The sequence below is a fragment of the Podarcis muralis genome, chromosome 6 (assembly GCF_964188315.1).
Source record: "Podarcis muralis chromosome 6, rPodMur119.hap1.1, whole genome shotgun sequence".
In the NCBI taxonomy this organism is placed as follows: Eukaryota; Metazoa; Chordata; class Lepidosauria; order Squamata; family Lacertidae; genus Podarcis; species Podarcis muralis.
Window position 1 is genome coordinate 6,195,390 of NC_135660.1, and position 101,232 is coordinate 6,296,621.

The 101,232-nt window shown below is 42.7% G+C and overlaps 2 protein-coding genes and 1 long non-coding RNA gene across 4 annotated transcripts; 2 read left to right on the forward strand and 1 right to left on the reverse strand.

The window, feature by feature from the left end:
- The first annotated feature begins 5,783 nt into the window (after window positions 1-5,783).
- On the forward strand, window positions 5,784-25,529 carry LOC114598082 (cytochrome P450 2J2-like). Its single transcript, XM_077929665.1, has 9 exons — window positions 5,784-5,990; window positions 8,657-8,819; window positions 10,658-10,807; window positions 11,512-11,672; window positions 12,398-12,574; window positions 14,777-14,918; window positions 18,220-18,407; window positions 19,429-19,570; window positions 20,764-25,529. The coding sequence occupies exons 1-9, from the start codon at window positions 5,823-5,825 to the stop codon at window positions 20,955-20,957; spliced, it is 1,485 nt and encodes a 494-aa protein (XP_077785791.1). The 5' UTR covers window positions 5,784-5,822; the 3' UTR covers window positions 20,958-25,529.
- On the reverse strand, window positions 14,898-20,842 carry LOC114598086 (uncharacterized). 2 transcript variants are annotated; one of them, XR_013393100.1, is made up of 4 exons: window positions 20,735-20,842; window positions 17,688-17,794; window positions 16,332-16,476; window positions 14,898-15,005 (listed from the first exon to the last, which is right to left on the reverse strand). It is a non-coding gene; the product is annotated as an uncharacterized LOC114598086 (long non-coding RNA). The 2 variants fall into 2 exon arrangements; XR_003706962.2 differs by lacking the exon at window positions 20,735-20,842 and having other exon boundaries at window positions 17,688-18,184.
- Window positions 25,530-57,321: 31,792 nt separating the features above from the next.
- On the forward strand, window positions 57,322-81,872 carry LOC144327928 (cytochrome P450 2J2-like). Its single transcript, XM_077929661.1, has 9 exons — window positions 57,322-57,397; window positions 57,483-57,645; window positions 58,166-58,315; window positions 58,518-58,678; window positions 70,075-70,251; window positions 76,671-76,812; window positions 79,536-79,723; window positions 80,156-80,297; window positions 81,650-81,872. Exons 2-9 carry the CDS (start codon window positions 57,483-57,485, stop codon window positions 81,841-81,843), a joined length of 1,317 nt encoding a protein of 438 aa, XP_077785787.1. The 5' UTR covers window positions 57,322-57,397; the 3' UTR covers window positions 81,844-81,872.
- The last annotated feature ends 19,360 nt before the right edge of the window (window positions 81,873-101,232 follow it).

Below are 101,232 nucleotides of genomic sequence, written 5' to 3' on the forward strand. Positions count from 1 at the left end.
ACCGATGGTCAGAAATAAACATTACACAATACAGAATTATAAACTAAAACATCATAGGGGTACATAAAAAGGTAGGGCCACAGTACTAGACCTCTCACAGATAACCCACATCAAAGCATTCAGTTATACGTTTCCGGCACTTGAGTGCCAGGAAAAGGAATTTAGCCACTGACAAAGTTGTTTTCCCAGAAGACTTATTTAGCAGATATGCTGTCTGCTTTCCTCTTTGTCGGGAACTGAGCTGGGGTAAGTATGGAGTTATAAGATACTGTCTTAAATCGTTGTAGAAGGGACAGCTCAGTAAAATGTGCTCTGTGGATTCTACCTCACCCAATGCACAGTGGCATAATCTCTGGTCATATGGGACTCCTCCATATCTTCCCTTCAGAACCGCCGAGTCAAGAACATTCAACCTAGCCGCAGTAAATAGTCTGCGGTATTCCACGTAGTGGATATCCGCAAGGTAGCGAGCTGGAGCAGCCCAATACAGCTGCTCCCCCAGAAACAACCCAGGTTTCACACGGGCTATGTCCTCCTGTCTGAAGTGCTGCTAGTAAGCTTTTCTCATTTGTATTACTGGCATAACAATAACAATAACAATAACAATAACAATAACAATAACAATAACAATAACAATTTATTACTTATACCCTGCCCATCTGGCTGGGCCTCCCCAGCCACTCTGGGCGGCTTCCAACAATATATTAAAAACGCAATAAAAGGTCAAACATTAAAAACTTCCCTAGACAGGGCAGGGCTGCTTTCAGATGTCTTCTAAAAGTCAGATAGCTGTTTATTTCCTTGACATCCGGTGGGAGGGTGTTTCATAGGGCAGGTGCCACTGCCAAGAAGGCCCTCTGCCTGGTTCCCTGTAACCTCACTTCTCACAGTGAGGGAACCGCCAGAAGGTCCTCAGAGTTGGACCTCAGTGTCAGGGCAGAATGATGGGGGTGGAGACGCTCCTTCAGGTATACTGGGCCGAGGCCGTTGAGGGCACCAACACTTTGAATTGTGCTCGGAAAAGTACTGGGAGCCAATGTAGGTCTTTCAGGACCGGTGTTATGTTGTTTCGGCAGCCACTCCCATTCACCAGTCTAGCTGCTGCATTCTGGATTAATTCTAGTTTCCGGATCACTTTCAAAGGATTTTATGGATTTTGTTTGACAATTTGTTCACTTTCTTCATTTTAAGCATGTTGATGCTATGTTACCTTGTGATGGCTTATAATCCTTTCCACAAACTGGAACCCTATGTTCTCACACATGTTTTCAAGCCGCTTTCAGACCTTCCTGTCCAACATGTGGATGAGATGATAAGGATCGCCTATTGCGACCTAGCCTGGATCTTGCTGGGGAATGCAGACAGGGAGGTAAACAAGAGATCAAGCCGGGTGCCTGGGAGAGTTGCCAGTTTCTCCTGATAAAGGCTTGATTTCTGACAAGAACTGGGTGTTGTTGGCATACCAAAGGGATTACTTCCCAAAGATGACAATGTCCCATGGTTTTGGATAGATATGAATTAGCATAGCAGGCAGCTCTGATAATTCTTGAACAATCCTATATGGCAGGATCAATGGTCTTCCAATACCAAGTTATGGAGCCCACCTATAAGACAGAAGGGGATTCAGTTCATTCACTCACACATGGTATCATGGCTGATAATATTGAAGACCACTTGGAGGCCTACAGGTGGCAAAAGGGCATGATTGCCCTTGTTGTCCTGCTGCTAGTAATCTAACATGGGGTCAGAGGCACTTTCAGTCCACAACCCATCCCAAGAACCAGATTTACAAGGTTTAAGAGGACCTGTGCCATTCCAGAAGGTCTGTAGCTGACAAAATATACCAAATTAGAATCTTATCTACAATAGGGAAGACCAAACAGATGAGGTGTAATAATAATAAGCAAAGACTTTTTCAAACGCAGAAGGAAAGCTCCACCCCAGAATGAATCAGTAATCATAGTCACAATCAGAATTATGAACTTAGTGAACTTAATGATCTTGCTCCAACTCCTCGCTTGAACTTGATGAGCAAGAAACAGCACATATGTAATGGGTACAAATTCCTGTGCCAAGGATCATTGAGGGTTTTGATGGCATAGCTAGGTGTGTCAGCCAGGCACTCATGAGTACAGTGGTACCTTGGTTCTCAAACTTAATCCGTTCCGGAAGTCTGTTCCAAAACCAAAGTGATCCAAAACCAAGGCGTGCTTTCCCATAGAAAGTAATCTGTTCCAGAAGTCCGTTTGACTTCTGATATGTTTGAAAACCAAGGCACAGCTTCTGATCGGTGCAGGTGCCCTGGAAACAATAGCCAACAGCCGCATCAGAGATTCGGCTTCCGAAAAATGTTCAAAAACCGGAACACTTACTTCTGGGTTTTCGGCATTTGAGAACCAAGGCATTTGAGAACCAAGGTACCACTGTACAGGCCTTGGAAAGGCTACTTACACCCACATAAACCAACTTGGGCCTCAAGGTGGCCGTATAACCTCCAAGGCTTAGATGTTCTGCTCTCTGGTGTACACCACTAAGGTCATCTAGGCTGATGAGTACCAGTGACAAATGACATTTAACATCTGACAACTGAACATTAGACAACTGCTTGAACCATTTTCTTGCCACCCTTAAGCAACCCCTAAAACTGTTTTATCTCAGTGAGCTTTTGTCAGTTTCATTCGCTTTATATGATGTTATTTGATGCTGCTCTTATGATGATTGTTCACTTGTCTTATTTTCAACATGGTCATGGTCAGTTAACTTGTAATGGCTTAGCAGCTGTCCCACAATCAAGGTTCCTGGGTGCAAGTGTTAAGTTAGGTCCTTTTTTTGGGTTTTTTGGGTGTGTGTGTGTGATGAAATGGAGAAGATCCACTTATTGTATGACTCAGTGTTTGATTAATGGAAGCCATGGTGACAAATAATTCCTAGGCTGAAGAATTGAGTTTAAGAAAAACATGCTGCCTAAGCATATTGGAATACATGGATCATTCCACACATACCCCCAAACAAACACTGAAATAAGCACAATGGGACCTATATCTTCTTTTGAAGATGGGTATCTGAATGGCAGAGAGTTCTCTGATGGCAGCACAAAAGAGAGCCAAGATGAGAAGATTCTTGGTACTGTATATTCTAATTAAAAAAAAGAAAAAGGGGGGGGGGAGGGAATGGTTGTGCTGAGTGTGAGGTCTTCCACTATCTTCCACTAACTGCCCAGTTGTGCACTTTGAGAATATAGGCAGAGTGTGATGCCCATTTAGTCCAACGTCATCCAACATGCAGCTTCCTTTGCTGTCCATAAGTTCTACTGCTATGAGAGAAGGAGAAAAACTTTCTTATCTATTCATGGCCTCCACATCATGCATAAGCTTATAAACTTCTATCATGTCACCACTTAGTTTCTCTAAACTAAAAAGTCCCAAGTGCTGCAATTGTTCCACAAAAGGGGAGTCACTCCATCTCCTTGATCCTCTTGGTTATTTTATCTTTAACAATGCTTCCCACCAACTTTGCATTCATATTATAGGTTTGCTACATAAGAAGATTGCTTTTATATTAACCAGCACTGTCTTCCCTGATAGAAGCCTTCATTTCGGATAGTTAGTTTGAGAAAGAGGGGTACAATCTCATGGAGCCAGAAACCAAATGGTGTGCAGATGCTCTTTCTTGGCTTTGGCAGAATTTATGAATTCGTTTTGACATCAGAAGTGGAAGGATTCTGGGACCATTAAAGGAAGAAGAATAAAGAAGATTGAGAATCTTGGTGTAAGTCATGAACAAAAAGAGAAGTAATTTTTATAAGGAATAAAATTATTCAGGGGTGTTTCCAGAGAAAACCAATAAGTATGACTGCAGACTCCGAATTAGCAGGATTTTTCTATTAGTGAAACAGAGAAGTGGGAATGTTTGGCATTACCTTTTCTCTTTGCTCTGTAGAGATTAATCTAGAAAATAATTTGGTACATTTATCACCGAATTCAAATTTCTTTTACCCCAAATTGGTTAAAATTTATTAGATTTATGGTTATTTATCAACTCTAATGGTTTCCCTAATCCTTACAGCTTCTCATAGACCTTCACTGATCCATTTTTCTTTCTGTTCACACTAACAATTTCCCCAGTTAGCAGCTGTTTTTTTCTTTTGATTAGCAATATCTTTTTCAAAAATATCCCACTTACACATCAGATATCACACTATAATATTCCCTGGTTTCTTGTCTATCTTTTGCTACCAACTCATTACTCTTCAACTATACACTGTTCAGTTCCCATTGTATGGAAGGAAATGCTTCTTTATTTATCCAGGGGAAAGAAATTGGGTCATGAGCTGCATAAAATACAGGTTCAATTCTAGACACCATCTGTACTATTCATTTGAAGATGTATCATACCATGTTCAACAGTCATGGCTTCCCCCAAAGCATCCTGGGAAGTGTAGTTTGTTAAAGATGTTAAGAGTTGTTAGGGGTCCCCTATTCCCCTCACAGGAACGTGGGTGGCGCTGTGGTCTAAACCACTGAGCCTAGGGCTTGCCGATCAGAAGGTTGGTGGTTTGAATACCTGCGACGGGGTGAGCTCCCGTTGCTCGGTCCCAGTTCGAAAGCACATCAAAGTGCAAGTAGATCAATAGGTACCGCTCCGGCGGGAAGGTAAACGGCGTTTCCATATGCCGCTCTGGTTCACCAGAAGCGGCTTAGTCATGCTGGCCACATGACCCGGAACCTGTATGCCGGCTCCCTCGGCCAGTAAAGCGAGATGAGCGCCGCAACCCCAGAGTCGGTCATGACTGGACCTAATGGTCAGGGGTCCCTTTACCCTTTACCTTAAGAAAAGAGAACAAATTATAGTCTGATCTATAATATTCAAGGCCAGGTGGATCAGGTGTGATAACACAATCAAAGGCTGTTTCAAAAGGGTAAGAAAACCCAACCGAAGGAAGGAGTAAACACAGTCATAAATCAGAATAATCGCTTCTCTGCATTTGAACTTTATGAACCAGCAAAGGCATGAGGGTTTTGATGAGATAGCTAGATATGTCAGCCAGGAGGACATGAGAACAGGCCTTTGAGCACAAGTTGGTGTCCTTCATAGAGATATTTTATGTATATATGTGTATATATATATGTATATATGTACACACACACACACACACACACTTGAGGACCCCTGAGAAATGACACTCATTCAATCATTCCTATGGTTTTGATATATTTTTCAACATGTAAAACAGAGAATAAATAATAATAACAAAAACAAAAACCACCCAACGTTTTCTCCTGGCATCAAAAAGTGAATAATGAAGGTCCTATCAGGACCTTCCTGGGGAGATCATTGCATATATACATTTTTATTCCTTGAACTTTATTATTATTTATGATAAATATTATTTTGCTCCATAAAATGTATTCTAAATGTTGTACACCACCCTGGGATCTTTTGTTAAAGGGTGGTATGTAAATTGAATAAATAATAAATAATAAAAATAATAACTTATGGTACACATATTTCCAAAGTCCATCTTACAGTAAACTTCCCTGGATACTTGTTGCAATTCATATTAAACACACCTCCTCTTATCTGAGTGACACACATAAGAATTATTATAGTGTTTAGCTTTGGAATTACATTCCGAGGCTAATTGGATATGGTGTCAGAATGCTTACTGCTTTTTTTTTTTTAAATAATAATAATGATGGAGCATATAAAAAGAGAGAGAAATGCTGATGTCTCTGAGGAAAGCAAAAAGTCCTTAGAGAAATAGGATTGAACCTAAGAAGGCATCCTAGAAAGAAAAAAGGATAAAGGGAAGGCAAAGAAAGATGGAGATACAGGGATTTTTTATTGTTCTGCTGGTGGTTCTTCTGATTCTTCACTTCCTGAAACAACTCTGGTCAAACAGGCATTATCCTCCTGGACCTCTCCAGCTTCCTGTCATTGGAGGCATGTGGCGGCTTGGAGTGAAGCCTCGTGTTGATACTTTGATTAAGGTACTTATTCCTTTGTTATAACTGAATCTAATGTCAACAATTGATTAATCTGTTTTCCCCAACAGTTATTTAAGCTTAAACAGTAGCAGTGGTTTAAATGTTAAATGCAACGGCCCCAATTAAAAACAGAATTGAATGCAACAAATCCCCTACATTTATAAATTAGTGAATTAAACTTAGAACGGAATTTAATTAAAAATCACCCAAGGCTCCATTGCCAAAGAAATTTAATTCATGTTCAGATCACCTAGAATTTTTATAAACTGTTCTCAGATGTAACAAGAGCAAGAAAAAGCAACTAAAGAAATTTAAAAAAAAATACAAAATAAGATAAACAATTCAGATATTATTTTTGAAATTATTCAGTGATTTTGTTGATTGGAATTAGTCCATTCCAGGCACTGCCCCTGTGTATTATTTAAGGGTATTATTATTAATACTTAAAAGCATAAAACGATATAAAAGCTGAAAATGTGCACTCAGAAATTAGCGATCAAAAAGATAACTTGCTCTATACCATTGCATTGAGGAAGCACTTAACATGCATTTTTTATAAGCAACCAGTGATTTAACATGGAGAAGTCTTTACCTTTATTCTTCCCAATTTTCTAAAGGCATTACTTCTGGTGTGCATGAGCACCCCATCTGAAGCCCCACAGCAGGAACCACACACACACAAGACACAAGAAAATGCATTAAAAATGGACTGAGCGCATAGGTCCTCCTCAACATGAGTCCAGGGCAGTGCTTCATCCTATACAAACCGGCATATGCTATTCAAGTTGTTTAGGCTTGAAAAGTCTTCATTTTGTTCACTCAAATTAGAAACTCTTTATAAATTTTAATTAAAGAGTTTTGGAATATTATTTATGATGAGATGAAAAAAATATCTTTAAAGTAACATTCCTAAAGAAACCAGAAGCTTTTCTGTTTGGAATCTTGGGCAGAGATATTCCGAAAAATACAAGAGAAATCTTTCTATCTGCAACAGCTGCCACTCGTCTATTAATAGCATCTAATTGGAAGAGGGGGAAAGATAGCAACATTAATGGAATGGCAAAATAAATTATTAAACTATGTGGAAATGGCTCAGTTAACAAATAGGTTAAGAAGTAACACAAAGCAATCATTTTTTCAAAAGTGGGAAATGTTTAAGAGATACGTACAGAAAAAAACAAAAAAAACAGTGACATACTATCTATGGCAGTGTTTGAATGACCCTTGTGTAAGTAAAATATTAAGAAACAAAGAAAAATTGGTATCATATGTTGTAAGAAAGTATTCAAAGGTACGTTAAAAGTAAGGCAATATTTATAAGTGCATTCAAAATTGTAAATGTCAACTATACCGGGAAATGATGGGAATTCCACAATTATTTTATCATTTTATTTTACTTTGATATATGTTATTTTTATTTTATGTGATATTATTTGATCTTAGCTTAGTGAAAATCTAAGCGGAATTTGAAGTTTAAATCAACATCTTATAGCAATTCAAATTTAAAATTTTTTCTCTTTGTATGCATGTGTATGTGTATTTGTGAAGTTAAATTTGTAATGATATTAATGAATTTCAATAAAGTGAAGAGAGAGAAAAAAAGAAACTATAAAAATGCAGTTCAAAGACTAATATAGCCCTTTCATCTTAACGGATCTCTGTAGTAAATACTAATCTCCAAGTACTGCTCCCACGAAGAGGGCAGCACCAACTGCAGCTGTGAAACGAATGGCACTGAGACAGGGAGTCCACAAGGTGATTCTGCTACCACCTACGAGTCGACACATGCCATATAGAAACTGCAACCTTTTGGCATGTGTATTTTCCTGATTCCACATAATGACCCATGCCCCAATTCTGTGGTTTTGTGCTATGCAGTATTTATCATAATCTTGTATTTTTAGTTTTACATTATTTTTAACCAGTGCTATTTTTCTAGAAAAAGAGGTGCCAGAATTCACTATGAAAGCTGTGATTGTTCTCTTAGAAGGGCAGTGGCACCCACCTAAGAGCTTCCAGAACCCACCTGAGAAGTGCTGGAACTGTGTTCTGCTGAGTTCTGGCTGAGAAAAACCCTGGTTTTAATATTATTATGGGTGTTGCATACAGCTGCTGGTTGAAGAAGGCATATCTCTAAAACACATTTTGCTTTGGTTAAGCAGCCCTGGAGCTTGTCTTCCTTCTCTTCTATTTTATGTTGCAGCTGCATGTCCTAAAACGATGTGTACTTTCCCCATTGCAACTGATTAATGGGCATCAAGTTCTCTTGGCAGTGAAGATGGAGCTTACAATCCCTTTTTTCCCCAGGAATACCAGAGGGGAACTTGCAGATTGAGAAGACAACAGAAAACAGGAGACAAGCAGAACAGGCCTTTTTCAAGGGCTCTTCCACACTCTTTGTTAGTCCACATTTGCTTTATGTATTTGTTTATTGAATACATTTATAAGCCTCCCCCCCCCCCCCAGGCAGGGAAAACACAGGCAGCAGGGAATAAAACAAATGGGCTGGAAGGAAGGAATAAGGAAGGAAGGAAGGAAAAGCAGGCAAAGAACTGCACATAGCAAGAAGCTGCAGAAGTGAGGAAGGCTGAAGCCACACATTAAGTTGAAATAGCCATCTGCTTTCTTTGAACATAACATTCCTCCCCTCTATTTTACCCAAATGTTAGCTGGCAAAGCAATATGGAAATATTTACACCATATGGTTAGGACATGTACCCTTTGTAGTGCTGTCTGGATTCCAAGCAGTGAAAGAAGCGCTCATTGACCACTCTGAAGAATTAGATGAGCGACCAGAGACTCCTTTCTTTGTGGATATAGCAGAAGGAAAGGGTAAGTAGTGAAGACCAAGAATTCCATAGTAACAATTGCTCTGCATGGTGATTAGAGATTCAATTGCAGGTAGCAGTTTGTTGCTTGTTGCAATTGTAATTCATTGACTGTCCTGGCTCTCAGTGCTGGAAAAAGAACTTGAATTCCTAGCTCTTTCTACCAAAGGCTTTAATGCCTACATCAGATTGGTACATTGCCAAGACACAGGTTACAAGATGTAGCAATTGCATAAGAGGTATAGGAACATGGATAAATATAGTACCAGCTAAGGTGTTGATCCAAGTAGCAATACGTCTCCCACATCTTTCTTTTGAAGAATGCGGTAGGCAGAGCTCTTAGTGCAGTAGGCGAGCAGAGCTCAGGGCTGGGAAGCAAGTGGGTGCTCATTTGAGCATGTTGGGCTTGCAAAGTTTGCTCACACCTGGTGTCTCTCTGCCTTTAAAGAAGGAGGCAGTTGTTGGCGAGCGGCCCATCAGAATCATCACATGATATAAACAATATGCTGCTATCACGCAGCTGGTGAGTACACAAATCCCAACAGCAGTGTTGGTGCCAGCTTGGCATCCAATTCACTCTCAGTCCCTTCATCAGAATGAGTAAGGCTGCTCACTGGCAATTCTATTTTGCACTGCGGTTTTTATCCTCTAGCCAGGTCAGTTTCATAGTCTTTTATTGTCTTTTAACCCTCTGGCTCTGAATTCTATGTATTTGTTTGGTTTTTTTGTAGTTATAATATTACTGCATTTACTGCATTGCACCAGGCACAAGTTTTCGAGCATGTGTGGGAGGATTATAGAGAACAATGAGCCTTAGGGTGATAAAAAAGACCCAATGAAATTGGCAGATATTACTAACTTAGGCTCATTAGTTTCAATGAGTCTACTGCTGAAAACTACAAATGCATAAACTTAATTCTGTCCCTCGTTTGTTGTGGCATAGTTGCCCTAGACAGCAAGTTTACATCTGATGGTATCTCATGATAAAGAACTACAAAACTTTTTTAAGACCTCTGAAAGCAGCCCTGTATTGGGAAGTTTCTAATGGTTGATGTTTTATAATGTTTTTATATTCTGCTGCGGAAACCTAGTGAGATGGGTGGTATGCAGATGTTGATGACGATGACGATGATAATAACTACTACTACTACTACTGGTGGGACGTGGGTGGCGCTGTGGTCTAAACCACAGAGCCTAGGGCTTGCTGATCAGAAGGTCGGCAGTTCAAATCCCCGCGATGGGGTGAGCTCCTGTTACTTGATCCCAGCTCTTGCCAACCTAGCAGTTTGAAAACATGCCATTGCAAGTAGATAAATAGGTACCACTCTGGTGGGAAGGTAAACGGCGTTTCCGTGCACTGCTCTGGTTTCACCATAAGCGGCTTAGTCATGCTGGCCACATGGCCCGGAAGCTGAACGTTGATTCCCTTGGCCAGTAAAGTGAGATGAGAGCCGCAACACCAGAGTCCGCGACTGGACCTAATGGTGTCAGGGGTCCCTTTACCTTTACTACCACTACTACTACTACTAATACTACTACTACTACTAGATACTTGCAAATTCAGTCTTTGTTGCAGAAATTACTAGTGTATCAGGTACCAGTTTTCCCTACAAAAGTCAAAGTTCATAGAGCTGTACATAAATCTCACATTTTGCCAATATTGTAAAGTGCAGGAATTTCTGGGACCACCTAAATTCTGTTATATTATCACACAAATTGGGATAGCCAAAACCTTTGTGTAAATCAATAATGAATGTCAGTAAACAAAGTTTCTTCTTGGCTGGTAACTTAATGTTTAACATTAATTTCGGAAAGAAATAATTTCTCATTGCTTTTCCGTAGGTATTGTATTATCAAATGGTCACACCTGGAGGCAACAGAGACGCTTTGGTGTAGTTACTATGCGGAAGCTGGGACTGGGGAAGAAAGGCATGGAGCAGCAAGTAGCAGAGGAGGCCTATCAGCTCGTGGAGGTTTTTGCACGTTCAAAGGGTATGTGATGCTAGGTGATGGCGCTACGTATCAATACATCGTCCAGGACTGGTTTGAGGGCCAGAGCACGATGACACCTTCACCTGGTGGTATATTGCTAGTGAAACTACCACCAATTCTCAGCCCCCCCTGCCACCACCCCCATGCGCAGAGGGGGGAACAGGTAGCATCGGGCCCAGCCTCATGAGGTACCAGGGTAAAAACACCTCCACTCCCACTGAGGATGCTGAGGCGGTTTCACCCCAACACCTCATGGGGGTTGGGGCCAATGAAGCTTCCTCCTCCTCTGCTTTTCACCATTGTGATGTATCACTATATCACAATGTTTGGCTGGTGATACATCACAATGTTGAAAAGTTGATATCACCCAGACCTAGTAGTTCGAGCCTAGCATATGTTGTAGTATGAAGAAATCTCTGTGTATGGCCTCTGTACATTCTATAATTTCAAAATATATCATATTCCAAGGAATATGATATATTTTGAAATTATAGAATTGCAGAATTGGAAGGGATCTTGGTCCAACCTCTAGCAACCAGCTGTCCCTGGGTGGACATGAACCACTAGCCAGTGAGACCCACTGACCCTCTGTGCTTGGTCCCTAATGTGGAAACAAATTGCTGTTTCTGTTGACCACCATAAAATACCACTCTTGGTATGAACAAGAGTGGCTGAATTCACATTAGTATAACTTGCTTTTGCAGGACAACCACTTGACCCCTCCATGCCCATCACTAATTCAGTCTCCAACGTGATATGTGCTGTGGCTTTTGGGCATCGGTTTGCTCTTGAAGATGAAAGGTTCCAGAAGTTGATGAAAGCCATTGAAATTTTCCTAAAATTTCCCGGTAGCATCTTACATGTTGTGAGTAGACATTTTCATTCCTACTGGGGTCTTAAGTCCCCCGATCAGCATTCTGTAATCCATTACGATAGAGGTTAGAGTGTTGAAGAAGTAAAATCAGAATTTAATTTAATCTGATGTAAGGTCCACTTACTGTCTAAGAGCCTAATCAATTTCTCAAGATCAACAGAAATATAGTGTCCAGATCAAGGGAAGTAACAGTACCACTCTATTTTGCCTTGGTCAGACAACACCTGGAATACTGTGTCCAATTCTGGGCAGTAATTGATCTTTAAGGAGAAAACGAGGGAAAAGGAAAAGCTCCCTTCTTAAAGGTTTAATTTTTTTTTTAAGGGGAGTCATGGGTATTACTTAACTGGGGGACTGGGGAATTCAATACATAAACAAATTCTCCCCATCTCTATTTTCCACCCACACCCATCTCCTGTAAAAAGGCCAGTCTCTTGTTCCATTAGGAGTCCTAGGATTGTGCCCAGTTTTGGAATGAAGCCTGTCAGCTGGAAAAATCTTTTGAGCCCTAGTTTTATTTCACATTTTCAGCCAGGGATAATTCCCAGTATCCAGTCATTGTGGGATTCAGGAGAAGTTGCAGACACCTTCCTTCTTCTCAATGAGACTCAAACTAATAAACTACCCCTGAAGAATAATCTACGGTAAATCAGTTTTTTAAAGTGCTAATCCAAAGCACGAACCATGTGACCAATTTTTCTCTATCTTTCCTTTAGCTTTATGAAATGTTCCCGTGGCTCATGAAACGTCTCCCAGGGCCCCACAAGAAGGCCTTGTCCTGCCTGGAGATGGTGCGTTCATTTGCAAAGGAGGAGATAGAGAAGCATAAGGAGAATATGTCTCTGCATGAGCCACAGGATTTCATAGATTTCTATCTACTTCAGATGGAGAAAGTAAGTATCTGTTTTGCAACTGAATACTGCTCATCCCAGGAGTCATTATATTCCTTGTTATAAGTGAATGCTAATCTCTTCCAAGGACACCAATATTTTTCCCCAAATCTCAGCTGAAAATCACATTGAGGTTCTCCCCCACAATTTTCCCCATAGTAATCTTAGCTGCTGAAGTGGTTGTACATCTGTGAAATGTGGGCATACATCCATGAAAATGCTGATAGTTTAATATCCCCAAATCTAAGTGTGAATGAAAGGCTTATGTTTGTTTAGAGTCTTGCCTATGGAGCATAAATTATTTTGGATTAGAATTAATCTCACATTCAAACACAGACTGAGAAAATAAAAAAAACTTTACTGGTTCCATAATTTCATTTTTAACTCACTATTTCTCAGAAGAGGATATATTTGTACTGTGGTAAGCATTTACTTCTAAACCACTGGTTCTTTCCCAGTTGAGGGAACAAAACCATAAATAAAAACACAACCAAGATTGATATGCAAGTGTCTGATAGCGACCCAGTTTATTGGCAACAAAGTATTGCAATCGCGATAGTTCCTCCAAACCATTTATCCAGCGAACCACAAGTTAGGAGAACTTCCCCGAAGGCACATTTTAACAAGGCTTTTACAGGGTTTTCACATATAATCATACCTCATAATGCATCATTATCTCATAGAATGCATAAATCAAGAGAGGTCAAAGGTCAAGTGGCAAAAAGTGCCCTCCCTGCTTTGTTATCTTCTTCACTTCATTTATCCTGGGCATCCCCAGACTCTGAACCCTCAAAATCACACTTCACTTATCATCTGTCCTCCTTGACAACCAGACCTCCAAATTAAACCATTCATTGATACATAACCTCTATATAGAAAATAAATGCATTTTCTATAAGAAATATAATTCTACTGAATGGCTAAAGTGGTTTTTAACCCCCCCTTGATTATAGCCTATCCTATGACTAATCAGTACATAGTTCTTACTCATGCTATCCTTTGTAGGACAGTATACAATTTCCCCATTCTGCCCTGTGGCCCCAACCTGTGTTTCAGAGCACAAACTGAACTGTTAAAATCTGAAAACCAGAGAGAAAAAATAGTGAGCACAAGCCATTTCTTTATAGACAATGTTAACTGTAAGATTTTATGGCTCAGTAGTTCCTAAAGTGGGTGGCACTGCCTCCTGGGAGGGAGGGCTGGAGGTGTAAATGACTATCAGACTTTGAAAAGCTAGTATCACTTGATCAAGTTAATCGGTTTTGCTTAATTAATTAAACTGAATTTGAATAAATGTGCAATTAATTGTAACTTATTTTTATTAGGGTAGAGGACACTGGGAATGAGTTGATGGAATCAAGGGGGCAGCAGTTGGACAAAGTTTTGAGAATCACTGCTGTAGCTCATAAGCATATCTTCACCACTCAAATGTTGCCTGTGATGCCTGAATAGTATGAATGGCCAACTCACCAAGTAGATTGTGGCAGGTGTCTTAATGCACATTACAATGCAAGGCAGGAATAATAATAATAATAATAATAATAATAATAATAATAATAATAATAATAATATCACTCCTCATTTTCATCAACAGCACCAAACAAATCCTAAACAAAATATTCCTAAACATAACTTCAAACCTCTGCCTCATCTATATTCATACATATTCTTTCCTTCTTTCAACAATCCTTATTATGGTGATGAAAGAATGGTTAAGTATGTTTAGTGGTAAGTAATGCACATTTTGAATATCTGCTGCCAGAGAGATTCCATTGGCTCCTTTGCAACATGCCAGTGTTGGATTATTACCGCACAGATCCTCAAATGCAGCACTGGCAGCTACTGTTGTGTACACATGTCATCTCTAGTCCTGTGAATACCCCACCTATCCCACCACTGATGGAGAAGCGATGATGGCAGTGGTGGCAGATTCCAGAGAGATTTCCCTGAAACCTCACAAGATCTCAACTGGGCCTCCTGTTTTCATTGCCACTTTGTGGGCACTGCCATGCAACCCAGGTATTGAAGGCAGTAGTGGTGGCATTGTCCCATTTTGCAGCAGGCAGTGTAATGGGATGCCCTGCCCCACAACAAGCATGTGTGGGTGGTATGGTAATAAGTGGAGTAAAGAAGATAAAGTGAGTGCTGAAGGATAGATTGTAGTGCATGCAAATGATATGTCACCTTCCCCGCTTTCTATATCAGAGCAAAAACATCCCAGAGTCCACCTATGATGAAGAAAACTTGATTCAGTGTATTTCTGAGCTCTTCGTAGCAGGGTCGGACACAACCAGCTGTTCTCTGAAATGGGCACTTCTTCTCCTGGCAAGTCATCCAGATATCCAAGGTGAGAGAGAGAGACTGGTGCAATGGGAGCGAGGGTTTCTCTTGATCACTAGGGTGGACTGTAATTCTTTACAGGTTTCACACGCATCTAAGGAAATTATTATTATTATTTTTATTTATTTATTTATTTATTTATTTATTTATTTATTTATTTATTTATTTATTTATATCTCGCCCTCCCCGGCCAGAACCGGGCTCAGGGCGGCTAACATCAAAATATATAATACACTAAAACATAAATTCAGCAATCAACTGAAATAAAGCTTAAAATCGGATTAAAATTAAAATAAACTCAGATGGCTACCCACAAATTATAACTATAGGGTTGGGAACCTTAAGTACTCACCAGGCCCAGCTATTTGTATAAGCCGGTGAGAATAGATAGAGAGGGCACTTATATGCAGAGTCTTGTAAAAGGAGGGGGGTCAGGTCAGACTGTGCCACGACCAAAGGTCCTGCGGAACAGCTCTGTCCTGCAGGCCCTGCAGAAAGATGTCAAGTCCCGCAGGGCCCTGGTCTCTTGTGACAGTGCGTTCCACCAGACTGGGGCCAGGGCCGAAAAGGCCCTGGCTCTGGTCGATAGGCCCTTTCCACACTGTCCGTAGGCAAACATTAAGCAAGCAACTTTGTTATATGGTTTTAGATGCTGGTTAAAACGTTTCATTTCAGCAACCTATATGGGCACATAATTCAGTTACATAATCTTGTCTCTGAATCCTGTTGAATTAATCTCTATATTATTAATAATTATGTCATGTTCGATGCATACATCTTAGACAGGGGTGTCAAACTCAAATTCACCGGGGGCCGCATCAGCAGTTTGGTCACCCTCAAAGGGCCGGTTGTATCTATAGGACTCAATATGTGCTCAATATAAAAACAAGTGGAAGTTTCCTGAATGCATGTAAAGTGGAGGTTTCCTGTGTAGAACGGCCGGTGCCGCTAGAGGGCAGACGTTCTCTGGCTTGTAGGCTGCCGCGCATGCGCTGAAGAGGCGGCTTTCTTGTGTCAAAAAAAAAAAAAAGCGAGAATAAAAGGTGAAGGCTGGCGGCAGCTACACGGGCCACATGACGAGGTCTGGCGGGCCGGATTCGGCCCGCGGGCCTTGTGTTTGACACCCGTGATCTTAGAGATTTTATTTTTGATTCAGCAGTTTATAATTGCAATATTCAATGCACTTGTTCCATCAGCATAAGGACTTTTTGTTGCACAGTTAAAGTGCTTCCCCTGGGACTGGTCTGGAATATGCAGCTGGTGCAGAATGCTTTGGCCAGGTTGTTGAATGAATAACATACACCTCTGCTGAAGTAGCTGATGAGCTACCAGGCCATGTTCAAGGTCTTATTCTTAAGCTATTAAGCCATGAACAACTTGGGACTAGGTTAACAGAATGAGATTCTGTAAGGTCACTTACACTTATTACAGAATGCAATCAAGTGGTGTCCCAAAAATGAGCATTTCTATTCTTGTTCCTGGGTTGTGGAATGCTCTTCCCTCTGCCATATGTGAATCATATGTGTGGTTTTGTTCTGTTTCTGTATTTCGCATAACGTACACTGCTAAAAGATGTTTAAATTATTACGCATTTTAGAAATATATTTTAAATAAATAAATCCATGCAAGCAATAATAATAATAATAATTTATTATTTGTACCCCGCCCATCTGGCTGGGTTTCCCCAGCCACTCTGGGCGGCTTCCAACAGAGATGAAAAATAAACTAAAATGTCACATATTAAAAACTTCCCTGAACAGGGCTGCCTTCAGATGTCTTCTGAATGTCAGGTAGTTGTTTATCGCTTTGACATCTGATGGGAGGGCGTTCCACAGGGCGGGCGCCACTACTGAGAAGGCCCTCTGCCTGGTTCCCTGTAACTTGGCCTCTCGCAGTGATGGAACCACCAGAAGGCCCTCGGAACTGGACCTCAGTGTCCGGACAGGCCTCCTTAAAACCAATGTTCATGCTGTGTACAGTGGTACCTCTGGTTACGTACTTAATTCGTTCCGGAGGTCCGTTCTTAACCTGAAGCACCACTTTAGCTAATGGGGCCTCCTGCTACCACTGCACCACCACTACACAATTTCTGATCTCATCCTGAAGCAAAGTTCTTAACCCGAGGTAATATTTCTGGGTTAGCGGAGTCTGTAACCTGAAGCGTATGTAACCTGAAGCGTATGTAACCCGAGCTACCACTGTACAAGGATTTCAAGGGAAGAGCATGGGACATTGGTGACAGGTCTCCTCTCCTTTCCTCAGACCTGCTCCTTGCTCCTTTGTTTCTGCCCCACGTTTACACATATACATTACTGCTTTCCAATTTTATACCATTTTATTCCGTGAGGAGGGATTTGAATGAGGAGAGAGAGGAAAGGAATAGAAAAATGAGTAGGTTAGGCAATTTGAAGCTTGACAAGCAGCATGGTCAAAGGAAGGAAGGAAGAGAAAGATGCATAAAGAGGTTAATTGCTTTTGCCAGGGGTGTAGTGGTCAATCCAAAAGCCCAGGCTCCCTTCATGACAACCCCCAAGCCATGCCCCTTCTACAACCCTGCAACAAATATGAAATATTGATCAATGCACAGGTTATGACTTCAATAAGAAGCCACCATTTTTCTTCTCGCCCACCCTGTCTATCCTTGGTGCTCCTTTGCATAACACCCAGCCTGGAAGAGTTCTGGTGGACTCCCTCCCTCCCTCCCAACATTTTGTTTGGGACTCTGGAATCTTTTAAAATATAAATGTCAGTTTAACATGTAGCCAGTATAACCCACCTTTTCATCTTCTTAGATGAGTGGGTGATTTTCTCTTTGAGAAATTCATCATTATTCGGCATGCAGAGAGCTGGCCAAGAGGTCCCCAGCAGACATCACCATTGCCCCTGATGTGAAATAAAATTGCCTGAGCCTCATCTCCGCCTCTTCATGCTCCACTGCATGACTGAGATCAGGCGAGGAAAAGAGGATTAATGAAAGAAAGTAGGAAATATTGTGGGGTGGAGGATATGTTTGTTTGTTTTTAAGTGTAAAACAGACAGCCTTGGATCATAGCCCTTCAGCCAGCTCTAGTAACCGGAAACAGCTGAGTGGAGGTTCACTTTCCCCTTTTTCACCCCTGGGATCTATAGTAGAGAAGAATCATGTACATTGACATGAGCTCCTTGGAGGAATAGGTGGGCTATAAATGTAAGAAACAGGGACTCATTCACAGAATCGTATGGAATAAGTTCATGGGAAATAAATGTCCATGGGGGGGGGGGGGATGCAATATTCAAAATAAACCATATGTTTCTATCATTCTCTTCAGATAAAGCCTACAAGGAGATAGATGATGTCATAGGTTCTGCTCACTCAATCGGCTATCAAGATAAGAAGAAACTGCCCTACACCAATGCTGTGATTCATGAAATGCAGCGCTTTAAATATGCCTTTCTTTTTGGGGTTAACAGGCAATGCACAAAGGATGTGAAGATTCATGGTTTTCTCATTCCCAAGGTACAGGAGATTGAGATGACTGCACTTACGTATCCCAAGAGCAAAGAGCAGCAGAAGGTTGCATACTGAGAGATGCAGGCAGCCATGCAGAAACTTTCTGTGTAGTCTAAAACTTGAAGGGCAAGAAAGACAAACAAGAGCAGGAGCTCCACCTGCAGACATCGGGCATGTGGGGCAGGGAAGGAACATGCAGTGGCCAGAAGTCTCAGCCTGGGGGGCACCCTGTGTTCCTGTCTGTACAGAAATATTTTTTAAGGGGGGAAGGTGGAGTGAATATGGCTACTGGAAAATGTGTACACACACACACACACACACACACACACACACACACACACACACAGCCCCAAGTTTGGATTCAGTCTGAACTCTGAAAAATTTAGTTCTGGGATTTGTTGTTGTTGTTTAGTCGTTTAGTCGTGTCTGACTCTTAGTGACCCCATGGACCAGAGCACACCAGGCACTCCTGTTTTCAACTGCCTCCTGCAGTTCCGTCAAATTAATGTTGGTAGCTTCTATAACACTGTCCAACCATCTTGTCCTCTGTCGTCCCCTTCTCCTTGTGCCCTCCATCTTTCCCAACATCAGGGGCTTTTCCAAGGAGTCTTCCCTTCTCATGAGGTGGCCAAAGTATTGGAGCCTCAGGTTCAAGATCTGTCCTTCCAGTGAGCACTCAGGACTGATTTCCTTAAGAATGGATAGGTTTGATCTTTTTGCAGTCCATTGAGTCTCCTCCAGCACCAGAATTCAAAAGTATCCATTCTTTGGCGATCAGCCTTCTTTATGGTCCAGCTCTCACTTCCATACATCACTACTGGGAAAACCATAGCTTTAACTATATGGACCTTTGTTGGCAAGGTGATGTCTCTGCTTTTTAAGATCCTGTCTAGGTTTGTCATTGCTTTTCTCCCAAGAAGCAGGCATCTTTTAATTTTGTGACTCCTGTCACCATCTGCAGTAATCATGGAGCCCAAGAAATGTATTTATCTGAGTGCATTCTGATTCAATTGTTTCTTCTTTGCAGGGGACTGGTATTTTTCCTGATCTGCGCTCTGTTCTTCTTGATCCGACACGATGGGATACACCTGCAGAGTTCAACCCAAATCATTTTTTGGACAAAAATGGACAATTTGTGGACAGAGAAGAATATCTGCCCTTTGGTGCAGGTAAATGCAGAAGTTAAAGCTATGTTGTGAATTGTAGCTGTGCTTGTTCAGCACTTCCAGGAAATGATATCAACAGCAGCAAGGGACTAGAGGAGAAGTAGTGTACTTCTGGGAGGAGTGGCTCTGATGGTCGGCAGGATGGGGGAAGGCAATGAAAAGTTTAGGGGATATCTTGGGTAGGCAGATATTCACCTATGGGCCTCCATCACTGACAGTCTGGACCTCTGCAAACTTGCTACTCCCTTGCCCTGTTGCTGAGAGAGGCAACACTGCCAGGACCAGGATGCTGCTGCTCCCTGTCATGTTTCAATTTTTAAAGAACAAATGAATATTTTTGTCCCCTATGTGTCAGAATCTGGGCATTTTGTAAGGTGAGGTAAGCCTGGCAAGACAACTTACTCTATACTCGTATTCATGTCATGCTTTGATTAGACTTAACCAGCCTCATATAACCAACATGCTTATCCCACACTTATGTCCTATTGTATTTGTAGATAGTGTTGTACACCACCTTTATTTTATGAGTGGGTGGTATAGATTTTTTTTTAAAAAATTAAATTTTAGAAAGTTTAAACAGCATTCCTATGTGCACTTATCAGAGACCTCCCTCCTGAAATAATGGGGATTTACTTCTGGGTCGATATACATTGGATCTAATTGTTAGTGTTGGATTTCATAGTATAATCATTCTCATACTACACATGGAATCATTTAGTATTCTAAGACTTCTTTGATGAAACAGTTGAAAAGCAAATTAACATGGCTAATATAGGCACCTTAGAGGTAGTGAGTCCCCCCCCCCTTTTTCTGAAAGAAAACAAGTGTTCTTATACTGAGGACTCAGCAACACAGCTGCAAATATAACATTTTAATTGCTTTTCAAGTGCATTATACAAATGTGAACTCTATGGTGCTGATGGGCTAATGGCAAATTCCATATATATATTAAAACATTTTAAAGCATTTTTACAGCACGCACGCACGCACGCACGCACACACACACACACACACACACACTCGGCCTGAGTTGTGTGGTTTCTCCTCTGACTGCCAGGGGTTCTGCAAGGTCTCAGGCAGAGGCTGTGTCTCAGTCCTTGCAACTGAAGGCTCTAGGAGTTTTATAGCTGCGAAGTAATTTACACTGATAAGTAAATTATTACTCACTTGCTGTCTTTCACTTGTCCCATCCTCAGGGTCTCGCGTTTGTTTGGGAATGCAGCTGGCAAAGATCGAAATCTTCATCTTCCTGACCAGCTTGCTGAGAAAATTCAGCTTCCAGTTGCCAGAAGGAGTGAAAGAACTCAATCAAGAGCCTTTACTAGGGGCTACAACACATCCCCATCCTTATGAACTCTGTGCTATTCCCCGTGGCAATGCAAACCTCTGATTTTGTTTAAAAGCAACATTTAACTCTCAGTGTCCCTCTAGTCCTACTTTACTCAAACTTCTGTCATTGCTTAAAATAGACACTTCCCCCCTTTTAGTGTAAAACCCATCTCACAATATTCAAACCGGATGGCAGCATGCTGTTGGCCATGTGAAGGTGTCAGTTGCTTGCACATTTATTTTTGCCGTTGCTTAATAAGAGTAGAAAAGCATAAGAGGAACTCTGCTGGACCAGGCAAGAAAGGCCCCGTCTACTCCTCCAGATGTCTGTGGGAAGCCTCCAAACAGGAAACTGAACGCAACAGCACTCTCCTCACTTACAATTTCCAGAAAGTAATATCCATAGCCACAGCGTAGGCAGAACACAGCCCTTGTGGTTTGTACCCATTGATAGCTTTACCCTCCTTGAACCTATCTGATTCTCTTTCTGAGCTATCCAAGTTGATTGGAATCACTACATCTTCTGGGAGCAAATTCCATAGTTTAATGCTGCAGAAATGATGTATTGGTCCGAAGGGAAGTCACTCCCAAATTTTGTCTGCACACCTAAAATGAGATCTCTGTAACCATGACTCCTCTACCTACAGGTGTGTGATTGGTTTGCTTGGTTTTTGGGGGGGAGGGTTAGGGTAAAAGATCATGCTGGTTCTGCTTGAGCAAGATTTTGGGCTTCTCTACCCTGGAGTATCATATGAATTTGAAGTTGTCAGTGCTGACATCCGCTACAAAGAACTGTGATCTTGTGTCATTAACTCCAATACCAAAACACTTTCTAAGGCCTAATGACTCCTCCTTGACTGGGAAGTCAAGGAGGAGGAGGTTAAATTGGCCATGATTAAGTGTGGTCAAGACCATGGCCATACCACTGAGATGTACCAATGGCAGAATCTTTGGAGGGTAAATTGGAAGTTTACTGCGTGCTGTTCCGTAAGAGAAAACCTGAAAAAAAATGCTGTATAGCTGGTACTTGCTGCCACGTAAGCTTTCCAAAATGTACAGGAATATCCCAGATATTTGTTGGAGATGTGGGAAAGCAGGTGGCACTATGTTTCATATATGGTAGACCTGCAGGAATATTAAAGGGTTCTGGAGTGATATTCATCTAGAACTTTAAAAAATGTTCAATGTAAATTTCCCTAAAAAACCATAATCATTCCTACTGGGCATCACTGGTACTGATATTCCTAAGGATATAAGAAAAAGCTTTTCGTACGCAACCGCTGCCGTGAATGCTTATTGCGATGTATTGGAAAAATGACAAAATCCCTACTAGAACTGAATGGCTGTTGAAACTGAGAGAATATGCAGAGTTAGCTTCTCTCTCTGAAAGAGTTAGAGATAAGCCCAGACAGAAGTTCATACTAGAATGGGATAATTTTAAGAAATATCTGAAAAGTTGCTGCTATAGTCTAAACATGGTGATAGCCTTTGAATGGTTTCTGTAATCAATGCTGGTTAAGGAAAAAGACTTTAATATAGCAACGATGGTGTTACGTTAACATATGAGAGTGCTGAAGGTTAAATAGTTAAACAGGTTACCAAATCAGAACCCAGGAGGGTGGAGTCAGAGGGACTATCAAACCAGCTCTGGGAGGGGCAAAAAGGGGGAGTTCATTGGGAGTTGGGTGGTTGGTTGGAGTGGGAGTGAATTGGGATATAGTCTGTGGGTAGGTTGAGTTAGTGTAGCGAAATAAGCTGAGTCAGGAACAGTTAGGAGCTAGGAAGACAAGTAAAATATCTGAGAGGTAGTTTAGTGAGTGAGAGCAGGTAGCGGAAGTTATAGGTCTGGATAGGCACCCCATGATTGTAACTGACTGAGACCATTTATGAAAACACATGCTTGTTAAACTGCAATAAATAAACAGAAGTTTATGTTCCAATTTAACCCTGACTGGACTCAGTATTTTACCTGGTAGGGCCTGGGTGGTGGCAGCGAGAAATAAAGTGGTAGCACAGGGATCAATATACTGTGAAACGTCCGGGGACCCTGTGTGATCACCCAGAAAAGTGGCGGCAGTGGTGGGATACGATTAGTCTGTGAGCCTGTGAGGGGAAGCAATACACCTGGAGTGGGGGAAGGGTAAAATCGGTGAAGTGATTACCTGGCCCGAGGGTGTGATTGAGGGAAACCCCAGATTGCCATGAGGCCGAGATCACAATAAGAGCAAGAGATCTCAAAAGACTGTTCTGGCAGAGGCTTAGGCTCAGGGTCAGTGGATGTGAGCTTGAAAGGTTAGTGTGATGGCCTGGGATTCAGACTCGGATTCTGAACCTGAGGGATCCCAGCCTGCACAGGATTCCCCACCTCCAGAACCAGCTGAGCCGGGGCTGGGGCATGAGCCTGAAGGGTCCTCACCTGTGCTGGATCCTCAGGTGCAGGCATCAGCTGAGTCTGCTCTGGCTCCTGAGGTGATGGAGGACCCATTGCCTGCAGGTGCTTCACTCTCAGCCCCGTCAGAGGAAGCTGAGGTTGCCTCTGGGTCCAGTAACCCTCCAGCGCTCCTGAGCTGCAGAGGCTCAGGGCAGAGAGGCGGAGGGAACTAAGTTTCTGCAGGAGGAGGGCTCGCCTCCAGGCCAGGAGATGCGAGTCACCAGAGGATCAGGGCCGCCCTATGCCTCGGGGCAGATAAAAGCTGGCCAGCCCTAGTCCCAAGTTGTAGGAGCAACATTGCTGGTTGCCAATTCCTGCCTGAACCCTGTCCTGCCTTCCTGCCTGAGCTCTGACTTCACTCGGCTCCCTGTCCTGCACCCAGCTTCTGCTACTACGGATTGCCTCCCCGTTGCACCTTTGACTACAGACCGGACTTGGACCTTGCCTCTCGGGTAACCCACGGGACCAGCACAGTTAGAGGCAAAAACCTAAAGCTATACTTTGGGGACCAGGGTCTTGAAAAGCCAAGCCGGGAGGAACAGGGTTGAGAGTAAAATTCGCTTGAGACTTCCGGGTTAGCGCCATCGGCTAATGGCAGATTCCCTCCGAGCTCCGGAGGGAATCGGCTCCGTAGGATTTGGGTCTTGCCGCTGCGGCGACGCGGGGACCCTTAAAAATCACAGGCGGCAAAGCCTGTGAACCTGGTGACTCAGCGGGCACCATTAGCGCCCCCGACCTGCGAAGGAGCCTTTTTAAAGGCTACGGAACGGGGGACGGGGTGAGCGGCGCGGTGCTGAGACTCGACTGCTTCTCCTACGGAGTGAAGCTGCATGCCATGGTCGGAGAGCGCTGACTTCTTCTTGTGAACAATTGGACTCTAAAGCAACAACCCGTGAGTAATACGGAGATTGGACTTGTAAAGAAAAAATGTTTTGAATTAGGCACGATTGGGGAAGGCGCAAACAGGAAGTCCGTCTCCCCGTCTTATAAATAATCTAAAGCAAGGACCAACTAACTAAGGTCGAGAGAATTTTTTCCCTACTTAATGGGTAAAAGGCATTAATTTCACGATTTGGCAGTATAAGTAATCTTACTGGAGGATAAGAGCTAATTTTGGGAGCTGAAGTACCACCCCCCCGGACCCGGGAGTGATCCGTGAGAGAGCCTGTTGAAGAGGTATTGGAGAGTTTGACAGCTGTCAAATTAGCTGTCAAGACGGAAAAGGAGAACTTTGTTTCTGTTGTTTCTGCTGGTTATATTTGTTACAATTTGGTTATATTTTGTTGAAAACAAGGAAGAACTGATACAAACTAACTTGACTTTTGGATTTGAACTGGAAGGAATACTAAGTAACCAAAATCCCTCTAGAGGGGATTTTGGGACATTACAAGAATGACTGAAGGAGGGGAAATTCAAGCTAAAATGGACAGAGTTTTTCTTCTCTTGGGAAAGTTACAAGGCCAAATTGATGTTTTGGCTACCAATGTTGCAACTCTGGACTTAACAGTAAATAAACTCATTGAATTTGATAAGGACTTGATTCAGGAAGTTCATGCAGCTGGACAAGAGGAGAAACTTGAGAGTTTTGAGAGCGTGGAGAAAGAGATATATGTTGTTTCTGAGGAAAAGGAAGGAGGAGATGTAATGTTGCAGATGACAAAAGAGAGCCAGAGGCCTGACATGATGGCTACAAAGGAAAATAAGAACTTGATGATGAAAATTTGGTCTGAATTGGAGACGGAAGAATGGAGAGATCTCCTTATGTGGAGATCTGAAGACCCAAGCATTACAATTTTGATTAAGGTGGAAGTTGGAGCTTTTGGGACATTTGGATTTGAAAGGAGTAAGAAACAAGATTTGGGCTCCACTTTTAAGTATGGAGGTCTGGCTGGAAGAAACATGGACCCCATTGGGCCAGAGCTTCTCCAAAATCTGGTGCTTAATACTAAGGACTATAAAAAAAAACCGGCAGAGAGGAATTGAGAGAGAATTAAGAGCCTCGGACGTGAGATCTCCAGGCTGATAGTAGACTAAGACTGAGGGACACTTGTTGGGGATTGAAACCGGGAAAGGGGTGGGGGGGAGTTTGGGAATCCAAAGGGTGCATAATTATAATCCGTCTTTATTATTATTATTATTTGTATTGTTATTAGTATAAAAATTGGGGAATTCGTGGAAGGGAATTTGGGTAGACTTTAGAAAAAAGGCTTAAGAATGAGTACTATATACAAATACTGATGTTTATAAATTGTTAAAAATTGGGGACAAGAACTTGTTGAACTAACAATTTGAATTGGAATATAAGATGGGGAGGTGTGGGGAAGTCAGGGAAATATGTTATAGAAAAATAAGGATTGTAAACTGTATGTGTTTTTAAATTTTTATTTTTTTGTTTTCTTTTTTGATTTTTAATGTACTAAAGTGGAAAATCTTAATAAATATATTTTAAAAAAAAGAGAGAGTAAAATTCTCTTATTTAATTAATTAGTGAAAATACTGACTCACACATAATGCCCCCCAAGAAAACCAAGCACCCCGTGATAGAAAACCCAGAAAAAATCTCTGGAGAAGAGAATGGGAATCCCCAGGGGGAGGAAATGAGAATAGAAGAGATGACTAAAACCCCACCTGAAGTAGAAGTTCCACAGTTCTCAGAGCATTTTGAAAAGTGGAATTAGTACAAGAATATAACTTGAAATTGGAGCTTGAGAAAAATAGAACTGAACAAGAATTGGAAAAAGAAAAATTGAGGGCTGAGCTGGAAAGGGAACAGCAGCGGTTTCAGTTAGAGATGAGACAGTTGGAATTAATGGTTTAGGAAAATCGAAATAATAGTAGTAACACTGATGGGCAGAATCAAATGAAGATAGATTTAAAATGCTTTCCTGAGTTTAGAGATAAGGATAGCCCAGAAGCATTTTTAGTATCCTTCGAGAGAGAATGTCATGATTTTCAAGTGAGAGAGGAAGATAAAATGATGATCTTGAGAGCTAGAATAAGTGGCCCTCTAGCCGAAATATACACACAAATGACTGAGGAACAATCCCGAAATTTTGAGGTGTACAAGCAGTTAATATACACCCCCTTTGGGATTATCTCAGAGCAGTTGAGAAATTTTTTTTAGAAGTGTGACAAAGGTGAGGGAGGAAACCTTGGTGCAAAGATAAAAACTTACCTCACGAGATGGTTAGAGCAAGAGAATGCAGACATGGTACCTAAAATTAGGGAAGTGATAGCATTGGAGCAATTTTACTACACAATAAATGGCCAAATGAAATACCTGATAAAAGAAAGGAACCCCAAGACAATAGAGGAAGCAGCTGCTTTAGCCGATAAAATAAATGAAATCAGAGACCATGGATTTGATGGGCCAGAATTTGGTGGGAGATATCGGGAAACAAACAAGAATAAATTTCAGCAAACCAAAGGAAAAATTACCTCAGAAACCGATAAGAGAAGTAGCCCCTCATCAAAAAGCCAACATGAGAAGGCACACACCCATATAAAGTTGACTGAGGGAAAAGTCAATAAAACAAGTTATGCAGGACCCAAAGACATTTCATGATGGAGATGTGGAAAATTAGGTCATAAAAGTTTTGATTGTAAAACAGGAAAAGAAACGTCCATTTGTGGCACCACACAAAAACAGACATATTGTATCCAGCCTGTGGAGCAGGGCCAGACTAGACAGGTTGTCAAGGGAACCAACATGCCAGCTAGGCCTGAGCCTGCTGAGGTAGTAGATGCCAAAGTCCTGCACTGTTATGCGATTCAGCAAGATAATCTCTTGTTAAAGAAAGCTGGAGAGTATATCTGGACAGACAGAAAAAGATATCTTGGGTTAAAGGACATGGGTTCACAAGTCACTATAGTCCACCCGGAGATAATCAGGGCTGAAGCCATAATTCCAGGAAAATTAATAAAATTAGAAGGCATTTTGAAACAAGCAGAGATCCTAAAGGTGGTGGAAATAGACGTCAGGTTCAAAAACTGGGCAGGGAAGTGGCAGGTAGCCCTTTCGGAAGAAATTCCCACCCCTGTGCTCATTGGTTGGGACATTTTAGAACATGTGCAGAGTTCTTTCATAGTTACCAGAGCAAAAGGGAACCCACAGTCACCTAATCCTGAGGGGGTGGATACAGTAGCAGAGGCAAACAATGCTGAATGACAGCAAGGGGATAATCTGTGCGAGGAAGGAAAAGACACCTTTTTGTTTCCTTTGACTAAAAGTCAAACCCCAAGTTTGCCAAAAAGCAAAAAGAAGATACTGAGTTACAAATGTACTTTGAGGCAGCCGAGTTGGAGAGGCCGTTAACTCCTGAGTGCCCAGAACATTTTTGTTTGAGCAAGGACCTTTTATATCAAGAAGTCATAGAATCATAGAGTTGGAAGAGACCACAAGGGCCATCGAGTCCAACCCCCTGCCAAGCAGGAAACACCATCAGAGCACTCCTGACATATTGTTGTCAAGCCTCTGCTTAAAGACCTCCAAAGACGGAGACTCCACCACACTCCTTGGCAGCAAATTCCACTGTCGAACAGCTCTTACTGTCAGGAAGTTCTTCCTAATGTTTAGGTGGAATCTTCTTTCTTGTAGTTTGGATCCATTGCTCCGTGTCCGCTTCTCTGGAGCAGCAGAAAACAACCTTTCTCCCTCCTCTATGTGACATCCTTTTATATATTTGAACATGGCTATCATATCACCCCTTAACCTCCTCTTCTCCAGGCTAAACATGCCCAGCTCCCTTAGCCGTTCCTCATAAGGCATCGTTTCCAGGCCTTTGACCATTTTGGTTGCCCTCCTCTGGACACGTTCCAGTTTGTCAGTGTCCTTCTTGAACTGTGGTGCCCAGAACTGGACACAGTACTCCAGGTGAGGTCTGACCAGAGCAGAATACAGTGGCACTATTACTTCCCTTGATCTAGATGCTATACTCCTATTGATGCAGCCCAGAATTGCATTGGCTTTTTTAGCTGCCGCGTCACACTGTTGGCTCATGTCAAGTTTGTGGTCAACCAAGACTCCTAGATCCTTTTCACATGTACTGCTCTCAAGCCAGGTGTCCCCCATCTTGTATTTGTGCCTCTCATTTTTTTTGCCCAAGTGCAATACTTTACATTTCTCCCTGTTAAAGTTCATCTTGTTTGTTTTGGCCCAGTTCTCTAATCTGTCAAGGTCGTTTTGAAGTGTGATCCTGTCCTCTGGTGTGTTAGCCACCCCTCCCAATTTGGTGTCATCTGCAAATTTGATCAGGATGCCCTTGAGTCCATCATCCAAGTCGTTGATAAAGATGTTGAATAAGACCGGGCCCAAGACAGAACCCTGTGGCACCCCACTAGTCACTCTTCTCCAGGATGAAGAGGAACCATTGATGAGCACCCTTTGGGTTGGGTCAGTCAGCCAGTTACAAATCCACTGAGTGGTAGCATAGTCAAGACCACATTTTACCAGCTTCTTTACAAGAATATCACGGGGCACCTTGTCAAATGCCTTGCTGAAATCAAGGTAGGCTACATCCACTGCGTTCCCTTCATCTACCAGGCTTGTAATTCTGTCAAAAAATGAGATCAGGTTAGTCTGACATGACTTATTTTTCAGAAATCCATGCTGACTATTGGTGATCACAGCATTCCTTTCTAGGTGCTCACAGACTGTTTGCTTAATGATCTGCTCCAGAATCTTCCCTGGTGTTGATGTCAGACTGACTGGGCGATAATTATTTGGGTCCTCTCTTTTCCCCTTTTTGAAAATAGGGACAACATTTGCCCTCCTCCAGTCTGCCGGGACTTCGCCTGTTCTCCAGGAATTCTCAAAGATGACTGCCAGTGGTTCTGAAATCACATCTGCCAGTTCTTTTAATACTCTTGGATGCAGTTCATCTGGCCCTGGAGACTTGAATACATCTAAACTAGCCAAGTATTCTTGTACTATCTCCTTAGTTATTCTGGGCTGTGTTTCCTCTGCTGAATCATTTGCTCCAAATTCTTCAGGTCGGGCATTGTTTTCTTTATCGGAGAAGACTGAGGCAAAGAAGGCATTGAGGAGTTCAGCCCTTTCTGTGTCCCCTGTTTGCATTTCACCATCTTCTTTTTTCTTTTTTTAAATAATTTTTATTAATTTTCCAGACATGTAATAAAAACAAACAATAAAACAAAACAAAACATACAAACAAATAAACATGTATAATTTCATAAACTTATTTTCCTTCACCTTATTTCCCGGACTTCCCCATACCTCCCTTTTTCTGCATCCTTATTTTTCCCTTTTGACAGCAACCCTCCATTTAATTAATTAACTCATCTTCATTATAATTCCCTTAAATTTATGATTTACAGCTGCAATTCTCTGTTTCTTAACACCATAACATCTCAGCACTCCTCATGTTACAACAATTTTTAAGGTATATTTTAAATTTCTTCCAATCTTCTTCCACTGTCTCACTCCCCTGGTCACGGATTCTGCCGGTCATCTCTGCCATTCCCATGTAATCAATCACCTTCGCTTGCCATTCTTCCAGAGTGGGTAGCTGCTGCGTCTTCCAATACTTTGCCAGAAGAATTCTTGCTGCTGTGCTAGCATACATGAAAAAAGTTCTGTCCTTCCTTGGCACCAATTGGCCCACCATGCCCAGGAGAAAAGCCTCTGGCTTTTTAGAAAATGTCCATTTAAGGACCTTTTTAATTTCATTATAGATCATTTCCCAGTAGGCTTTAATCTTCGGGCAGGTCCACCAAAGGTGATAGAAAGTACCTTCAGTCTCATTACATTTCCAACATTTATTATTGGGCAAATGGTAAATTTTTGCAAGTTTGACTGGGGTCATATACCACCTATAGATCATTTTCATTATGTTTTCTCTCAAAGCATTACAAGCCGTAAACCTAACACCAGTATTCCATAACCTTTCCCAGTCATCAAACATAATGTCATGACCTATGTCTTGTGCCCATTTGATCATAGCTGATTTTACTGTTTCATCTTGTGTATTCCATTTCAGCAGCAAATTATACATTCTTGACAAGTTCTTGGTATTGGGTTCTAACAATTCTGTTTCTAATTTCGACCTCTCCATCTGAAAACCTATTTTCCTGTCCTGTTTGAATACCTCGTTTATCTGAAGGTAGTGCAACCAATCTCGTACTTTAGACTTTAATTTGTCATAACTCTGTAATTTAACCCTTTCACCATCTTGCTCTAAGATTTCACAATATTTTGGCCATTTGGACTCCATATTAAGTTTTTTTGTCTCTTTAGCTTCCATTGGTGATAGCCACCTGGGAGTTTTACTTTCCAGTAGATCTTTGTATCTTATCCAAACATTGTATAGTGCTTTCCTGACAATATGGTTTTTAAAACCTTTATGTATTTTTACCTTGTCATACCATATATATGCATGCCAACCAAATCTATTGTCATACCCTTCCAGATCCAAAATGTCTGTGTTCTCAAGAAGCAGCCATTGTTTCAGCCAGCAGAACGCTGCCGATTCATAGTAAAGTCTCAGGTCCGGCAGGGCAAACCCCCCTCTATCTTTTGCATCAGTTAAGATCTTAAAGTTTATTCTGGGCTTTTTGCCCTGCCAGACAAATTTTGATATGTCTTTTTGCCACCTCTTGAAACAGTCCATTTTGTCCAGGATCTGGAGTGTCTGGAATAAAAACAACATTCTAGGCAATACATTCATCTTAATGACAGCAATTCGGCCTAACAAGGAAAGTCTCAACCTTGACCATATTTCTAGATCTTTCTTCACCTCTGTCCAACATTTGTCATAATTGTCTTTAAATAAATTCACATTTTTAGAAGTCAAGTTCACACCCAGGTACTTCACCTTTTTTGTTATTACTAAACCTGTTTCACTCTGAAACTTCTCTTTTTCTGCCATTGTTAGATTTTTCTCCAACACCTTAGTTTTTTGCTTGTTCAGTTTAAATCCTGCTACTTGACCAAATATCTCAATTAGTTCTAATACTCTTTTGGTACTAGTATCTGGCTGTTGCAAAGTCAATACTAGGTCATCTGCGAATGCCCTTAGTTTGTAATTTCTGGCTCCGACCTGAACTCCTTTAACCAATTGGTCCCCTCTAATCATGTTTAACAAAACCTCCAGGACTGTTATAAAAAGTAAAGGGGATATTGGGCATCCCTGTCGTGTACCTTTTTCTATAGGTATTTCTTCCGTAACCACATTGTTCACAATCAACTTTGCTTTTTGCTTAGAATATATAGCACCTATACCGTTTTCAAAACCTTGGCCTACCCCCATCCCTTGGAGATTCTTCTTCATAAAGGTCCAACAAATATTATCAAAGGCTTTCTCCGCATCCACAAAAATCAAAACCGCCTTTCTATTAATGTTCACTTCCAACAGTTCCAAAATGTCTATAATGTTCCTCACATTGTCCGACATATGTCTCCCTGGAAGAAAGCCTGTTTGGTCCTTGTGAATCTCCCCTATCAACACTCTCTTCAGTCTTTTTGCTAAAATGTCTGCAAAGATTTTATAATCCACATTAAGTAATGATATAGGGCAGTAGTTTTTAACCTGGTTCTTTTCAGTCTCTGTTTTCGGTATAAGTGAAATAAAAGCTTCTTTCCACGATTCAGGTGCCTTTTTCCCTTCCAAAATTTCATTACAGACCTCCTTCAATGGTTGTATTATCCATTCCTTCAATGCCTTGTAGTATCTAGCCGTCAAGCCATCTGGTCCTGGAGATTTTCCCAACTGCATATTCTGAATGGCACCCTCTATTTCTTGTCCTGTTATTTTCTCATTCAGAATCATTTTACTTTGATCTGAGATCTTTGGTAGTCCATACTTCTTAATAAATTCTTCTATTTCCTTCTCATCAGCTGGCCCTTGTGCATATAAGTCCTAAAGAAACTTTGAAAGCAATTGCTTATCTCATTTGGTTTGTGGATAATTTTTCCATCCATTTCCAAACTTGTCACAGTGTTCAGTTTTTGTCTCTTTTTCAATTGCCATGACAAAAGTTTCCCACATTTGTCTGCCGATTCAAATGTTCTTTGTCTCATTTGCTTTATTTTCCATTCTATCTCTTGATTCATCAATTCCATATATTGCGTCTGGTAGTACTTTATTTCTCTCAAAATCTCATGAGACTTTGGTTTAGACCTCAATTTCTTTTCACCTTCTTTTATCTTTTCCAAAAGTTTTTCTTTCCTCTCATTCTGCTTTTTCCTCTTTATGGAATTTTGTTGTATTAGGAAACCTCGCATCACGGCCTTGCTTGCGTCCCATATTATTCTTTTCTCCACATCTGTTCTCAAATTTATCTCAAAGTAGTCTTTCAGAGTTTTTTGGGCCTTCTTATAGATCTCTTCATCTCTGAATAGGGCGTCATTCATCCTCCATCTGAAGGTTCCAGTTGTTGTTAGTTTCATCTCCATCTTCACAGCATTATGGTCGGAGCAAGTCTTTGGGCAGATTTCTACTTTTTTTATCTTTGGCGCCATGCTACTAGTTACCCAAATTTGGTCGATCCTTGTCCATGTCATTTTTGCTTCAGAGAAAAAGGTTCCCTCTCTCTCCAGAGGGTTCCTTACTCTCCAAATATCAATCAAGTCCAGTGTTTCAGTCATTTCGAAAAAAGTCTTTGGTAGTCTTCCATCCTTAGAAATTATTTGTCTCTGTGCCTTGTCCATATTAGTGGAGACAACGCCATTCATGTCTCCCATCATTATAATTTTAAAGTCCAAATAGTCCATTAAAGTCTCATGCAACTTCTTGAAAAATTCCGCCTTCCCTTCATTTGGTGCATATATTCCCAATATCATAATCTTTTCTCCTTGAACTTGTATTTCTATTGCCAGATATCTTCCTTGTTCATCTTTAAATATCATTTTAGGGGCCAATTTTTCTTTTGCATAAATCACGACGCCTCTTTTTTTGACCTTGTCTGACGAGATAAATTCTTGTCCAAGTCTCTTGTTTACAAGTAATTTCCTGTGTATCCTGGTTACATGCGTTTCCTGTAGACATATTAAATCCAATTGCTCTCTCTTCAAAATATGAAAAACTTGGCGTCTTTTTCTGGGAAGGTTCAAACCATTACAATTCCAGCTAAGAAGTTGCAGAGACATTGTACTGCTATGTGCCTATTCCTCCAACTGCTCCAAGTTTTTGTTCCTCCTCCAATGGTGGTAAGAGTCCAAATGAAAGATTTGCAATATCTGTCGATTCTTTGTCTCCTGTTGTTTCTATTACACCTTTCTGCAGACCCTCCTGGTATCTTTCCAAAAACAGTTCTTTATCTTGAACTGTTTTTATTTTGATCTTCTTTCCTGTGTAGTTGAAAGATAATCCTTGTGGGAACTCCCACCTGAAAAGTATATTATTCTTCTTCAACAGGTAAACCAAGTCTTTGTAGAAGGCCCTCACCTCCAAGATATATTTAGGAATGTCTTTAAAGATCTGAACTTGACAATTCTGAATTTCAAGAGCCTTATGGTAATGTAAGTCCAGTAATTTGTCCCTTTCTTCTTTAGATCTCAGTGTAATCAGACAATCCCTAGGCTTCTTGCCTTGCCTTCTGCCCAACCGGAAGGCTGTTGTTATTTCAAGTTCTTCCTCCTGTAGCTCGTCCTGCCAAAATTCCAAAATATTTTCTGTGAGGAATTCCGCAAGATTATCTTTCTCACTCTCTGGAACCAATCTTAATTTCAAATTCTTCTCCTTTCTCTGAAGTTCCCACAAAGCTAAGGTTGCATCATGTTCATTCACCTTTTTTGCAATCGGTACAAGCTCCCTCTTTGTCTCATCTGCAGTGTCTTTTGCACTTTGAGCAATCTTTCTTGTTTCTGAATTTTCTTGGATCAATTTATTTATAGATTCTGTATTAGAAGCTACACTTACCGTATTCAAGTCCAATCTTGTTGTCAAATCATTCAATTTTTTTGTATTCTCCGCTGACTGCTTTGTCAATGCTTCCAAAGACTGATTTATTTTGAGCAATGCCTGTGTCATTGACTCCATAGATGCAGTTGCTACTTTTTCCTGTCCAGCTGGTATTATGCCTTGCATCGAACCCCTTTTCTTTTGAGCTTGCTGAATTTGTTTTGCTTTTGCTCTAGTTGTTATCTCTTCTGGTTGGCCACTCATATCCTCAAGGTCAGTTCTCACAGGAAAGGTTTGCAAGTGGAAAAATCCACTCTATTTCTCTCACTGTGACAGGTTCTCTTTAAATCCTCTAGAGGGAGCATTTAATTGTATCCAGTTAAGAAAAGTCAGAAAAACATGAGGCAGAGAACAAAGAGTCCAAAAAAAAAAACCAAAACAACAACAACAAAGAGTCCAAAAGTCCACAGTTAAAGTTCTTATTACAGTTTCAGTATCATCAAAAGTTCAACAAAATAACTCCATTAAAGTCTCATAACTTTGTTTCAGTCAAAACCCCAACTTTGTATCCAGTTTAAATTGACAGTTCACTTTCCCGGTGCCTTACTTCGGCAGCCCGTCTCAGGGTTTTGGCAGTGGAAGATCTTTTTCCTCTATTTATTTCCAGCAGGTTTGCAATGTCCAAATTTCCTTCCCCCCTTCTCCTGCTTGTTGGGGGGAAGTTTAATTCAGATGTCAGGTTTTGATAGCCAGAAAGTTAACCTTCATTTAAGTGCAGCTTGCTCTTTCGTTGCTCTAATTACCATGCAGTCCGGGGAGGCAGACTTCCTTACTTTATGCCTTTCCCGTTTTCAGCCAAATTTCCAAAATTCAATTTAAATGTCCCGTTCCCGTCTGTCAATCTTACTCACGGGTTTTACGATCAAATTGTAGTTTCAGGAAGGAATCGGCGCTCTCCGTTCAATGGCGACGCGGCTTCACTCCGCAGGCTGGGTTACGACTCTCAGCACCGCGCTCACACCCGATGCCGCTCCGGAGCCTTTAAAAAGGCTCTTTTGCAGTACCGGGGGGCGCAAAAGGTGCCCGCCGAGTCTCCTTGTTCACAGGCTTCAGCGCCTGTGATTTTAGGGGTCCTCTGAGTGACCCCACTGTTTCTTTGTTCTTCCTTTTGCTACGAACATACCCATAAAAGCCTTTTTTGTTGCTTTTAACCTCTCTAGCAAGCCTGAGTTCATTCTGTGCTTTAGCTTTTCTGACTTTGTGTCTACACGTGCTGGCTATTTTTTTGAATTCCTCTTTGGTGGTTTCCCCCCTTTTCCATTTTTTGTACACATCCTTTTTTAATCTTAACTCAGTTAAAAGTTCTTTAGATAGCCACCCTGGCTTCTTTAGGCATCTTCCATGTTTCCGTCTCATTGGTATTGCCTGAAGTTGTGCTTTTACTATCTCCCTCTTAACAAACTCCCAGCCATCATGAACTCCCTTTCCTTTTAGTATTACTCACCCAGCACTTCCCTAAGTTTTATGAAGTCGGCTTTCTTAAAGTCGAGAAATTGAGTCCTAGTATGCTTGGCTGCTCCTTTCTGCAGTATAGTAAACTTCAGAAGAGCATGATCACTCGCGCCTAATGATCCTTCCACTTCTACCCCACTAACCAGGTCATCAACATTGGTTAGGACCAGATCTAAAATGGCTGTTCCTCTTGTTGCTTCTCCCACTTTCTGGACAATGAAGTTGTCTGCAAGGCCAGTGAGGAATCTGTCCTTCCCCACCATCTGGGCAGGGTGGGGGTGAAGAAGTGAGAAGACAGTTAGTAATCCCACATGAATACCGGGGCAAAATCCTGCAGCACGCTCACAATGGTGTCTTTGGAGTGAGTATGGGGATCACACAAACAAAACGGAGAGTTGCTCAAAATTTTTACTGGCCAGGCATGGGGAAAGAAATAAAACAATACCGTCAAGCCTGTGACATATGTCGGAGAAGTGGCACCGGTCAAGGCAAAACAAAAGCCAAATTGTGCCCCTTGCCTATCATATCAACCCCTTTTCAATGGTTAGGGCTGGACCTGATAGGGCCATTGCCTAGAGCCAGCAAGCGGGGAAACAGATACATCCTCACCATAGTGGATTACGCAACCAAATATCCAGAAGACATTCCGTTGTGAAACATTGAAACGGAAATGGTGGCAAGCGCTTAAATTAACTATATGGGTAGATTGGGCTTTGCCAGTGAAATAGTCACTGACTTGACTTCTTCTTTCACATCAAGACTAATGAAAAGGCTATGGGAAGTGTGTGGTATTAAGCATTTAACATCAACACCTTATCACCCTGAAACCAATGGATTAGTTGAAAGATTTAATGGAACCCTAATGAGAATGATTAAAACCTATACTGCCGAAAATCCCAGTAATTGGGATGACAAGATGCAACCACTACTGTATGCATATAGGGATGTACCCTAAGAAAGTACTGGGTTTAGCCCATTTGAATTATTGCTGGGACGTAAAAGGGTCCCTGGACTTACTTTGCGTGAATTGGGAAGAACAGCGAGATCAAGCTCCAGAGTCCGTAGTGGAGCATTTGTTTAATTTGTAGAATACCTTAAAGGGACCCCTAGAGTTAGCGGTGTGTGTGTGTGTGTGTGTGTGTGTGTTAAAAAAGTGCCCAAACCAAGCAAAAAAATTGGTATGACAAGAAGGCCAAGGTGGTTGGTTGGAGTGGGAGTGAATTGGGATAGAGTCTGTGGGTAGGTTGAGTTAGTGTAGCGAAATAAGCTGAGTCAGGAACAGTTAGGAGCTAGGAAGACAAGTAAATATCTGAGAGGTGGTTTAGTGAGTGAGAGCAGGTAGCGGAAGTTATAGGTCTGGATAGGCACTCCATGATCGTAATTGACTGAGACAGTTTATGAAACCACAGGCTTGTTAAACTGCAATAAATAAACAGAAGTTTATGTTCCAATTTAACCCTAACTGGACTCAGTATTTTACCCGGTAGGGCCTGGGTGGTGGCAGCGAGAAATAAAATGGTGGCACAGGGATCAATATAGAAAGATATAGATATCTTTATTGTCATTGTCCCATGCAGGACAATGAAATTGCAAAACTACACAAAACTACATAAAAACTACATAAAACTACCATAAAACTACCACAAAACTACATAAAACTACCATAGAACTACCACAAATCTACATAAAAACTACATAAAACTACATAAAACATTCAAAACCCCCCAAAAACCTCTAAAACCCTATTTTAAAATACACTAAACTGTAGAAACCCCTTATGCTGCGTTTAGAACCAGAATTGCATTTGCATAGAAACTGTTTCTCAGGCGGCTAGTCCTGGCCTTTATAACCCTATACCTTCTTCCAGAAGGCAGAAGCTGAAAGAGATCATTTCCGGGGTGCGTACTATCCTGTGCTATCTCTGCCGCTTTTTTATGGCACCTAGCAGCATAGATTTGATCTAAGGTTGGAAGAGTGCACCCAATTATTCTCTCTGCAGTCTTTGCAACCCTGGATAGCATTGTATTTTCCCTGGCCGTGCAGCTCCCAAACCATACACACAGACCATAAGTTAGTACGCTCTCCACAGTGCATAAGTTAGTACGCTCTCCACAGTGCATACACACAGACCATAAGTTAGTACGCTCTCCACAGTGCAATGGTTAAATGCCATCAACGGGTCCTTTGAGAGATTGTTTTTCCGGAGGATTCTCAAAAAAAATTTCCTCTGCTGTGCTCTCTTCACCAGGTCTTTGCTGTTCTCTCCCCAGGTTAGGTCGTTTCTCAACTCCATTCCCAGAAATCGAAACACTGAGACCTGTTCCACGCACTTCCCCTCAATAATAAGTGGCTGAATATTCAATTTACATTTCCTAAAGTCCACAATGATCTCTTTTGTTTTCTTTAAGTTAAGGAGTAAGTTGTTTTTCCTGCACCACTCCCCCAACTGCTCAACTTCCTTCCTATAGGCCGCCTCCCCCTCTCCAGCTGTGATTAAACCAACCACCGTTGTATCATCTGCGAACTTAATTATCTTATTACTGGGGTATTTGGGGGCACAGTCAGCTGTATAGAGCGTATATAAAAGCGGGCTCAACACGCGCCCCTGCGGCGTCCCCGTATTCGTGATGAGATCTGCAGAGACGTGGGAACCCAACCTGACCCTTTGGGAACGGTTTGATAGAAAATCTAATATCCACCTGCACAAACATGGTGGAAGTCCCAGATCTAATAATTTGGGCACCAATCTATGCGGAAGAATAGTATTAAATGCAGAACTAAAGTCTACAAATAACAGTCTCACGTAGTTCCCTTGCTTCTCCAAATGAGTCAGGACAGCATGTAAAGCCATTGCCACAGCATCCTCTGTGGATCTCTTTGCCTTGTACACAAACTGGTAAGGGTCAAGTCCCACTGGCAGACAAGATAAGATGCACTTTCTCACCAGTTTTTCGAAACATTTCATTATAATGGGTGTCAACGCCACAGGGCGAAAATCATTCAGACTGCCTATCTTTGATGTTTTTGGCAGGGGTATAATGGTAGCGGATTTCAGACAGGGTGGAACAGTGGCTTGGGCCAGAGACTGGTTAAAAATCTTCATAAAGATTCCTGCCAGTTGGTCCGAACAATCTCTTAGCACCCTGCCAGCCACCCCATCCAGGCCCATAGCCTTCCTCGTGTTTACCTCCTTTAGTACTTGCCTCACTTCTCCCTCTTCCACCCTGGCAGCATTTCCTGTAGGTAGTGATGCCAATAGCTCTGGCATCCCTGTTGAAGTCACTGTTGGTGTCACCTCAAATCGGGCAAAGAAGGTTTTCAACTCTCCCACCCAGGAAGCAATACTCTCTACCATTGATGAATTCCTTGATTTATAACCAGTCAGATGTGAAATGTCCGGGGACCCTGTGTGATCGCCACAGATGGTTTATTAAGTAACAATGACAAAATTATATACTATATGTAATTAAAAGGATAGCTGTATGGAGAGGATTACTTTGGTAATCAATGATATGTTTATTTGACTGAAGAAGATGATTATGATTTCATGTTGTATATAGGTATAAATGAACAATAAAGCAAAATTTTAAAACAAAGAGGGGAAAAAGAATGGTGATCTTGTACATTTCCTCCAATGAATTTGGATTTCGCTGGCCTGAGGATAATCCAGTAAATGGTGAAAAAACCTTCCCCAAATTACTGCACTTTGGACAGCGGATGCTTTGCACTGGCGGTGGGAGGTTTTCTGGCAGATGAACCAGACTTTCACTACTACACTCCTTTCGACTGTATGCCCCCTGGTTCCCACTGTGCCCATTTGTGTTCCAGAGAAACTTGTGGCAAAATTTGTGCTCTCTTTTCTTCTTCTTATTTGGAGGGGATTTCCATGCTCTGAAGGAATACTACTTGCTTCTGATAACTTATTCGATGTTGCTTGTTAAGCATGCTGGCATCTTCTTAGCAGGAGGCAGCAACTAAAACAATCCCAATGAAAACGAAATGCAAGAAAGCAAAGTGGCTGTCCAACGAGGCCTTACAAATAGCAGGGGAGAGAAGGCAAGCAAAATGCAAGGGAGATAGTGAAATATACAGGAGATTGAATGCAGATTTCCAAAAAATAGCAAGGAGAGACAAGAAGGCCTTCTTAAACGAGCAATGCAAAGAAATAGAGGAAAACAATAGAATGGGAAAACCCAGAGATCTGTTCAAGAAAATTGGAGATATGAAAGGAACATTTCGTACAAAGATTACCATAATAAAAGACAAAAGTGGAAAGGACCTAACAGAAGCAGAAGACATCAAGAAGAGGTGGCAAGAATACACAGAGGAATTATACCAGAAAGAAATGAATGCCTCGTATACCCCAGGTAGTGTGGTTGCTGACCTTAAGCCAGACATCCTGGAGAGTGAAGTCAAATGGGCCTTAGAAAGCACTGCTAATAACAAGGCCAGTGGAAGTGATGATATTCCAGTTGAACTATTTAAAATTTTAAAAGATGATGCTGTTAAGGTGCTACACTCAATAGGCCAGCAAATTTGGAAAACTCAGCAGTGGCCAGAGGATTGGAGAAGATCAGTCTACATCCCAATCCCAAAGAAGGGCAGTGCCAAAGAATACTCCAACTACCGCACAATTGCACTCATTTCACACGCTAGTAAGGTTATGCTTAAATTCTACAAGGCAGGTTTAAGCAGTATGTGTACCGAGATCTCCCAGAAGTGCAAGCTGGATTTCGAAGGGGCAGAGGAACCAGAGACCAAATTGCAAACATGCGCTGGATTATGGAGAAAGCTAGAGAGTTCCAGAAAGACGTCTACTTCTGCTTCATTGACTATGCAAAAGCCTTTGACTGTGTCGACCACAGCAAACTATGGCAAGTTCTTAAAGAAATGGGAGTGCCTGATCACCTCATCTGTCTCCTGAGAAATCTCTATGTGGGACAAGAAGCTACAGTTAGAACTGGATATGGAACAACTGATTGGTTCAAAATTGGGAAAGGAGTACGACAAGGCTGTATATTGTCTCCCTGCTTATTTAATTTATATGCAGAATTCATCATGCGAAAGCCTGGGCTGGATGAATCCCAAGCCGGAATTAAGATTGCCGGAAGAAATATCAACAACCTCAGATATGCAGATGACGCAACCTTGATGGCAAGAAGTCAGGAGGAATTAAAGAACCTTTTAATGAGGGTGAAAGAGGAGAGCGCAAAATATGGTCTGAAGCTCAACATCAAAAAAACGAAGATCATGGCCACTAGGCCCATCACCTCCTGGCAAATAGAAGGGGAAGAAATGGAGGCAGTGAGAGATTTTACTTTCTTGGGCTCCATGATCACTGCAGATGGTGACAGCAGTCACGAAATTAAAAGACGCCTGCTCCTTGGGAGAAAGGCGATGGCAAACCTAGACAGCGTCTTAAAAAGCAGAGACATCACCTTGCCAACAAAGGTCCGTATAGTTAAAGCCATGGTTTTCCCAGTAGTGATGTATGGAAGTTAGAGCTGGACCATAAAGAAGGCTGATCGCCGAAGATGATGCTTTTGAATTATGGTGCTGGAGGAGACTCTTGAGAGTCCCATGGACTGCAAGAAGATCAAACCTATCCATTCTTAAGGAAATCAGCCCTGAGTGCTCACTGGAAGGACAGATCGTGAAGCTGAGGCTCCAATACTTTGGCCACCTCATGAGAAGAGAAGACTCCCTGGAAAAGACCCTGGTGCTGGGAAAGATTGAGGGCACAAGGAGAAGGGGACGACAGAGGACGAGATGGTTGGACAGTGTTCTCGAAGCTACAAACATGAGTCTGACCAAACTGCGGGAGGCAGTGGAAGACAGAAGTGCCTGGAGTGCTCTGGTCCATGGGGTCACAAAGAGTCGGACACAACTAAATGACTAAACAACAACAAGTGAGCTGGAAGCTCCCCTCCCTTGCCCTGGGAAGAGATTATGACCTCCATTTTCACTGCCAAAGGCAGAAGGAACACAAGCTCCAGAACAGCTCATGACTGCAATGCCTCAAGGACCGCCCGTCTCCATATGCATGTATCTAAACTCTGAGATCATTCTCTGAAGCCCTTCTTAGCGTGCCTCCTCCACAAGAATTCCGGAAGGTGCCACCTTCCAGATTCCTTCTGGAGGAGGCAACACGAGAATGTGAAATGCTCTCCACAGGGAGATTTGGTTAGTGCCTCTTGGCACCGGACAAAAACGTACTTCTTCAGCCAGATTTATATATCTATGGGTTACATCAGAGTTGACTTTGTTGATTTACCCATGCTACTGTTTAAGCTTAAACATAATAATGGTTGTGGAAAATAGATAAAACAATTGTTGACATTAGACTGAGAAATAAGTACCTTAATGAAAGTATCTTCATGAACCTTCAACCAAGTCTGCTGCATGCCTCCAACGAGAGAAAGCTGAAGAGGTCCTGGAAGGTACTGCATATTTGACCATAGCTGTTTCAGGAAGTGCAGAATCAGAAGAGCTTTTATTCTGTGTTTGAAAGAGGCTTTGATGATGATGATGATGATGATGATATAGAACTGTTCAAGAAGGAACAGGGCTATCTGCCATGCTAATTCATATCTACCTGAAGCCAGTGGACATAGTCATCTAGAGTATCTAGGAAGTGGTGGCTTTAGTATGCTGACTGCACCCAGCTCTTTGACTTCTTATCATCTGATCCACAACCTTGATAAAGTAGAGTTTTCGCAGAAAGGTTTGCAAGCCATCACAAGGCTACTTGCCATCAAAATGTTTAAAATGAAGCAAGTGAACAAATATAATAAGGATATTGTAAAATGAAATCTATACAAATGATAAAACCAGCAATACAAGTGATAAAAGCTTACCAGTGTTAGTACTAGAGGTAGGTCACGTGGGTAGAGGTAACCTTAGTGTAATCTTAGGTGTACATGTAACCATAAGTGTAATCTTTTGTTACTTCCATAAGTCTAACCTGTACTCATAATTGCCTGACTGACGTATCTAGCTATGCCAATAAAACCCTCATTGATCTCTGGCATAGGGACTTGTGTCTATAGCATATGTGTGTGACTTGTGCCTTTTCATTAAGTTCAAGTGAGGAAACAATATAATTCTGATTGTGACTATGATTGCTGATACGATATGATAATCTTTATTGTCATTGTCCCATACAGAAGCATGAAATTGAAAAAATCTACATCACACATTCAAAAACCAACAAGCCTGCTATCCCAGCTATCCCAGCCTGGTTAGCCCCCTAAAAACTCTGATCCCCCATAATTAAATACAAGATACTCCCATAGAGACTACCTTACACTGCGTTTAAAACCAAAATCGCATGGATAGAAACTGTTTCTCAGGCAGCTAGTCCTACCTAGTCTTTATAACTCTGTACCTTCTTCCAGAAGGCCGAAGCTGAAAGAGATCATTTTCGGGGTCCGCACTATCCTACTCTATCTCTGCAGCTGTCTTATGACACCTGGAAGCATAGATTTGATCCAAGGTGGGAAGAGTGCACCCAATTATTCTCTCCGCAGTTTTTACAACCTTGGACAGCATTGTTTTTTCCCTGACCGTGCAGCTCCCAAACCACACACACAGACCATAAGTTAATAAACTCAACAGCACAATGGTAGAATGCCATCAACAGGTCCTTTGAGAAATTATTTTTCCAGAGGATTCTCAGAAAATATAACCTCAGAAAATGATTTTGGGGGGGTGACTTTTCTTCCGCATTTGAAAAAGGTTCTGTATGTTATTTTTACACCTGGAACTCCTTTATTATACCTGTATTATTTTTACAGCTGGAACTCTCTGGAACTCTGTCAGCTAGAGGTGCTCTTAATCAGTCATATCAGTGTCCCTCTACCTCCATTTTACTCAAACTTCTTCCATTGAAGGAAAGGATAGTGGAAGTGAGGCGAATGGCTGTTTTGAACCTCTCTTTCTTCCATTCCTTAGCTGTGATATAGGATGTGGTCTTCAAATATTCCATAGTGCCTCCACACAACGTATTTCACTCCTGATTGGGATGCGGGTAGCACTGTGGTCTAAACCACCAAACCTCTTGGACTTGCAGATTGGAAGGTTCTAATCGGCAGCTCTAATCCACATGATGGGGTGAGCTCCCGTTGCTCTGTCCCAGCTTCCGCCAACCTAGCAGTTCGAAAGCACACTAGTGCAAGTAGATAAATAGGTACCACTGTGGTGGGAAGGTAAATGGTGTTTCCATGCGCTCTGGCTTCCATCACGGTGTTCCATTGCACCAGAAGCAGTTTAGTCATGATGGCCACATAACCCAGAAAGCTGTCTGCAGACAAACACCAGCTCCCTTGGCCTGAAGCAAGATGAGTGCCGCACCCCATAGTCACCTTTGGCTAGACTTAACCATCCAGGGGTACTTTACCTTTACCTATTTGTATGGTGGTGATGCTCCTGCTGTGAGCGACCGGGTCCAATCCTGGGCACCACAATTTAAGAAGAATGTTGACAAGCTGGAACGTGTGCAGAGGAGGGCAACCAAGATGATCAAGGGTCTGCAAACTAAGGTTTATGAGGAGCACTTGAAGGAGCTGGGTATGTTTAACCTGGAACAGAGGGGACTGAAAGGAGATGTGATAGCCATCTTCAAATATCTTAAGGGAGCATGCTTGTTTTCTCCTGCTCTGGAGGGTGGGACTTGAACCAATGGCTTCCAGTTGCAAGAAAGGAGATTCTGACTAAACATTTGGAAATACTCTCTGACAGTAAGAGCTGTTCAGCAGTAGAACAGACTCCCGCGATTCTCCCCCCCCCCCATATTTTATTTTCAATTTTCAATAATTTAACAATTTAACATCCAAATTAATTACTTATTCATCCCTTCTAAACTTCCCACCACCCCTGGTTTCCAATTTCCGCCTTGTTACCTTACACATCTTTAGTTTTCCATTCAGTTACAAGTCAATTGATAACCCTAATTCACATTAATTCATAGATACTATATCAATCCTGCTAATGTTTTTACAGTGGACCTTAAGATATTCTATAAATTTAATCCAGTCTTGTATAAACTTTTTTTCATCTTGGTCCCAGATTTTCGCTGCCATATTTGCCATTTCAGCATAGTCTATCATCTTAGTTATCCATTCCTCCTTCGTTGGTTGCAAAAATATTGCAAGGGAGGGGAGCTTCCAGCTCACTTGTTGTTGTTTAGTCATTTAGTTGTGTCCGACTCTTCGTGACCCCATGGATCAGAGCATGCAGGCACTCCTGTCTTCCACTGCCTCCCGCAGTTTGGTCAAACTCATGCTGGTAGCTTCGAGAACACTGTCCAACCATCTCGTCCTCTGTCGTCCCCTTCTCCTTGTGCCCTCCATCTTTCCCAACATCAGGGTCTTTTCCAGGGAGTCTTCTCTTCTCATGAGATGGCCAAAGTATTGGAGCCTCTGCTTCAGGATCTCTCCTTCCAGTGAGCACTCAGGGCTGATTTCCTTAAGAATGGATAGGAGATGTAGGCAGTGTTGGTGTCAGATTGGCATTCAATTCACTCTCGGTCCCCTCCCCAGAATGGGGAGGCTGCTCATTGGCAATTCCATTTGGAAAATTGGTTCTGATCCTCTCTCCAGGGTTGGTTTTATAGAATAGCACCGTGTGATTGTTTTTCAACCCCTTTGCCTTTATGCTCTGGTGTCTCGCAGGGTACCATCTGTCTCTAATGCTATTTAACTTCTATATGAAGCAGCAGTGAATGCCAGATTTGGGGCGAGATGTTGCCAGCATCCTGATGATGTTCAGCTCTTTTACTCTTTGATATCCGAATTGGGAGAACCCATTGAAGCCCTGAACTGGTGTCTGGATGGGCTGGATGTGGGCCAATGAAGTGAGTTTAAGTCCTGGTAAGATGGAGGCACAGTCGGTGGATGGTTCTTGAGTCTACATAATTTGTCAACTGCTACGGATGGGATTGTACTCCCCCTGAAATAACAGGTTCATAGTCTGGGGCTGTATACAACTTGGGATCTGGATACATGAAAGATCATCTCATACAGGCTGGATCTAGACACATCAAAGAAGCATTTCAGTTTAAAGAGTTCTAAATTTAAACAGGGAAAACAGGTAGAGAAAAATGGGATTTCACGTCAGCATGTAGCAGTCAAACGAAGACAGACCAAGTGTTCAAGGAAATGCCTTTATTTTAGCTGCAGCTAGACCCCAGTCCTAAACAGACTGGAGTACTGATCTCCATTCAGATCAAACTTATACTGTATAGGTTTTTCAGAAAGTGAATCAGCATGACATATGGACATATTGTATTGCAGTCTGACATGATTTATGAAGCAGGACGTTCAGTTAGCCAAGAAAATGAGATGATGTATTTTCTATCTGCCTTGATTCTACTTCCTTGATACGGCACTTCAAACAACACAAACAGGCTGGATATGTCAATTACTGTCCTGATTAAAGCATTCCAAAGCTGAGATACTGTTTGGCAAGCAATCATAAAAGAAATCATACAAATCCTCATTAATCACTTTCCTCTAGTGTTCTTACAAACGCCCTATGTTGCTTCCTTATTGCTAAACCTTGCCAACTGCTGAGTCTTCAGCCAGTCAGTCCAGTCAAAGTAAACTTTCCACCCCTTCGTGAACTGTAGGCTTTGCAGAGAGAAAGTCTCTCCTTTTTACAGGCTCCAGGCTTGGGGTTCATTTTGCAAACAGGCTTGTTAGTTTTCTACACAAAGTTGGGGTTCATAATAAATTCTGTTCACTCCTTCCCTCAGTGGCACAATGTTATATTGCACATACAATGCATAAAAATTGCTTTTTCTTTACCGGTCCGAGTCCCTAGTTTATCACTGTCCTTCAGGTGAGGGTCTCCTGCAGATACCATCTAATCAGGAGGCCCACTCCATACAATGGAGGTATGGGACCTTTAGTGTTGTGGCACCTATCCTTTGGACAGGGGTCACCCTTGTTGTCTTTTCAGTGCCTGCTGAAGACCTTCCTCTTTTAAGAAGCTTTTAAGTGGAGCTGTTTCTCAGTCTGCATGTGTGTTGGAATGTTAAATAAGATTCTTATTGTTTTCTGCTTGCTGTTTGCAGATCTGAGTTCCTTTGGAGGAAGAGTGGTATATAAATGTAGTAATATATGATTAAAAATAATCTGTCATTAAATTTATTGTGATAAAGGGTTTCTAGAGAAAAATCTTACAGGCTTGAAATCATCAGGGTAACAGATGCAGGTTTGGAAACTAATGAGAGGCAAGATCAGGGAAACTGTGGGAAGGAGAAAAGAGGCACATATGTAGAAGTGTGCAGCATGGTAAAAGATAGGCCATATTGTGCCACGTACAAGTCTTCAAACACATGTAGGAGGATGATAGAGAACAGCTGAGTCTTAGAGTAGTATTGCAGCATAACCTACTTGTTGTTGTTGTTTAGTCATTTAGTTGTGTCCGACTCTTCGTCACCCCATGGACCAGAGCACGCCAGGCACTCCTGTCTTCTCTTTTCATGAGGTGGCCAAAGTGAGCACTCAGGGCTGATTTCCTTAAGAATGGATAGGTTTGATCTTCTTGCAGTCCATGGGACCCTCAAGAGTCTCCTCCAGCATAACTAGCGACGGCACATCTGCGCACGCACGAGTCGCTTTTTGCCGCTTCTGCGCATGCGCATGATGTCATTTTGAGCTGTTTTAGCACCACACTAGCCAAATTTCTAATTGCAATTCATATTAATCAGACTTACTGATGTGTTATCTGAGTGACACATATAAGAATGATTATAGTGTTTGACTGTAGCACATGACTTGGGATCACATTTCAAGGCTACTTGGATATGGTGTCAGAACACATTCCTTTTTAATAAGATGGTATATAAAGAGAGGGAAATATTGTTTTCTCTGAGGAAAGCAAGAACTCCTTAGAGAAAGAGAGTTGAACCTAACCAGGCATCCTAAAAAGTATCAAAGAGAAAGAGAAAGCAAGAGAAGGATGGAAATAGCGGCATCTTTTATTGTTCTGCTGGTGGTTCTTCTGATTCTGCACTTCCTGAAACAGCTCTGGTCAAATAGGCACTATCCTCCTGGACCTCTCCAGCTTCCTCTCATTGGAGGCATATGGCGGACTGGGCTTAAGCTTCATACCCATACTTTCATTAAGGTACGGTACTTATTTCTTTTTTATAATAATTTTTATTAGTTTTACATATAAACACCTTGTGTAACCTCATATCCTCTTATTAAATCTTTTTGGCTCAACTTAACCTAACAACTTCCTTCCCTCCTTGTGGTTTACAAACTTAAATTTTGCTTCTTTGCGTTTCACTTCTTTTCCTATTCTTGTTATATCATTACCTGAAATCATATATTACTCAACCTGAATAGATAGCAATTTCACCTTACGGATCTTCAGATACCTCTGTGTACTGCATGCTGTGAAGTTAATACTTTAACAGGGAGAAATGTAAAGTATTGCACTTGGGCAAAAAAAATGAGAGGCACAAATACAAGATGGGGGACACCTGGCTTGAGAGCAGTACATGTGAAAAGGATCTAGGAGTCTTGGTTGACCGCAAACTTGACATGAGCCAACAGTGTGACACGGCAGCTAAAAAAGCCAATGCAATTCTGGGTTGCATCAATAGGAGTATAGCATCTAGATCAAGGGAAGTAATAGTGCCACTGTATTCTGCTCTGGTCAGACCTCACCTGGAGTACTGTGTCCAGTTCTGGGCACCACAGTTCAAGAGGGACACTGACAAACTGGAACATGTCCAGAGGAGGGCAACCAAAATGGTCAAAGGCCTGGAAACAATGCCGTATGAGGAACGGCTAAGGGAGCTGGGCATGTTTAGCCTGGAGAAGAGGAGGTTAAGGGGTGATATGATAGCCATGTTCAAATATATAAAAGGATGTCATATAGAGGAGGGAGAAAGGTTGTTTTCTGCTGCTCCAGAGAAGCGGACACGGAGCAATGGATCCAAACTACAAGAAAGAAGATTCCACCTAAACATTAGGAAGAACTTCCTGACAGTAAGAGCTGTTTGACAGTGGAATTTGCTGCCAAGGAGTGTGGTGGAGTCTCCTTCTTTGGAGGTCTTTAAGCAGAGGCTTGACAACCATATGTCAGGAGTGCTCTGATGGTGTTTCCTGCTTGGCAGGGGGTTGGACTCGATGGCCCTTGTGGTCTATTCCAACTCTATGATTCTATGATTCATTCCATAACTTCTCCCAATCTTCTAACTGTATATTATGCCCAATATCTTTAGTCCAATGTATCATTACCAATTTTACCTTGTCACCTTTAGTATGCCATTCCAATAATAATACATTTTCGACAGTATTTTTTCTTATCATTCAATAAATCTATCTCAAATCTAGATCTTGTTGTTTCAAAACCATTTCCCTTTTTATCCTCTTTAAACACTTCATTTATCTGACGATAATGCAACCAATCCCTCAATAATTCTTTTATTTCCTCAATTTTTTTTTTAGTTTTAGCTGATTTCCCTCCTCCATCACTAAATCTCTGTAGGTGGCCCATTTTTCTTCCATATTTAACTTTTTAACCGTTAGCGCTTGCAATGGTGAATGCCACTACAGAGTTTTACATTCTAATAAGCTTTTATATCTCTTCCACACCTCATATATTCTTGGTTTTCCCCTTGCCGAATAAATTGTGTTATAACTTTTTGCCATTCTTTAAAATAACTTAACCCACTTATTACTGGGATTGTTTGAAATAAAAATAACAATTTTGGGTAGCAGATTCATCTTTACCGCTGATATTCTTCCCCAAAATGATAGCTTCATCCTTCCCCACACTTCTAGATCTCTTTCAATTCCATTCCATATAGGTGTCTAATTGTCTTTAAACAAGTTTACATTTTTTTGCTGTTAGCCATACTCTGAAACTAGGGACGCGGGTGGCGCTGTGGGTAAAAGCCTCAGCGCCTAGGGCTTGCCGATCGAAAGGTCGGCGGTTCGAATCCCCGCGGCGGGGTGCGCTCCCGTCGTTCGGTCCCAGCGCCTGCCAACCTAGCAGTTCGAAAGCACCCCCGGGTGCAAGTAGATAAATAGGGACCGCTTACTAGCGGGAAGGTAAACGGCGTTTCCGTGTGCGGCTCTGGCTCGCCAGAGCAGCGTTGTCACGCTGGCCACGTGACCCGGAAGTGTCTCCGGACAGCGCTGGCCCCTGGCCTCTTGAGTGAGATGGGCGCACAACCCCAGAGTCTGGCAAGACTGGCCCGTACGGGCAGGGGTACCTTTACCTTTACCTTTATACTCTGAAATATTTTACCTTTTTTACCTCCGCTATCCCTATTTTCTGTTGCAACTCATCTTTCAAATGCTCATCCATATTTTTAACAAGCATCTTCCTTTGGGTTTTGTTAAGTTTAAAATCTGCTACTTGTCCAAATTGTTCAATCCTGTCCAGTGCTTCCGATGCACTGGATAATGGTTCTTCTCCCATTAAGACTAAGTCGTCAGCAAAGGCTTTTAAATTCTTTTCTTTTCGTCCAACTCTAATTCCTTTTACCTTTTCAGCTTTTTAAATATTTTTCAACAGGACCTCCAAGACCATTATAAACAGTAATGGTGATAATGGACACCCCTGTCTTGTACCCTTTGTAATTTCAAAGTTATCTGTTAGCACATTATTTACTATTAAGCTAGCTTCTTGTTCTGAGTATATAGCTCTAATCCCTTTTATGAAACATTGACCAACATCCATGAATTCCATTTTTTTCTTCATAAAAGTCAATGAAATATTGTCAAAGGCCTTCTCTGCATAGATGATAAGCCGCTTGCTTATCATTCCTGGTCCCCAGATATTCTATTATATCAACTATACTTCTTACATTATCTTTCATCTGCAAACCGGGGAGAAAGCCCACTTTATACCCAGAGTGGCTGTGGAAACTCAGCCAGATGGGCAGGGTATAAATAATAAATTATTATTATTATGTATCATATCTTTCAAAATTCTTTTCAATCTGTTCACAAGTATACTTGCAAACATTTTATAATCATTATTCAGGGGTCAGCAAACTTTTTCAGCAGGGAGCTGGTCTACTGTCCCTCAGACCTTGTGGGGGCCGGACTGTATTTTTTTTGGGGGGGAAATGAACGAATTCCTATGCCCCACAAATAACCCAGAGATGCATTTTAAGTAAAAGGATACATTCTACTCATGTAAAAACACGCTGGTTCCTGGACCATCTGTGGGCCGGATTTAGATGGCGATTGGGCGGGATTGGGCTCAGGGGCCTTAGTTTGCCTACCCATGTCATTATTTAACAACGAAATCAGCCTATAATTTTTAACCTGAAATAAATCTGCATCTTGTTTTGGGATCAATGTAATATATGCTTCCTTCCATGTCGATGGAATCTTTCCTTTATTCAAAATGTTATCCATCACATCCTTTAATGGTATTAACATTTGTTCACCTAGTTTTTTTTATAGTATTTTGCTGTAAATCCATCTGGTCCGGGTGCCTTTCCAATTTTTAACCCTTTTATTGCTTCCTCTAACATTATTAGTTCATTCAGTTGGTCTTTTTGGTCTTTCGGAATTTTCTTCACATTCTCTTGCTTTAAATATTCATCAATTCCATCTACATTTTCTTTTCCAGTTTTATATAATTATTTATAAAAACTTAGAATTTTTTTCCTAATCTCCTTCAGATTTTCTGTTATTTTCTCATCAATTTTAATCTTCTTATGTTTTGACCCTGTCTCTTTTTTTAATTGCCACGCTAATAATTTCCCAGGTTTATTTGCAAATTCAAAATTTCTTTGTCTGATCATTTTTATTTTCCATTCCACTTCTTGATTAATTAACATTGAAAATTGTGTTTGTAACATCTTAATATTTTGTTTATTTTGTGTATTTACTGGCTTTTTAATAACCTTTCATTTTCAATTATATGATTTAATAATTCCACTTTTTTCTTTTATCTTTTTTCTGAAAGCTATTTTGTTGTATAAAGAAACCTCTTATTACTGCCTTACTTGCATCCCATACTATATCAATCTCAGTTTCTCTGTTCAAGTTTAATTCAAAATAGTCTTTTAGGGTCTTTTGTGCATTTTCAAAAATTTTCTCATTTTCTAATAGTCCATCATTCATCCTCCAACTAAATGACGAATTATCTGTCCCTCTTAGCTCCATTAAGATTGAATTATGATCCAAAAGAGTTTTTGGCAAAATCTCTACTTTTACCGTCCTTGATGCTAACTCGCTGGATGGCCAAATGTAATTTATTCTTCCTGCAGATTGATTTGGTTCTGAGAAAAAAGTAAATTGTCTGTCCAATGGGCGTTTCAACCTCCAAATGTCTATTAAATTATAACTTTCTACTAAAGAGAAGAAAGTTTTGGGTAGTTTCCCTTCCTTAGAGTCTGAAGGCCCTCGTATTTACAGGACTGCCTCTGCTGGTATGACACACAGAAGACCTGAAGGTCCATGAATAACCATAGTTTAGAGGTCCCGGGCCCTAAGGAAGTCAGACTATCCTCCACCAGGGCCAGGGCCTTTTCAGTGATGGCCCAGACCGGGTGGAATGAGACTAGAGCCCTCCCATGAGACTAGAGCCCTTCAGGTTTTAACCTGCTTCCACCTGGCCTTTAATTTTAATTTGGCCTGATATTTTATTTCCCTTTTCTTCTCTCCCCCTCCCCTTTTATGAAGATTACCCGCTCTGAGACCCCACAGCTAATTCTCCCCTGGCCTCCTCGCTGGCCCAAGTAGGACCAATTCAGCCAGCTAGCCCTGCTGATTACCTAATGCTTGTTTCCCCTAAATTGATTTCTGAATTTTGAATTTTATTGTTATTCATGTTTTTATACTGTATTTTATGCTGCTTTTACAATTAAGTGTTTTAAATTTGTTATTAACCGCCCTGAGCCCAGTTTTTGAACTGGGAAGGGCGGGGTATAAATAAAAAAATATTATTATTCTATTATTTTCTTATTGTTCTATCAATGTCCAGAGAAACTACTCAATTTAAGTCCCCCCGTGATAATAATTCTTTGGTCTATATATTCAGGTAGTTTTTCCTCCAATAATTTGTGGAAATCTGATTTCTTTTCATTTGGTTCGTAAATTCTGACTATTATTATTTTTTCGCCTTGTGATATCACTTATCCTGCAATCATGCTTTCTTCCTCATCCTTGAAGACCTGCTGTGCCTCATGTCAATTTTTAATATATAGAACCACACCCCTTTTTTACTTTTATCTGATGATATAAATTCTTTGCCCAATCTTTCGTTAATCAAAATTCTCCTGTTTTCTTGCGACATGTGTTTTCTGTAAATATATGTCCAAATTTCCCTTTATTAAGATTTGTTCAATTTTGTTTCTTTTTACTTTGTTATTTAGTTCATTCACATTCCAAGTCAATAATTTCAGATTCATTTCCAGTCCTAATTAAATAATACCATATTTTCATACTGTTTATTAAGACTGTTCTTTCTTTCTTTCTTTCTTTCTTTCTTTCTTTCTTTCTTTCTTTCTTTCTTCCTTCCTTCCTTCCTTCCTTCCTCCTTCCTTCCTTCCTTCCTCTTCCTTCCTTCCTCTTCCTTCCTCCTCCTCCTCCTCCTCCTCCTCCTCCTCCTCCTCCTTCTTCTGGTGTTGCTCGTATTTCTTCTTTGCCCAGTTCTTTTGCATATTTCCTCCAAAATTTATCTGTTTCCTGAATACTTTTGAAGTTAAATTTCTTCTCTTTGTAGAAAAAGGAGACACCTTCTGGAAATTCCCATCTATATTTTATATCATTCCTCCAAAGTATGTCCATTAAAGATTTATAGGGGTGGGTTTGGTTTTTTGTTGTTTTTGTTTTTAAAAAAATCTCACTGGGATTTCCTTGAAAATTATGATAAAGGTTATGTCAATGCATAATCTTTTTTCTAGTAAAAAAAAAATCTTTCATTTCTTCGGAATTGAATATCACCAAACAATCACCGAGGAATTTCTTTGATTTTGACGATCTTGTTCTTATCCTAAATGCACTCTATATAGGGTCATTCACTTCTTCTTCTTCTTGCATATTTAACCATTCTGCTATTTCAGAAACTAATCTGCTCTTAATGTCCTCCCCAGGCACCTCTGGTATTGACCTAAATCTCAAATTCAGTTCCTTCTGCTTCATCTCCATCATTGTCAAGGAGTCCCAAGTTTCTTCCTGTATTTTGGTCAGTTCTGCGGCATCCCCTTTGTTCCCCCCGATCTTCTCTCACCTCTTTCATTTCCTTTTGTGTTTTTTGTGTGTGGCATCATCCAGAACTTGTTTTTTTCTTTAATTCCTGTACAGTTTTTCCTATTTCCGCTGATTTATTTGATTTGTCTTGTTAACTCTGCGACCGATCAGTCATTTTCCCTTTCCATTCCTGTTAATTTTTTCCACTGTCTTTAATGTCTTTTTTTCAATTCTGCAAACATCTCTAAAATCTCACTCATAGATTCCAGATCCTACTTTGAGCCTCTTCTCTTCCCCGGTGTGTAAACCGTGTCTGGAACTATGTAAAACTTGCTAAATACTCAGGAATATCACATCTTGGCTTGCCTCAACCACAGTAAACCCACCTTGTGTGTGATGTAATTTCTGACTGTTTGTAGAGGGGATGTCCTCCTTCTCCACGCCAAAATGGCGCAAATCCTTAAGAGAGATGTTTCTTTTTGGTTCTGGGTCTCTCTTGTCTCCTTACAAGGAGTGGAGGGAACTCTGTTGCAACGGAAGAAAGAAATATCTGCCTTGCTTTCACTGCACCCTCCCTCCATCCATTCATCTCTTACCCATCATGGACTTAGGGGACTCAGTCCCTTGGGAAATTGGGCAGCAAAAGCCAACCACCCCTATTTTTTCTATATCACAATTGAAAAGGTAAGTTGTTGCATACTCAGTGGTGGAGGAACCCTCTTCGTCACCCGGGGTGGTTCGCTGAGGGGTGGGGTGGGGCGAACTGCCCGGCAGCCTGATAAGACTACACATGCACGGCAGCTTGTATGAACACCGTGCTTGAGTGGCAGCTCGAACGGATGCTGCAAGCAGCGCCCATACTGACTGCTTGCATGCCCCTTGCCGCTCCACAGCTGGGGGGAGACAGTGGCCCATTTTGGCACCCCCCCAGGGTGGCATCCAGGCCACCCACCCCCTCCACCCCCCTCTTCATATGACACTGTGTTTGGGACTGGCAGAGATGACTGGCAGAATCCGTGACCAGGGGAAAGAGACAGTGGAAGAAGACTGGAAGAAATTTAAAATATATCTTAAAAATTGTTGTAAAATTGAGGAGTGCTAAGATGTTAAGGTATTAAGAAATAGAGAATTGCAGCGGTAATCATTAAGTGAAAGAAAAAAGAATCTAATAAAAGTAATTAAAATAATTAGTTAATTGGAGGGTTGCTGAAGAAATGTAAAACAAGGATGCAGAAAAGGGGAGGTATGGGGAAGTCAGGGAAGTAAGGTGCATGAAAATAAGATTATGAAATTATATATGTTTATATGTTTGTATGTTTTTGTTTTGTGTATTGTCTGTTTTTATTATGTGTTTGGAAAATTAATAAAAAATTATTTTAAAAAAATAAATCATATGACACTGTGTATACTGTTACATGTAATGTGCTTCCTCGGTGTATGTTTATAACTAACCAGAGAATTAACATGAAAAATCTTTCCCTCCATCCTTTCAAATCTTCTAGAGCCATCACTCCTGGTTAATATGAACATTATATTAAAAAACCCCCACAGCACTGACCACAAACACATAAGAAAATGCATTTCTAAAAAGAGTGAGCACAAAGATCACTCTGCATTCATTCATGGCAAATGCTTTTTTTTTTTTTTTTGAAATAATATTTATTAAGAGTTTCAAGATTACAGAAAGAAAGAAGAAAAAACAAGAAAAAACCAACACCACAATATATAAAAAGAAAAAAAGAAAAAATACATTAAAAACCAATACATCAGCACAACAAAAAAAGTAAAAATACAAATAAAAATACAAATCCCTTTTTGCATATCTTTACCTTTCATTTGCTTGTTTCATTGACCTCCTCTCACCTCCCTTTTTGCATTCTAGCTTAATTAATTGTTTCAGCAAATTCTTTCCATCTTTCTCAATTTTTATTAAACAATTTATCTTAACAGTCTAACCTATTACTTAACTCAGCAGATCCTTTCCGTCTTTCACCATATTCTGTTATTCAATTTACCTTAATTTATTTAACCTTATCTTACCGTAAAATACCTTAAAGCTTAAAACTTAATACTTATTTATACATAACTCCTTATATCATTTCTACTAAAGCCAGATAGTTTCATTCCAACATTTTCCCCAATATTCATTAATTTACTCTAATTCCCAATATAACAATTTTTCTTTATAGACTTTCTTCCAATCTCCATCCAATGTCCCTTCTTCCTGGTCTCGGGTTATGTCAGTCCTTACTGTCCATTCCATCTAGTCCATCAACCTGGTAGTCTTATGTCCGAGGCTCTTAAGTCTCTTCCATGCCTCTTCTGCAGATCTTCTTCTTGTTTATACTTGCACTTTCCCTTGTCTTTTGTTGGTCTCTTTCTTAATTTCTTTCCTTTCTCATTGAAGAGTCAGTCTCTGGGGGATTCCAGCCCAAAATTATCTCCCCTCATCCGACCAGCCCATTCCCCAGAGTCCCACTCCCCGCAGTCATCAGCGTAATCCAAAAAACTCCGCCATTCGCCGATGGCGCTAACCCGGAAGTCCATGGCAAATGCAACAACATTTTGGCATGTGTATTTTCCTGATCTCACCTAGCTCCCCATGCTGTAATTCTCCTACTTTATATGTTTTTGTGCTTTTCATTATTAATCATATTCTTTTCCTTTTACATTTTATATTAGTTTCTATATTATAATTATGTGTGTTGTTTGTATCTGCAGGATGAAGGATGCTTAAATCTGAAAGACACCACACAAAACAAGCAGCTGAGCCAATGAAATAGTTTATTGCAATATACTCTGGAGCTTGTCCTCCCACTCTTCTAGAGTGTGTGATGCAACATGGCCCAGAATGCTATGCACTTCTTCTCTTCCAATAGATGAATGGACACCAACTTAGCAGTGTAGCAGGAGATCATTAGCTATTCCCAGGAAAGCCATGGGACTTTTGTAACTCGTATGTAGCCAGGGAAGACACAAGACAATATTTATTTTGTCTGTTTGTTTAATACATTTATACGCCAAATTACTCAGAGAGGTATTTCTTAATTCCTTACCACTTAATTCCATCCTCTTCTTAATTCCTTACCACAACTTTGGGTAACCTTCTGCCTCTGCTGTTGTGACCCACCGTGGGTCATAAACCTGACCCAGTGCTCTAACCAAGCTTATACCAACTTGATACCCTCCAGACTACAATGCCCATCTCCCCCAACCAGCATGGCCAATGGTCAGGGATGATGGGAGTTGCAGTCCAACAGCATCTGGTGGACTCCAGTTTCCACATCCCCGCACAAAATGTTTTTATGGTGATGATGAAGAAGCCTCTGGCAATGGCTGGCTCATCTACTTGCCTGTCACCAGATGGCTGTAGACTATGAAGTGCCTCTCTGCTGCTCTGATCCCACGCAGGGAAAAAAACAAGCAGGAGGAAGTAAAACAAATGGGTTGGAATGAAGGAAGGAACAAAAGAAAGAAAAGGAGATGCTGGCAAGAGAAGAGAGTATAGTGAGATGCTTAAGAGGTGAGGAAGGCTGAAGCTCACATATTCGGTTGAAATAACTATCTGAACATAGCGTTCCTCTTCTCTCTTTTGACCCAAATGGTAGATGGCAAAGCAATATGGAAACATTTACACCCTTTGGGCAGGATATCAACCCTTCATAATAGTGTGTGGATTCCAAGCAGTGAAAGAAGCACTCATTGACCACTCTGAAGAATTTGAAGACCGACCACAGACTCCTTTCCTTATGACTATGACAAAAGGAAAAGGTAGGTAATGAGAATTTCTGCTGGTACTTCCCCCGAAGAAAACATTTAAGTGGCTGTCTGGAAAAAGAGAACAAAGGTTTTCTATTAATGTTGTACTGAACAGGAAATAGGGGTTCTATGCAGTGCCTGTTCTTATCAGAGAAGACCCACTGAAATTAATGGGCATGGCTAATGTGGGTCTATTAATTTCCATTAGTCTACTCTAACAAGTGCTTTGTACTACACTGTGGTTAGATTGAACTGCAGGTAGAAGCTTGTTTCCTGTTGCAGTTGCAATGCATTGACTGTCCTGGCTCTCAGCGCTGGATGAAAAGCTTGAACTCTCCGCTCTTTCTGCTGAGGTACTCGTAAAATACACTGAGGCAGACTTTGCATCGTCTTGTAATTGTTTGCCTCAGAGATACTGAATAGCTTGCACATTCCAGGGCATGAACTTCAGTAAACAAAGTTTCTTCTTGGCTGGTAACTTAATTGTAACATTAATTTCTGTAAGGAAGAATTTCTCACTAATTTTTCATAGGTATTATATTTTCAAATGGTCACACCTGGAGGCAACATAGACGCTTTAGTGTAGTCACTCTGCGGAAGCTGGGACTGGGGAAGAAAGGCATGGAGCAGCAAGTAGCAGAGGAGGCCCGTCAGCTCGTGGAGGTTTTTGCACGTTCAAAGGGTATGTGATGCTAAGTGATGGTGCTGAGCTGGCATATGGAGATATATTTGTGTCCTACCTCTGTCCATTTTAGAAAGGAATGCGATATGTTTTTCTTGGTTCCCAATGGAGATCCCAGCAGTTTCTCTTGGCCACCATGAAATCCCACTCTCAGGATGAACAGGAGCAGCTGAACTCACATTAGTGTAACATTATTTTGCAGGACAACCACTTGACCCCTCCATGCCCATCACTAATTCAGTCTCCAACGTGATATGTGCTGTGGCTTTTGGGCACCGGTTTCCTCTTGAGGATGAACAGTTCCAGAAGCTGATAGAAGACTTGGATTTTCTCTCAAAATTTCTAGGAAGCTTCGTTCATGCTGTGAGTAGTCATTTTCATTCCTGCTGATTCAGAGAAGTCTCCCAGGGGCCTTATGTGTTCAGTTTCTGTTAATTGGTTCTCGTGGGAAACTTGCAGATTCTAGCTTCGCACAATTAACTCAGGCTGGTGTCAATTTACTCTTGGCAGAAAGCCCAGGTCTGCTTGACCTAGAAACTACTTACTCTGATTGGTTAACGACCAGCACTCAACTCTGTTATCAAGGGATTGCTAGTTCAGTTTGATGTGAGGTGTTGCTAGGAGTAGAAGTGCTGTGTATGGTTTTGAGAGAGAGAAAGAGAGGGTTTATTTTGCTTTGTTTTTGTATGCAGAAACTCTGCTGGTTTTATTTTCTCCTTTTAATAAATCCTGTAAATAGTTATTCTGAGTCTAGCTGACTAGTCATTACTGCCGCAACTAGCTTCTTCGCTGTGCAGGAAAACTCTGCTACGTTTGGGCTAAAGCCAATAGGGCTATGCCTGACACTTCAAAGTTCCATGAGGTTATGGGCATTGTGCTGCCAGCCTGAGTTGCGGTGGTGTCAGCATCAACGGTGTCGGTTCCAGTAGTTCCAGAAGTTGTTGTTCCTGTTGGTGCAGCAGATGGACTCTGGCTGGTTCCTGACTGTGGTGAGCTGGTGACGCAGTGGACACAAGGACAACAGCTGCAGCGTGTGAGTGCTGGGTGCTGTGGTTCCTGTTTTCTCTCTCGGTGGTCGTGAGTAGCTGGTTCCGGGTTCCAGGGACATCGCTCTCAAGATGGCCTCACAACCAGTTCAGATGGCTTTTGAGCGTCTGAATGACTCCAATTACTTGCTGTGGTCGGAACGCATGCAGGCAGTGCTGCAGAGGGATCGTCTCTGGCAAGTGGTGAGTAAGTTTCCTGCGAAGCCTGATGATGAAGACCTCGATAAAGACCAAAGAGCAAGGGCTACAATTGTCTTGGGGCTGGAAGATTCCCAGTTGCCGTATGTGAGGGGAATCAAGACAGCTAGGGGTGTGTGGCAAGCACTTAAAGAACTCCATGTGCGTGAGACAGCGGTTTCCAAGCTGTTCATTCGCAAGGCATTGTACAAGGCAATGTTACAGCCTGGGGTTACAATGCAGGAACACCTACACAGTTTACAGTTAAAGTTTGCAGCGCTACAGGAAAGAGACTGTGCGTTAGACCAGCAGGAGAAGGTGGCTATTATTTTGAGTTCTCTCCCGGAAAGCTGGGATAATTTAGTTTTGTCTCTAGAAGGCATGCAGGAGCATGATTTATCAGTCAGTTACGTTACTGGGCGTTTGATTGAAGAATGGCAGAAGAGGCAAGAAAGGTCGTTGGCTGCAGAGGCTTCTACAGGTGGGCGGTTTGGAAGGAGTTCTCATGCCGTGCCAGAGGTGGAGCGAAAGCAGCGTGCCGGTGAGGAGTCAGCGTTTGCTGTTAGGCGTTGTTTCCGATGTGGGTCTTCAGCGCATCTAAAACGACAATGTCCGGAGTTGGTCAAGTCTCAGTTACCGGTGCAGGAGCAGAGACGAGATCAGCAGCAGCAGCGGAAAAAGAAATTCTTCAAACGAAAGCAGTCGGCTCAGCTGGTGACCGGCGAGGTCAAGATTGCTGATGAGAAACAAGCTGTCTGGGTGGTCGATTCGGGAGCATCTCGCCACATCGTGAATTCAGATGAATTGTTTGTTTCCAAGAACTCAGCACAGCGCAGCCAAGTGGCTCTAGCAGACGGAAGTACTTCTGAAGTGATTTCGGGGGGTGCAGTTTTTGTTCCTTGTCTTCGTGAATGCCTGCAAAATGTACTTTGTGTGCCTTCATTAAGGAGCAATCTGATGTCTGTAGATTGTTTGCTAAAAGCTGGGTTTAAAGTGCATTTTGAAGGAGACAGTTGCATTATTAAGAAGGCTGGTGAGATTTTAGGCACTGCTAGGTCAGAGGGAGGCTTGTTTTGGCTTAAAGCAGGATCTCAAGTTGCAGCAGTAGTCAGTAAATCTCAGCCTGCAGTGAATAACAAAGCTATACATGACAACTGTGTGCACTTATTGCATAGGAAAATGGGGCATGCTTGCTGGAAAAGTGTACTAAAAATGTCTGAATTGGCTGATGGGGGTAATTTAAAGAGTTGTAACAAGTACCTTGATTGTAATGTGTGTAAAAAGGTTAAAACCCACAGAGTCTCTTACCCCAGAAGTGACAGAGTTAGTGAGTCACCGCTACAGCTGGTTCACATGGACGTAATTGGTCCATTTGCTGTAAGTAGGGGTGGATCGCGCTTTTCACTAACAATTGTGGATGACGCTACACGTTATTCTTGGGTTTTTCCCATGAAAAATAAGGGTGACGTGTTCACTAAGTTTAAAGGCTGGGTGGCATCTGTGGAAAGATTTCTGTCCATTAAACTCAAAAGGATTCAGACGGACAGAGGTGGCGAATTTATGTCAAATGCTTTTAAAGATTGGTTACAAAAGCGTGGCATTGGGCATAGAAAAACGAACGTTTTTCCCCCAGAGGAGAATGGCGTTGCAGAGCGAAAAAACAGATCTTTACAAGATATGATGTTTGCCATGCTTGATGATGCTGATTTGCCCATGTCTTATTGGGGGGAGAGCATGCTCACCGCGTGTTATCTCCAAAATAGGCTCTTTCATCAAACAATAGGTACAACCCCGTACTTTAAATTGTTTCAGAAAAAACCCAAAATTGACCATTTGCATGTGTTTGGATCAAAAGCCTGGGTATTAATTCTGAAACAAATGAGGAAGAAGGGAGATCCTAAGACCAAACAGTTAGTGTTTGTGGGTTACCAGGAGCTGGGAAAAGGTTTCCGTTTTGCTGAAGGGACAAATGGCATTGTGATCTCCAGGAATGCCAGTTTTTGTGAACATAGTGGCTGGGAGAGACTACATGCCAATACTGAGGTTTGGTTTGAACCTTCCCAGGAGCTTCATGACTCTGAAAGTAGACACAGAGAATCAGAGTCTGAGGGGGAGGAAAGTTCAGATAAGAGCTCTCAAGAAAGTGGAGTTAGCCAAAGACCAGTTGCTAAGCAACAAAAGAGAGGTCGCAGTTCTGAAGAGGAAAGTGGGTCAGAAGAAAAATTTTCTCCCAGAAGATCTAAAAGACAAAACAAAGGAGTGCCTCCGGTGCGTTTTTCCCCAGATACTGCAAATGTGTTTAGTGTAATTGCAGAACCCAAGAGTTTTCAGGAGGTGTTAAAGTTACCAAAAGAGGAGGCAGAGCTCTGGAAACAGGCAATGGAGGAAGAGATGTCCTCTCTGAACGAGCACAAGGTTTTTACACCAGTAGCAGCGCCTGAGGGGGCAAAGATTGTAGGCTGCAGGTGGGTGTACAAACTTAAACCTCTGGTGACAGGAGAGTACAAGTACAAAGCTCGTTTAGTGGCTCAAGGATACTCTCAGAGGCCTGGAAAAGATTATGACGAGACTTTTTCCCCTACTGCTAAGGGGGACAGTGTAAGGCTGATTTTAACGCTTGGAGCAAAGAGAAAACTCCTGTTAAACCATTTTGATATCCAGACTGCATATTTACATGCATCAATATCAGAAGACCTGTATCTAGCCGAACCGCCTGGTTATGAGACAGGTTCCAATAGAGTGTTAAAATTAAACAAAGCTCTATATGGTCTCAAACAGGCTGCAAGATCTTGGAACAAATGTTTCCATGAGGCCTTAGTGTCATTTGGTTTCAAGCAGAGTACAGCTGACAATTGTGTTTATGTACGTGGTACAGGCAGTGATCAAGAGTTTTGTCTGATTTATGTAGATGATGTTTTGTATGCCTGCAAAACAGATAAACAAACTAAAAGGTTTGCCAAGCAATTGTCCAGTAAGTTCAAAGTGAAAGACTTAGGCCCGGTTAGGACATATCTAGGGTTGGAAGTGTGCTGGGCCCAAGATGGCAGCTGCCTAATTAGTCAGCAGAACAAAGTTAAACAACTACTGACTACATACAGGATGCAGGATTGCAAAGGGGCAGTGGTGCCTATGGATCCAGGTTTCATAAAAACACTTCATATAGATGAGAGTCCTGAATTTGAACATCCTGATGTATATCACTCTGTAATTGGAAGTTTATTGTATCTAGCACAGTGGTCCAGACCTGATATTAGCTATGCAGTAGGCATATTAAGTAGATTGGTCTCAAAACCCACACTAAATGCCTGGAAAGGGGTAAAACAAGTTCTGAGATATCTCAAACAGACAATTGGCTATATGTTACAATTAAATTCTTCAGAGGATGAAATGTTGAGTTGCTTCTGTGATAGTGACTGGGGAAATTTGCCGGATAGAAAATCTGTCACAGGACTAGTCATAATGGTCGGTGGAGCTTTAATCAGCTGGCGGTCACGCAAGCAAGACGTTGTAAGTGTGTCATCAACGGAATCAGAGTACGCCGCATTGAGTGAATTGTGCAACGAGGTGATTTATTTCAAGCATTTGTTAGCAGATTTAAATGTAAATTGTGGAGAACCAGTACAAGTTTACATTGATAATCAAGCTTGTATAACCTTAAGTAAAACAGAGGGTTTCAAATCACGTTCCAAACATATCTCTGTAAAATACCAAAATGTACGTTGCTGTGTACAAGACAATGTAATCACCTGTACTTATGTATCAAGTGAAGAAAATGTAGCAGATGTGTTAACTAAACCATTGGCAAAGGTAAAGAACAAGCGAATGTGCAAGGGTTTAGGTTTGCTGGAAAAATGATCTCCTACATAGGTGTATTTGGTGTTAATTGTTCAGCAGAATCTGTGAGGGGGTGTTCAGTTTCTGTTAATTGGTTCTCGTGGGAAACTTGCAGATTCTAGCTTCGCACAATTAACTCAGGCTGGTGTCAATTTACTCTTGGCAGAAAGCCCAGGTCTGCTTGACCTAGAAACTACTTACTCTGATTGGTTAACGACCAGCACTCAACTCTGTTATCAAGGGATTGCTAGTTCAGTTTGATGTGAGGTGTTGCTAGGAGTAGAAGTGCTGTGTATGGTTTTGAGAGAGAGAAAGAGAGGGTTTATTTTGCTTTGTTTTTGTATGCAGAAACTCTGCTGGTTTTATTTTCTCCTTTTAATAAATCCTGTAAATAGTTATTCTGAGTCTAGCTGACTAGTCATTACTGCCGCAACTAGCTTCTTCGCTGTGCAGGAAAACTCTGCTACGTTTGGGCTAAAGCCAATAGGGCTATGCCTGACACTTCAAAGTTCCATGATTATGTTCCCCACTGAGCATTCTGGATTCCATTATGATAGAGGATAGAGTGTTGGAGAACGGAGATGAGGTTTAAATTTAATCTGAGATTGAGCCCCCCCTTTTCTTTCTCTGTAATGCAGGGGTCAGCAAACTTTATCAGCAGGGGGCTGGTCCACTGTCCCTCCAACCTTGTTGGGGGTTGAACTATATTTTGAAAAAAAAGGGGGGAAAGAACGAATTCCTATGCCCCAGAAAAAAACCCAGAGATGCATTTTAAATAAAAATACACATTCTACTCATGTAAAAACACGCTGATTCCCAGACCGTCCACGGGCCGGATTTAGAAGGCAATTGGGCCGGATCCAGCCCCTGGGCCTTAGTTTGCCTACCCATGCTGTAATGTGTTTCTCTGTCCCCTCTTCTTCTGCTGGCTGCAACAAGCCACCAAAAGGCAAACTTTAACACTTCTCCTTCCCATCCTGCTGTGCTCCACATCCCTTCCTCACCGGCTTCTCTTAAAATAAGAATTTTTTTTACCTGCCAAAGAAAATCTCAAGCAGAACTGTGTTGAGAGGCATGCTTTGCCTCCCTCCTCCTGATCAATTTCACCCAGAGCCTTGTCAAATTCACCACATTCTTCTTCAAATGTCCCGTTCAAACCTTGGTATGTGGAAATGAATTAGCCCTTGCCTCCCCCTTCTCTCTCTCCTGCCTCTTCCTTGCCTCCTCCTTCTCATTACTCTGAGACCTCTTGGCTAGCATTTATTTATATGGGGATCGGCTCTTTTCTCCGCCCTCTCACCTCAGATTGCCATGATGCAAACCCAGGATATGTATTTGTCTTATTTAATATTATTTGTTATTGGGAACAAAGTTATTGCAAGGAAAGGCTATGGAAGAGACCCAACCTCCAAAGTGTTTGCTAGAGAGGTGTATTCAGAAAATGTAAGTAATTTATCTTTCATGAGAAAACCAGGAAAGAGGAAAAGCTCCCTTCTTAAAGGTTTGATTTTTTGAAGGAAGAGATGGGCATTACTTGACTGGGGAACTGGGGAATTAAATAAAAAAAAAATAAGATGAATTTTAAAACTGCATTGCAAGATTTGGAGAACTGCACATTTCAAAGGATTGCTGTGTTTCAATTTGCCTATCAGGCAAATTCACTCTTAAATGTGAACTGACTTGAATTTTCCCCAATTGTATTCTCTAGCCACCCCCACTTCCCAACAAATACTTTGACCCCTAGTTTTCTTTCACATATTTGGCTAGAGATATTTCCCAGAACCAGTCATTCTGAGATTCAAGAGAAGATGCAGACTCCTACCTTCTTCTCAGGGAGACGCAAACTTGTCGCGTATTCCACGCGGCGCTTTCAGCGAGACACTAAGAGTTCCAGGTTTTTCCAGTGCAGTCTTTTTTAATGTGAGCTATATACAGGCATTTACAAAAGAAACAGTCCATACAGAGTACTTACAAATGAATACTCTCCACCACAGCACCACCACACTACAGCACAACCACCACACCCACTGTTAAACAGACTTTCCTTTTAAAACAGGTCATAGCCAATCACACTAATCACACTCCTGCTGAGTCACTCTGACCCAGCAGAGTATTGCATCATCCTGTTGAAGCCTGCAGACTTATCCAGTATCCTGCGAATCCCAACACTCCTCCTTAAGTCAAAGGCTTGAGACCTAATAATTCTCTTAAGTCTCGAAACTTAGGAGCTTCCAAACATTTTGTATACAAATCTGCCACATTACATTTTGTGTTACAGTGCTGTACCTTTAACACATTTCTTTCCAAAGCATTTTTTTACATTTCCGTATCTTATAGCAATATGTTTACTCTTGCTTTTAAAGTTCTGTTGGTTAGCAAGCTGTTGTGCAGCCATGTTGTCACTTAGCACAGTGATTGGCATTTCAGAAGGTATTCCAAGCTCTTTTGTTAGGCAAGCAAACCATTCTATTTGTGATACACATTCGCTTATGGCTGAGTACTCTGCTTCACAAGTACTTGTGGCAACAAATGTTTGTTTCTGGGATTTCCACTGAACCAGGGCATTTCCAATATATATGGCATAGCCAGTGGTAGACTTTCCATTTTCTCTGTCCCCCCAGCTGGCATCAGCGTATGCATACACTTGCTGATCATATCCTGTATCCAGCACCAGTTTGTAATCTTTTGTGCCTTTCAGATACCTTAGGATTCTTTTAAGTGCTACCCAATCTCTCTGAGCCGGGTCTGCACTTCTTTGGCTTAACATATGCACTGCCAATGTTATGTCGGGTCTTGTCCAACAACTTAAATATAACAGAGAACCCAACAGAGAATGAAACACTGTTGCATTCTCACATTTTTGCCCTTCTGGTTCATTTTTGTACTGGGTAGTTATGGGCGTGTCAACCTCATTTGCCCTCTCCATTCCATATGTCTTCAGTAACTTTTCAATTTTTTCCTTCTGACTCAGAGAGTAGACACCCTCTTCATTTCTCTGAACCTCTACTCCTAAGTAATTCTGAATCTTTCCCAAATACTTCAGTTTGTATTTGTTACCTAGGCTGTTTATAAACCAAGACACTTGCTTTTGTGCAGTTGTTATTAGACAGATATCAACATACAAAAGTAAATAACAAACACTTCCTTGCACCATTGCTGAATATAAACAGGAATCAGCCAGGCTTTGTTTGAATCCCATCTTTTTCAAAGTTGTGTCTATGCATTCATGCCATAGACGTGCACTTTGGTGTAAACCGTATAGTGCCCTTTGCAGTTTTAACACCATGCTGTCTTTTTCCAGCTCATAACCTGGTATTTGCTGTAAATACACCTCGGCGTCAATAGGAGCATTTAAATATGCTGAGGCAACATCAAAATGATTAACTTTTAACCCTCTCAGACTTGCCATTGCTAAAACTGATTTTACTGTTTCAGCCTTTGCTGTTGGGGCAAACACTTCATCATAATGTATCATTTTCCTTTGTGTAAAGCCCCTTGTAACCAACCTGGCTTTCCTCTGACAACTACCATCAGCCAGTTTTTTCACTTTAAAAACCCACTTACAGCTTATGGGCTTTTTACCTTCAGGCAATTCTGTAGGTACAAACACATTGTTGTTTAGCAGAGAGTTATACTCTGCCTGCATTGCCTTTAACCACGCCTCTTTCTCTAGAGTAGGTAACTCTTGCACTTCTTCAAAGTTTTCTGGCTCAGTTACACAAACCTGGTTTATGGTGGCTGGGAACCCATAACGGTCTGGAGGTTGACCTTTATTATTTCTTGCAGACCTCCTTGGTTCATTAATCTCACCCCCTGGGCTACCTTCAGGACTGCTTTTGGGGTGGATTGACTCTGGAGATTTACCTCCTCCTGTCCCTGTTGCACTTTCTTCTCTCCCCTGCTTTATGCTAGCAGCTGGAGAAAAATGCTCAACCTTTACCTCCTCCCTTTCAGTTTCTCTGGGAGAGCTGCCAATTCTTAGCTTTGTTTCAACTGCCTTATCAGGTATGCTCGGCAGTAAAACTTTTTCTGGCAGCAGGTTTGCATGTATCTTGGGCCAATTTCTTTGCTCATTAAAGCTGGCTGATCGACTATAACTCAAAAGATTTTTATCATCTTCAAACCTATAGGCTTTCGTACCACTTTCATACCCAAGAAACAGCAACTGCTGTGCCCTTTTCCCACCTTTTCTTCGGTTTTTTACAGGTATGTCAACCCATGCCTTTGTCCCAAAGATTCTCAAATGTTGCAAACTGGGACTTTTGTTATAGAGAATTTTATAGGGTATGTCATCTAGTATCCTTGACCACAAGCGATTCCCAATATAATTTGCGGTCTTAATACTCTCAGCCCAGTACTTAATTGGAAGATTTGCATCTGCTAACAATGCTTTCATTTGTGTCTGCAAGACACCTCCCCTACGCTCTGCTACCCCGTTCTCCTGAGGCGTCGCCACATTGGTAAGCCTATGTTTAATCCCTTGGGAACGCAACCAGTTTCTTAGGGAGCTTGCCATAAACTCTCCTCCCCTGTCTGTCTGAATAGAGCACACCTTTTCGCCAAGTTGCCTTTCTACCCTTCTTACCCAAAACTTCAAAGTTTGGGCAACGTCAGACTTTTGCTTTAATGGATAGACCCAGCCAAATCTCGAATAGTCATCCACTAGGATCAAACAATACTTGTTATGGGAGACACTTGGTGGAAAAGGACCAGTTACATCAGCATGAATCAACTCCAGTGGTTTTTTGGTTTCTCTCTGGCTTGCTCTTGCTACTGGGAAAGCTCTGCTTTTAACCTCCTTGCAGATATTGCAGTCTAAGTAATTATCACAACTTTTTATGTTTTTCATCCCCCCACACAACTCCAATGTTTTGTTCAGCACCTTATAGCTTCCATGAGCCAGACGCCTGTGCAGGAGATGAATACACATATCATGGGTTGGGACATTTTGCACATTCGCAACCTTAGACTCACACTGCAGTACATACATATTAGTTCTAAGGTTAGCATTTGCCAACACTGCCCCATTTTGCTTTATCTGGCACTGATCTCCCACAAAGTTTACTTCAAAGCCTGCTTTTGCCAAGTCAGGAATGCTCAGGAGATTGTTTTGCAAACTAGGCACACACAACACATTCCTGAATGTGTGTCCCAGCTGTGGGAACACAACCTCCCCCTCACAAACCACATTAGCTTTCTGGCCCGTAGCAAGACTTACATGTTTTTTGTTTGAAGCCCTAGCATCAGTTAGCAGTCCTTTTCTTTTACAAAAGGTTTGAGAAGCTCCACTGTCCAGAACCCACAGCTCTTCATTTTCTTGACCATCTGCAGACACTCAAGCGGTGGTCTCTCTCTGCTGCCTCTTGTGCTTCTGCTGTTTTTGCTGTTTTCTCGGGCAGTCCTGCAGCAGATGTCCACTGGACTTGCAGCAAAAACACATTTTTACTTTGTTGACCACCGGCTGGTCTGCAGCAGCTCCTCCTGGCTGTTTCTCCAGCTCCCGACACCTCTGCTCTTCCCGGCTGTTGTTCCCTCTGGGATGCTCCAACAGCTGGGCTGAGGTCATCTTTCGCTCTGCACGCCTGTCCTCCTCTGCATACAACCGTCTGGTAACGTATTCCAGAGTCAGCTTATCAGTCTCTACAGACTCGAGGGAGTTGACCAGCATATCATAGCTGTCATCAAGGGAACTCAGGACTATAAAGACTTTGTCCTCTTCCCCCACAGGCCTCCCTCTTAAGGCTAGCTCCTGGAAACAGCCTGTTAGGAATTTTAGGTGGTTTACCAGGGAGTCCCCCGGTTTCTTCCGACACCGGTACAGTCTCCTGGTCAGTGTTATCAGTGAGCCAGCTGTCTCTCGCACATGGACAGCCTTGAGCGCATTCCACGCCTCACTTGCCGTCACCTTATCAGCTACGTAGACTAGCTGGCTGTCGTCCACTCCAAGGATGATCGTAGCCAAAGCTTTCTCATCCTTTTCAAGCTGGGCCTCTGCTAGTGCCAGCTTTTCATCGTCGTCCTCATCCTCCTCAGGGGGCTGCGGTGGAGTTTCCACCACCTTCCACAGGCCCTCACGCTTGAGGAAGTGTTGCATGTGGACCGACCAGATGCTGTAGTTTGTGGCCGTCAGCTTCTCCAGCAACACGCCAGTTCTGGACTGCTCCATCCCTGCAGCTCACCTCCAGCACCCACGGCTAGATAACTGCCACCTGTACTCTTGCGCAGCGGGAGCGTGCTGGGCCCATAACCCTGTCGCGTATTCCACGCGGCGCTTTCAGCGAGACACTAAGAGTTCCAGGTTTTTCCAGTGCAGCCTTTTTTAATGTGAGCTATATACAGGCATTTACAAAAGAAACAGTCCATACAGAGTACTTACAAACGAATACTCTCCACCACAGCACCACCACACTACAGCACAACCACCACACCCACTGTTAAACAGGCTTTCCTTTTAAAACAGGTGATAGCCAATCACACTAATCACACTCCTGCTGAGTCACTCTGACCCAGCAGAGTATTGCATCATCCTGTTGAAGCCTGCAGACTTATCCAGTATCCTGCGAATCCCAACAAAACTAATGTGCTAGCTCTGAAGAATAATCTGGGTCATGTTTTAAGTACTAATTCAAATGAATTGACTCATGAACTACATGACCAAGCTTCCTCATGGTAATGACGGAATGTCTGCTATCTTTCCTTTAGCTTTATGAAATGCTCCCATGGCTCATGAAACATCTCCCAGGGCCCCACAAGAAGGCCTTGTCCTGCTCAGAGATGGTGCTTTCATTTGCAAAGGAGGAGATAGAGAAGCATAAGGAGAATCAGTCTCTGCATGATCCACAGGATCTCATTGATTTCTATCTGCTTCAGATGGAGAAAGTAAGTATCTGCTTTGAAACTGAATGCTGCTCATCCAAGGAATCGTTATATTTCCTGTTATAAGTGAATGCTAATCTCTTCCAAGGACACCAATATTTTTTTCCTGAATCTCAGTTGAAAATGACATTGAGTTACTTTTTTCAATTTTATTGGATAATTATTTTTCTTAGTGAGTTGTGCAAACCACTAATCTTGCATAATGTTTTTTATTAGGGTAGTGGGCACTGGAGATCAGATGATGGATCCAACAGGGCAGTGGGCAAAAACGTTTGAAAACCCCTGTAAAACTCATGGGAACATACTCACCACTGAAATGTTGCCTGTGGTGCCCAAACAGTAAGAATGCCCAAATAGTATGAATGGCCAACTCACCAAGTGTATTGTGGCAGATGTTTCATTACACATTACAATGCATAGCAAGAGGAAAAATCACTCCTCACTTTCATCAGCAGGGGGCGAAACAAATCCTAAAGAAAATGTTCCTAAACTAAATATGACTTCAAACTCTTGCCTCATTTATTCCTACACTAGAAAGGTCAATGTTATGTACTGAGTTGAATAGGATCCAAACTGCAGCAGTCTGATTGGTCCTAGAACAATAGGATCCAAAAGGCAGCAGTCTGATTGGTCCTAGAACAATAGGATTCAGAATGCAGCAGTCTGATTGGTCCTAGAACAATGCAGCAGTATGATTGGTTGGCAGGAACTACCCAATCATGCTCCAGATAGAAGTGAATCCACAACCTGATTGGCTTACAGTAGAATTCCGGAATTAGCCAATCATGTGCAGCCCATTGTGTAAATAATGTATATAAAGCAGATACTTTGAGGGGACATTCATTCATTCCTCCTCACCACTATGAGCTGAATAAAGAGCATGAAATCACTTTGCGACTCTGAGTATATTTCACTGGCGACGAAGGTGGGATCCCGCTGAGCTGACTGCCACACACAGCACCGCAGCATCGCCACCTGCCGCACCGCTGCCTCGCACCGTGTATCCAGGCTTCAGCTCCGGGACACAAGGAACTCAGAATGGCAACCGACAACAGCTTCTCGCCATTCAACCCAGCATCTGGAGACTGGGAAGCGTACGCCTCCCGTTTCACCTTCCTCCTAGAAGCCAAAGGGGTCACCGACGAAGAAGACGCCAAGAAGAGGGCGATATTCTTCAGCGTCTGCGGAGAAGAGACGTTTGAAATCGCCTGGGCTCTCCTTGCGCCTCAAGACGTCGCTACTGTTCCATACAAAACAATAATGGAACAGCTGAAGGGGCACTTTTCACCACAGCCCTCAGTGGTGGCTCGTCGAAATGCCTTCTACGCAAAGCGGCAAGCCCCTGGAGAAACCATAACTGGGTTTGTGACCTCTCTCCGCCAAGCCGCCCGGTTCTGTAACTTCTCAGAGCTGGAGAACATGCTTCGTGACCGCCTCGTCGGTGGCCTGAAGGATGAGAAGCTGCAACGACGCCTCTACGCTAAGAAGGACCTAACGTTCCAGGTCGCTCTGGAGGAGGCCCTGGCAACGGAAGCTGCCGAGAGGTCGACGCAAGAGGCACGGCCGAGCCAGCCGTCCCAACCGAGGGTCCACCACGAAGACCTCACCGACGACTCAGGATCCAACAGGGAGGAGGTGCACCGAGTACAGCAGCGCACTCAAGCAGCCCACATACCACAGCTGCCTCGACGAGAAGGAGGGAACTGCGCAAGCTGTGGAGAAAGTCACGAGAGGAGGACCTGCCGTTTCCGCAACGCAGAGTGCAGGCAGTGCAGAAAATCGGGACACATCGCCCGGGTGTGTCGGGCTCGGCCCACCCGACGCCAGGCATCAGATGACCAATCCAAGAGCCCCAGGTCCCGGGGCCCAACACACCAAGGCAACTCGACGGAGCTCACGGACTTCCAGGTATACCAGTTGCCCCACCCCAATGTAGAGAAAATTTATGTCGAGGTACAGATAGAGGGGGCCCCATGCCGCATGGAGCTTGACACGGGTTCAACTCTATCCATAATCTCGGCAAGGACCTTAAGGAAACTGTGTCCTACTGGGGGTCCCAAACTCAGGCCGGCCCCATTCACCCTCCGGGACTTCCAGAAACGTAAGGTCCCCACAATGGGGGTGGGGACCTTCAGGGTGCAATACCGAGGGCGGACGCGGCAACTGGACTTGCTTGTGGTCAAGGGGCCCTACATTAGCTTACTGGGATTGGCATGGTTTGGACCACTGGGGCTAGCCGTCACCGGGGTGAACCACACTAGCTTACAAGTGGACGTGGACGCCATATGCAAGGAATTTCCGGGGGTTTTCGATGGGAAATTGGGACAGTATATGGCCCCCCCCATTGCTCTACAGCTTGACCCCGCAGTACGACCGGTCAGGCTCAAGGCCCGCCGGGTTCCGTTCGCCCTGAAACCACGCATAGACGAGGAATTGGACTGGCTCGTGGAGCAAGGAGTGCTGGAGCCGGTGCCTAATGCCCCCTGGGAAACCCCAATCGTCACACCCATCAAGCCTAATGGTTCGGTCCGCATCTGTGCAGACTACAAATGTACCATAAACAAGGCCCTCACGGCCCATGCATACCCAGTGCCAGTGGTCAGCCATGTCCTTGCCACCCTGGCTGGGTCGAAAATTTTTGGCAAGCTGGACTTGGCCCAAGCATATCAACAGCTGCCAGTAGATGAGGCCACAGCAGAGGCACAGACAATTGTGACGCACAGATGAGCGTTCAGGGTAAAGCGGCTGCAATTCGGTGTCAGTGTGGCACCAGGCATATTCCAGAATCTAATGGACTCGCTCCTTAAAGGGATTCCTGGCGTCACCCCCTTCTTCGATGATGTGTTGATTGCCGGGCCCACACCAGAGGAGTTTGAGGACCGCCTCCGCACCGTTCTGCACCGTTTCCAGACGGCGGGTCTCAAGGTGAAGCGGGAAAAATGTCTACTAGGAGTGCCTCAGGTGGACTTTCTGGGATTTATGGTGGACGCAGAAGGGGTCCACCCGACGGGGGACAAGGTACGGGCCATTTGTGATGCCCCAGCGCCCAAGAACAAGACTGAACTTCAGGCCTTCTTGGGACTATTGAACTTTTACCATTCCTTCCTTCCCCACAAGGCGGCGGTAGCGGAGCCCCTACACAGACTCCTGGACAAGTGGGCCCCTTGGGTGTGGGGCTAGCACCAGGAGGCCGCATTCCAGGCAGTCAAGGACTTGCTTGTCTCAAACTCGGTCTTGGCACACTTCGACGAGAGGCTGCCGGTGGTGCTGGCATGCGATGCCTCGCCCTATGGAATTGGCGCTGTCCTGGGACACCAACTCCCGGATGGAAGAGAGGTACCAGTGGCATACTTTTCCCAGGCACTCAATGCAACCGAACGGAACTACTCGCAAATCGACAAGGAGGGTCTGGCAATCGTGAAGGGAGTAAAAAAAATCCATGATTTCTTGTACGGGCGGCCCTTCACCGTGGTGACTGACCACAAGCCGTTGCTTGGCTTGTTTGCCCCTGAAAAGCAGACCCCACAAGTGCTGTCTCCTCGCGTCCTCAGGTGGTCAATTTTCCTTGCCAGCTACCAGTATGCACTGATTCACCGTCCGGGGAAGGCGATGGGCCATGCGGACGCCCTCAGCAGGCTACCACTACCGGAAACAGGCCCCGACCCAGCACCTGCACAAGAGGTTATGAGCCTGGAGCTGCTTCCCGACCGCCCCATTCAGGCACAAGAAGTTGCACACCATTCCAAGAAAGATAGGGTCATCTCCCGGGTCCTGGACTGGGTGTGGAGGGGATGGCCCAGCAGCAGCCCCGGGCCAGAATTCGCCGGCTACACAACCCGCAAACATGAACTGTCGGCCCACCAGGGGTGCCTGTTATGGGGAAGCAGGGTCGTTGTTCCCCAGCCCCTCCAAAAAGGGTCCTCACAGCCCTACACGAGACACACCCAGGGGTAGTAAGAATGAAGGCCCTTGCCAGGAGTTATGTGTGGTGGCCGGGGATCGACGGAGAGATAGAGGCCTGGGTCAAACACTGCCAGGCCTGCCAAGAATCCCGCCCAGATCCCCCAAGGGCCCCAGTCCAGTCCTGGGAGTCCGCCCGAGCACCATGGTCACGCCTGCATGTGGACTTCGCTGGCCCCTTTCAGGGGAAAACATTCTTCATAGTGGTGGACTCCTACACCAAATGGCTGGAAGTCGCACTGGTACCGTCCACTTCTACGTCCGCAGCCATCCGGGTATTACGCAGGCTGTTTGCAACCCACGGGCTCCCTGACACTCTCGTCTCAGACAACGGAACTGCATTTACGTCAGGAGAATTCCAAACCTTCACAGCGCAGAACGTCATCCGCCACATCCGTTCAGCGCCATTCCACCCTGCCACCAATGGCCAAGCAGAACGCATGGTGCGGACCACCCTTCGCCGCATGACGCAAGGACACCCTTCGCCGCATGACGCAAGGGGATTGGGAGTACCGCCTAGCCACATTCCTTCTAGCACAGCACAGCACCCCCAGCTCAACGACTGGCCGGAGCCCCGCTGAACTACTAATGGGTCAGCGCCTTGCAATCAGATTGGACCGCCTTCACCCCGATAGAGCTCAGGATGAGGTAGTGGTGGGGGAAGGCAAGAACCCCCGGACCTTCAAGGCTCAGGACCCAGTGTACGCAAAGAATTTTGGGGCAGGCCCAGCATGGGTACCCGCCACAGTCACCAGGGTCACTGGCCCCGTGTCGTACGAGGTGCTAACGGATGGGGGGCAATGCTGGCGCCGCCACTGCGACCAGATACGGCGACGATTCCCGGGAGAAAACCAGGAGGAGGAAAGGGCAGAGGAGTCCCAAGGGAACAGAGGGGCAGTGAGGCCCATAGAGCACGAGGGGCCAGCAGGAGAGGCAGAATCAGTAAATACAGAGAGGACCTGCAAGGCCGAAAGGACACCGGAACCAGAACCACGACTGAGCGAGCCGGTTGCGCCAGACCAAACAGCCCCATCACAGCCAGCATCCTTGAAACACGAGCCAGAACCTGAACCCCGGACCAGGGAACACCCCAGGCCGCAACGCACACGTAGGCCGCCGGCGTACCTCGAGGACTATGAACGCGACCTTCCGGGCAGGACTGGAACTTAGAGGGGAGGGGTGTTATGTACTGAGTTGAATAGGATCCAAACTGCAGCAGTCTGATTGGTCCTAGAACAATAGGATCAAAAAGGCAGCAGTCTGATTGGTCCTAGAACAATAGGATTCAGAATGCAGCAGTCTGATTGGTCCTAGAACAAAGCAGCAGTATGATTGGTTGGCAGGAACTACCCAATCATGCTCCAGATAGAAGTGAATCCACAACCTGATTGGCTTACAGTAGAATTCCGGAATTAGCCAATCATGTGCAGCCCATTGTGTAAATAATGTATATAAAGCAGATACTTTGAGGGGACATTCATTCATTCCTCCTCACCACTATGAGCTGAATAAAGAGCATGAAATCACTTTGCGACTCTGAGTATATTTCAGTCAAAATATTTTTTCATCTTGCCTTCTTGGAACAATCTTTGAACACTCAAAGATTGACTAAAGAATGGTTAAATATGTTTAGTGCACATTTTGAATACCTGCTGCCAGAGAGATTCTTTTGTATCCCTCATCACCTGCCAGTGTTGGATTATTACCCCAACCCACAGATTCTCAAATGCAGCACCAGCAGCTACTGCTGTGTACACAGGAATGTGTGCATGGGTCTCTTGTCACAACCAGCTACGAAGCACAGGGCCGGCCCACCCATGAGGCAGGCTGAGGCAGCTGCCTTGGGCAGTGGAATGGCAACAGGAGGCATCCTAGCCTGCCAGTAGTGGAGAAGTGGAGCGGTGGCAGTTTCCTGCAAGATTTCACCAAAAGCTTGCAATATTTCACTGTCCTCACTGTTGTTGTTAGCACATTGTGGGCACTGCTGTGTGACCAAAGTAATAATAATAATAATAATAAATTTTATTTATATCCCGCCCTCCCCAGCCGAAGCCGGGCTCAGGGCGGCTAACAACACTAAAACAGTACAACATTATAAATACATTCTAAAAATTAATTAAAATACAAATTGATGGCAACCATAGACTAAAGCTTTGTAGAGATTGCCAAAGGAGGGAGTCAGGCTGCGCCCTGACCAAAGGCCTGGTGGAACAGCTCTGTCTTACAGGCCCTGCGAAAAGATGTCAAGTCCTGCAGGGCCCTTGTCTCTTGCGACAGGAGGTGGCAGTGACAGCAGGGCAGTGGAGGTGGCACCTTCCTATGTCACCTCAGGCAGTGTAAGAGGACACCTCACCCCTCATGTGTTGGTGGTATGCTAATAGGAGCAGGGGGAGTAATAAGTGCTGAAGGACAGATTGTAATGCATGTAAATGACATGACACTTTCCCCGTTTTCAAAATCAGAGCAAAAACGACCCAGAGTCCACCTATGATGAAGAAAACATGGCTTATAGTATTTCCGTGCTCTTTGTAGCAGGGACAGACACAGCCACCACTTCTCTGAAATGGGCACTTCTCCTCCTGGCAAGTCATCCAGATATCCAAGGTGAGAGAGGGAGACCTGTGCAGGGCTTCCTTTGATCTCTAGAGTGGACTGTAATTCTTGTGTCAATTAATTGTTAATGATTTTCCCAAAAAATTAAGAAATTGACAGCAAATTAATTCAAATTTACAACAAATTTTAAAGTTGATTATCTCCCATTCCCCGTTCAAAATGTTAGCAGCAAAGGAACGAGAGAAAAGAAACAATAACATAGTTTCCCCTCATTTCTGTTACTTTTCCATCCTTTCCTCAATTTCCACTGGCTGTGCATATTTAAATTCCTGCTTAGATTTTCATTTAACTATAACATTTCCCCAGTTATTTAAGTAGAGTTATTCTTCCTTTATCTAACCATATAACCATCAATCATAGTTTCAAATCATATTTCCTCCTATACAACTTATTTGTCTTCCTTTATGCGTTCTCAACACTCTGAATTATAATAATGGTAAATATATAATCTTCTTTAACCCGAGCATTCTCTTCAAACTTCACAGTCTTCAAAAGCATTCATGAAGACTCTTTGTTTTCCTTGTTATGCTGTTCCTTTAAGCAAAAACACCCCAACAACTTGACATAATAGACCCCCTCCCAATATTCAGCCAGGAACATACATATCCTCTTCTGTCTTTCACGTTATTCATTCTTCTTTATGAAGCACATTCAGTTTTTATAACGTAACATCGTTATAGCTAACATCGACTCACACTTCGACTCAGAAGCGAAAGGAACTCTCCGGTTACATGAGAACTAGCAGAGACTCTAGGCTAAACATACCCAGCTCCCTCAACTGTTCCTTATAAGGCTTGGTTTCTAGATACTTGATCATCTTGGTTGCCTTCCTCTGCACACGTTCCAATGTGTCAATTTCATTTTTAAACTGGTGTGCCCAGAACTGGACACAGGACTCCAAGTGTGGTCTGATCTAGGCAGAAGAGAGTAGGACTGTGACTTCCCTATACTTCTTATTCAGTGAACTACCCTGAGACACCCAGGTATAGGACGGTATATAAATTCAATTAACAACAACAACAACACTTCTGATGATGCAGCCTAGAATAGCATTGGCCTTTCCCCCTGTTGCATCATACTGTTGACTCATGTTGAACTTGTGGCCTAGATCCTTTTCACATGTGCTACTGGCTTTAAAATGATTTTTGTGTATCTGGGGGGGGGGCACTGTCCCCCCCCCCCCGGCTATGCCCATGCTCAGAGCGATGGACAGGAGCCCGGACCACCGTCTTCTCTCTCTCTCAGAAATCTATAATATCACAACAGATCCAATAGGGGCCAAATCCACTGTCCATAAAGGGTTTCTGGAGTCACAGTGAAAAGCTTTCTGAAAAGTGTCGTTCTCATCTGGCAAAGGAAAAAAGCACCATTCAATCTTAGTTTGAAAGGCATGCATGAATGAAACAGCAGGAAGCGTAATGTGTGAATGTAGCATGGAAACATGTACAATGCTCTTCTTGTCACATGTACACATGCAATCACAGGACTAGAGAATTAACTCAAAAGGGCAACTCAGTGATGAAGGGAGTGCAACATGTTCCAGAAGACAAGTGGCTGGTGCTTTAAAAAATAAGCAGAAGAAGACAACAGGCGAGGATGAGCCTAGAGACACAATAAAAACTGCTAAAACTGCATTGTTGGGGAATATGTATTTTCCTCTCCTATTAGCAAAACTTACTGTGTTGTATCCAAAGTTTGCTTACTCGGGAGTAAACACAGGAAATCCTTGGACGCCCTTCCAGAGGGTTAAAAGCAAAACAAAATCGGGTGGCAAACCGCACTCCTCCCAGAGTTAAAAAAACACAAAGAACAGAACAATGTGATTCTCCTCTCAGCAATTCATTTCCACCACCACCCCTTGAGTACTGGAGCACAAAGACAAAAGAAGAAGAAAACTCCCAGGGTTTCCCCCCCAGTTTGCCAAGTAAAACTCACGGGATAATTTACAGCTCACTGAATCCCCCAACAAAAGCAGCAAAGACCTTGGACTGTGCGCGACAGGCTTTTAAATGAGGGCTGCGGGGAAACCAAAAGCAACATGCTCAGGCAAGCTCTGCAAAGACGCTCTGGACATGATGGCGCGCGGGGGGGGGGGGGGGAGCCGCAGCTACATCTCCGCAGGAGCCTTTAAGGATGGGACATAGACGGGCAGGGAGAGCAGGACTTGGCCCACCTTGCAGTGAGCTGGGGAGGCAGGCAGGGGGACGGTGGTTGCCGATGCTTTGCCACTTGTGCCGGCGTTGGCTTGGGAGGTGCGGGGTGAGGGGCCCCGTGCCAAATATCGCCCCCTTCAGGATGGTACTCGGAGCGGTGCGCCCCCTCTCCCTTCCTATGCCACTGCCAAGAACTCAGCTACATTAGACAGAAAAGTTTTCAATGTGTTATAAATATGCAACACCAGATGGCACCAGAGACTAAAAGAAATTTCTATGCAATTTTTACATAGCTTTTTCTTTTCTTTTGTTGTAACGATTTAATTACTGACTTATTTATAGTGGTCCCAGTCTCCCCGCCCCCCGTGAGTAGATCCACCCCAACAATTGGTGAGGCTCCTAATCTTCCTTGTTATGTAGTTCCCTTTAAACAAAACAAACTTTGGATTATCTGTTTTCCATTTGATCTTCTGGCTACTGCTCTAGCCCATGCCAAGTACTGGGGGGAGAATGAAGTTTATATATTCAAAATAAAGCTTCTGTTTCCATAATTTTCTTCAGATAAAGTCCACAAGGAGATAGAAGATGCTTTAGGTTCTTCTCACACAATCTGCTATCAAGATACGAAGAAGCTGCCCTACACCAATGCTGTGATTCATGAAATGCAGCGCTTTAAATATGTCTTATTTATTGGGGCTCCTAGGCAATGTACAAAGGATGTGAAGATGCGTGGTTTTCTCTTTCCCAAGGTAAAGAAGAGTGATACAGCTGCACGCCTGTATCCCAAGAGTCTATGAGTAGGTTGCGTATTCAGAGATGCCCCCAGCCATGCAGAAACTTCCTGTGTAGTCTAAAACAGGAGTTCCACCTGCAGACATGTTTCACTAGTGCTATTCCTGGGGCCATGTGGCACCTCAGAGGAGCATGCAGTGGCCAAAGGTCTCAGCGAGGCCTTTTTGAAACAGGTGTTGGGGGAGGCCCTGCTGTGTTTCTGCTTGTATAGAAATATTTTTTTAATAGAAAGAAGTTGAGGATGAATATGGCCACTGTTAAATACCCACCTGTCCCCCCCAAACTCCATTCAGTTTGAACTCTGCAAAGATTCGTCCTGGGAGAGTGAGGGAGAATCCTGGAATGTGTTGATCTGAATGCATTCCAAGTTAATTCTTTCTTCTTTGCAGGGGACTGCCATTCTTCTTGATCTGCGCTCTGTTCTTCTTGATCCAACACAATGGGAGACTCCTGCAGAGTTCAACCCGAATCATTTCTTGGACAAGAATGGACAATTTGTGGACAGAGAAGAATATCTGCCATTTGGTGCAGGTGAATGCAAAAGTCCAAGCTGAGTTGGGGTCTATAGACATGCTTAGTGGTTGGCTTCCAGGAAATGACATCATCATCAGCAAGACAGTAGGGCAGAATGGATGCAATATCCCTTTGGCAGCACTGCTGGTCAGCAGGATGGGGCAAGGCAGTTGATAATTTAGGGAATTTCTGGGTGGCTGCTTTTGGACTCACAGGTACCCAAACCCTTATGGGGTTCACACTTCACACTTACCACCCCATTGCCCTGTCCCTGAGAGAGGTAACACTGCCAGCACCAGGGTGCTGTCGCTCCCTGTCACACGTCACAGCTGGATGCCATCCAACTTCTTTTCAGGTGACAAGGCTAAAGCTCCCCCACCTCTTTTCATGGAATGCAATTTAGCCTGCTATGAAACTATATTCAGAACTGAGTCTGCAGTTAAACTATCCCACTTCCGACTGAGGTTGAACCGTGACAAGACAGAAGTACTGTTCTTGGGGGACAGGGGGCGGGTGGGTATGGAGGACTCCCTGGACCCTACCAGCCCACAGACTGTCTCCACAGAGTGGTGCATGCTCTAGTTATCTCCTGCTTGGACTACTGCAACGTGCTCTACGTGGGGTTACCTTTGAAGGTGACTTGGAAACTGCAATTAATCCAGAGTGCGGCAGCTAGACTGGTGACTGGGAGTGGCCGCCGAGACCATATAACACTCGTCCTGAAAGACCTACATTGGCTCCCAGTCCGTTTCCAAGTTTTGGTGTTGACCTTGAAAGCCCCAAAGTGTCTCAGCCCAGTATACCTGAAGGCGCGTCCCCAACCCCATCGTTCAGCCCGGACACTGAGATCCAGCGCCGAGGGCCTTCTGGCGAACTCACACTGCAAGATGTGAGGTTACAGGGAACCAGGCAGAGGACCTTTTCGGTAGTGATGCCTGCCCTGTGGAACACCCTCCCAGCAGATGTCAAGGAAATAAGCAACTATAATACTTTTAGGAGACATCTGAAGGCAGCCCTGTTTGGGGAAGTTTTTAATGCTTAATGCTATATTATGTTTTTAATATTTGGTTGGAAGCTGCCCAGAGTGGCTGGGGAAACCCAGGCAGATGGGCGGGGTATAAATTCTTCTTCTTCTTCTTCTTCTTCTTCTTCTTCTTCTTCTTCTTCTTCTTCTTCTTCTTCTTCTTCCTCTTCCTCTTCCTCTTCCTCTTCCTCTTCCTCTTCCTCTTCTTCTTGATTATTTCACTTTCCTAATTATGTCTAGTTCTCCAAAGTATTATACAGTATAGCATGTTTTATAGCTGCGAAGTAATTTACACTGATAAGTAAATTATTACTCAGTTGCTGACTTTCCCATGTCTCCTCTTCAGGGTCTCGCATTTGTTTGGGAATGCAGCTGGCAAAGATCGAAATCTTCATCTTCCTGACCAGCTTGCTGAGAAAATTCAGCTTCCAGCTGCCAGAAGGAGTGAAAGAACTCAATCAAGAGCCTTTACTAGGGGCTACAACACATCCCCATCCTTATAAACTCTGTGCTATTCCCCGTGGCAATGCAAACCTCTGATTTTGTTTAAAAGCACCATTTAACTCTCAGTGTCCCTCTAGTCCTACTTTACTCAAACTTCTGTCATTGCTTAAAATAGACACTTTTTTCCTTTTAGTGTAAAACCCATCTCACAATATTCAAACCGGATGGCAGCATGCTGTTGGCCATGTGAAGGTGTCAGTTGCTTGCACATTTATTTTTGCCGTTGCTTAATGAGAGTAGAAAAGCATAAGAGGAACTCTGCTGGACCAGGCAAGAAAGGCCCCGTCTACTCCTCCAGATGCCTATGGGAAGCCTCCAAACAGGAAACTGAATGCAATAGCACTCTCCTCACTTACAATTTCCAGAAAGTGATATCCATAGCCACAGTGTAGGCAGAACACAGCCCTTGTGGTTTGTACCCACTGATAGCTTTACCCTCCATGAACCTATCTGATTCTCTTTCTGAGCCATCCAAGTTGATTGGAATCACTACATCTTTTGGGATGTGAGGTTCAAAAACTGGGCAGGGAAGTGGCAGGTAGCCCTTTCGGAAGAAATTCCCACCCCTGTGCTCATTGGTTGGGACATTTTAGAACATGTGCAGAGTTCTTTCATAGTTACCAGAGCAAAAAGGAGCTCACAGTCACCTACGCCTGAGGGGGTGGATACAGTAACAGAGGCAAACAATGCTGAACGACAGCAAGGGGATAATCTGTGCGAGGAAGGAAAAGACACCTTTTTGTTTCCTTTGACTAAAAGTCAAACCCCAAGTTTGCCAGAAAAAGCTAAAAGAAGATACTGAGTTACAAATGTACTTTGAGGCAGCCGAGTTGGAGAGGCCGTTAACTCCTGAGTGCCCAGAACATTTTTGTTTGAGCAAGGACCTTTTATATCGAGAAGTCCTCCCCCGCCATGTTGGGGGGTGGGGTGAAGAAGTGAGAAGACAGTTAGTAATCCCCCATGAATACCGGGGCAAAATCCTGCAGCACGCTCACAATAGTGTATTTGGAGCGAGTATGGGGATCACACAAACAAAACGGAGAGTTGCTCAAAGTTTTTACTGGCCAGGGATGGGGAAACAAATAAAACAATACCGTCAAGCCTGTGACATATGTCGGAGAAGTGGCACCGGTCAACCCCTTTTCAACGGTTAGGGCTGGACCTGATAGGGCCATTGCCTAGAGCCAGCAGGCAGGGAAACAGATACATCCTCACCATAGTGGATTACGCAACCAAATATCCAGAAGACATTCCGTTGTGAAACATTGAAACGGAAATGGTGGCAAGCGCTTAAATTAACTATATGGGTAGATTGGGCTTTTCCAGTGAAATAGTCACTGACTTGACTTCTTCTTTCACATCAAGACTAATGAAAAGGCTATGGGAAGTGTGTGGTATTAAGCATTTAACATCAACACCTTACCACCCTGAAACTAATGGATTAGTTGAAAGATTTAATGGAACCCTAATGAGAATGATTAAAACCCATACTGCTGAAAATCCCAGTAATTGGGATGACAAGATGCAACCACTACTATATGCATATAGGGATGTACCTATACAAAGTACTGGGTTTAGCCCATTTGAATTATTGCTGGGACGTAAAAGGGCCCCTGGACTTACTTTGCATGAATTGGGAAGAACAGCGAGATCAAGATCCAGAGTCCGTAATGGAGTATTTGTTTAATTTGTAGAATACCTTAAAGGGATCCCTAGAGTTAGCGCGGGGGGGGGGGGTGTTAAAAGAGTGCCCAAACCAAGCAAAAAAAAGAGGTATGACAAGAAGGCCAAGGTGGTTGGTTGGAGTGGGAGTGAATTGGGATAGAGTTTGTGGGTAGGTTGAGTTAGTGTAGTGAAATAAGCTGAGTCAGGAACAGTTAGGAGCTAGGAAGACAAGTAAATATCTGAGAGGTGGTTTAGTGAGTGAGAGCAGGTAGCGGAAGTTATAGGTCTGGATAGGCACTCCATGATCGTAATTGACTGAGACAGTTTATGAAACCACACGCTTGTTAAACTGCAATAAATAAACAGAAGTTTATGTTCCAATTTAGCCCTAACTGGACTCAGTATTTTACCCGGTAGGGCCTGGGTGGTGGCAGCGAGAAATAAAATGGTGGCACAGGGATCAATATAGATAGATATAGATATATCTTTATTGTCATTGTCCCATGCAGGACAATGAAATTGCAAAACTACATAAAAACTACATAAAACTACCAAAAAAATTACATAAAACTACATTAAAACTACATAAAACTACATAAAACATTCAAAAACCCCTAAAAACTCTAAAACCCTATTTTAAAATACACTATACTGTAGAAACCCCTTATGCTGCGTTTAGAACCAGAATTGTATTTGCATAGAAACTGTTTCTCAGGTGGCTAGTCCTGGCCTTTATAACCCTATACCTTCTTCCAGAAGGCAGAAGCTGAAAGAGATCATTTCCGGGGTGCGTACTATCCTGTGCTATCTCTGCCGCTTTCTTATGGCACCTAGCAGCATAGATTTGATCTAAGGTGGGAAGAGTGCACCCAATTATCCTCTCTGCAGTCTTTGCAACCCTGGATAGCATTGTATTTTCCCTGGCCGTGCAGCTCCCAAACCACACGCACAGACCATAAGTTAGTACGCTCTCCACAGTGCAATGGTAAAATGCCATCAACAGGTCCTTTGAGAGATTGTTTTTCCGGAGGATTCTCAAAAAATATAACCTCTGCTGTGCTCTCTTCACCAGGTCTTTGCTGTTCTCTCCCCAGGTTAGGTCGTTTCTCAACTCTATTCCCAGAAATCGAAACACTGAGACCTGTTCCACACACTTCCCCTCAATAATAAGTGGCTGAATATTCAATTTACATTTCCTAAAGTCCACAATGATCTCTTTTGTTTTCTTTAAGTTAAGGAGTAAGTTGTTTTTCCTGCACCACTCCCCCAACTGCTCAACTTCCTTCCTATAGGCCGCCTCCCCCTCTCCAGCTGTGATTAAACCAACCACCGTTGTATCATCTGCGAGCTTAATGATCTTATTACTGGGGTATTTGAGGGCACAGTCAGCTGTATAGAGCGTATATAAAAGCTGGCTCAACACGCGCCCCTGCGGCGTCCCCGTATTCGTGATGAGATCTGCAGAGACGTGGGAACCCAACCTGACCCTTTGGGAACGGTTTGATAGAAAATCTAATATCCACCTGCACAAACATGGTGGAAGTCCTAGATCTAATAATTTGGGCACCAATCTATGCGGAAGAATAGTTTTAAATGCAGAACTAAAGTCTACAAATAACAGTCTCACGTAGTTCCCTTGCTTCTCCAAATGAGTCAGGACAGCATGTAAAGCCATTGCCACAGCATCCTCTGTGGATCTCTTTGCCTTGTACACAAACTGGTAAGGGTCAAGTCCCACTGGCAGACAAGATAAGATGCGCTTTCTCACCAGTTTTTCGAAACATTTCATTATAATGGGTGTCAACGCCACAGGGCGAAAATCATTCAGACTGCCTATCTTTGATGTTTTTGGCAGGGGTATAATGGTAGCGGATTTCAGACAGGGTGGAACAGTGGCTTGGGCCAGAGACTGGTTAAAAATCTTCGTAAAGATTCCTGCCAGTTGGTCCGAACAATCTCTTAGCACCCTGCCAGCCACCCCATCCAGGCCCATAGCCTTCCTCGTATTTACCTCCTTTAGTACTTGCCTCACTTCTCCCTCTTCCACCCTGGCAGCATTTCCTGTAGGTAGTGACGCCAATAGCTCTGGCATCCCTGTTGAAGTCACTGTTGGTGTCACCTCGGGCAAAGAAGGTTTTCAACTCTCCCACCAAGGAAGCAATACTCTCTACCATTGATGAATTCCATGATTTATAACCAGTCAGATGTGAAATGTCCGGGGACCCTGTGTGATCGCCACAGATGGTTTATTAAGTAACAATGACAAAATTATATACTATATGTAATTAAAAGGATAGCTGTATGGAGAGTATGGGAAGTTATATGTTCATGAAGAAAATACATAGCCGAAATTTAATGTAACTTTGGTAATCAATGATATGTTTATTTGACTGAAGAAGATGATTATGATTTCATGTTGTATATAGGTATAAATGAACAATAAAGCTAAATTTTAAAACAAAGAGGGGGAAAAGAACGGTGATCTTGTACCTCCAATGAATTTGGATTTCGCTAGCCTGAGGATAATCCAGTAAATGGTGAAAAAACCTTCCCCAAATTACTGCGCTTTGGACAGTGGATGCTTTGCACTGGCGGTGGGAGGTTTTCTGGCAGATGAACCAGACTTTCACTACTACACTCCTTTCGACTGTATGCCCCCTGGTTCCCACTGTGCCCATTTGTGTTCCAGAGAAACTTGTGGCAAAATTTGTGCTCTCTTTTCTTCTTCTTATTTGGTATTGATTTCCATGCTCTGAAGGAATACTACTTGCTTCTGATAACTTATTCGATGTTGCTTGTTAAGCATGCTGGCATCTTCTTAGCCCTGGTGGTACCTTTGCTGATATGTGGTATACATTTTAGCTGAGCACCTAATATTGCAGTTTAAAAATAACTCCCTAGCATTCTGAACATAGGATTTGGCCTTATGCCAAATCAGACCATTGTTCCATCTAGCTCAGTCTTATCTACATTGACTGGCTGTGGCTATCCAGAACTTCAGACGAGACTGTCTCCCAGTTGTACCTGGAGGTGCCATGGATAGGACACAGTACTATTTTTCTAGAAAAACAGGTGCCAGAACTCACCGCAAACTCCTCTTCCCTCCTCCTCCTCCTTTCTTCTTTTGAGAACATGTCCTTATAGAAATGACACCAAAGAAGGATGTTCTTCTCATTATAGGGGATTGGAATGCTAAAGTAGGGAGTCAAGAGATAAAAGGAACAACTGGCAAGTTTGGCCTTGGAGTTCAAAACGAAGCAGGGCAAAGGCTAATAGAGTTCTGCCAAGAGAACAAGCTGGTCATCACAAACACTCTTTTCCAACAACACAAGAGACGACTCTACACATGGACATCACCAGATGGGCAGCATAGAAATCAGATTGATTATATTCTCTGCAGCCAAAGATGGAGAAGCTCTATACGGTCAGCAAAAACAAGACCTGGAGCTGACTGTGGCTCAGATCATCAGCTTCTTATAGCAAAATTCAAGCTTAAATTGAAGAAAGTAGGAAAAACCACTGGGCTGGTAAGATACAATCTAAGTCAAATCCCTTATGAATACACAGTGGAAGTGAGGAACAGGTTTAAGGATATAGATTTGGTGGACAGAGTGCCTGAAGAACTATGGATGGAGGCTCGTAACATTATACAGGAGGCAGCAACTAAAACCATCCCAATGAAAAGGAAATGCAAGAAAGCAAAGTGGCTGTCCAACAAGGCCTTACAAATAGCAGGGGAGAGAAGGCAAGCAAAATGCGAGGGAGATAGGGAAAGATACAGGAAATTGAATGCAGATTTCCAAAAAATAGCAAGGAGAGACAAGAAGGCCTTCTTAAACGAGCAATGCAAAGAAATAGAGGAAAACAATAGAATGGGAAAAATCAGAGATCTGTTCAAGAAAATTGGAGATATGAAAGGAACATTTCGTACAAAGATTACCATAATAAAGGACAAAAGTGGAAAGGACCTAACAGAAGCAGAAGACATCAAGAAGAGGTGGCAAGAATACACAGAGGAACTATACCAGAAAGAAATGGATGCCTCGTATACCCCAGGTAGTGTGGTTGCTGACCTTGAGCCAGACATCCTGGAGAGTGAAGTCAAATGGGCCTTAGAAAGCACTGCTAATAACAAGGCCAGTGGAAGTGATGATATTCCAGTTGAACTATTTAAAATTTTAAAAGATGATGCTGTTAAGGTGCTACACTCAATATGCCAGCAAATTTGGAAAACTCAGCAGTGGCCAGAGGATTGGAGAAGATCAGTCTACATCCCAATCCCAAAGAAGGGCAGTGCCAAAGAATGCTCCAACTACCGCACAATTGCACTCATTTCACACGCTAGTAAGGTTATGCTTAAAATTCTACAAGGCAGGCTTAAGCAGTATGTGTACAGAGAACTCCCAGAAGTGCAAGCTGGATTTCGAAGGGGCAGAGGAACCAGAGACCAAACTGCAAGCATGCGCTGGATTATGGAGAAAGCTAGAGAGTTCCAGAAAGACGTCTACTTCTGCTTCATTGACTATGCAAAAGCCTTTGACTGTGTCGACCACAGCAAACTATGGCAAGTTCTTAAAGAAATGGGAGTGCCTGATCACCTCATCTGTCTCCTGAGAAATCTCTATGTGGGACAAGAAGCTACAGTTAGAACTGGATATGGAACAACTGATTGGTTCAAAATTGGGAAAGGAGTACGGCAAGGCTGTATATTGTCTCACTGCTTATTTAACTTATATGCAGAATTCATCATGCGAAAGGCTGGGCTGGATGAATCCCAAGCCGGAATTAAGATTGCCGGAAGAAATATAAACAACCTCAGATATGCAGTTGACACAACCTTGATGGCAGGAAGTCAGGAGGAATTAAAGAACCTTTTAATGAGGGTGAAAGAGGAGAGCGCAAAATATGGTCTGAAGCTCAACATCAAAAAAACGAAGATCATGGCCACTGGTCCCATCACCTCCTGGCAAATAGAAGGGGAAGAAATGGAGGCAGTGAGAGATTTTACTTTCTTGGGCTCCATGATCACTGCAGATGGTGACAGCAGTCACGAAATTAAAAGACGCCTGCTCCTTGGGAGAAAGGCGATGGCAAACCTAGACAGCATCTTAAAAAGCAGAGACATCACCTTGCCAACAAAGGTCTGTATAGTTAAAGCCATGGTTTTCCCAGTAGTGATGTATGGATGTGAGAGCTGGACCATAAAGAAGGCTGATCGCCGAAGAATTGATGCTTTTGAATTATGGTGCTGGAGGAGACTCTTGAGAGTCCCATGGACTGCAAGAAGATCAAACCTATCCATTCTTAAGGAAATCAGCCCTGAGTGCTCACTGGAAGGACAGATCCTGAAGCTGAGGCTCCAATACTTTGGCCACCTCATGAGAAGAGAAGACTCCCTGGAAAAGACCCTGATGTTGGGAAAGATGGAGGGCACAAGGAGAAGGGGACGACAGAGGACGAGATGGTTGGACAGTGTTCTCGAAGCTACAAACATGAGTCTGACCAAACTGCGGGAGGCAGTGGAAGACAGAAGTGCCTGGCGTGCTCTGGTCCATGGGGTCACGAAGAGTCGGACGCGACTAAACGACTTAACAATAACAACTGAAGAAGTGTGCATGCACACGAAAGCTCATACCAAGAACTAACTTAGTTGGTCTTTAAGGTGCTACTGGAAGGAATTTTTTTTGTTTTGACTATGGCAGACCAACACGGCTACCCATCTGTAACTGGAACTTACCAAGGTTCATGGTTCTTACATTCCAGGTTCCTATGCAATATTTTTCTTTACAGCATTGGACTTTCCTTTCGCTTCCAGGCATATCCGCAACTGAGCGTCCTCTCGGCTTTGGCCAGCCGCTTCATCAGCTCTGAATCTACTTGTACTTGTCCTCCGCTCTTCCTCAGTAGTATGTTGGACGCCTTCCGACCTGAGGGGCTCATCTTCCAGCGTCACAACTTTTATATCCCTATTGCCTTTGTCCATTGAGTTTTCTTGGCAGGGATACTGGAGTGGCTTGCCAGTTCCTGCTCCTGGTGGATCACGTTTGGTCAAAACTCTCCACTATGACCTGTCCACCTTGGGTGGCCCTGCACAGCATAGCTCATAGCTTCTCTGAGTTATTCAAGCCCCTTCGCCACGGCAAGGCAGTGATCCATGAAGGGGGCTTGTAGTGCTTTAAAATAAAATTATATGAAAATTATGTATCGTTGGTATTTATCTCCAGTAAAGTTAGCAAAAATGTATAAGAATTTCTCTAATGTATGCTGGAAGTGCAAATATAAAGTGGGTACATTTTATGATATGTGGTGGTCGTGCAAAAAGGTAACAGGTTTCTGGGAAATGATTTACAATGAATTGAAGAAAATGTTTAAGATAACTTTTGTTAAAAAACCAGAGGTCTTTTTTATTAGGAATAACAGGTGAAGACATACCAAGAAATGTTAAAAGACTATTTATGTATGCAACTACAGTCATACCTTGGGCTACAGATCCTTCAGGTTGCTTTTTTTGGCTTACGGACTGCCGAAACCCAAAAGTACCAGAACGGGTTACTTCCGGGTTTCGGCAGAAGCACTAAATTGTGCTTTGCACGTGTGCAGAAGCGCCGAATCGCAACCCACATGTTCACAGACGTGCCGCTGCGGGTTGCGAGCGTTGCGGGTTGCAACCCGAGCTTCCACTGTACAGCTGCCAGGATGCTACTTGCCCAGAAATGGAAAGAAGAGAAAGTACCAATGAAGGAGGAATAGATAACTAAGATGATAGACTATGCTGAAATGGCAAATATGACAGCGAAAATCCGGGACCAAGATGAAAAAAAGTTTATACAAGACTGGATTAAATTTATAGAATATCTTAAGGTCCACTGTAAAAACATTAGCAGGATTGATATAGTATCTATGAATTAATGTGAATTAGGGTTATCAATTGACTTGTAACTGAATGGAAAACTAAAGATGTGTAAGGTAACAAGGCGGAAATTGGAAACCAGGGGTGGGGGGAAGTTTAGAAGGGATGAATAAGTAATTAATTTGGATGTTAAATTGTTAAATTATTGAAAATTGAAAATAAAATATGGGGGGGGGGGGGGGAGAATCACGGGAGTCTGTTCTACTGCTGAACAGCTCTTACTGTCAGAAAGTATTTCCAAATGTTTAGTCAGAATCTCCTTTCTTGCAACTGGAAGCCATTGGTTCAAGTCCCACCCTCCAGAGCAGGAGAAAACAAGCATGCTCCCTCCTCCAGGTGACAGCCCTTAAGATATTTGAAGATGGCTATCACATCTCCTTTCAGTCTACTCTATTCCAGGCTAAACATACCCAGCTCCTTCAAGCGCTCCTCATAAACCCTAGTTTGCAGACCCTTGATCATCTTCGTTGCCCTCCTCTGCACACGTTCCAGCTTGTCAACATCCTTCTTAAATTGTGGTGCCCAGGATTGGACATGGTCGCTCACAGCAGGAGCATCACCACCATACAAATAGGTAAAGGTAAAGTACCCCTGGACGGTTAAGTCTAGCCAAAGGTGACTATGGGGTGCGGCACTCATCTTGCTTCAGGCCAAGGGAGCTGGTGTTTGCAGTCAGCTTTCTGGGTTATGTGGCCATCATGACTAAACTGCTTCTGGCACAATGAAACACCGTGATGGAAGCCAGAGCGCATGGAAACACCATTTACCTTCCCACCACAGTGGTACCTATTTATCTACTTGCACTAGTGTGCTTTCGAACTGCTAGGTTGGCAGAAGCTGGGACAGAGCAACGGGAGCTCACCCCATCATGTGGATTAGAGCTGCCGATTAGAACCTTCCAATCTGCAAGTCCAAGAGGTTTGGTGGTTTAGACCACAGTGCTACCCGCATCCCAATCAGGAGTGAAATACGTTGTGTGGAGGCACTATGGAATATTTGAAGACCACATCCTATATCACAGCTAAGGAATGGAAGAAAGAGAGGTTCAAAACAGCCATTCGCCTCACTTTCACTATCCTTTCCTTCAATGCAGCGGCGTAGCGTGGGTTGTCAGCACCCGGGGCAAGGCAAGTAATTTGCGCCCCCTAACCCGTGGATTTGCGCCCCCTAATCTGTGGATTTGCGCCCCCTAACCCGTGGATTTGCCCTAACCCCAGATGTTGCGCCCGGTGCGGCCGGCACCCCCCACGCTACGCCACTGCTTCAATGGAAGAAGTTTGAGTAAAATGGAGGTAGAGGGACACTGATATGACTGATTAAGAGAACCTCTAGCTGACAGAGTTCCAGAGAGTTCCAGCTGTAAAAATAATACAGGTATAATAAAGGAGTTCCAGGTGTAAAAATAACATACAGAACCTTTTTCAAATGCGGAAGAAAAGTTACCCCCCCCCAAATCATTTTCTGAGGTTATATTTTCTGAGAATCCTCTGGAAAAATAATTTCTCAAAGGACCTGTTGATGGCATTTTACCATTGTGCTGTTGAGTTTATGAACTTATGGTCTGTGTATGTGGTTTGGGAGCTGCACGGTCTGGGAAAAAACAATGCTGTCCAAGGTTGTAAAGACTGCGGAGAGAATAATTGGGTGCACTCTTCCCACCTTGGATCAAATCTATGCTTCCAGGTGTCATAAGAAAGCTGCAGAGATAGAGTAGGATAGTGCGGACCCCGAAAATGATCTTTTTCAGCTTCGGCCTTCTGGAAGAAGGTACAGAGTTTTAAAGACTAGGTAGGACTAGCTGCCTGAGAAACAGTTTCTATCCAAATGCGATTTTGGTTTTAAACGCAGTGTAAGGTAGTCTCTATGGGAGTATCTTGTATTTAATTATGGGGGATCAGAGTTTTTAGGGGGCTAACCAGGCTGGGATAGCTGGGATAGCAGGCTTGTTGGTTTTTGAATGTGTGATGTAGATTTTTTCAATTTCATGCTTCTGTATGGGACAATGACAATAAAGATTATCATATCGTATCATCAATCATAGTCACAATCAGAATTATATTGTTTCCTCACTTGAACTTAATGAAAAGGCACAAGTCACACACATATGTTATAGACACAAGTCCCTATGCCAGAGATCACTGAGGGTTTTATTGGCATAGCTAGATACGTCAGGCAGGCAATTATGAGTACAGGTTAGACTTATGGAAGTAACAAAAGATTACACTTATGGTTACATGTACACCTAAGATCACACTAAGGTTACCTCTACCCACGTGACCTACCTCTAGCACTAACACTGGTAAGCTTTTATCACTTGTATTGCTGGTTTTATCATTTGTATAGATTTCATTTTACAATATCCTTATTATATTTGTTCACTTGCTTCATTTTAAACATTTTGATGACAAGTTGCCTTGTGTTGGCTTGCAAACCTTTCTGCAAAAACTCTATCAAGGTTGTGGATGAGATGATAAGAAGTCAAAGAGCTGGGTGCAGTCAGCATACTAAAGCCACCACTTCCTAGATACTCTAGATGACTATGTCCACTGGCTTCAGGTAGATATGAATTAGCATGGCAGATAGCCCTGTTCCTTCTTGAACAGTTCTATATCATCATCATCATCATCATCATCATCATCATCATCATCATCAAAGCCTCTTTCAAACACAGAATAAAAGCTCTTCTGATTCTGCACTTCCTGAAACAGCTATGGTCAAATATGCAGTACCCTCCAGGACCTCTTCAGCTTTCTCTCATTGGAGGCATGCAGCAGACTGGGTTGAAGGTTCATGAAGATACTTTCATTAAGGTACTTATTTCTCAGTCTAATGTCAACAATTGTTTTATCTATTTTCCACAACCATTATTATGTTTAAGCTTAAACAGGAGCATGGGTTAAAATGGTAAATCAACAAAGTCAACTCTGATGTAACCCATATATTTATAAATCTGGCTGAAGAAGTACGTTTTTGTCTGGTGCCAAGAGGTATATAATAAAGGCACTAACCAAATCTCCCTGTGGAGAGCATTTTACATTTTCGTGTTGCCTCCTCCACAAGGAATCCGGAAAGTGGCACCTTCCGGAATTCTTGTGGATGGAGAAGGCACGCTAAGAAGGGCTTCAGAGAATGATCTCAGAGTTTAGATACGTGCATATGGAGACAGGCAGTCCTTGAGGCATTGCAGTCCTGAGCTGTTCTGGAGCTTGTGTTCCTTCTACCTTTGGCAATGAAAATGGAGATCATAATCTCTTCCCAGGGCAAGGGAAGGGAGCTTCCAGCTCACTTGTTGTTGTTTAGTCGTTTAGTTGTGTCCGACTCTTCGTGACACCATGGACCAGAGCATGCAGGCACTCCTGTATTCCACTGCCTCCCGCAGTTTGGTCAGACTCATGTTTGTAGCTTTGAGAACACTGTCCAACCATCTTGTCCTCTGTCGTCCCCTTCTCCTTGTGCCCTCCATCTTTCCCAGCATCAGGGTCTTTTCCAAGGAGTCTTCTCTTCTCATGAGGTGGCCAAAGTCTTGGAGCCTCTGCTTCAGGATCTGTCCTTCCAGTGAGCACTCAGGGCTGATTTCCTTAAGAATGGATAGGAGATGTAGGCAGTGTTGGTGTCAGATTGGCATTCAATTCACTCTCGGTCCCCTCCCCAGAATGGGGAGGCTGCTCATTGGCAATTCCATTTGGAAAATTGGTTCTGATCCTCTCTCCAGGGTTGGTTTTATAGAATAGCACTGTGTGATTGTTTTTCAACCCCTTTGCCTTTATGCTCTGGTGTCTCGCAGGGTACCATCTGTCTCTAATGCTATTTAACTTCTATATGAAGCAGCAGTGAATGCCAGATTTGGGGCGAGATGTTGCCAGCACCCTGATGATGTTCAGCTCTTTTACTCTTTGATATCCGAATTGGGAGAACCCATTGAAGCCCTGAACTGGTGTCTGGATGGGCTGGATGTGGGCCAATGAAGTGACTTTAAGTCCTGGTAAGATGGAGGCACAGTCGGTGGATGGTTCTTGAGTCTACATAATTTGTCAACTGCTACGGATGGGATTGTACTCCCCCTGAAATAACAGGTTCATAGTCTGGGGCTGTATACAACTTGGGATCCAGATACATGAAAGATCATCTCATACAGGCTGGATCTAGACACATCAAAGAAGCATTTCAGTTTAAAGAGTTCTAAATTTAAACAGGGAAAACAGGTAGAGAAAAATGGGATTCCACGTCAGCATGTAGCAGTCAAACGAAGACAGACCCAGTGTTCAAGGAAATGCCTTTATTTTAGCTGCAGCTAGACCCCAGTCCTAAACAGACTGGAGTACTGATCTCCATTCAGATCAAACTTATACTGTATAGGTTTTTCAGAAAGTGAATCAGCATGACATATGGACATATTGTATTGCAGTCTGACATGATTTATGAAGCAGGACGTTCAGTTAGCCAAGAAAATGAGATGATGTATTTTCTATCTGCCTTGATTCTACTTCCTTGATACGGCACTTCAAACAACACAAACAGGCTGGATATGTCAATTACTGTCCTGATTAAAGCATTCCAAAGCTGAGCTACTGTTTGGCAAGCAATCATACAAAAAATCCTCATTAATCACTTTCCTCTAGTGTTCTTACAAACGCCCTATGTTGCTTCCTTATTGCTAAACCTTGCCAACTGCTGAGTCTTCAGCCAGTCAGTCCAGTCAAAGTAAACTTTCCACCCCTTCGTGAACTGTAGGCTTTGCAGAGAGAAAGTCTCTCCTTTTTACAGGCTCCAGGCTTGGGGTTCATTTTGCAAACAGGCTTGTTAGTTTTCTACACAAAGTTGGGGTTCATAATAAATTCTGTTCACTCCTTCCCTCAGTGGCACAATGTTATATTGCACATACAATGCATAAAAATTGCTTTTTCTTTACCGGTCCGAGTCCCTAGTTTATCACTGTCCTTCAGGTGAGGGTCTCCTGCAGATACCATCTAATCAGGAGGCCCACTCCATACAATGGAGGTATGGGACCTTTAGTGTTGTGGCACCTATCCTTTGGACAGGGGTCACCCTTGTTGTCTTTTCAGTGCCTGCTGAAGACCTTCCTCTTTTAAGAAGCTTTTAAGTGGAGCTGTTTCTCAGTCTGCATGTGTGTTGGAATGTTAAATAAGATTCTTATTGTTTTCTGCTTGCTGTTTGCAGATCTGAGTTCCTTTGGAGGAAGAGTGGTATATAAATGTAGTAATATATGATTAAAAATAATCTGTCATTAAATTTATTGTGATAAAGGGTTTCTAGAGAAAAATCTTACAGGCTTGAAATCATCAGGGTAACAGATGCAGGTTTGGAAACTAATGAGAGGCAAGATCAGGGAAACTGTGGGAAGGAGAAAAGAGGCACATATGTAGAAGTGTGCAGCATGGTAAAAGATAGGCCATATTGTGCCACGTGCAAGTCTTCAAACACATGTAGGAGGATGATAGAGAACAGCTGAGTCTTAGAGTAGTATTGCAGCATAACCTACTTGTTGTTGTTACAGATAGGTAGCCGTGTTGGTCTGCCATAGTCAAAACAAAAAAAAAATCCCTTCCAGTAGCACCTTAAAGACCAACTAAGTTAGTTCTTGGTATGAGCTTTCGTGTGCATGCACACTTCTTCAGATACACTTGTGAATGCACACGAAAGCTCATACCAATAACTAACTTAGTTGGTCTTTAAGGTGCTACTGGAAGGATTTTTGTTTTGTTTTGACTACTTGTTGTTGTTTAGTCATTTAGTTGTGTCCGACTCTTCGTCACCCCATGGACCAGAGCACGCTAGGCACTCCTGTCTTCCACTGCCTCCCGCAGTTTGGTCAAACTCATGTTTGTAGCTTCGAGAACACTGTCTAACCATCTCGTCCTCTGTCGTTCCCTTCTCCTTGTGCCCTCCATCTTTCCCAGCACCAGGGTCTTTTCCAGGGAGTCTTCTCTTTTCATGAGGTGGCCAAAGCTTCAGGATCTGTCCTTCCAGTGAGCACTCAGGGCTGATTTCCTTAAGAATGGATAGGTTTGATCTTCTTGCAGTCCATGGGACTCTCAAGAGTCTCCTCCAGCATAACTACCGACAGCACATCTGCGCATGCACGAGTCGCTTTTTGCCGCTTCTGCGCATGCGCATGACGTCATTTTGAGCTGTTTTAGCACCACACTAGCCAAATTTCTAATTGCAATTCATATTAATCAGACTTACTGATGTGTTATCTGAGTGACACATATAAGAATGATTATAGTGTTTGACTGTAGCACATGACTTGGGATCACATTTCAAGGCTACTTGGATATGGTGTCAGAACACATTCCTTTTTAATAAGAGGGTATATAAAGAGAGGGAAATATTGTTTTATCTGAGGAAAGCAAGAACTCCTTAGAGAAAGAGAGTTGAACCTAACCAGGCATCCTAAAAAGTATCAAAGAGAAAGAGAAAGAGAAAGCAAGAGAAGGATGGAAATAGCGGCATCTTTTATTGTTCTGCTGGTGGTTCTTCTGATTCTGCACTTCCTGAAACAGCTCTGGTCAAATAGGCACTATCCTCCTGGACCTCTCCAGCTTCCTCTCATTGGAGGCATATGGCGGACTGGGTTTAAGCTTCATACCAATAGTTTCATTAAGGTACGGTACTTATTTCTTTTTTATAATAATTTTTATTAGTTTTACATATAAACACCTTGTGTAACCTCATATCCTCTTATTAAATCTTTTTGGTTCAACTTAACCTAACAACTTCCTTCCCTCCTTGTGGTTTACAAACTTAAATTTTGTTTCTTTGCATTTCACTTCTTTTCCTATTCTTGTTATATCATTACCTGAAATCATATATTACTCAACCTGAATAGGTAGAAATTTCACCTTGCGGATCTTCAGATAACTCTGTGTACTGCATGCTGTGAAGTTAATACTTTAACAGGGAGAAATGTAAAGTATTGCACTTGGGCAAAAAAAATGAGAGGCACAAATACAAGATGGGTGACACCTGGCTTGAGAGCAGTACATGTGAAAAGGATCTAGGAGTCTTGGTTGACCACAAACTTGACATGGGCCAACAGTGTGACACGGCAGCTAAAAAAGCCAATGCAATTCTGGGCTGCATCAATAGGAGTATAGCATCTTGATCAAGGGAAGTAATAGTGCCACTGTATTCTGCTCTGGTCAGACCTCACCTGGAGTACTGTGTCCAGTTCTGGGCACCACAGTTCAAGAGGGACACTGACAAACTGGAACGTGTCCAGAGGAGGGCAACCAAAATGGTCAAAGGCCTGGAAACGATGCCTTATGAGGAACGGCTAAGGGAGCTGGGCATGTTTAGCCTGAAGAAGAGGAGGTTAAGGGGTGATATGATAGCCATGTTCAAATATATAAAAGGATGTCATATAGAGGAGGGAGAAAGGTTGTTTTCTGCTGCTCCAGAGAAGCGGGCACGGAGCAATGGATCCAAACTACAAGAAAGAAGATTCCACCTAAACATTAGGAAGAATTTCCTGACAGTAAGAGCTGTTCGACAGTGGAATTTGCTGCCAAGGAGTGTGGTGGAGTCTCCTTCTTTGGAGGTCTTTAAGCAGAGGCTTGACAACCATATGTCAGGAGTGCTCTGATGGTGTTTCCTGCTTGGCAGGGGGTTGGACTCGATGGCCCTTGTGGTCTATTCCAACTCTATGATTCTATGATTCATTCCATAACTTCTCCCAATCTTCTAACTGTATATTATGTCCAATATCTTTAGTCCAATGTATCATTACCGATTTTACCTCGTCACCTTTAGTATGCCATTCCAATAATAATACATTTTCGACAGTATTTTTTCTTATCATTCAATAAATCTATCTCAAATCTAGATCTTGTTGTTTCAAAACCATTTTCCTTTTTACCCTCTTTAAACACTTCATTTATCTGACGATAATGCAACCAATCCCTCAATAATTCTTTTATTTCCTCAATATTTTTTTTAGTTTTAGCTGATTTCCCTCCTCCATCACTAAATCTCTGTAGGTGGCCCATTTTTCTTCCATATTTAACTTTTTAACCGTTAGCGCTTGCAATGGTGAATGCCACTACAGAGTTTTATGTTCTAATAAGCTTTTATATCAATTCCACACCTCATATATTCTTGGTTTTCCGCTTGCCGAATAAATTGTGTTATAACTTTTTGCCATTCTTTAGAATAACTCAACCCACTTATTACTGGGATTGTTTGAAATAAAAATAACCATTTTGGGTAGCAGATTCATCTTTACCGCTGATATTCTTCCCCAAAATGATAGCTTCATCCTTCCCCACACTTCTAGATCTCTTTCAATTCCATTCCATATAGGTGTCTAATTGTCTTTAAACAAGTTTACATTTTTTTGCTGTTAGCCATACTCTGAAATATTTTACCTTTTTTACCTCCGCTATCCCTATTTTCTGTTGCAACTCATCTTTCAAATGCTCATCCATATTTTTAACAAGCATCTTCCTTTGGGTTTTGTTAAGTTTAAAATCTGCTACTTGTCCAAATTGTTCAATCCTGTCCAGTGCTTCCGATGCACTGGATAATGGTTCTTCTCCCATTAAGACTAAGTCGTCAGCAAAGGCTTTTAAATTCTTTTCTTTTCGTCCAACTCTAATTCCTTTTACCTTTTCAGCTTTTTAAATATTTTTCAACAGGACCTCCAAGACCATTATAAACAGTAATGGTGATAATGGGCACCCCTGTCTTGTACCCTTTGTAATTTCAAAGTTATCTGTTAGCACATTATTTACTATTAAGCTAGCTTCTTGTTCTGAGTATATAGCTCTAATCCCTTTTATGAAACATTGACCAACATCCATGAATTCCATTTTTTTCTTCATAAAAGTCAATGAAATATTGTCAAAGGCCTTCTCTGCATAGATGATAAGCTGCTTGCTTATCATTCCTGGTCCCCAGATATTCTATTATATCAACTATACTTCTTACATTATCTTTCATCTGCAAACCGGGGAGAAAGCCCACTTTATACCCAGAGTGGCTGGGGAAACTCAGCCAGATGGGCAGGGTATAAATAATAAATTATTATTATTATGTATCATATCTTTCAAAATTCTTTTCAATCTGTTCGCAAGTATACTTGCGAACATTTTATAATCATTATTCAGGGGTCAGGAAACTTTTTCAGCAGGGAGCTGGTCTACTGTACCTCAGACCTTGTGGGGGCCGGACTGTATTTTTTGGGGGGGGAAATGAATGAATTCCTATGCCCCACAAATAACCCAGAGATGCATTTTAAGTAAAAGGATACATTCTACTCATGTAAAAACACGCTGGTTCCTGGACCATCTGTGGGCCGGATTTAGATGGCGATTGGGCGGGATTGGGCTCAGGGGCCTTAGTTTGCCTACCCATGTCATTATTTAACAACGAAATCAGCCTATAATTTTTAACCTGAAATAAATCTGCATCTTGTTTTGGGATCAATGTAATATATGCTTCCTTCCATGTTGATGGAATCTTTCCTTTATTCAAAATGTTATCCATCACATCCTTTAATGGTATTAACATTTGTTCACCTAGTTTTTTTTATAGTATTTTGCTGTAAATCCATCTGGTCCTGGTGCCTTTCCAATTTTTAACTCTTTTATTGCTGTCTGCACTTCCTCTAACATTATTAGTTCATTCAGTTGGTCTTTTTGGTCTTTCAGAATTTTCTTCACATTCTCTTGCTTTAAATATTCATCAATTCCATCTACATTTTCTTTTCCAGTTTTATATAATTATTTATAAAAACTTAGAATTTTTTTCCTAATCTCCTTCAGATTTTCTGTTATTTTCTCATCAATTTTAATCTTCTTATGTTTTGACCCTTATAATTGCCACACTAATAATTTCCCAGGTTTATTTGCAAATTCAAAATTTATTTGTCTCATCATTTTTATTTTCCATTCCACTTCTTGATTAATTAACATTGAAAATTGTGTTTGTAACATCTTAATATTTTCTTTATTTTGTGTATTTACTGGCTTTTTAATTAATAACCTTTCATTTTCTATTATATGATTTAATAATTCCACTTTTTTCTTTTATCTTTTTTCTGAAAGCTATTTTGTTGTATAAAGAAACCTCTTATTACTGCCTTAGTCTTTTAGGGTCTTTTGTGCTTTTTCAAAAATTTTCTCATTTTCTAATAGTCCATCATTCATCCTCCAACTAAATGACGAATTATCTGTCCCTCTTAGCTCCATTAAGATTGAATTATGATCCAAAAGAGTTTTTGGCAAAATCTCTACTTTTACCGTCCTTGATGCTAGCTCGCTGGATGGCCAAATGTAATTTATTCTTCCTGCAGATTGATTTGGTTCTGAGAAAAAAAGTAAATTGTCTGTCCAATGGGCGTTTCAACCTCCAAATGTCTATTAAATTATAACTTTCTACTAAAGAGAAGAAAGTTTTGGGTAGTTTCCCTTCCTTAGAGTCTGAAGGCCCTCATATTTACAGGACTGCCTCTCCTGGTATGACACACAGAAGACCTTAAGGTCCATGAATAACCATAGTTTAGAGGTCCCGGGCCCTAAGGAAGTCAGACTATCCTCCACCAGGGCCAGGGCCTTTTCAGTGATGGCTGAGACCTGGTGGAATGAGACTAGAGCCCTCCCATGAGACTAGAGCCCTTCAGGTTTTAACCTGCTTCCGCCTGGCCTTTAATTTAATTTGGCCTGATATTTTATTTTCCTTCCCTTCTCTCCCCCTCCCCTTTTATGAAGATTACCCGCTCTGAGGCCCCACAGCTAATTCTCCCCTGACCTCCTCGCTGGCCCAAGTAGGACCAATTCAGCCAGCTAGCCCTGCTGATTACCTAATGCTTGTTTCCCCTAAATTGATTT

Coding starts and splice junctions, on each gene's coding strand:
- LOC144327928 (XM_077929661.1), top strand. CDS start 57,483: ATGGCAAAGCAATATGGAAACATTTACACCCTTTGGGCAGGATATCAA. Junction 57,646..58,165: donor GACTATGACAAAAGGAAAAG/GTAGGTAATGAG, acceptor AATTTTTCATAG/GTATTATATTTTCAAATGGT. Junction 58,316..58,517: donor GGTTTTTGCACGTTCAAAGG/GTATGTGATGCT, acceptor ATTATTTTGCAG/GACAACCACTTGACCCCTCC.
- LOC114598082 (XM_077929665.1), top strand. CDS start 5,823: ATGGAGATACAGGGATTTTTTATTGTTCTGCTGGTGGTTCTTCTGATT. Junction 11,673..12,397: donor CCGGTAGCATCTTACATGTT/GTGAGTAGACAT, acceptor TCTTTCCTTTAG/CTTTATGAAATGTTCCCGTG. Junction 12,575..14,776: donor ATCTACTTCAGATGGAGAAA/GTAAGTATCTGT, acceptor TTTCTATATCAG/AGCAAAAACATCCCAGAGTC.